A 140,879-nucleotide genomic window follows, 5' to 3' on the forward strand; every position below is an offset into this window, starting at 1 on the left:
TACTGGGGTCTTTTCGGGGCCATATACATTATAATAATCTTTAATTCTTTTTCCTATCCCCTGCCAGGCTTTTTGGAATTCCTCCTCTATAGACCTTGGGCATGCCTCCTCGAGAAACTGTAGGAAGCTCTGAAGTGCCCCTTTTTCCACCCACATTCCGTGGGCTTCAAGTAGGCCTGTTAAGATCGGTAAATATGACATATAGCTATTAACTTGACCCATAATTTTTTCTCCTGACTATACACTCTCCTAATAGTCCTACGACGTGTTACTCACCACAGGGGGGGTCCTTCACCTTGTCCCAGATTTTCAGGTCCCTGTTCGGGCGCCAGTTGCCGGGGTCAGCCGGCAGCAAACCAGGGTTCGCGGATTGGGATTCCTGAAATAGGGGCAAGGACTAGGAAAAAATAGAAGAGAGACAAACAGATGGAGTTCGGGAGGACTACAGCCCAAGTCAGCAGTCCAAGAAGACTGTGAGCTCCAGACTGCTGCCTAAGACTGTGTCGTTTATTTTAAGTTCCGACCTTAAATACTCTTCTTAAAACTAGGGAACTGCCAGAGGCTACATTCATACAAAATAGTAAACAAATCACATATAGGATAATTGAGAAAGGATTAACATTGCTTAAAGTCATCATGATAAGAACTGATTGACATAGCTTAAAGTCATCATGATAAGAACTGATTGACATTGCTTAAAGTCATCATGATAAGAACTGATTGACATTGCTTAAAGTCATCATGATAAGAGTTACTTCCTTGTGTATACAGTTGTGTAGGTCCAAGGTCAGGTCCAAGGTCATTGATCCCACAGTCGGTCCCCAACAGGGAGACGGGCTAAGCACACATCATAGTACCTTGCAACAAATCGTCACATACTGCGGGAAGTTCATAAAACAACTCTATAGTATGATTGGCATGCTACCAAGCGGGAAAGGATCAGAAACAACTTATTGGTGAGGTTCGAGGGTTGACGTACTTTGAACTGGTTGGGTGACACCACTAGAGTGACTCAAGGGGAGCGGGCTAAACTTCAGGGTTTCTGGTCTAGTGATGACCAGACTCCAGGAAGGGCTGTTCTGTATTATAGATATTGACATCTTAGTCGCCATCTGTGGTTCCTGGGGTTGCTTCGCACTAGGTATTTCCTGGCATTAGGGCAGAAAGTGGGTGAAGGGCCACAGCACAACATAGGGCCTCAGCAATAAGGCAGTGAAGCGGGTTACAGAAGCAGAATTAGCAGTTAGTGACTACAAAATGGTGCTTACAATTTTTAGCCTCTCACCATGTCCGCAGCAATGGGAGCCTGAGTTTGACCATCTGACCTAGTAGACTTTGAAGGCTCTGTGCACTCAGGTGCACAGTTTTTAAATTGGATATTTAAAATTTTTCTGTACATTTACATAGAGTAAATGAGAGTGTAGAGGATGTGTTTTTTCTTTCTTCTTCCTCTTTTCTTTCCTCCCTTCCTTCTTTCTTTTCTTCCTTTCATTCTTTCTCCCTCTTTCCCTTTCTTTCTCCTTCCTTTCTTCCTTCCTTCCTTCCTTCCTTCCTTCCTTCCTTCCTTCCTTCCTCTCTCTCTCTTTTTCTTTCTTTCTTTCTCTTCATCTTTCCCTCCCTTTCTTTCCCTCCCTCTCTTACTTTCTCTCCCTTCCTCTCTCCTTCCTTCCTTCCTTCCTTCCTTCCTTCCTTCCTTCCTTCCTCTCTCTCTCTTTCTTTCTCTCTTTCTCTTTCTTTCTTTCTTTCTTTCTTTCTTTCTTTCTTTCGTTCGTTTCTTTTGTTTCTTTCGTTTCGTTCTCTATTTCTTTTATTCTGGTCCTGGGGCATAAACTCAGAGCCTGAACCCTGTCCCTGAGCTTTTTTTGCTCAAGGCTAGTACTCTACCACTTGAGACACAGCACCACTTCTGCCCTTTTGGTGGTTGATTGGAGATAAGAGTCTCATGGACTTTCCTAACCTAGCTGTCTTTGAAGCTCAATCCTAAAATCTGAGTCTCCTGAGTAGCTAGGATTATAAGCATGAGCCACTGTTGCCCAGCAAAGGATGTGATTTCTTGTATAATAGCAATACTGAATTGCGATGTTAACACATAAAAGTTTCATCATTCTTTAAGAATAGCCAATAGCCATCAATTAAGATTTTCCTTTTTCAGATTTTTTCTTTTGCAGCGCTATAGATCACTCTCCCACCACACTCCCCACATCTGTTTTTAGATAGGACTTGCGATGTAGCTCAGTCAACCTTTGGATTTACTATATGGTCTTGGCTGGCCTTGAATTTGGATTCTCCTGCCTCAGCCTCTCTAGTGCTGGGATTCAGGCATGTACTACATTGCCTGATCACTACCTCAAACACCATTTCTTTATGTTGGAGCCATCGAAAATCTTTTCAACCTGCTATTTTGAATATACAATAAATGGTGTCAATTGCAGTTTTCCTACTGTTTCCGTGTCCATCAGAAGTTATGAAATGAAAGTTTCATGAAAAGAAAGGTCTTAAATTTGTGAGGTGTGTGAGTGTGGTACCAGAGATTGAATTCAGGGCCTTGTGCATGATAGGCAAGTACTCTATTACTTGAGACATAGCTCCAGGACTTTTATTTTATTTTATTTTTTTGAGATAGGCTTTCACTAACTTTACCTGCATTGACCTTGAACTACTTCTGCCCCTACCCACTAAGGATCTAGAATTACGAGTGTTCTCTATCATGCCTAGCTGTGTACTTTTAAACAGTGTAAGTACAATATACATTAAATGGGCAATTATTGAGCACAAAAGTGCTTACTCTGCTGTTGGACGTAATTTTTACTTTCAAATATAATTTTATGTTCTTATCAAAGTGTTGTACAAAGAAATGACCATTTCGTAAGTCAGATGTTTTACGTAGGGGATACCATTTCATGAGTACGACTCTTTTTGGACAATGTCACCACTTCCTTTGCTCTCTCTCTGTTTCTGTCTCCTGTCTCTGGCCACAAGTTACCTAGTTCCTTGAGTATTTCTTTTAATGAAATAGTTTTCACAATTAGATTGTGTCTACATGATTATTACTATCTAATTTACAAGAGAGACAGTTTCAACACAAATTCTGCTCCAGATTTATATATATATATATATATATATATGTATACACCTGATTCTTAAAAACCTGCTCACAAATATAAGTGGTGGGTATGGATGGCATCTGTTATGGCACTTTCAGTAAATGCTTTGAATGCTTTCTATTAAATTTATTTTAATAATTGCTAGAAAATTGTAACGGTCTTTCTTCAAAATATTGAAATAGAAGAACAAAAACATCCTAAATTGTAAAAATAAAAAGGAAGATCTATTGTTACTTAGTCAATAGATTCATTCATTTTTTTTTCTGTTACTGGGAAATGTACCAAAAAAGTTTTTATCACGATTTAGAAATCACTATTAATAACATCTATTCTTTTTTTACTTAAAGAAACTGTATAACTTTGTGATTCAGGAAAGTTTGGTAGAATTTTAAATACTTCAAATTTTAATACATTTTTTGCCAGCACTTTTATGATGGTAAAGTTATTCAATTTAATTTATATAATATTTTATCTAATTCTAAAGCTTCATATTAAGTTTTTTCAGTTTATGGAAACTTGTCATATATTCAAATTGACAAAGCTAGTGTTCATGGTCCAGTTAGTGACCCATTTAACTTTCTATTAGGACTCCGATCTTGTTTTCCTTTTCCAATTCAGAAAAGCATGTTATTATACATTTGTATGACAGCCTTTTAACTTCTGAATTTGGATAAGAGGAATGGCTGGATGCTGGTTGCTCATATTCATTATCTTAGCTACTGTGGAGGCTGAGATCTCAGGATATGGTTTGAAGCCAGCCTGGGCATAAATGTTTGTGGCACTTTATCTCCAAAATAAGCAGCAAAAAGCAAGACCAGCAGTACAGTTCAAGTGGTAGAGCACCAGTTGTGATGTGAACAAGCAATCTGAGGGTGCAAGAGTCCAAACCCTAATACCACCCACACCACTGCAACAGCAAAAATATAAAAGGAAAAATAGCATCAAGCATAAATCCTTACTAGAAGCTTGTTGCTTTGTGATATAGTGAGCTTCTGCCTGTGTCAGCTCAAACTTGTGAGATTTGTGCTTAGTTTTACTGTCAATTTCCATAAGGACTGTACATCCTTTAACAGAGCCAGGGATTACAAGTGGTGAGGTCCATAGCCATAATACATTAAGATGCCTCAACAGAAACCACCTGTTCTAATGCTAGGGACATTTTTTTAATAGATGTATGTGTGAAATAGGAAATTTCAGTTGAGACACCTGCATTGAAGAATCTTCCTAGCATGAGTACTTGGAATCATGATTTTACTTGATGTCCTGGAAATTTCTAGATTGACCTAGAGGTCAATGTGCACCACAACTGGATGAGATATTATGATTTTCATTGCAAAAGTAATTAACAGTTAATTTTAAATGAGAAGGTGGGAATGGAAAAGCAGAATGACATCCCAGCTCCAGGTTGACCTATTTTATGAGTACATATAATACCAAGAAGTGAAGCCCGATGTGGTGGCTCACACCTGTAATCCTAGCTACTCAGGAGGCTGAGATCTGAGGGTCACTGTTCAAAGCCAGCCTGGGCACTTAAGTCCGTGAGACTCTTATCTCCAATTAACCACAAGAAAACCAGAAGTGGCACTATGGCTCAAGTGGTAAAGTACTAGCCTTGAGCTGAAGTGCTCAGGGACAGCACCCAGGCCCAGAGTTCAAACCCCATGACTGACAAACACAAACACAAAAACAAAAAACCCTGAGAAGAGAGCAATTGAATCTCTTAAAGCATATCTCCTGCTTAAAATATCTGACAAATATTGTATTCAAGGATACTGGAAACGCTTGTTTTTAGTACAGTAATAATTAAGGATAAACACTCATAGCTGGCCAAATCAAAGTGGTAGATATACACACCCAGGGTTTTTTAATTACTGAGGCAGAGGGGTTCTCTTGTCTGCAAGTAGAATCCAGACAGTGAGGGAGTTTTTGGAACTTTATCAGTCTTATTATAGGTGGCTCTGGGACATTAAATTCAGAGGACATAATAAGGGGTCTAGACCTGAGCAAGAGAAAGGAGACTATTGATGGTTTTCTCAGATCATCTCACCTGGACATTTGCACAGTAGCAGTTCCTTTGTCTCCTTCTCAGTCATGATGAGAAGGTTAATGGTCTTATGAACATCTGACTGCTGTTACTAGACTAATCTAATATTTTGTTTTATCCAAACCTCATTGCACACCTTCCCCCCCCCCCCCGGAAAGAAAGGAGAAATGGTGCTGAAAAGGGCACACAAATAATGCTTGTCAACTGCTAAAGATATCGCTACAAATGTTTGGCTTTTGCTCATGAGGGTGGGTTATGGTCGCAGGATGTGGCAAGGTGACCCAAGAGGGTCCTTATCACCACACACCCCAATGCCTTAGCTTCCTATGGGGAAGGAGAGTGGGGAGAAAACTGGTCTCTCTTTGTAAAGGGGTAACTGTCCCCTTGTTGGTAAGGCTTGTAAGTCTGACTGTAAGTCTATATGGAAACCAGGATTGCTTGTTTTAACTATTTCTATGCTATCAATATAGAAGCTGGATGGAACTATTGCTTTGTAAGAGTGACAGATGGGAGTGCGGCTCCCTTCAAGTCAATAAAAACTTATTAAAAAAAAGGAAATCTGAAGGCTGTTTAGGTACTAATTGTGCTTGGATTATTTTAAATGAATCATTTTGATCCATCTTATATTTTCCCATCTGCTGATAGCTCCACACGATTAAAATGAATAACAGTTCATCTTGCCAGGCCACACTATTAGCCATCTAGCACTGAATGGGTTTTAATCCAGCACAAGAAATTAATTGTCACAGGCTAGTAATTACCAAACAGGATGGGATTTCACAAAAATTAGTTTGGATGGAATCATGACTCTATCCAATTTAAAAATTCTTTTTGGCCTTTGCCTCTGATTTACGAGCCAACTGTAAATGGCTGTGCCAGCCCCTGTCCAACTATAATCTCACCCTCCATTTAGTAATTAATAGAGGCCACTACAATTCAGGTCTGGGGAGATTTCTTTGTCATTAATTGCTTCCAGAGATTGAAAGCGAGATTCTTGTTTGGGAGCCTTAAAGCCCATCTAGCAGACTTAAATGTCTGATTACTGTTTGAGAAACCTGAGTTCCTTTGAGCCTGACAAATACAATGCATATATCAAGAGTGACAAGGATGCTGTGACCAGCAAGATGGCCAAATGGGCAAGAGATCCCAAAGGCTAGATTTGTGCATGTAGTTATATGCATTTTATTGTTTCCTTCCCTTTCAGATGAGGCAAACTCCAATAGTGGGGTTAATTATTATTAGTTATTATTATTTTATTAAAAGTGTTTTTTTAAACTTCTCTACTCAGGAGGCCGAGACTAGAAGGATAGCAGTTTGAGGCTAGCTTGGGCAAAAGTTTGTGAGACTCATCTCAATCAATGAGCTCCACGTGCTGGTTCATGTCTGTAATCTCAGTCACATAGCAAGCATAAACAGGTGGATAATGGTCCTAGTCTGGCCTTTGGCAAAAACATGAGATCTTATAAAGAAAATAACTATCACAAAAAGAAGTCTGAAGATGTGGCTCAGATAGTTGAGCACCTGATGTATTTTTCAAGAATATATCTTACTATATATATGTTTTATGTGGTGGGATCTAGAATCTGAATTTTCTTTTCTTCTTCTTCTTCTTCTTCTTCTTCTTCTTCTTCTTCTTCTTCTTCTTCTTCTTCTTCTTCTTCTGTTGCTGCTGCTGCTTCTTCTTCCTCTTTTTTTTTTTTTAATCAGTTCTGGGGCTTGAACTCAGGGCCTAAGCACTGTCCTTTGCTTTTCTCAAGGATAGAGCTCTACCACCTGAGCCACAGCACCACTTCTGGCTTTTTCTAGGTATGTGGTATCAAGGAATCAAACCCGGGTCCTCATGTGTGTCGGGGTTTTTAGCACTCTTTGCCTCCTGACCAGCAGGAAGGGCAAAGAGAACACGCCCCGACTAAGACGAGACCGAGAAAGGTTAGGGCCGGCTGGCCGCCTTCACCCAGCCCTCCCTTCTCCAGAGGGAAGACACAGACGCGCCAGGGAGAATGTCACAGCAGACTCGTTTAATGGGAAGATACCAGGGGCTAAAATAAGAAGCAGGAATCTATTAACATAAAAGTAGGTAGGACAGGGGGAGGTAGGTGCGGTCAGAGAGGGCAGTGGGGCCAATTCATGGGTTCCAGGTAGCCTTATTTTACATCACAAACCATAGCCAAACCTCCCAACCAGGAGACAGGCAGGCTGGGAAAGCATTCTACCAGTAGACGAACTCCCGGCCCTAGCATCTGAATTTTCAGCTCGTCACTGGGTGATTCTAATTGGGTCATCATAGGGCCACACATTGGAGAGTGTCCTAGACATTGATAGCTTCATTGATGACCCTCTGTGTCTGTGAAGAGGCAGGTAGTGATTGTCTCTGCTGCCCCTCCCATATAGACCACAGGAAGTCTCACATGCATGAGATGAGACTCATAATTCATCATCCTGTTACAGTTTAGACTCTACCAGAGGGAACCCAAGTGCCATTCACTGGTGCCATAAAAAGTGTTGAGGGTCTGGGGATTTAGCCTAGTAGAGTGTTTGCCTAGCATGCACAAAGACTCGCGTTCGATTCCTCGGGACCACATACATAGAAAAAAGCCAGAAATGGTGCTATGGCTCAAGTGGTAGAGCTCTAGCCTCGAGAAAGCCCAAGGACAGTGCCAAGGCCCTGAGTTCAAGGTCCAGGATTGGCAAAAAAAAAAAAAAGTATCGAGGATGAGTTAGTACATAGACAGTGGTTGGTTCATTGGAAAGAGTAATAGAACTAATAAGTCATTAGCAAGAAAAAAGTTGGTGCAGCTAAGCACCAATGGCTCATGCCTGTAATCCAAGCTACTCAGGTGGCTGAGATCTGAGGATTATAGTTTTAAGTCAGCCCAGGCGGGAAAGTCTGTGAGCTCTTATCTCCAACTAACCACCAAAAAGCTAGAAGTGGAGCTGTAGTTCAAGTGGTAGAGTACTGGCCTTGTGCAGAAAAGCTCAGGGATAGCACTCAGGCCTTGAGTTCAAGCCCCAGGACCAGCTTATGTCTATATAGGATATTAAAAAAAAAAAGGCTGGGACTGTGGCCTAGTGGTAGAGCCCTCTCCTAGCATGCACTAAGCCCTAGGTTCAATTCCTCTGTACCACATACTCAGAAAAAGCCAGAAGTGACTCTGTGGCTCAAGTGGCAGAGCACTAGTTTTGAGCAAAAGTGGCCAAGGACAGTACCCAGGCCCTGAGTTCAAGGTCCAGGACTTGCAAAATAAAACAAAACAAGACAATAATAAAGGTTAGCAAAAATGTGGGAAAGCTGTAGCCCTCCCATACCACTATGTGAATGGGAAATGGTACAGCAACTTTGAAAGAGTTTAAAAGTCCCTCAGAGTGCTCAATGTAAATGTTACACATAGAATCACCAACAGAAACAACGCACATGCACAGTAAGTCCTGGATGGGTTAAAAAAAAAAACAAAAAACAAAAAAACAAGGTAAGCTAGGTGCCGTAGCTTATACCTGTACTACTCAGGAGGCTGAGATCTGAGGATCACGGTTCAAAGCCCGCCTGAGCATTAAAGTCCAAGAGACTTTTATCTCCAATTAAAACCAGAAGTGGCACTATGGTTCCAGGGGTAGGGCAGTAACCTTGGACTGAAGAGCTCAGGGACAGCTCCCAGGCCCAGAGTTCAAGCCCCACAACTAACAAAATAAGAAACAAAACAACAAAAAACCAAGGTATATTCATAGATTAAAACATGACAATAAAAAGAAGAAATGAGGCTTGGAGTGTGGCCTAGAGGTGGAATGCTTGCCTTGTATGCACAAAGCCCTCAGAGATGATGCCTCAGTACTTCATACACAGAAAAAGCCCGAAGTGGCACTGTGGCTGAAGTGGTAGAGCACTAGCCTTGAGCTGAAGAGCTCAGGGACAGCACCCAGGTTCAGAGTTCAAGCCCCATGACTGACAAAATAAGTAAGTAAATAAATAAAATAAAATGGGAAAGAAGAAATGAAGTACTGATCTATACAACACTGGAAGCATTGTATGGGAAGGAAGCCTAACACAAAAGACCATCACAAAAGACACCAACGGGTCATTATCACGGGAAAGAATCCATTCGAAGTCCCCAGTGAGATGCCTGGCACTGGGCAGCTGTGAATGGAGACAGTGATCATGTTATGTCTTCCTCTCACACAACACTAGATATGGCAGATGCCTAGAAAAGACATCTTGACAGCTTGATTTTCAGCTCCAAGGAGTTCCACGCTTGGCTACAATTCTGGGACACATTGGAACCAAAACTGTGAGCTTAGCCACCGTTAGTGGGGGCAGAGCTACCCTTCACACTTCCTGAGCCAAGCCCCCTGCTTTAGCTCTGAGCCAATGCTCTACATCTTTCTCCCCCACGGAGAAAGCTGGCTATGGCCAAACCGAGTTACAGAAACACTCTGAGCAGTGAAATCTGGTCTTTGGGAAAATTTGCTTTTGAGATTATGTCTCCACCCTGGCATTTCATTGTATGGAGCCTTTCTTACCCTCTTTCACCCACAGTTAAATAGGACAATTTTATGGAGTAATTAGCCTGTGGAAGACCTCATGAGAGCACTGCTTGCTGTGGTAACTTAATCTCTGAAAGACAATAGCTTTTGTTTCGATTTTCTCAGGGTCTGATTGGAGGAGAAACTTTAACAGGCTTTCTGTGTTAGCATGTAAACAAGAACATGGCACTCAGGGACAGGGTGTAGGCATTGATAAAGTTAGGCTATTCAATCAACAAAGAGGCAGGTTACTTAAGCATGCGTATTAGTCAATTGGAAGGAGGAAAATGGTTGAAAAGTTTCATGAAAGAAAATCATCCTCTTTCCTAAAGCGAAGCTGAAATATGCTAAGGAGAATGAGGTTGTTGGAAAAGAGCCAGGGCCCTGGGTTTGAGAATGCTGCCTTACTGAGCAGTCTTGACTGGGTATCTTCATGCTTGCTCTTTAATCCTTATTAAGAATTTCACCTTTGTGAATGCCCAGCTTTTATATTTTATTTCTAATTTTCATGTTTTTCAACAATGACTCAGAAACTTGTAATAACAACTACTTAGAAGATCATAGTTGTGAAAGCGTGTCTACATTCTGTTTGTGTGTGCGCGTGCACGTGCACTAGTACTTGGGGTTTGAACTTAGAGTCTTATGCTCTTTTGTGTTTTTTTTGTTGTTGTTGTTTTGTTTTGTTTTTGGTCATGGGGCTTGAACTCTGGGCCTGGGCACTGTCCCTGAATTCTTCAGCTCAAGGCTACCACCCTCTGCCTCCCTACCTCTGGGTCTGGGTGTTGTCCTTGAGCTCTTCAATTCAAGGCTACTGCCCTACCCCTGGAGCCTCAGCACCATGTTCAGTTTTTTAGTGGTTAATTGGAGATAAGTCTCTAACAGACTTCAGTGCCCAGGCTGGCTTTGAACCATGATCCTCAGATCTCAGCCTCCTAAGTAGCTAAGATTACAGGCGTGAGCCACGGCACCTGGCAGGGCCTTAAGCCCTTACATGGCTTTATCACTCTCACAACTTGGAGCTCTACTACTCGAACCATGCCTCCAGTTCTGGCTTTTTGATGGTTAATTGTCAACAAGAGTTCCTCCGATTCTCAGATTTCAGCTTCCTGAGTAGCTAGAATTAGAGGCACCGCTGGTGTCTAGCTAGACATTCATCTGCTTTATCTCATTTACTGCTCAACATGTATGATGTCATCAGGCCTTGGATATTTTATTACAACAAGAAGGAATTTGTCCAGTCACAGCCAGAACATGGAAGAACAACACCCAGATACCCAGTTAGTCCAGGTAGAAATTTCTAGCCAGGCACCAGTGGCTCATGCGAAGCTACTCAGGAGGCCGAGATATGAGGATCGAGGTTTGAAACCAGCTCTGGCAGGAAAGTCCAGGAGTCTCCAGGAGGAGTCTCTTAACTCTAACTAACCACCAAAAAACCAGAAGTAGTGCTGTGGCTCAAAGTGGTAGAGAGCTAGCCTTGAGCAAAAAAGCCCAGGGACAGCGCCCAAACCTTGAAGTCAAGCCCTATGACTAACCAAACAAAAAAAGGAAAAGAAAAACAATTGCAGTTGAGATCCTTGATGTTTGCTTCTTCCTGTTGAACTTAAATATATAGATAGCTATAGATATAGATACATATTAATTATACAAATTAACAGCTTTACTAAGACATGCTTGATCATGTCTGCCCTCCCTTCTACTCTTCTACCCTTTCGTTCCTTCCTATTTCTCTATATTCCCCTCACTGCCCTTATTTTCTCTATAGCCGCCTTCCACTTGCAGGTCATCTTTTTCAGTCTGCACATATGAGAAAACCAAGTGGTACTTGTCCTTCTGTGTCTGACTTACGTTGTTCCCCATCGACGCCCTCTAGTTGTGTACAGTATTCTCCATTTTTTGATTGTTAAGTAGTACTGTACTGTACATACATACTATGTTTCTTTTTTCTTTTTTCTTTTTTTTTTGTCAGTTGTGGGGTTTCAATTCAGGGCCTGCACATTGTCTCTGAGCCTTTTCTTTCGAAGCTGACTCTCATCACTTTGAGCCACAGAGCCATTTCCAATTTTCTGGTGGTTAACTGACAGTAAGAGTCCCATGGACTTTCCTGCTTGGGTTGGTTACAAACTGCAATCCTCAGATCTCAGCTTCCTGAGTAGCTATGAATACAGGTAAAGATCCAGTGGCATCCAGCACATACTACATTTTCTGTATCCATTCATCTATGACAGGCACCCAGGCTGATTCTGTAATTTGGCTATTGTAAATATTGCTGCTACTAACTCTACCATTTGAGCCTCAGCACCATTTCCGGCTTTTGTCTATGTATGTGGTACCAAGGAATCGAACCCGGGTCTTCGTGCATGCTAGGCAAGCACTTTAACCACTAGGCCAAACTCCCGGCCCCTTTATTACTATTTTTGTGCTAGTCCTGGGGCTTGAACTCAGGGCCTGAAGTTGTCCTTGAACATCTTTGTGCCCAAGGCTAGCACTCTATCACTTGAGCCACAGTGCCACTTTTGGTATATGAGTGTTTAATTGGAGATAAAAGTCTCATGAGGACTTTTCTGCCCAGGTTGGCTACAAAAAAATGATCCTCAGATCTTAACCTCCTGAGTACAATTGGTAATCGGATACTTTTGCTCATTGACTGACCCTCTACCACCTTAGCCATACCTCCAACCCTTAAAATGTTACTCTCTTGAATTCTTCATCCAGCCTTTCATCTACATTGATATTTGGGATCTGTTACTAGAGTGTTAGCAACTTTTGGAGATGTCTTAATGCCTTGTGTTTTCATAGTTTCCGTGTTTCCATGTTGAGGTTTGTACATCTGTTGGGATTGTTTTCTTAGTTTTAATTTTTTTCCAGATAGTTCATGATTGCTATGTGTTAACACCACTGGTGTGTGTTGATTTTGTATCCTGCCACTTTACTGAAATTTGCAACCATTAGCATTTACTACATGTATGATTATGTTCATTTGTCAGCAGAGATTACTCTTCTCTTCTGATTTAAATATCTCTTATTTCTCTTTCAAAACTAGCTCTGACTAGGACTTCCAGTACTATCTCAAATGAAAGCAGTTCGTGAGTGAACATCTTTGCCTTTTCCTGAGCTTAGAGGAAAAGCCTTGAAGCTTTTTACTTTTGAGTGTGATTTCAGTTGTGGATTTGTCATGAATGGTTTTTATTAAAGGTTGTGCTATGTTCTTTCTATATCCAATTGCTGAACATTTTTATCATGAAAGTCAACTGAATTTTTACCGAATTGTTTTATATCTATTGAGATGATTATGTGATTTTCATCTTCCTTTCTGTTAAGGTAGTACATCATACTTTTTGTCCTCTACCCCTTTAGTCACAGTGCCACTTCCAGTTTTCTGGTAGTTAATTGGAGATGAGAGTCTCATGGACTTCCATTCCTGGGATGGCTTTAAACCATGATCCTCAGATCTCAGTCTCCTGAGTTAAGTTAGGATTACAGGCCTGAGCCACCAGCACCCGGCCATTATATTTATTATTGGCATATATTGGAGTATCCTTGCAGCTCAAGGATAAATCCCATTCAGTCATTATTTATGTGCTATTTGTTTCTGTTTATTTATTAATCTATTTATTGTATTTTAGCATTTTTAGTCACTAGGGATATTGACCTGCAGCTTTATTTTCTTGTTGTATTTTTGTCTCACTTTGTTGTCAAAATGAATTCTAGTCTAATAAAATCAGTTTTCATATGTTCTTTCCTGATCTTCAATATTTTCAGTTTGGAAGAGGTTAACATTAATTCTGTAAATATTTAGTAGAATTTGCTAATAAGATGATGGATTCTTAGGTCTTTCTCTTTGGGAAGGAATTTCAGTTTCTGACTCAATGTCTCTTACTCATAATCTGTTTAGATTTTTTTTTAAAAGTTGTGGTAGGTTTCAGTTGTGGTAGGTCATATGTTTTAGGAATTTCCTTGCTTCTTTTATTTTATCCTATTTGTTGGCATGTGATTTTTCTTAGTGGCATCATGATATTTTATAATTCTATGATATCAGCTATCAAAAATCTGTTTTCATTTCTGATTTTTATTTGTCTTTTTTCCTTGACTTATCTTGCTGAAAGCATGTCAATTCTTTGTTTACTTTCCAAAATTTCTCATTTTTGTTTCATTGGTCTTTTTTTTAAATGTAAACTTTTTAAATATTATCTTCAAGTAGTTGTACGAAAGGAGTTTCAATGCCATATATTAGTTTACGAATATAGTGAGTCTTTGACTTGAGTGATCTTTCCTGATGTTGTTCTACTGTATATAATTTTGCTTTTGGTAATTATTCAGCAGGATTTTCTAAAAGAGGATTAAGTGGTCTATGAATGAAGGTCATTTTGTTTCTTTCTTTCTTTCCCATATGCATCTTGTTTATTTCTTCTTGCCTAGACCAATCTGCCAGAGGTGCTCATTAGAAGGGTGACACGGGGCATTGTTTTGCTCCTGCTCTTCATTTGTGACATCACTCCTTTGCTCCTGGGACTCTTCTGTCCTAGGATCTCCAGTTTTTCCACATTGAGAATAGCTGCTTCTTCTCAAATGAAGCTTTTGTAGCCATGTGACTTTCCACACTGAACCTTAAATTAAGAAATCCTTTAACTTTTTGAAAACCATTATTTTCTTCTTCTTTCCCTCCTTCTCCTGTTCCTCCCCTCCTTCTCTGTTTCTTCTCCTTCTTCTGGTATATGGTCACGCTCTACAGCCCAGGATGGAATCAAACTCATTATCCTCCTACCTGAGCTGACAGGGTTCATTCACTTTAGTCCTTTCAGCAATTTTCATGTTGCAAACATGGATCTGAGCATTCTATAGAAAGTGGCTAAGTTCCTAGGACTGAGGGAACTGAAGCTGGACCACAGGCCTTGGCTGGTCCTGGATACTTCCTCACATGGTTACCAGACAACCCTGGAGCAGCTCTCATTTCCTTATTTTTTCTCTCCCCACTTTTCAGGATAGTCTTTGAGTTACCTGCCACTTACAGACAGATTAAGTCTTAACTGACACTAATATTCTCTGGTTTTGTGGGTCCGGCTTCAAGTGACATAAAGCTCTACCCACCACAACTACCACCAAAGCTGGATGAACCCTGAGAAAAAGTGAGTAGGCCCTCTTACTTGGCAGTGCAGACTTGCTCCCCCTAGGGGGCACTGTTGGCCCCACTTGTGGAATCTTAAGTGGCACCAAGTCCTTATGCAATCTTGCAGATGTTCTAGTGCCAAGGGCAGACTTGAGTGCCAACATACAGCCATTCTGGAGTCACCCAGGCTTGTGTTTTCTACATCATATTGGCATTCCTTCCTTAAATAAAATAAAGTAAAAGAAAAATGAGTGCTATTCTAAAACACAAACCACACAAGAAATGTCAAAACCGGAGGATTATTGCTTCGTTGCTCTTCCCAAACTATTGCATCCAATCCCCTAGAATGAGATGAGAATTTATTGCTATCACTCCAAGAAAGTCAAGAATGTTTGCACATGTTGGGCTTGCAAGTCCTCAGAGACTCTGCCTTAATAGGGTCCTGAATGAGGCCCTAGCAGTGCTTTGCCTTTCTGGTTAGTGGGGTGCTCTTCAGTTTGTTCCCCATTTGTAAAGCAGACATGACAGGACTCTTACTCTGAAGGATGGCTTTTAGGATTGTGTACCACCCTCCCCCCATGTTTGGCACAAAGGAACCTTCAGTGTTGGGAGTGGATCTAGGAATGCAAAGATGGTTCTGAGCCTCATTGAATACAATGGCAACCCCACGATTCTCAAAATAAAAAAGAAGTCTCCATTAGAGGCCTTCCTAGACATCCTAAGATCCTACACACCTCTGAGTTGTGCAGGGGTCAAGGACATTGATAAACCTCATTGTGCAGACAAAGAGCTCCTTCCATCTGCACCTGTAGTTGCTATCCTCTCACCTTTCCTGCCTGGGTTTCTGTTTCGAGAGAATTAGAATCCAATTATAATCTAATTTTAACCTTTAGCTTGTTTCCTCTTCAGCTCAGAAGCACACCACTAACTCTAAAATCTTATGATCCTTGATGTCAAGAAGGCTGAGGTTTAGAGGAGAAGCTCCCCCATGGTGGGGGTAACATTCTTCCTTTTCTAGTATTCACTATCTCTGCCTTGGTCTGAGCTCCAAATCCCTCATCTGAAGCTTCAAGACTGCATGGAAATAAAAATTTCCTATTCGCTTGGACAGTAAATAATACACTCTAATGAAGTTAGCAGTAATGGTCACCAGCAAAACCGATCAATATTTTCATGTTATATGTTAGCAATAGAATGCTTATATTCATCGTGTCTTCAAAATTATAGGCATTAGCCGGGTGCTTGTGGCTCATGCCTGCACTCTTAGCTACTCAGGAGACTGAGATCTGAAGATGGTGGTTCAAAGCCAACTGGGGCGGGAAAGTCCATGAGACTCTGTACAACCAATAAACTACCAAAAAAGCCAGAAGTGGAGCTGTAGCTCAGGTGATAGAGTACTAGCTTGGAGCAAAAGAACTTCACATATAGTACCCACCAAGCTCCTGAATTCAAGCCCCAGGACACACACACACACACACACACACACACACACACACACACACACACACACACACACACCCTCCCTTATGGTTATTATTAGACCCATAGCCAGGTCCTGAATTTAATACATAGATGCTCAGAACATGGCCCATAAACTATCTTTGTGGTCTATGGTGCCTATCTTTAAATTAATATAGACTCATGGATAGGTAAGTACAGGTATTGAGAGTATTCAGAAACTTTTTTTTCATGTATTTTTATTGTAATTAATAGAAGGGTTACATTATATTTGCCAGATAGAAGGTGCATTAATTCACATACATTGATACCCTTTCTCATGTCTTGGTCCCCATTTCCCTCCCCCCCCACCATCCCTCATCTTGTTTCTCCCCCTTCCCTATCCAGTTTCAAATAACCAAATACAAATATATCCAATGTATCAGATAACAAAGTGAGATACTGTAACAATATGAGATAACCAAGGGACAGCAAAGGAGATGAGCGATCATAGAACAATGGTAACAGGTTTTAAATCAAATCATAAATGAGATCTATGATCCATATTATTTTTTTACTTCATGTAAAAACTGTCAATCAAAGAGGTGTCAAAAAAGTAAATTGGACGTTCTCACTTGAAAATCATTTATTTAATATGGTTAGGGAAAAGCAAACATTAAAAAATTGATAACTGCATCTTGACATAATTGATTTCCTTTGTATTCCTGTAAGTTTTTTTTTTTTGTTTTTTTTTTTTGGCCCCTTTCTCTTTCTGGCCCCGCTCGCTCCGGCCCTGCTCGCTCCGGCCCGGCTAGGCCCCCTTTCTAGCTCAGGCCCTGCTCGCTCCGGCCCCGCTCGCTCCGGCCCTGCTCGCTCCGGCCCTGCTCCTATAAGTTTTTTATGTAAGCATGAATCAGAAACAGAGTTAGCCTTACTAGGTTGTCAAAGGAATCCATGCCAGCCGGGAGTTTGGCTTAATGGTAGAGGGCTTACCTAGCATACACGAAGACCCAAGTTCGATTCCTTGGTACCACATACATAGAAAAAAGCTGGAAATGGCATTATGTCTCAAGTGGTAGAGCTCTAGCCTTGAGAAAGCCCAAGGACAGGGCTCAGGCCCTGAGTTCAAGCCCCAGGACTGGCAAAAACATTTAAAAAAAAAGGAATCCATGCATGCAAAAGGTTGACATTAATGCTAGCAGTTTCTCTCTTACCTCATATTGGAATCACCTGCTTGATTCCAGGATCCCATTCCCAGAGACACTGCTTTAGTACTTGTAGGAGTCAAGAGTTTTTTCCTTTTCCTTTTTAACTCCCCTCCAAAAAAGCATTGTTTTGTATAATTTTCTATGGGTCTTCATTAATGCATCCAACCATGTTTTCACCTCTAGAGTTGTGATGCAGAATGATTTCATAACCCATAACACTTCCTCCTATTGGCCATTTTTTTTTTTTTTTGCTCAAACGTCCTCAACATCGTTGAAAACAACTGACTTTTCTTTTCTAGTGTTTCATCCAGGGTAATTTCTGTTAACCTTTATCTTCAAGTGACAGATCCTTCCCTTATTTCTGTCTAGTCTAACTGATGAGCCAGCGAATAGATTTCTTCTCTTCCCCTTGGTTACTAAGAGTCTTGTAACTCGTTTTCCCATTTTGTTTTATTTCTAGACTTTCCATCTCTGTGGAAAGTTCATATCTGATCTTGCATGTTATCCAACTTTTCCATTAGAGGCTTTAATGTATTACACATTATTATTGCAGATTCTCTCTCTGATAGTTTTGATATTTGTTGTCCTGCCTAACAGTGGTTATGTTGATTGTTTTTTTTTCTTGGCAGTGTGTTTCTTCTTCTTGCCTTCTGTGTACATCATAACTTTTGTGGTTATTGTTAAAAAAAAACACCACAATTTTCAAGGCAATATTGCCTGAAGCAAAAAATTCTACACCTGAATAAAGCAAAATTAAGAAAGGTTGATTGTCTAGGAAGGGGATGTGGGATGCCAAATAGATTTCGTCCTCCATCTCCCAGCTCATCACAGCGTGGGGACATGACGAGGCAGCCTTCTCTCTGGTCTCTAGGTTAGGCCAAGGTGCCAGTTTGTCTAGGGCCTTGCTGTCATCTGCCTTGATGCCTTAGATTTGGAGTTTAGTTATGATTTCTTTCCTAAATCTTTGTCAAGGGTCCTTTATCTCCTTGAACTTGTTGCCACAATGTCCTTTCTTATCATTTCTGACATTCAGAATATCCTTCTCTAGACTCTTATCTGAATCCTGGTCATCTTCCAAGATTCATCGTTCTTTGTCATCATTGTTATACTATTCATTACCATTAGTCTCACTAACATTTGTTACTTTTTACTAAGTGTCATGTAGTGAGACAGCTTGATGGCTATGAGTTCAAGGCTCTGCCATCAAAGGACTTGGATCACCTAGCTACTCAGGAGGCTGAGATCTGAGGATTACAGTTTAAGGCATTCTGAAGAGGAAAGGCTGTGAGACTCTTAGCTCAACCATCCATCAAAAGACTGAAAGTGGAGCTGTGACTCAGGTTGTAGGGCACTTGAACACAAAAGCTCAGGGACAGCACCCAGGCCTGAGTTCAAGGCCCCCCCCTCCCCCCAAAAAAGGGCTTGGATCAAGTCTGGATCCAGTATTTATGAAAGCAGCTATTTAAACTAATTTTCTATCTGTAAAGATGATATATTTACAATAAAAAAGTGATACTCTATCAATATCCATAAACTGAGCACCAAATGTTAGCATTGTTTAAGAGTAAGTCTTTTTGTTTTGTCTTGAAATGTTGATGATTGATAATAAGGAAACTAATTAGAAGAGGAAAATAAAGTCAATAAAGAATTTTATAGTCTCTGGACATGGGTAGATATCATTAAACATTTTCATTTTCTTGAATCCTAGCCCAAGCATTACTCATCCTGACCTTGGGTAAGGTTGTTATAGGCTTGCATTTAAACTACAAGGAGTGGAAAAGAAAGTAAGAGAGGACAAAGGAAGAAAGAGAAGGAAAGAGACACCAAAGGAGGAAGAGGGCATGTTTAAAGATGGATATACTAGTTAGAAATGTATTGTTTGATATAAAATTTACTGAGCACAAGTGGGAAACAAGCGATAAACATGGACAATTTAGAAGTGAATATCTGCTGGCATTCTTGTGCCAGCTGCCTTCTTAACTATTGTTTGGAGCTGCAGGGCTAGGGGTAAGAAAAGAGGATAGACTTATAGGAGGCTTCTAAGAGTGGTCAGACTCAACTGAGAGGCCATAAAGAAAAGTTACATTTGTATGATTCAGTCATTGGAGATTCACATATTTCTAACCCAGGGAGGAGTGCCTACATTGGCATTATCCATATGGAATATTTTTGGTATACTATTTCATTCTGTTATCATTCCCAGAGTTGAGAGATTGTCAGAAAATGAGATTTTAGGGTCTGAGTTACATTTTCTTCCTCTGGGCCAATGTGTGCCCCCCCCCTCTCTCTCTCCCTCTGTCTCTCTCCACATACATACACACATATGTATACATATATACATATACTTGTATATGTATAAATACATATACAGGTTTTATAAATCAGTCTCTTGGTCCACACCGAACTCCATCTCTAATTAAGTTATGAGTCCTCACAAATTAAGAAAATCTGATTAAACACATGCTATCTGTCTACTGCCGTGGTAAGAAAGATGAGTTGTGAATGGAGCTATTTCTCTTAGCTAGACATTAGCAATTCAATAGAAATAGTTACCAGATGAGTCACCTTTGACTCATCTTCCATGAATGGAAAATTCAGCTGTGCAATGAAGTTCCTAGCCTTTGTTCCCAAGTCTGGAACATGTCTCAAATGATTATTACCTAGGAAATAGAGCTCATAATAGTTGGGTTCTTGAATAATAGAAGTACTTTGAAAGATGAGATGGTACTCATAACTGTGTGTCTTCATTATCAGGAACAAAGTTAGTTAGTTGCTTGAGAAACTCAACAATTATTTGTTGAGAGAAGTAATTTATGAATGAATAGGCTGGTGAGAAGGAGAGAAACATTAAGGATCACTCTGAATTTTGGGGAGTAAGGGATGGGTTTGTGGCAGTATTAACTAAGAGCTGGTTTTGAAGACTGGTACAGGTTTGTAGATACAGTCATCTTGGTTTTAGTAGTTCAAGTATGAAATTGAGGGTATGTGGGACATCTTTGCACTTCTGGACCTGTGCTGTGGAGGACATATTGTGAAAAATGAGAAGATCAGGCTCATGCAAAAGGAGCCTTGCCAGGATTAATTTTCCTCCTGCCCTTTTACTCATTTAATCTTTTTCTTTTTTTCTTTTTTTGCCAGTCCTGAGGCTTGAACTCAGAGCCTGGGCACAGCCCTTGGACTCTCTCAAGGCTAGCACTCTACCACTTGAGCCACCGTACCACTTCCGGCCTTTTCTGTGTATGTGGTACTGAGGAGTTGAACCCAGAGCTTCATGCATGCCAGGCAAGCACTCTACCACTAGGCCCGAATCGTCTCTCTTTCTAATGGTTCTACTTTTCCTTGCATGCACATTTCAGTGTGGTCTGTCATTTGTAGAGCTTTGTAAGAGGCACTGAATATACATATCAGAGATTAGTCCCAATTCAATCACTTAACAAAGCTTTACTGAGCTCCTATTTTAGTTCAGGCATGGACCCACAAACCATGTACTAGACAAAATCCTTTCTCAGAAAGCTTTTACATTTATAAGACAAACTCATAAAACAAAGACCAAAGATCATTCTTTGCCCCAGTATAGGGCATTTCAAAAATCGATTATGTGATTTATTAAAACTGAATCAAAGATTTCCTCTTCATCAGGATCCTTTGAGTCAGTCAGTTCCAGTTCTTCTTGTGATATTTGAAAGCACTCATCTTAGAAGACCACATGGATACAACTGCATACAGCACAGGGGAGCTGACAAGGCCACCTCCCTCTCAGGAGAGGGAGAAAGGTCTCCTGTCCTTGTTCAGGTGAGTCTTCATACAGTCAGGGATGAGAGGTGGGAGGGACTCTGCATGTGCACCTGGTCGCTGAAGTAGCAAGTAGGCAGGGTTGAGTTTAGGTCTGAGGAAAGGGACTAATCCCGGAGAAACTGGTGGGAACCCTGGAGAGAGTTCTCTTTTCTTGGTGAAGGTCAGGGTGGAGGGCATTCCACTGATGCAGCCACACTGTGGGGGAGGGACCTAGAGATATCCAGGCAAAGCCTAGGGTGGAGACTGTCAAGCCCCAGGTGAAAGAGGACATACTAATAATATTGAACCTTTTAAGAACATATACACACATATATATAATATCATACTATATATATATATGTACTATTTTACATAGTGTAGAATGTGTACTAAACCCCATGAGATTTCCACAGATCTAAATACTAAGAGGAGACTGAGGTCTTGAAAGGGTCTCCTCATAATGCTAATGCTATATGCTAATGCTAATGGTGACTGAAGTCCATTACTTTAATTGCCATGTTTTTGCAAAGCTGAGTAATGGATGAGCTTATTCAATGCACCAAGCACTGCTTTACAAATCCAAGACGATACAAACATTTTAAAACAACAAAATCAATTCAGTTGTTCCATTCTCAATAAAATTCTGAATGCCATAATTTAGCATGCATTCAAAAAACTTTAAAAGGAAATACAAATTAAAATGTAGAACACGCATGCAACAGAATATAGATGAACTAAATGGAGAAGTCTGACAATATCAAAGGTTGGCAAAGAAGTAGGTTAGTTGGAATTGTTGTGTGTTTCCATGGAGAATAAAAAGTGGCGCAATGTACTTCAAAATTGGCCAGGAGTTTGGCCTAGTGGTAAACTGCTCGCCTAGCATGCATAAAGCCCTAGGTTTGATTCCTTCATATCACATACACAGAAAAAGCAAAAAGTGGTGCTGTGGCTCAAGTAGTAGAGCACTAGCCTTGAGAAAGCCCAATAACAGTGCCCAGCCCCTGAATTCAAGCCCCAGGACTGTTATTGAGCGGTCTCAAAATTTTTCAAAATTTGTAATATAGTATGTCATAAGATAAGTATAATTACCTTATGATTCCTAGCTATATGATCCACACATGAATGCCTGTTTTCACCAAAATGTCTCTCATAGCATTGGATATAGTATCTCAAACTGGAAACAACTGAAGCATTGATCAATAATAAAAAAAACAAAACAGGATTTATTCATGTTACTACACATTACTTGGGAATAAAAATAACATTAGTGCTCTGTGTAATATGAATGAACAAATGCCTAGCAAAAGAATGCATGCACACACATGCACACACACACGCACACACACCACACATACACACTCACATCCAGACATGTGAGGATGTCCCACATACAAATATGTACTTTGTGGGGTGGAGGTGTAGCTCAGTGATAAGAGTACTTGCTGAGCACATGCAAAGTCCTGAGAGGCCAATATCCCCAGAGCCATTAAAAAAATTCTTGTTTAGAATATACACTCATATTTCCATGTATGAAGTTCAAATCCAGGTAAACTGATGATGTTAGAAGTTAGAATAGTGGTTTTCTTTGCAGGATATTGGCTGGAAGTATTTGGGGCGCTACAAATGTTCTGCAAATTCATTGAGTTGTCCATTTATAGTTTGGGGTTTTTACAATATGTAAATGATTCATTGTTTAATTTTTAATAAGTGAAGTGGTGTAGCCTAAAGAGTCCTCCACTGAACATAGGTATAGGAGATGGTCGACGGGGATCCATCAGAGGGAGGCCCTGCCACAACGCTGAGCACTCATCCATCAGTGCACCAAGAGCTAGCGAACACTTCCATTGGTTGGTCAGAAGTTACAATGGGCACTGCATAGCTACACCCTTCTCCTATTCTCTCTTTACTGTTTGAATCAAATGCAGATTAGCACCACAAATCTCACATCACACGGACTACACTGCCTAAAATTATGGGCTGCCAATGTCACATGTTAGTCAGAAGGTCCAACAATGAGAATTCATTATTGGTGAGAATGTTAGGTGCCACAGACACTTGGGTTCAACATACAGCCGGGTGCCAGTGGCTCATGCCACTGTGACTCACGGGGCTGAGATCTGAGAATCTGGTTCACTTTCATTCCAGCCTGGGCCCAAAATTGGGGATTCTTATCCCCAATTAACCACCAGAAAACTGGAAGTGGTGCTGTGACTCAAGTGGTAGAGTGTTAGTTGGCCTTGAGCTGAAGAGCTCAGGGACAGCACCCAGATCCAGGGTTCAAGCCCCACAACTGAAAAAAAAAATGTTCACTATATGTTTAAGATTCAGCAATTCAACTGAAGGATATATTTTTTTCTAAGAGAAACAAAGGCAGATGCCTACAAAAATACTTGCACACAATATTTATAGACCTACATTAAAAACATCTTAGGCTGCCTGTGGCTCATGTCTGTAATTCTAGCTACTCAAGAGACTGAGATCTGAGGATTTATCTTTTAAAGCTAGCTGAGGCAGAAGTCTGCAAGACTCTTATCTCCTATTAAGCACTAAAAAAAGCCAGAAATGGAGTTGTGGCTCAAGCTTAGAGACAATGCCTAGGCCCTGAGTTCAATCCCCCAAACTACCACACACACACACACACACACACACACACACACACACACACACACATACACACACACACACACACACACACACATACACACACACACAGAATGTTCATCACAAAGTAGAGTATAGCAATAAAAAAATCAACCTTTGATGCTACATGTGTGCTTATCAGCACAGAATGATGAGAGAAAGAAGATGATGAGATTATGTATTCTTAGAGTACATACATTGTTGTCTCACATGAAATTCAAGAACACATTTTTATTTTTTCTTTTTTAAAAAATTTTATTGTCTGGGAAATGTATAGAAGGGTTATGGTTATATTCACTAGGTAGTAGGTTCATTACTTCTCACACATTAATACCCCCTTTCATATTTTTATAGCTTTTTTTTCCAGGGCTGAGGACAGAACTCAGGGCCTTGCACTTGCCAGGCAAGGGATCTTCCATTAAGCTAAATCCCCAACACCCCCTTTTCATATTTTTGTCCTCATTTCCCTTCCCCTACCTCTACCAATCATCTTGTTTTCCCTCTTCCCTTCCAAACAAATTTTTGGTATTTAAAACTAGAGTAGAGCTGGTCGCTAAGTGGGTTGGGTTGGTTTAGATCAGTACAGAAAGAACTTTCAGGGTAGTGGAACTGTTTAAAATACTTATTACATAAGTATATTCACTGTCATAACTCTTCCAACTTAAGATTTAAAATTCTGTACATTTAAAATATACAACTCATATGCTTTTAATTTTCAAAGTTGCAGTTTTATGTTGTAGACTCAAAGGACATTTTAAAGATTTAAAAAGTATAGAAAATATGAAACCAGGTAGGGTTGCATGTAGCTGTAATCCAGCACTCAAAAGGTAGAGGCAGGAGGATCTGAATCTGAGCTTTGCCTAAGTACATAGTTCTAGGACTTGTCTGTGTAGTCAGACCCTCCCTAAAAAAAAGAAGTATAAAATATGGGAGTATTATAGTCATTATAAAGAGCAAAAGAAAATCCTTCTATGACAACTACTATTAACCATGTTGATTTATGTGCTTCTGGTATTTTTTGGCATGTAGATTCTTTTCTTTGATAAATCAAACTTTTGAAGACAATGCTTTAGTTACAGAGAAAGAGAACAAAACCCAAATGGAAAAGAAAAATCAAGGTAAACCTTACACAAGCCAGGTGGGACTCCAGCCCAGTGGTATATCTACTTTATGGTACACAAAGAGTATATCCATTTCATGATAAGTTATAATATTGGTAAGTCTTCATTAGTATGCAATGAAATATCTACCTGGTGTCAGGCACAGATCTCTAAAGACTCGTGTGTTTTAGGGAGGTACCTAAATCCTATGAGGATGGGGGCTGTTCACCAAACCCGATGTGTCCCTAGAGGGCTGGAGTTTGTCTAGAGACTTCTCAGGGAGGAGAAGATGAGAGAGCAGCCAATCATTTATGTATTTTGTCCTCTGAATGAAACCTCGGTACAAAACTCTAGGCACTGAGATTGAGTGGAGCTGCTCCCTCACTGTTGCTGAACAGACTGGATGCAGGGAGAGTGATGTACCCCAACTCCAGAGAAAAAGCATGTGGAAGCTCTCAGCCCATGGCCCTTGCAACTCTTGCCTATGTACCTGCTTCAAAATAAAAGTGCTATCAGGAGAACAGCACATTCCATGAGTTCTGCAGGTCCTTCCAGTCAACTATGAAACCTGACAGGGACATGGGAGTTCCCCAGCTGATTGACATTGGTTCACAAGCAACTGGGGACTGGGAGCAGCAGCTGGCATCTCCTGTGGGCTCTGTGCCGACTCCAGATACTTACTAGCTGGATTGATAACCAGTTGGTACCGAAGTGGCAGTTGGGGTGGAACCAGAACAAATCCGTTTCCTTTTCCGTTTCTGGATAACCAGGTGACTTCTGCCCCCTCCTTCCATTCAAAGCTACCTTTCCTCTTTTGCTTCCCATGAGACTTCAGCCCTTGGTTCTCACTGTTAATATCCACAACCAGCAGTATTAATCAAGGCAACCACTCTTCCAATAGGCCTGGATCTCTCTCTCTCTTTCTCCTACTCCTTCCCTTCCTCCCTCCCTCCCTCCTCACTTCCTTCTCTCTCACTCCTCTCTCCTTCTCTCCATCTCTCTCCTTTTCTCCCTTTGTCTCTCTCTCTCCCCCTCCCTCCTTCTCCCTCCTCCCTCCCCTCCCCCCCTCCCCCCTCTCTGTCTCTCTCTCTCTGTCTCTCTCTCTGTCTCTCTCTCTCTCTGTCTCTCTCTCTGTCTCTCTCTCTGTCTCTCTCTGTCTCTCTCTCTGTCTCTGTCTCTGTCTCTCTGTCTCTCTGTCTCTGTCTCTGTCTCTCTCTCTCTCTCTGTCTCTCTCTCTGTCTCTGTCTCTCTCTCTCTGTCTCTCTCTCTCTGTCTCTCTCTCTGTCTCTCTCTGTCTCTCTCTCTCTCTCTGTCTCTCTCTGTCTCTCTCTCTCTCTCTCTCTCTCTCTCTCTCTCTCTCTCTCTCTCTCTCTCTCTCTCTCTCTCTCTCTCTCTCTCAGTAGAAGCCAAGACAACATCCCTGCTGCGCAGTCCAGGATGCTGTGGCAGGAGCAGGAAAAGCCTTAATAGGATCACAGCCTTAGCAAGTAACAAGTCCTGAGGTTCCACCCCTCTGTCCTTTCCCTGCACATACCCTCCCCTCCCAAGCCGGGGCTCAAATCCTCTCCCTCTTCTTGTCATCCCCATAAATGAATGTGATGCAGAATGTAGCCTGTTCCTCAGCACCACAAAGGAAACAAGCACATCTTGCCACACCCCACCACCATTTCAATATTTATAACTTTTTGTTTGATTACACGTGAATGTATCCAAGAACTAGATTCCCCAAGGAGCAGAAGCAGAGCAGAGACCAATAAGAGACAAGCGTTGCTTTTCTGGTTGGATCCTGCAGCATTTGTTGTTTTTTTCCTCTTGAACATGTAAGCTAAGGCCAAGTCTTGAAAGCTAGTGAAAATTTCACGCTTGCCTCTGAGGGCCAAGGAGATGACCTCAGGCAGCTGAGGTCGCAGTCCTAATTCCAAGAGAGGAAAAACATTTCCTCCTTGCTGATTGCTAGGGGTTTGCTCTCAACAATTGTTATTTCAATCCATTTCCTTGTGGTCACAATTCAAGATAGCAGCCTTGTAACCATAGGGGGGAAATTAAACATATAAATCATTTAATCATCCTCTCCTCTACCCCTTCAAAACACACATGGCACTCTGGAGAATTGCATCCATAATTAGTGTGAGAAAGAGCTGTTTCTGCTTCCATCTGATTGATTTAAGGAAACTTTCTACAACTTCCCTCAAATTTCCTACTTCAATGATCAGTTTCTCAGAGCGCATGACTAAGCTCAGTAGCGTTCCTATTAAAAAGATTTAAATAGCACACTCTTCAATGGACTTAATTACATTATCCCCTCTTCGAACACCAGTCTCTGTCATTTAAAAAAAAAGTCTATAGCAAAAAGTAGACAGCTAAACATTGGAGATTATGCCTTGCATCAGAGTCGAGGAAAAAGATTCTTGTATTTAGAGATATTCTTACTTTAAAACTCTCACTCATCTCTCTTAACTCCAGAAGAGCCTATGCGGTTCTTTGTGAAGGCAAGTTTAGGATATACGAAATTATCTCCCTTAAAGTCCAATTGTAGATCCAAACTTTATTTGGAAAATTTTATTTCCAAAAATTTCCATCCACTCAGCAGTAACTCTATACCCACCGAGCAATTCTGCTCTAAATACTTACTCATTTTAAATGTGTGTGTGTGTGTGTGTGTGTGTGTGTGTGTGTTTCTGCTTGTTTTAGACATCTCACATAAATAGGAACACACAGTATTTCCTCTGGCACCAGGCTTTATTTCCTTGAGTACATTTTCAAAGGTCCTTGGTTAAATAATATCAGAATATCATTTATTTTTATGACTAATCTTATTATTTCTTTTGTTCATTCATTGAAATCATAATTATTAGCATTTCCTAGCATTTAGGTAAGGATTTCCACAGAATTTCACAGAATTTCCATTTCCACTATGGACTACAGTATCATGTAACTTCATGGGTTAGGGGTACCATTCACCTTTAGTTACATAAGAATTTCCCCTTCTGAGGCTGGACTAACTGATAACTCTGGCCCATGGATTTTCTGCAAATAATGGATAATAAGCAGGTAAGCAAGCCAAGAGTTTGGCTTATTAGTAGAGTGCTTGTCTAGCATGTACAAAGTCCTGGGTTCGATTTCCTCAGTACCACGTACATAGAAAAAGCTGGAAGTGGTTTTGTGGCTCAAGTGATAGAGCTCTAGCCTTGAGAAAGCTCAAGGACAGTGCTCAGGCTTTGAGTTCAAGCCCCAGGACTGGAAAAAACAAACATACAAACAAACAAAAAAAAACCCAAACCCAAAAAAAACCCAAAACAGATAAGCAAGTACGTGCACATCTGGTGCTCTCCTAGTGTCCTGACAATAAAATAAGACCTGGTAAGGGGCTGTAGATCATGATACTTCTTATATATTGAACATATGAAATCCAGTAAAGAGTGAACATGTAAAGAAGTACTGAGAGTTGGGAATGGTGACATCTCCTGAGCATGTCTTACTTACATCGTCTGCTAGATATGGACCTCTCTATGATCCTCTGGGCATTGGCTGTTAGCCAGAGAAGGGATTCTTAAACTTGACCACAACTAACATCACTGGGGGAATTTGAAAAATGAGAATCTCTAGGGGTTCTTATGGGCTCAATCTGCAGTACCACCCAAAGACAAGGAGGTTTTGAACCATCCCTCTCTCATCTTCTGCATGCTCTTGGGATTTGGGGGGAGAAGCTGGATTCAAGCTCCTCTTGGATGTGGGAGAATTCTCTTGGGTTCCCTTTGTTTGCATCTCTACAACAGCATAATCACTGCACAGTTTGTGGACAGGTTCCTATGGTGTACCCAACACCTGCTTTTGTGGTGACCAACGGTTCTAGATCACTAATCACTTGACAAGTGCTGGATTAAAGCAGAACTTTCCAGAAGCTCCGTTTGTAGGGGACAGTTCACTACCTTGTGCCCCCACCATCTGCATCTATGTAAGATTGATATGTTTGTTTTTGGGGTTTTGTCTTTTACTTCTCTGTATTGAGACCATGGTTTTTTTTGTTTTTTGTTTTTGTTTTTGTTTTTTCAAATCAGAGAAGTATTAGAATCTGTCTTGGTGACATCACTTTGTGATCACATCATAGCTCGGCTACTAATTAGATGGAGAGTCTTGAGAAGTTCATTGAGCCTCTCTGTGTCTTACTCTGTTATCCAAGAATGAGAATGCTAATGTCTACCTGGAATCCTATTTGCTGGAAGGGATGAGCAAAGGATTAAAAGTAAAGCAAGGCCAAGAGTTTGGACTAGTGGTAAGAGTGCTTGCCTAGCATGCACAACGACCCAGGTTTGATTACTCGGTGTCACATACATAGAAAAAGCCAGAAGTGGTACTTTGGCTCAAGTGGTAGAGCTCTAGCCTTGAGAAAGCCCAAGGACAGTGCTCAGACTCTGAGTTCAAGCCCCATGACTGGCAAAAAAAAAAAAAAGTAAAGCAAGCAGTATCTCAGTCTTCACAGGTAGGTAGCAATCTCCCGTCTTCACACTAAAGCCTTAAGTAATTATTGAGAACGGTTCCTAGAGGTCTCCAGAAATCCCCAGTGAGCAAGGCCTGTGATTTGCTATTGCTCCTGGATGTCTAGCAGAACCACATCCAAAGGTCCTCAGTCCATAACCAGGACTTTATCTGTCTCCAGGTTTACCCAAGTGTAGCTTGATCCAGTTACCTAAGATTCATAGGGTTCCAGAGTGGGAATATGGCAGTTTCCATAGCAAACAGAAAGGAGGGGTTGGGTGTTTTTTTAGTACCTGTAACAGGAATGAAAAGATTGACTATAATTAATTTATTCATCCAATGATGTTTTTAACCCGTTGTTCTCAGAGGAAACATAATGCCTTCTTTCATCAGATGGCTCATGTTGGTATTCATGGCTATTTCAGATAATATTTTTCCCCAATGTCCATCACTGTATAACTTATCTTACCTGTTCGTATCGTGTGACATTAATGGTCCTTTCATTGTGCGGTGATGCCTACCTCCTCCCTTTGAGCCTGAGTGACTTTTGTGACTGCCCACCAAGACAGTACAGCAGAAGCAAAGCCCCGTGACTCCTAAGGGTAAATCAGAAAAATCCTATATATTCTGACTTGTTCTCTTTGAAAACTCACACTTGAAATCCAGTTACAAAGCTGTGAGGAAGACCAAGAAGTTCATGGAGAGGCACCTGTACATGTTATGATGGACGGGTGAGGTCCCAGCCAATAGCCACTGTCAGCTGTCAGACATGTGAACCACAGAAGTATCTTCAGATGGTTGTAGTCCTCTGTTGTAGGTCACCTCAGTCCATAAGATACCTTCTAGGGCAGAGAAAAGCTATCCGCCAGAGTCCTGTGCAAATACAGAATTATATTGTCATCTCTTTTTGAGCTGGGAGTAGGCTCAAGGGCAGGTTTGTCGTCCTGACATGTGGTCATCTTATAACCAAGCCACACTGTGGGTGGTTGAACAAAGCTCTGTTCAAAAGCAGAGGCCTCTTCAGATACATGCTGACACATAACTGAAGTTCTTTTTATAAGAAAAGCCAGTACACAAACCGAGAATGGGCTCTTTCAGTTTCTGAGTTCTGACTCAAAAAGTCACTCATTTTTTCCCTTGCATTTTAAGAAACTCAGGAGTCACTTGTAGTTCAGTTATAATGCAGAGTATTCAGAGTGATAAAATTCCAATTGGAATCAAAGGAGGTAAATGAATAAAAGAATAACTCAGTTTTTCCTAGCAAAATAAACAAAAAAGGAGAGACCTCATTTCATGAGTGCAATTGTGTCTCAGGAAAAAGATGGAAACTTGAAGTCGGGACATTAGGAGGGAATGTCAACCAAGTAATTATTTATTTCTCCAATGTGAAAAGAAGGTAGCCCTGGCCAGGGCCAACTGAGTGTGGGTCAGTGAGACACGGGATTGAAGGGGCACTATAGTCAGCTGTAGGCAGAAGAGCGCCTTTCCATTTGTCCTCTGGAGTCCTGGCCTTTCACCCCGAGAACATGGCTCAGTAGTTGCTGTTCTCTCTGTCTCCATCCCAGAATGGAGACACTTCAGAGACTTTGATCACCCATGAAGCCTGCAACTAGCTAGGCCTAATCAAGTTTAGGCAACCCACATTCAAACTACAGCCGACTCTCCTCACACGTATGGTGCTTTGTTTTTTCCTTTTCTTTCTTTCCTTTCTTTTCTTTTTCTTTTTTTTTGTCTTGTGTTGTTTGTGCAGTAGTGGATAGGAATGCAGGAGGTGACAAGAGTGGATCTACCTCAAAGAGCGTGTCATGAGTAGGAGCTCATGTCTAAGAACTCAAATGAATAACAGTCTTAGGCCTGCTGTGAGGCTTTGAGAAATTGACTTAACATCTCTGATTCAATGTTTTCTTCTTAGAAGAGAACAGAGAGCTACCAGAGAGCTAACCATAAGATGTGAGGATTGAAAATTGTGTCTCTAAGTTCCCGGACACAGGAGGCAAGAAGAAAATATAGGCTCCTCTCTCTCTCTCTCTCTCTCTCTCTCTCTCTCTCTCTCTCTCTCTCTCTCTCTCTCTCTCTCTCTCTCTCTCTCTCTCTCATTGGGAATTTGACAAATTTAAGCTATTTATTTATTTATTTATTTTGTGGTGGTGGTAGTGGGGTTTAAACTCAGGACCAAATCATCACTAGATAGGCAATTTACCACTTGAGCTATACTTTTAGTCTTGAAAATCTGGCATGTTTAAAGCCTAAGGCAGAGAGATTTCTAGGGAAGAACTTCAACTGCAACATCTACCAAATATATGCGGAATTCAAGCATTTCCCATTAGATTGGCTCTAGTGGAATCCCAGCTGTCTTGTTTTGATCTGTGAGCATTTTCTTTCTTTCCCTTAGGGTTTAGCTCTTTTTTTAATTTTTCTTTCATGTTTCCGGTTATCTGAGCCTTGTTGAAAGGAAGGGGAGATTCCCAAGTGGGCCAGGGTGTGAGAGAGGAGTATCCTGGTCCTGGGGCTGTGGAGTGATAGCAAAGAACCTCGAAGAGGAAACGGAAATTCAGTTTTCCCATCAGAAATTTTCCTCACATGGTATATCATACTCTCTCTCTCTCTCTCCCTCTCCCTCTCCCTCTCCCTCTCCCTCTCCCTCTCTCTCTCTCTCTCTCTCTCTCTTACTCACACACACATTATGTGACTATGTATATCAGTCAAAACTTGACTAGGAAAGCAGAACCTCAGTGAACATTTCAAAAGAACCGATTTCTATTGAAATTAAACATATGCAAATATGAAAGAGTCTTGGGAAGCAGAGGGCCAGCCAGGGAGCTGGAATATCAGAAGAAATCTTTCACCAGACTTGGAAACACTGGCCTAGGAGGACAAGTTGGAGCCTGCCCATGGTTAGGGGACTGCCTGGGATGTCAGCTATCAGAATAAGGCTGCAGGCGGAGGGGAAGTCAGTGGAAGGTGTGTTTTCTCAATGCCGTCATTTCTGTAAGGCTGCAGCTCAGCAGGAGAAGAAGGCAAGGCCAGCATTGAGAGGAGCACCTGGAGGTAGAGTAGTAGAAAATCAAGACAGTAGAACTTGCCATCACCTGTTCGTCTTTGTCATTGTACCTGACCATGCCATCTTTGTCACAGTCATACAATATCAGCTGACCTGGAGGCTGAAATCAACGACCTGGATCATACATCCATCAAGCAATGAATCAGCACTGTGTAATGGAGTCCCATTGCAAAAGGAAAACCCCTGAACTCAAGGCTCAGGTAAACGTCCCTGGCTGACCACACCATATGACAGTTGTCAAACACAGATGCTGAGAAGCCAAGCACCCCGTCTCCACAGGGAGAGGACAAGGGAGGCGCCATGTGTGCTACTTAGCCCAGTCCACCCAGTAAGCTTCTTCTCTTGGCTGATTTTTCACTCGTTTTCTTTTGTCATAAACCAGAGCATGCATTTAAAAGCTTTCAGTGCATTCTATAAGACCTTCCAGTGTATTATGGAAATTGACAGTCATTTTAGAATCACTCAAACTTAATGGTTTCTGTCAGAAGCGGGAATAGCATGGAGAGAATGTTTCCCTAGCAGTGCAGTTGGCTGAGCTCTGGCACTGAGAGAAGGTAGGAATCCAACAAATTTTCTCTTTCCCCAAGTGGAAAATCAATGTTGTCAACTCCCCACTGACTTGGAAGGAAAACTTAATCATATACTGAAATCAGGGAGTTTAGAAATAAAATAACTGGTTTGTTGAAATAAGAGACAAAACTGATTAAGGAAGTTTGTGACTGGGTTGAGCCTGACAGGATGTAGCTTTGGATACTACTTGGGGCCATGTTGAAATGAGTAGGTTTTTTGTTTTTTTTTTGAATAAATAAAAATCCAAAAGGATCTTTCCTCACCTGTGTCTTCCTCATTTTTCCCAACTGCTACCAAGGCTCTGTCTTGCTTTTGGACACCAGTGTCACCCAAACACATTCTCCAACAGAAGCACTTATCTGAGAGTTCTTGTTTTCTGCCATGAGTCAACTTTATTCCCCTAAGACCCTATTCCATAGGTCCCCTCTCATTGACTACTAATAATAAGAACAATCTCCCGTCTAACAGGGTCTTCACATGAAGGGTCCTGGCTCTAGTAGATACAGAAATATGGGAACCCTAGAATTTGCCTCAGGCTGTGGCTGAGTTTTTCCCACAATTCCGCTGTTTTGTTTTGATACTTAATCAAATGCACGTTATGCATATTTGCACAAGAATCATCTTGAATCGAGAGGTGGGGGTCACTTCTCCAGAGTAGAAAGTCATGGGAGAGAACAGCTTTCCTGACCCATCCTGTTGGGGTTCTGGGAGGCCTTTCCTAATTTCTCTAATTGTGACTTGCTCATCATTTCTCTCTTTCCTCTCTGCAGGCAGTGAGGATAATACATTCTGAACGTATCCTTCCTCTTTTCTCGGAAAGCCTGCTTCTCTTATCCCCCCCCCCAACCCCGGCCATAAAGGACACATTCCAATGAAGGTAAACTCTTAAAAACATCTAGAAATCTCTCTTTAGCTTCTCTTTTCTCTCTTGCACCAGGGATCCAACTACCTTGACCTTCTTGTGTACACATACAACGGCCCCAATTTTCCCATGCTAAGGTTTGTCCTCTCAGGCTGGCTGCCTCCAAAGTGACAAGTATTCCGTCAACTCCACATTCCTGAGTCTCTGCCATTGAGGATGGAACATGGCCAAACACTCAAAGCAGCTTAAGTTAATGTAAAAAAACACTGGTGACTCCAACAGAACAGAAATCCAAAGAGGAAGCCCAACTCTACATCCTCCTGGTCCAACAGAATAGTCACGAGCTATATTAGCTAGTCAAGTCTACATTCATTGAAACCATCCCAAAGTTAACCATTTGTGGGTTTGGTTCCACCAGCTACTGTCAAGTATTCAATAGCCAGGGGTTAGCAAGGGGCTACCATATTGGTCAATTCAGGTATCAATTGGTCCGTTCAGGTATTTCTATCATGCAGGAAGTTCATGGGCAGGCATTCTCTATAATATGCCCTTGTTGGTTTGCCTGGACCCCTAGATTCTAGTTCTAAATATTCTTGGGGGAACTCTGGCTCCCTTTAGTGACTAACACTGTCCCTATGGAGTTGTCCCTTTTTGTTTTATGGCAATGAGTCTTGTTTGAACCTATATATCTGAAATCATATGTCTCAATAGAGAATTTTATTTTAACCCGATGCAATGAAAATGCGCACTATTTTTTTTTGCAAGCACAGCAAATGAAGTCAATTTAAATGAAAATAATATGTAGGAATGTCAGTCTCATTCAAGGAGCAGGTTTATTTTCCGACTTAATAAATTACCACGTGAGTAGAGGGAAGAGGCTTAGAAAAATCCATGTTGTAGTGCCAAATCAGTTTATTAGGGAGGACCCTGTATATGTACTTATGCCACAAAGCGGTCCTGGGAACCACTGTGGATGTTAACCACCGGCTGTCATGATTGCGAGCCTTCCCCAGTGATCCCTCAAGTCAGGCTCTCTCATCTCCATTTCCGCAGCTTGATCTTCTTTATAGGCCATCCATACAATGTGGTGACATTTTTATTCTGCTGCCCAATGCTTCCCAGATTGTCTCATTCTTGGGTTTCCTCCCCTGGGGGCGTGTGTGGTGATGTTTCATAGCTTCTGCAGCTGGAGCAGAAAGTCTGATGGCACTCCCCTGCGTCCTTTATTACCAGCGATGGTCGCATTATTGCTTTGCATTTCCTTTCTGGCTTCTGCCTTTGCAGTATTGCTAGCATCTCTTGGAAATGCATCAAAATAGTCATAAAAATGTCCCAGCAGCCTGGCAAAAGGAACAAAAAGTAGAAATAAAATAGCTGGGTCCTGAAGGCAAGCAAGGTCTTCCACTATCCCTTCATTCACTCCCAATACTGTCAGCCACGACAATGCCAGCTGTGGCCTTGCCCTATGAGAAGCTGTTGTCCTAACTGGCAGAGAAAAAGAAGCCCTTACTTCCTAGAAATGATTGGCTGGATTCGCAGATGGTCCATGCTGCCCTTGGAGCAGCAAAGAATGCCACAGTCCAGGAAATGCTTCAAACCAGAGACAGCTGGAAGGACACAGGGGGCCAAGGGCCCAGAGCCAGAGAGTAGCCCTACCTGGACACTGCCTTTCTATAGTATATAACCCAGGAGATGAATCATCTTTGCACAGCCTTGGTGGGGGGGGAATGGAGGTCCCACTCAGAACTCGATCTGAGTTCTGAGATCAGAATCAATCTGGTGGAATTGTGTCAATGAGATATTGCACACAGCAATTGCATTTTCCAGACTTCCGTCGGTTTTTATTGAGCATTTGCTAGAGAAACATCCTTCCCTCTTTGGTTCTTGGAAGGATCAGAACCCCAGAAACTCCCACAGATGGCAAAATGTGTCTCCTACATTTACTCACTGTGGTTAAATACAGCTTTGCCTTCTTAATGGCCATATAGGAAGGCTTACTCAAGATGGAATGCATTGACCTTACCTCTAGTTGTGGAATGACAGCTCATAAAGGTGTATCTGTTGTGGAGTGAGAGGGAGCACTCTAAATTAGCGCGGTGTTATTCTTGTGATAATAAGATTCCTTGATTATCCCAATTCTTCATCTCCCTCTAGCTGCACCTACTGACACTAACGTTTCGGTTTCTCTCATTGAATAAGCAGAATTTGGATCTGGGCTCAACCATGTGATCAGCTTAGGCCACAGGAATGTTACAGCAATGACGCTGTGACAGTTCCAAGCCTCGATCGCAAGAAACCCTGCACAGAGCTGAGATCATGCCCAAAATGGTCCCAGCCAAGACCAGCATTTACCAGCTGACAGCTGCTCCGGCTCACAAGCGAGCCCTGCCAAGATCAGCAGAGCTGCCCGGCTGATCCTAGCTGACCCCAGAAGCATGAGCAATAGAGCTTAGCGTGGAATGCCAAGGATGTTTTGGGGTTTTTTTGGCTATTTGTTATGTAGAATTAATATGTCAATAGGTGTGTGACATCCCCTCGTGCAATGAAGGATAATCTCGTAGGATGGCAAATAAACTGAGATGATGTCTCTCAGACAGGAAGGAAGAATTTGGTAGCTTTTCTACAAAAAGGTGTGGACTTTACAGTCTGGACTTCTGCAAGATTTTTTGTTTTCCATTTCTTGGAATTTATTTTAATAAACATTATTTTACATGACCAGATGCACATAGGCATTGTGCCTTTGTATTTCTCTTCCTTTAATCTCACTGTGTGTGAATGCCTAGAGACCTGTATAACTTATCATAGCCCAGTATGTTTTAGATCTAGCTTCCACACATAGGAAAAAAACATGTGCAGTTTGTCTCTGCGCTTGGCTTACCTCACTTACCAAAATTTGTTCCAGTCTATCCATTTCCTTGCAAATGACATAATATTCTTTCTAATGGCTGTGTATGGTACCCATTGTGTATGGGTACCACATTTTTTCAAATCCACTCATCTGATGTAGGGCATCTGGACTGTTTCCATAACTGGACTATTATGAATGGTGCAATGAACATGGATGTGCATGTGTCTTTATGGTAACTTGGCTTGTGATGTTCTGGGTTATGAATACAAGCTTTAAATGTTCATAGATGAGATCAGTGATATCATATTAGGCCTAAGCTTGCCTCAACTCCAGAGTCTAACTAGCTCCTTTTCCCAGCAGGACCATATATCAGCAGCAGCTCTCTGATTCAGCGGGTCAGTGTTAAGGCTCCTTCAGCCTACAGTCTGTCACTGATCTCATTCCCCTCCTGCTCTGTATCTGAACCCTGCTTTGATTTCAGGTTCAGACAGCTGTTGGTTGCTGGAAACTTTAGGCAAAACTCTGGTTTCTGACGTGGCAAACATTACTTACCATCCATCACCAAAGCTGCACATTTGGCGTGTCAGAAGGAAGAGCAAAAATCAAACTGAAAAACAAACAAAAGCAATCAAATGGATTTACTGGTCATGGTATCAGTGTTACTGTGCCCATTTGGCTCGTTGCTCAGTGTGCCAGTTAATGAGATGACAAGTTTTTTCAGAAGAGAGGATTCATTCACAAGATGCCAAGCCCATGGAGATGGAAGAGCATGTCTCAAATCTGCTTCCCAGAAGACAAGATTGGGGAATCTTCATGGGAGAAGGAAGCGGGGTGATGCATGGCATGAAAGAGGCACTGGTTAGTGAGATCATCAGTGGTCTGTGTACAAATAATCAATCCTCACCCTCCTCACAGTGGCACCTGCTCAGAAAGTGAAGGCTCCGGCGTGGGTGGGAGGGTGGGGTGTAGAGGACCTTGAGGTTAAGCAGCCACCCTCAGACACTTACACGGGCCAAATGTGGTGAGTTCAATGAGAGCAGCCTTCAAGCTCCTGAAAAGCAACCTAGGCAATGGCAATCAATCATCATGGCATACATGTCAAAGGTGTTACCTATAGCAGCGCCTGTGGGAACTGATAATATATTGCCTAGCTATGTGACAAATAATATATTGCTCAGCCACTTTTAGAATTCAGTGACTTCTAAGATTAGTTGTTTTAAAAGTCAACTAAACCAGGGCAGGGAGTGTGGCCCAGTGGTAGAGTGCTTGCCTAGCATGCAGGAAGACCCAGGTTCGATTCTTCAGTACTACATCTGTAGAAAAAAAGCAGAAGTGGTGCTGTGGCTCAAGAGGCAGGGCTCTAGCCTTGAGAAAACCCCAAAACAGTGCTCAGGCCCTGAGCTCAAGTCCCAGAACTGGCAGAAAAAAATAAAATCAACTAAACCAGACACTGGTGGCTCATGCCTTTAATCCTAGCTACTCAGGAAGTTGGGATCTGAGGATCATGGTTTGAAACTAGCCCAAGCAGAAAAGTCCATGAGACTCTTATCTCCAATAAATTACTCAGAAAAATCCAGAAGTGGTTTAAGTGATAGAGTGCTAGCCTTAAGTTTAATCCCTAGTACCGGTACACACAAAAGAAAGGAAAGAAAGCAAGAAGAAAGAGATGGGAGGGAGGGAAGAAGGGAGGAAAGAAAGAAAGGAGGGAGGAAAGGTGGGAGAGAGGGAGGGAAGGAGGGAAGGAGGGAGGGAGAGAGGGAGGGAAGTCTAGATGGAGCATGTACATTTAGGCTCCTTGTTTCCTTCTTGCAACTTCAATTACATTACCTGCCAAGGACAATGTGGTACAGAACCTTTGGTCAACATTTTCAGATTTTCAAAGTATGAAGAATTAGTACCTTTCTTTGCTTTGAGTCTTTGGATTTAGGAAATGGTTGTAGCTTCCAAACAAATAGGTAATAAGTGAGCATAAATTCACTACATAGGGGTAACGAATATCTGTATGTACTTGTATATTTGAGACTCCAAATAATTTCTTCTTGTTATTTGTGCCAGTCCTGGAGCTTAAACTCAAGGCCTGGGCACTGTCTCTGAGCTTCTTTTGCTCAAAGCTCGAGCTCTACCACTTGAGGCCTCAGCTCTACTTCTGGCTTTTTTGGGGGATAGTTTATTGGAGATAAGAGTCTTACAGATTTCCCTCACCTGGGCTGGCTTTGAATTTCAATCCTTAGATTTCATTATTCTTTTTTTTTTTTTTTTTTTTTTTGCCAGTCCTGGGCTTGAGCTCAGGGCCTGAGCACTGTCCTTGGACTTGGACTTTCTCAAGGCTAGAGCTCTACCACTTCAGCCTCAGCACCACTTCTGGCTTTTTCTATATATGTGGTATCAAGGAATCGAAGCCGGGTCTTCGTGAATGCTAGGCAAACACTTTAACCACTAGGCCAAACTCCAGGCCCTAGATTTCATTATTCTATTGACCTATTATTTATTTATTTTTTTTTGCCAGTCTTGGGCCTGGGCTCAGGGCCTGAGCACTGTTCTTGGGTTTTCTCAGGGCTAGAGCTCTACCACTTGAGCCACAGCACCACTTCTGGCTTTTTTTCTATGTATGTGGTACTGAAGAATTGAACCCAGATCTTCATGCATGGTAGGCCAAACCACTAAGCCAAACTCCCAGCCCTCTATTGACTTATTTTAAAATTAAAAAACAAGCATTTCTACTTTAAAGGCATTCACATTGCAATGAAATTATGTTGTTTACTGGAAACTGGATGGAACTGGAATGCATCATGTTAAGTGAAATAAGCCAGTTTCACAAAGATAAGTACGGCATGTTTCCCCTTGTTTGTAGAAGTGAGGGCGGGGGGCAGCATGGCAAGAAAAATAAGAAAACTACTAGAGAAGTGGAGGGGAAGCATAAGGGAGAGGGGTATAACACTGAAGTACAGCCTCGTGCTGATGGCTGTAACCCTAACTGCTCAGGAGGCTGAGATCTGAGGATTATGGTTAGAAGTCAAACCAGACAGACAAATTAGCCTCTTACCTCTAAATAACCAGATTAAAAATAAAAAACCCAAACTGGAGTATCTTGTTGAGGCTCAATTGGCAGAACACCCACCTGGAGCAAAAAAGCACAGCTAGAGCAAGGAGCCCCTGAATTGAAGCCCCAGTTCTAGCACCCTCCAACACACACAGGGAGAATATGATCAAAGGACATTCTATGTAAATGTCATAATGAAACACTTGGCTTTGTAAAATCACCAGAAATGCTGGGTCAAACGGTGAACAAACGAAGCAGTGGTACTCACTAGGTTCTACCTTAAAAATGAACTCTACAATTTGTGGGTGGGCATGGGAGGGAAAAACTAGGAGAGTGGGGGAAGGGATGACCTTGTCCCCAAAGAAATGCATTCTTTATCTGACTTATGTAACTACAATCCCTCTTTCCATCACCTTTAGAATAATAATAAAAACACTCAAAAATAAATCCCCAAACTACCCAACATCAAAATAAGGACAACAGAAGCATTTAATTAACCCATAACTGTCCATAGTTGTTATGTGTACAATGTGATATTTCAATACAGTATATGTAATCTGTTCTGAGCAAGTCAGAGCAGTCAATGTTCCTGTCTCCTTATCGTCACTTCACATTTGCTTCCTAGCGCATGCTTTCTGGTTACAGAACATACTGTAGGTTATTATGAACTCTAGTTATCCCATGTTCTGGGGAATACCTAAATAAAGGTCTATATAACTGTGTTTTCTATTTTCTTGTTTAGTTAACTTTTGTTGTTGCTTTGTTCTGTTTAGTTGAGACTATGTAGCCCAGGCTAGCCTGGTACTCTGACTTCCAGAATCTAAGCCTCTGGAGTGTTGGGATTATAGGTGTGTACCACCATGCTAGCTTAACTGTTTTCTTCTACACTTTCTACCTCCTAATCTCTGAAATCCTCTATAGACAATGCTCTCTCAACTGCCTTTCTCTATCTGGGTAGATCATTACCACTGCCAATTCTAGGTACCTTACTGATGTGGGGAACTCCAACCTCGTTCAGTGACCAGTGTTTTCTCTTAAGACTAGCTTGTACTGTGGGAAAGCCTTACAAAGTGACATAGCCTTCATTATTGTGGGAGGATAGTATTCTCAGTTATACAGGGGAGAAGCCTTCACCTCTTGATAGAGGATCAGGGCTGGGAGAATGCAGCTGCTCTTGCTAACGTAAGCCTACTTTGGACCATAAGACAGGAGTGAGGACTATTCAATAACAGGCACAGGCTTTTCACAGCAGGTAGATTGCAGATTCCCTACAAGTGATTCTTGGATGTGGCTCTAGAGTTCCCCAAGGAGCATGGGCAGGCAATGAAAGATCCAGACTGATCATCCAATCATCTTTCACCACCCAGCCAGAGCTGAGTGGGATGGAAGAGACTGGGTACACAAGGTACATTATGCCCAGCATCAGCTGTTACATCTTCCTCCGAGCCTGCCAGATGATAGCAAGTAACAATTCCATAATTCTGAACCAATTACAAAGAGGGACAGCTTGTGAAAACTTGGCTGGAATGTGGGGCTCTTGGAACCTATATTGTTCTCAGTTATAAACTGCTCTCTTAAATTAATGCCCGAGGAGCTGGTGCCAAGTCAAGGTCTTGCCAAATGTACTTGAATGAATGAGAAATAATCATTTGTGATGGCAATTCATGGTTGTATTCAGTTAGGTCCTGAGTGATTTATAGAGAGATTTCTTTGTAATGTTATTTTTTCTGATTATTAAAAATCATAGAAAAATATTAAGAAATAATAACTAACCACAATTTTATCTCACAGAATTAGCTACTATTTAATATTATAGCATAATACAGATTTCAAAATCTTGTTCTTTTCACTTAAACATGGATCTTTATCATGGCATTCTGTGCTGATTCTTTTTAATAGATGCATATTATTTTATGATGTGAGTTTCCCATCATTTGTTTATGGTATCCCTTACCACGGGACTTCAATGTTTTCATTTCTTAAATTTTTTATTGTCGAGGTATAGAGGGGTTACAGTAACATTCACCAGGTAGTAAATGCATTACTTCTCACATATTGATACCCCTTCTCATGTTTTTGTCCCCATTTCCTCCCTCCACCCCCTCCCAATCATCGTGTTTTCCCCCCTTCCCTTTCCTATTTTCAATGTTTTCATTTTTGATATACTAAATAATACTATTATAAACATCCTTCCAGATAAACTTTTCTGTATGTTCTGAAGGCTTTCATGTCATATATTCCATGTCAAAGGACTATTGGGGAAACATAGATATGGATGTAGACATTTCTAGGACATTTCCATTACAGAGATTTCAGTCAATTTACTCCCTTCACTGTGTGACAGAGGCCTTGCTCCCTCCTCTCTCCATCACTGCAAGTTCTAAGTTCTCACAGTACTAATGGAATAAAATGGCACTGTTTCACTGTAATTGTAGGATAGAGACAATGACATATTTAGTCTTTATCCTGGTTCCTGGCTCGAGAGCTTCATAAAACTAAAGAAATTCCCGAGTAGGGTATCATTGTTACACTGATGGTGTGACAGTGTGGCATCTGATGAGTCAGGAGTAGTATTATCAAAAGAAAGTAAGAAGGGAAAAGGAGAGAAAGAGGGACAGAAGGGGAGAGGGAGAGGCTGAGATACAGAGATTGAGAGAGAAAAGAGAAAAAGGAGAAAGGAAAAGAGAAGAGAAAAAAGGAGAAAAATGAGGAAGAGGAAGAGAAGAAACTCTGGGCCATCCGGACTTCTGGAAAGGGGAAGGAGGTAGAAGTTGAATTCAATGATATAGCTAATTACTAAGTCAGTCATGCCTACATAATTAAACCCTCGTTAAAAAAAACAACAACAACTCTGGACATTGAAGCTGAGTGCAGCTTTCCAGTTGCCCAAACACACCTATGTACCAGGACAATGACAGAGCACAAGAGGGGAAACTCTGCATTCCTTCTTAACTTTGCTGTGTGTCTTCTCATTTGCCTATTCTTGAAAGTTATCTTTTATAATAAAAGTAAAGCCATGGTGATTTCCTACTTCTATGAGTTATTCTAGTGAAATGATTGATCCTGAAGGGATTGCAGAATCTCCTAAATGTATCATCAATCTGAAGTACAACCTGGGAGCCTCTGAAGTATAACTGGCAACCAAATAAGGGAACTTTGGGGGAGTACTAAGCCTTTAACTTGTGTTGTGTTGTTGGCATCAATTCCAAATTTTACCATTAGAATTTCCAAGACACTCTATTGCAGCTGAAATAGAATAATGGTTTTGACCTGCTTTTTCCCACTCGCCACACAATATCTTGATGGTAATCCTTGAAATCACACTAGGCCATGTAGATGTAGCAGGAAAAGTAGACATTGGGAGGTTAGGTAGACCCGTGACCATTCTAGCAGAGCCCAGAAATCGACAGTTGGGAATGATAAGATGTTAGTCATCGGCTCTCCTTAGTTTTGCATTTTGTCTAATATTAAAATAACAGTATGCATTTAGCACTGGCTAAGTACAGAATCGCAAGCAAATAAATAGGCCATCAGAGAGCAATGGTTCCTATCTTAATCTACCACATGCATTCACACGAGCCACAGTAGTGAGACCCAGTGCTCGCGACAGGTGCTCTGATCTCACCTGAATCTTCCTTGGAAATCCAAAACCTACTAAGCCAGAAACTGCTCTTTTACCCAGTCCTCAGATGATTCTTGGGCACATCAAGCTTTAAAAAGTGCTGAACCAGAAAACACAACCCAGACAGAATGTGAAGCATCCAAAGATCTTGCTAGCTATACTCAGGGAAAAAAGGCAATAAAAGAGTGTGCATGTGTTAGCCAGGCACGGGTGCTCACACCTGTAATCCTAGCTACTCAGAAGACTGAGATCTGAGGATCACAGTTAAAAGCTAGCCCAGGCAGGAAAGTCTGTGAAACTCTCATCTCTAATTAATCACAGAAAAAGCCAGAAATGGTGCTGTAGCTTCAGTAGTGGAGTACTAGCCTTGAGCAAAAGGAGCTTAGGGGACAGTGCCCAGGCCCAAGACTGAACAAAAAAAAGTGTGTGTGTGTGTGTGTGCGTGTGTGTGTGTGTGTGTGTGTGTGTGTGTGTGTGTGTTTACTTAGAACCTTAGCTCAGCAAGATCATTTCCCCCCTTGGGATAATTATATGTAGAATCTCTTCATTTTAAATAAAATGGAAAAGACCAGAGACCTTTAAGAGCCATTATCATTCTAGTAGGTAAACTGGAAGTCTTCCCATTTACAGGCTCAATGGCTCCAGGATGGCTCATTTTCTTTGCTATATCTCAAGGCCAAGGAGATGTGTGTTGTTAAAAATGACACAATGACATACATGAACATGGAGCTAGAATATTGGAAATCAAATAAATGGTGGGGAGGGAATGGGAAAAATGATGGGAGGGATGATGCCGATCAAGATGTATTGTACACAATAAATACAATGAAGCCTCTTCATACAACAAATTGAAGATAATAAAATAATGGACAAATAGTTAAAAAATGGCACAATGCCTATGGTAGTGAGAGGCTGTAGAGATGGGGCAGAACAAGAGACAGAGCACCTTACTAGGCCAGAGAAATGGAGGGAAAATCCTGCAACAGGAAGCACTTGGTAGATGACTATAATGATAACTCTGGAGACTTCTGTTGCCACTCTGCCTAGTTATATTTAAATTTTGAGTATTCATAAACATACCTCTTAGAGGCAGGGACAAAAAGCACAATTTTGTTGGTCAAGGAGTTGTCATTTGCTGGGTACCAGTGGCTCACACCTGTAATCCTAGCTATCAGGTGGCTGAGATCTGAGGATCATGGTTCAAAGCCAGCCTGGGCACAAAAGTCCGTGAGACTCTCAACTCCAATTTACCACCAAAAAACTGGACGTGATGCTGTGGCTCAAATGGTAGAGCGATAGCCTTGAGCTGAAGAGCTCAGGGACAATGCCCAGGCCCAGAGTTCAAGCCACATGAAATTGTCATTTATTTTTTCAAAATAGAAATAGCTTTACTGGTTTTCTTCTGATTATGGAAATAACACTGCAAAAAATTGAGAGGAAAAAGCAAAATAGAAAATGCAAAAAATCACGTTAAATCTTTTACATACTGTGGCTACAAACATAGCATGAGTGTCCCCACACACATCCAGCACAGATACACCCTCAGGTATACGGCTTTTACAGAACTGCAACACATGAAATGATTCATATAATGTCATGGTTTATGCTCTAAAACTCGAGAGAAGTTGAGAATCAAACAATATTATTTTTAAAAAATATTTAAAACATTTTTCATAAAAGCCTCGATACTGGAACATCAATTTTATTTCCATAAAATGCACCTGAAGTATGGTAAAGCTATACAGCTATATATTTTTTTAAAGCCTTGCAAGTAAATTTTGTCTCAATTAGAATTTAAAAGCATCTTTTTTTTCCCTTTCCCACTTTACTGAAACATAATTAACAGCAACAAAAAGAGTGTATTTCCCACATACTATATGGTGTTTTGATATGTGCATACACTGTGAGATTACCACAGACAAGCTAATTAACCTATCCATCACTTCATAATTATCTCTGTGTGTATACGAGTGTATGTGTGTGTGAGTGTGCGGTGGGAATATTTAAGGTACATTCTCTTAACAAATTTCAAGTGTGCAATAAGATATTGCTTAACTATTCACCACACTGTACAGCAGATCTCCAGAATATATTTACCTTATATGGAAAATCTTTGTCCATTTCGCCTTCCACCAGCACCCAGCTATCAGCACTCAGCCCTGCTCTCTGCTTCTATGACTAATTTAGATTCTGTATGGGAGATTCTACATTTGTGTCTTTTTTGGTGTAGCTTAAATTTAGTAAGCAAATGGCCCTCAAGGTTGTTGAAAATTGTAGAATTTTCTTCTTGTCTTATTGATGAATAATATTTCTGTGAGTATATAATGAATGTTAATAAGTATATGGCTCATTGCTTTATCCAAAAATCCATCCATGAAAACTTGGATTGCTTTGATGACTCAGCTATCTATGAATATGGGAAGACACTATCCCAAGATCCCAGCTTCCATTCCTTTTGTATTTGTATCCAGAAATTGGATGGGTAGAACACATAGGAGCTGCTTTTTTAAATTTTTGGAGCAATTGTCTTCTTGTTTTCCATTATGACTAAGAATTTACATTTCCACCAACAGTGTGCAAGCATTCTCTTTCTTCACATCCTAGTCATTCTCACAGGAGTGAGGCTTTATTTTGCATTTCCTTGATGATTTATACTACTGAACAGGATTATGTATATCTGTTGCTATCTATATGTCTTTTTCTTTCATTTTTTTCTTGAGGGATGTCTATGCAAGTCCTTTGCCCATTTATTTCGCCAATCCTGGAGCTTGAACTCAGGGCCTGAGCACTGTCCTTGGGCTTTCTCAAGGCTAGAGCTCTACCACTTGAGCCACAGCACCATTTCCAGCTTTTTTCTATGTATGTGGTACAGAGGAATTGAACCCAGGCCTTTGTGCATGCTAGGCAAGCACTCTACCACTAGGCCAAACTCCTGGCCCCCCATACACACTCAGAGATGCATGTTGGTATTAAGTTGAATGAGTTTTTGGTATTTTTTGGCTGTTAACTCCTATTGGATATCTAGTTCACAAATAGTTTCTCCCATTCCATGGGCCCCCTTTCATTTTACTTATTGTTAACTTAGGAATACAGAGCTTTTGTTGTCTGTCCTAAGATCATATCCAAAAATGTTACTAAGAATGCCTGTTTTGTTGTAAGAGTTTTATGTAAGCCTTACATTTGTCTTTAATCCACTTCAAGTTAACTTTTGTGTTGGGGATCTGATTTTATTTTATTTACACCTAGATACATAGTTATCCCAACAAAATTTATTAAACGAACAGTGCTTCAAATTACTGGGTAGTTCAATATGGGCTTAATGTCTCAATGCTATCTCATTGCTCTGGGGTTTTTTGTTTGTTTGTTTGTTTTTGTTGCTTTTTTAATGCCAGTGCCAAGCTGTCTTGTCTAGCATAGTTTTATACAAGAATTAAAAATCAGTAAATGTGATTCCTTTTGCTCTAATTTTCTTTCTCAAAATTGGCTTGGCTATTTGACATTTTCTATGGATATTTTCCCCTATTTTGGTGAAAAATGAAGTAGAGATGAGGAGAAGCATGTGGAAAGCTTCAGTTACATGCCACTGGGCTGAATGTACACTCCAGAATGACAAATAAATCCCCCTCAGGGGACCGCTGGCACTTCCTCAGTGTCACAGTCTCAGTGCAACCTCTGGGCACAAGTGATGCCTTGCCCCACAGTTTGAAAAGTGGTCACTAACAGAAGCTGAACTTGAATAAACACTGGCTTCAGGTCTCCATGGCTTTGTTTCTGACCCTACCCCACTGTGGGCTTTGCCTCCATTCTGTTCTCTTGGCATGATATTTGGTGTTGGTGCCCCAGCCCTGGCTCTCATGATCAGGTGTTATTAGGCTTGGCGAACTTTCAGATAGAACATTCCAACGGCCTTTCATCGCTCTGCAGCCCAGCATTTCAGGCTGCGTGTCTCTTAGTCAAGGCTATGGAATATCCAACCCCTTCCTTTCCCTTCCTTCCTTAGTTCCTTCCTTCCTTCTTTCTTTCCTTCATTTTTGTTTTCTTTCTTTCCTTCCTTCTTTTCTTCCTTCCCTTCCATCCTATTTCCTCCTTTCCTTTCTTTTCTTTTCCCCAAAACCACACATCTGCACTGTCTCAAAGAAGGTGGCAATTTGAGAGCCAGAGTGGAAAGCTAAGGCTATTGTCACTACACCCAGAGAAACAGAAAAGAACAAGGCAAAAGTCCCACATGAGAATGCCATAAACAGGAAAAGGGACAAGAAGGTGGCCCTTGTGTACTTTGGAGAAGAAAATCCAGGGTAAGGGGCTGAGATCAAATGTTACCTTTAGATTCATTTCCCTGTGCTGCAAGAACAAAGTTTTGAGTACCTTTTAGGAAAAAAGTAACTTTGCTAGAGTTCTTGGTTGCCCAAAGGCAACATTCCACCTCCCTCCCTCTCCTTCTCCCTCTCTCCTTTGCACACTCTCCCTCTCCCTCTATCCCTCTTTTCCCTTCACTTTGAGCAGATTCTAACACAGACACAGTGATTGCCCCCTTCCTCAGGGCCAGACTGAGAACTTGGCTCCCACCTGCCTTTTCTGAGGCAAAGGATGAGCAACCTGAACATCAGAGCTGAAGTATTGGGAAGAAGTGGTCATTTCACAGTTCTCATTGATACGGAGAAAACCTTGAGCACCAAGCAGGGAAAAGACAATAACTGAGCTCTGGGTAGTAGATAGAAATGTATAGGTATCATGAGTTGGACTGATAAGGACTCCACACAAGCAGTGCATTTGGTTGAAAGCTGTCCCAAGAAACCCTCAGTGCAAGTGAATGTGTACATTGCCTCAACGGGACCATCTAGTGGCATCTACAGATAGTAAATAAGCAAAAATATACACTTAAATAAAAAGAAGATCCAGAGCAGGTGTTCAGAGCTCTTTCCTATCATCCTAGCTATCCGGGAAGCTAAAATCTGAGGATTATGGTTTGGAGCTAGCCTGGACTAGAAAGTCTGTGAGACTGTTATCTCCAATTAACTAACAAAAATCCAGAATGGAAACTAGGATAAGAGGTTTGTGTTTATCCTAAGCAAGAAAAAAATGTGAGGAAATGTGAAAGGTATAAAAGAAGGGAGTGGTAGAGTGGAAAAGACAAGGTAGGGGAAGTGAAAATGAGAAAATGTGTGGTGAGAGGAAGGCAATAGGAAAGAAAAGGCTTTGGGAACCATAATGTGTTTGAAACCTCCCTGGGCCTGTATGGCATGAAAGAAGCCTGGGTGGGGGGTTTGGGTTGAGACATTTGCTTTCTGATAGGACAACCTGGGAGGGATAATCATGCCTCTGGGAGGGGCTTGAGGCTGGGATTCTGGTTGGGGAGCACTAAAGGAGCCTTGGTTGTCTTTGGGCTAGAAATCAGGGTATTTCTCCCAGGTTCTAATACGGGTTCTACTCCAGGCAGTTCAAGGCTAAGAAGATGAGAGAAGCCCTTGGCTCTGCCCAAGTGGGAACACATAACTCTGTCCCCAGTGGGGAAGAAAGCAAATGCATACAGTATGCACAATTCTCAGCAAGTCTAGTCCCTACAGAACCTGGTTTGGCAGGCTCAACAAAAGCCTACTGTTTTCAAGTCCATGCTTTGAGACTAGTGTATTGTCATTGGCATAATATGTATCATCACTAAATATTTCATCTTCTAAGAATTATGGCAACAGAAACTCCATTAAGAGCTGTAAGGAGCAGGGCACCAGTGGTTCATGACTGTAATCTTAGCTACTTGGGAGGCTGTGATTAGAAGATTTCAGTTTGAGGCCAGCCAAGACAGAACAATTTGTAAAACTCTTTCTTAACCCATAACTGGGCACGATGATACACGTCTGTCATCCCAAAGAATATGGTAAGGCTGATAGTGGAAAGATCATGGTTCAAGGACAGCTGAAGCAGAAATATCTGTGCAATTCCATCTTCCCTTAATGGTAGGAAGCTGGTCATTGTGGCACACATCTGTCACCCTCGCAATGACAGTAACCCTAAAATGGATTGCAGCTCAGCCATGCATCTGGCATATATAAGTAGGAGGTGAGACCATATTTTAAAAATAATCAGCAAAAGCCAGAGTTGGAGGCTTAGATCAAGTGATAGGACTGCAAGCACAAGGTTCTGTGTTCAAACTTCAGTGCTAAAACAACAACAACAACAACAACAACAAAACCCAAACCAGCAAGCTCTTAAGAAAAGTTATCTAAAACGTGAAAATAAGGCGAAAAAGAATGTTATGATAGAGCAGAACCTCTCGGGCTCTCTCAAGAATTATTCAGGGAAATATACCTTTACCTGACTTATTACTTAAGATAGAATATGGCCCAGTCTTAGGGAAGGACACACACAGCCTCTACCTAAATATGCCTTATAGCAAGCCACATGCCTGTCTCTTACACTCGCTCCTCCACTGAAACACTTCACTACCACTTAGCAACATTAGTCCAGTGAATTTGATCTTCCTCCTCCCCGCCCCCTTTTTAACAGACCCTCATTCTAAACAAGGGAATCTTGTCAGCTTCAATTATTGTTTGGACAAGTTTCTCAGCTAAAATAATTTGTTCATTGTCCAGAGGTAATTGCGAGAATAAAATCAGCCCCCTAAAAAGACATACTTATTTGTGTCTTTCATAAGGCTGCCCCAGGGATACCTTTAGGTTCCTCTCCTAAGTGTATTCTCCTTTTATCTGTTTGTATGCAAATGCATGGACCCCTGTATAAATTATTATGTTCAATTGTGTTTCAGAACTAGCTTCTGCATATTAGAGAAAACAGGTGCCATTTGTTGTTCTGAGCTTGGCTTATCTCACTTAACATGATTGGTTCTAGGTTGTCTGTTTCCCTGCAAATGGCATAATGTTCTTTCTAATAGATGACTAAAATCCCATTGTGTATATAGAGCACATTTTTTGATTCATTCATCTTTTGTAGGGCATCTAGGCTATTTCCATAACTTGGCTATTGTGAATAGTGCAGTGTCTTTACTGTATCCTGACTTGTGATGTTCTGGGTAGATGCCCAAGAACGGTATGTCTGAGTTATAGGGAAGTCCAGTTTCTTGAAGAATTTATAAACCACCAATGGAGTTTGTGCTAGTTTACATTTACAAGTATAATAGGGGTCCTTTCTTCCCACATCCTCACCAGCATTTATTATTGTTTGAATTCTCGATATTGACTGATCTAACTGGGATGAAATGTTTTGATTTGCATTTTCTTTATGGCCAAGGATGTTGAACATTTCCTCATGTGTTTACTTGCCATTCTTACTTCTTCTGAGAAGTCTTTCTTAGCTCATTTGCCCATTTATTGATTAGTTCATTCTTTGTTTTGGTGCAGTTAATTTCTCAAGCTCCTGTGTATTTTGGATATTAGGCCTTTGTTGGATGTCTATCTGGCAAATGTCTTCTCCCAGTCTATTGGTTTTCTAGCTTAGTAACTATGTTCTTTGCTTTGAAGAAGCTTTTTAAGTGTGATGTTGTTCCATTTGTCTAGTCTTCCTCTTTTCTGCTAGGGCCCTTGGATTCTTCAAAAAGTTCCTGCCTATGTCTGTAAGTTCTAATGTTTCTCATACTCTATCTTGAAGTAGTTTCAAAGGTTCAGGTCTAATGTTGATCCATTTTGAGTTGATATTGGTCCAAGATGATGAACAGGGATCCAGTTTTAGTTTTCTACATATGGATGTCCCATTTTCCCAGTTATTGAAGAGGTTATCTTTTTTCTAACATGCGGCTCCCTTGTCAATTATCAGTATATGGCTTTATTTGTGGGTCCTTTGGTCTGTTCTATTGATCTCCAAGCCCGTTTTTGTGTGAATACCAAGCTCTTTTTGTTATTGTAGCTCTGTAGTGGAATTTGAGGTCTGGGATTGTAAAACTACCAGTAATGTTTTTTCTTTTTTTTGTCTAAAATTGCTTTGACTATTCGAAGTCTTTTGTTGTTGGTTATGAATTTTTGGCTTGTTTTCTCTATCTTGGTAAAGAACATCTTTGGGATTTTGATGAGGATTGCATTGAATTTGTAGATCGCTTTTGGCAATATGTCCATTTTCACATTTCTACCTATCTGTGCATGGGTGGTCTTGCCATTTCCTTCCATTTCTTTCTTCGTATTTTTTTTTACAGATTTTATTATAGAGGTCTCTTGCTTCTTTGGTTATGTTTATTCCTAAATATTTTTGAGGCTATTGCAAATTGAATTGTTTTCTTGATTTCCCGCCTCTGTCCATTGTTGGTACTCATTTTTGTGAGTTGCATGAGAAGGTAGGGCATTCATTTGGTCTAGTTCTGGAGCCAGCTGGGAGCATGCTCAAAAATGTGCAGCCTTCTAGGCTATGAATCTTCTAGCCTCCAAACACCTTTGTCCTTTTCACAAGTGACTCGTCTAAACGAGTCTTACCTTGCTGTTGGCCAAATTATGGGACAACTTAGTAGTTTCCTTTGTTAAAATCATGTCACATTCATGGATACCTCAGAAGTCCTGCTGCAGAAATGCCAGAAAGACTAAGAGGGATAGATGCTACACTTTGGGAGCATGAAGCCTAGTTCAGGATTCCTACATCAGCATCCCACATCTGGACTTTCAGGTGCAGAATTTCATAGAGTTGTGTGCATACTCCCCTTCCTCCAGAATGAGGCTTCTCAGGCTTCTGCTAGATTTTCAAAGATGCCCATGATGCTAGATGATAAGATACAGTGGATGGAGACAGAAGGTGGACATAAACAAGTCAGACTTTGATGGTTCACTGTTCGTTCCCACTTAAAAACAGACCTTTCTGCTGCTTCTACCCTATACCCTCTGAAGGAAACCAGCTCTTATTCTCCAAGTAGCTGCCCGTTTCTCTTTACTTTTTCTCCAGTCTCACCAGTTTGGTGAACTATTTACAAAGAGCCCAGACTAACCATTTCCACTTCTTTAGCTAAACCCCATCTTTGCATCACTCGCAGCATTTACTCTGTCAATAATATCTTGACCTTTTTTGTGTTATCCTGGAACTCAGTAGAAACCAAGCGTGGCTCATTTCTCCACACCTGGCAAAGCTATCTCAGTCACATTTTCATAAATGTCAACCTTGCCATTACCATTAGTAACCAACGTTAGTATTTCATAGCTATAACAGTTTGGCTGTTAAAAGTGCTGCTTTGTTTCTATGAATTTCCAAGCATGTTGGGAATCTCAGCCTTGCCAAACTGCTAGTGGCAGGCAGGAGAGGTACACTCCCCTAATACATCACAGAATGGAGCCTGAAGAGTTAAGTGACTGGCATGCAGTCCTGAGTAGGAAAGAGGCATGGCCAAGAATAGAACAGAGGTCTAAATTTCCCTTCCTGCTTCTTGCTATACTATACCTGTGTGTACATTTTTTGACAAGCAGTCAGATTGTATTTTAAGGTACTCTAAGGGCCTTCACTGGCATCTTGTTTTAATTATAGCACTTATGAACTGAAAGTATTATGGTTGCCACAAGGATATTTGATCACTTAAGTTGCTCTGGAAGAAAGCTCTGGAATTGGGCAGTTAATAAGATTAGTTAAAGATAAATCAGGCTTAACCACATGTGACTTTTAAAGTAATTCTGTTTTATTAGGCAGATAGAGCTAGTTTTCTTTCTTTTTTTTTGAGCACTGTAATTTATTCTCAATGTTCTGTTCCATTTTTCCTCTTCCCTCCCTTCTTTTCATTTTCCTTTCCTTTCCTTTTCTTTATTTTTCCCTCTGTATCTCTGACTAGAAATACACTTGTAATTACAACATATTTTTGTGCCATAGCTAGATGCCCACGTAGTCAATCGTAGAAAGCCTACCTCTCAACCAGGCCACCCAGAAAGAGAATCTCCAAATTACATCTGCAAGAGGAGTTGTAGTTTAATATCATGTGTGACAATTAATGACTGGTCGATTGCTCAGTGGTCTCAGTACAGCCAGCTGACTACAGAACCAGGCTTTCTGAACTGAACAATATCCCCTCCAGGCTCCACGGATTTGCATCAACACATTTGTTTGGCCTGATTAAGCAGAATGTGAGAAACAACTTGTGGGATGTTGTCACACACCATGGAACTGGCCAGGCACAATGTCTTCACTTTCCTTCACTTTGCAAAGTTTGGTGGAGCTAAACAAATCATAAGAAGTTATTATTATTTGAGCTAGATGTTACTCAGGACGCTAAGATCTGAGGATTGTGATTCGAAGCTAGCCCAGGCAGTAAAGTCCATGAGACTCTTATCTCTAATAAACTATTCCCCCATCACACACACACACACACACACACACACACACACACACACACAAAGATGAAAATGGAGCTGTGTCTCAACTGATAAACTAGCCTTGAGCAAAAAGAGCTCAAGGACATGCTCAGGCCCTGAGTTCAAGACCTCGCACTGGCGCGCGTGCAGGCGCGCGCACACGCACACACACACACACACACGCAGGCACACATGCACACACATACACACAATGTCTTTTGTTTGATCTAGGCACCTGCAGCAACTATTTGAAAACATATTTATATATACTGAAAATCTAAAATAATAGGTGTATTTCTAGATACATATGACCTATTAAAATTGAATGAAGAGGATATAAACCATTTAAGCAATACTATAATAGCATTGAGATTAAAGCACTAATGAAGAGTTTTCCCTGAAAAAATGTGGGACTGGATGGACTCACTGTTGAATTTTTCCATATCTTTAAAAGAGAACTAATGATAATGTTTTTCACGTGGTTCCACAAAATAAGAAAGGGAAGAATATTGTCAAAATTATCTCATGAGGCTAGTATTACCCTGGTACTAAAACTAGATAAGAATATAACAAAAAAGAAAACGTAGAGGCAAATTTCATTGATAAACATAGATGCAAAAAACTTTAATAATAAAATATTTGCTGACAGAATTTAACAACACATAAAAAAGGATGGTAAACCATGAACAAGATGGTTTCATGCCAGAGATATAAAAATAGTTCAAGTCAAAAATAGGAAGTTAATAAATGCAATAAACTCATAAATAGAATTAAGGATAAAAATTACATGATCAAGAGATACAAGAAAAGTCCTTGACAAATCCTATATCGCTTCATGATAAAAGTCCTGAAGAAACTAGAAATGAGAGGATCATACCTCAACACAAAAAGGCTATAAACAACAAACTTATTACCAGTATTACACTAAATAGGGGAAGCATTGAAAGGTTTTTCCTATAATCAAGAGCAAAATAGGGTGTTCACTTTCTCTATGCTTATCAATGTTTGAATTCTTAGCCTGAGGAATAAGACATGAAAAGACATAAAAGGGACACAAATAGGAAAAGAAGAACTCAAACTACCCCATTTGCAGATAATATGATCCTACATTTAAAAGATCCTGAAGACTCCAACAGTAAACTCTTAGATCTGATAAATATTTCCAGAAAAGTAGCAGAATACAAAACTAATATACAAAAAGCTTTTCTATATACTAATAATGAATATGCTGAAAATGAATTTTTAAAAATCCCATTTGTACTAACCTAAAGAACTCCAACCCTAGGAATAAACCTAATCAGACAATGAAAATCTTCTACATTGAAAAATATAAAAGACTAAAGAAAAATGGGCCAAAGACTTAAAGAGAGTCTTCTCTGAAGAAGAAACAAAAATGGCCTATAGACACATGAAGAAATGCTCAACATCTCTGGTCATAAAAGAAATGCAAATCAAAACAACTCTAAGATTCCACCTCACTCCAGTTAGAATGGCCAGGATCAGGAAAACGAATGACAACAGATGCTGGAGGGGATGTGGCCATGAGGGATCACTACTACACTGTTGGTGGGAGTGCAAACTCATGCAACCACTATGGAAAGCAGTGTGGCAGTGCCTCAAAAGGCTAAACATAGAGCTCCCCTATGACCCAGCAATTGTACTACTTGGCATTTACCCAACCATCCAGAAACAAGGACATACTAAATCCACTAGCACAACAATGTTCATTGCAGCACTATTTACCAAAGCAAAGATATGGAACCAACCTAGATGTCCCTCAGTTAATGAGTGGATCAACAAGTTGTGGTATTTGTACACAATGGAATTCTATGCTGCTGTCAGAAAGAATGACATCGCCCCATTTGTTAGGAAATGGAAAGACTTAGAAAAAATCATATTAAGTGAAGTAAGCCAGACTCAAAGGAACTTAGGCTCAATGGTTTCCCTCATTTGTCATAATCAGTAGAAACCTTGGGCTCTACTAGCAGAGATCTGCAATAGAGCAAAATCTTGATACATAAGGCCATATAATGTGAAGCTAACTGAAAGGACCTCCAGGATATTGAAACAAAAGCCATATAATGAATGATTGTTGTCCTTAATGTACTATGTTGTCTCTCATCTCCTTTGCTGTCCCTTGGTTATCTCATATTGGTATAGTATCTCACTTTGTTATCTGATATATTGAATTTATTTGTATTTGGATATTTGAAATTTGATAGGGAAGGGGGGAAAACCAAAACGGGTGTGGGGTGTGTGTGGGGGGGGAGGGTAATGGGTACCAAGACATGTGAAAGGGTATCAATGTATGTGAATTAATGCACCTTCTATCTGGCAAATATCATGTAACCCTTTTACTAATTACAATAAAAAAATATGGGAAAAAAGACCTACAAAAAAAAAGACTAAATAATGTAATTGAAAAAGACATTACAAGAGGGAAATACCTTTCACGTTCTTGTTAAAAAATAAAATTGTGAAAATGGCCATACTACCAAAGTATCTATGCATTCAATGCAATTTCCACAAAAATTTCAGTGACATTCTCATTAAAAACAGAAGTAAGATTCAGATGGAAGCATGAAAGACCCCCAAATAACTAAAGCAATCCTGAGCAAAACAAGAGCAATTCTGGTGATGTACTTGACTTCCAATTACACTAAGAATAGCAGCAAAAACTAACACAGAAAAAAAAGTCAGCCAGGTGCTGGTGGCTCACACCTGTAATTCTAGTTACTCAGGAGGCTGAGATATAAGGATTTCATTTTGAAACCAGCCCAGGGAGGAAAGTCCATGAGACTTTTATCTCCAATTAACCATCAAGACAACTGGAAGTGGGACTGTGGTTAAAATGGCACACTGCTAGCCTTGAGAAAAAAAGAGCTCAGGGACAGCACCCAGGACCTGGGTTCAAGCTCCATGTCTTCCAAAAATATAGCACAGAATTGGTACAAAGTCAGGCATGTAGACCAATGGAATAGAACAAAAGACTTAGAAATAAACTTATATAGCTACAACCATTTGATTTCAACAAATGGTGATGGAAAAAAACTGAATGTCCACATGTAGAAGACTGAAACTAGATCCCTGTACAAAATTCAATTGAAACTGGATCAAAGGCATTAACACAAGACTGTAAAGTTCAGAATCACATGTGGAAGATTTAGAGAAACACATCAAAACACAAGCATAGACAAAGAGTTGGGGCTCCATAACTCCAGAAATAAGAGCTAGAATTAACAAATAGGTTTGCACAAAATTAGAGTTTTTGCACAGCAAAGGATAGAGTTATCTGAGATAGCCCCTAGAATGGGAAAATCATGTAAGTCAATACACACATAGAAAGGGGCTTGAACTTGGGTTCTGGACTTTGTCCCTGAGCCTCTCTGTGCTCAAGGCTAGTGCTCTGTCACTTGAGCCACAGCATCACTTTCAACTTTTTGTGCTTATATGGAACTAAGACATTGAACCCAGGGCTTCATGAATGCTTGGCAAGCAAGCACTCTACCATGAAGCCACATTCCCAGCCCTCAATTTTACTTGTCACATTAAACTACATGGCAGTAATTTTGATGCTGTCCTCTCTGCCTCTGCTTCCCACCCTTCATTCTTTTTTTTTAAATTTAACTTATTTTTAAAATTTTATTTTATTTTGGGGGTGATGTACAGAGGGGTTACAGTTACATTCATCAGGTAGTGGGTACATTACTTCTTAAACATTGTTACCCCTTCCCATGTTTTTCTTCCCACTTTCCCATCCTTCATTCTTCATATGTTATTATTTTCATATCAAATGTGATTTTGTCTTCATGTCATTATTCTTTGACAAATATTATTCACAGCTTAGAGTACTTAAGCAATTCAAACATACTACAATGATGTTTCTCTTCTTACTTTCTGGTTTTCCAAAAGTTAATAGTTGCCTTGCTTTTGATTTGCTTAGACTTCTTTTTGTTGTAGCTAACTCGCCTCATAGCTTCCAACAGCTTCTCAGCATGCTTTTCCACAAAGTCAGTAACACCAAGTAAATCAATAGTTTCTACCTTTTTCTTAGAGACATGTCTGCTGGAACACCTCCTCCCTGCCCCATGCCTCCACCCCTTCCACCATTCTCCTTTTCTCTGAATTGCTGGCACACAAGGTCAATTTCTCCTGGCCTTTTACCTGAGGTAGATTGTGTGGTACTGGAATCTCACTACTTCATCTCTCTTGGTTTGTACTTTTGGTCTTGTGGTGTCAAGGGGAGCAGGGACTGGCACCATCCAGAATGCCTACGAGTTCCCTGCCCCATTGTGGAAGGTCAACAATGGTAAAGCAGCCCAGCCACCTTTGCCCTTCTAGGGAGGGGCAACCTTATCCCCACCCCCCACAAGGAGGGATATCCTCTTGGGTGGAGAGGGGCTGCTTTGTGTGGAGACCTGCCCAATTTGTGTGCCAACTCCAAGTAAGGTGATAGGTAAATTCAAACACTAGGCTGTAGCCCTATTGGCTACCTGCGTGTGGCTGGAGCTGGCAATGGTCCCTCTGTGTATGTAACTATCCCATTGGCCACCTGTGCGGCCAGGTTCCACCGCATGGGTTTTGCCCTTAAAAACCCAGCATGAGAGCTGCTCAGGGTCACAGTGACAGCTCCCGAGTCTGCACTGTGTCCCTGGCCGGTCAGGTCACCATCTACTTCCCAATAAATTCACCTTTTTATATGAGACTGTCTCTGTGTGGTGGACTTTGGTGGGACATGGAATCCCCACCTGGAGGGGTGTGGATCCCCTCCTCCTGACCCCATAACAGTGGAACAAAGAGAAGCAGCTTGAGGAGAGAATGAACATGGAATCTGGCTTCTAGTACTTATGAACTTGGCCTGAGGATTCTGAACAAATAAAGCAACATCATAACTAAGAAAATGGAGGAGAAAGGAAAGGAAACAGGCTGGACTTGATCTTCCACAGGCTAGAATTGTTCACTGAACAACAACTAGGGGCCCAGCCTTCCTGCAGGCTGGAGGCTGTGATGGGGGAGATGGGGGATGGGAGTCAAAGCTTTATAGAGTCTGAATAAGGAGACAGAGGTTACTTAAGTTTAGTATGGGAAAGGGGCTAATTGTAGATACTGGCAGAAAATAGGGTACATATAATGATAATTGACTCCCTTGTCCCAAAACTCAAGCTTTTTAATGTTCAAACAGTTCTACATCTGTCTTGCCTAAATGGTTTGAACTTCACAGGGTCCAGTTCTCAGTCTTCCAACCTCTTAACACTTTCCTGGCCTCACAGCTCAGCCTCAGAGCCTTACAGGCTAGGCCCACAATGGAATGTTGAAAACCAGGTCAGATTGTCCAGCCTGTGTCAGGCAGTCTACACACATCTTTGGTGGCTTGCCTGATGTCTGTATACACCTGGGATAATAGGGTGGGGGTCAATCCTTCAATCACTATGCCACAACATCAAATATGGTACCCATAAGAGGAATGAAGAAAAGGTATTATGAGTACAATATTTGGAATAGGTTATACAGAAAAGCAAAAACAATTGGGACAATGTGTTGTCCTCATAGATTGCTGTCACCCAGGACTTTGTCACCTCTACCTGTCACCTTCTGGTGTATACAATCCAGACTTGAGACATCTGTCCATCACAGCGGGACTGCTGAGCTGTGTGCTGGCCTGTCAGAGCCATAGGCTGCAGAAGCTCTTGCAGGAAGCTGTGGCTGTATAAGTAGGGTGATTCCTGAACAGGTACAGCCTCATTCTGGTGTTAAATTCCCTGATTGTCTTTGGCGTGCACCTACCAGCAAGTACATAGGCTTGTTGTCTTTAATAACCACCAGAAGGCAAACAGGTTTTCCTCCACCACCGACACTGAAATTCCATACTCCTTTGCAAGCAAATGTTGCTGGGCAATGGCTTAAACATTGAGTTTGAGCTTCCAATACCATCCCCAGATCTAAAGAAGGTGAATCATCATTCTGAGAAAGTTGATTCAATCTTTGAATCCATTTTGAAAACAAAACCATCGAGAGCCCAGGGAGGAAGTGTCAATGTGGATGAACTAAGTAAATGTCAGGACAAGTACTCCACCGTGAGAACTGAAGACGCAAGATAGACAGTGAGGGCAGAAATTCCATAAAGTCTCGTGGACTTGCTCCCTAGGCCACGGTTGAAATGAGGTGTGAGCCGGGTCTACACTCTGAAGTGGAACGTGGGTGGGCTGATCCTCCAACAAGCAATGTTTCTTTTTTTATCGGTCTTGGGGCTTGACTCTGAGCCTGGGCACTGTCCCTGAGCAATTCAGCTCAAGGCTAGCACTCTACCACTTGAGGCACAGGGCCACTTCCAGTTTCTGTTGGTTGGTTGAAGGTAAGCGTTTCATGGGACTTTAGTGCCTGGACTGGCTTTGAAACGCGATCCTCAGATCTTGGCCTCCTGAGTAGCTAGGATTACAGGCATGAACCACCAGCACCCAGCATAACAGCATTTTTTTCATATATTTTTATTGTAATTAATAGAAGGGTTACATTATATTCGCCAGGTAGAAGGTGCATTACTTCACATACATTGATACCCTTTCACATGTCTTGGTCCCCATTTCCCTCCCCCCCCACCCCTCATCTTGTTTTCCCCCCTTCCCTATCCAATTTCAAATAACCACATACACATATATCCAATATATCAGATAACAAAGTGAAATACTGTAACAATATGAGATAATCAAGGGATAGCAAAAGAGATGAGAGATAATATAGTACATGAAGGACAACAGTCACTCATCATATGGCTTTGGCATAACAGCATTTTGAATGTAAACCATGGCATTTGTTCACCATAGTCTCACGGATAGACAAGAGGACTAAAAGGCATAGCTTCTTCTTTCAAAGAGCCTACAGTTTTGGAAATAAAAAATAGGCAATAACATGAATGAAATCAAGGCTACGGGAGAAGGAGGAGGAAGTCCTTTCGTGGGGAGAGTGTGAGGGCTTCCCTGCAGAGGTGGTATTAGCGATTATATGTATTTTAAATGTCCTACCATGACCTACCAAAAAAAAATCAGAAGTGGAGCTGTGGCTCAAATGGTAGAATGCTAGCCTCCAGAGAAAAAGAAAAAACAGAGCAAAACAAAACACAGGAACAGTACCCAAGCCCTGATTTTAAGCCCCAAGACTAACACACACACACACACACACACACACACACACACACACACTCCCTAAGATACCCAATCATTAAATGTCTGCACTTTCTGCTTTCTAACAGAACTGGTTGGAGTTGGTCTCCACTTTCTGACGCATCTAATCCAAATCCAACTCAAAAATTTCCTTCGATCATTTCCCAAATCACTCAGCACCAGCCTCAAATTTATAAAAAGTCTCAATGGCCTTTTGTGTATGCGCCCCTTGTCCTTATTTAGCAATAAGCCAAATAACCACAACTGTACCCTGGAGATCTTGTCTGCAGAACTCCAGTAATAATGGAAGACAGGTGGCTTCCTCAGTTAGGACAAGCAACTCTTAAAACTTTCCCAAACCTCTTGATGTATAAAAGTTAGCTACTGCCCAGTACTGGTGGCTCAAGCCTACGAACCTAGCCACTTAGGAGTCTGAGATCTGAAGAGCTCAAGTCAAAGCCAGCCTGGTCAGGAAAGTCCATGACATGCTATCTCCAATTAACTGTCAAAATAAAAAGATGTAGCTTATGTGGTGGAGTACCAGCCTGAGCAATACGAAGCTCAAGGACAGCTTGAGTTCAAGCCCCAGGATGCACACACACACAAAGTTGAATACTATTAGCTGACTTAGTATGTCTTCGTGTCTCAAGGATTTGAACGTGGTGCTACTCGAAATAATGCCTGAATATTGCTAATGGCAACAAGAAAGAATGGGGATCTCTTCCCCCTCTCATACTCCACGTGCCTCACAGGCATTCTTTGCCTACTGCATATCAACAGCATTGGGAATAACGGAGAAAAAGATGTCCTTGCTTCAGAGCTGGCCTAACTGTCTGTAGGCTGGGCACCTTAGCTTTCCTCCTCCTCTGTCTTCCATCAGGCTAGCTCTGGGTAATTACTACTTCCTTTACTGTGTTCTACTGGTCAGCATGGAGAGAACTTGTGTTGTCATTTCAAGTCAATGCATTTCTTGCATAGCTTTGTGCAAATTACATCTCTTGTGTTTCCCCTCCCTTTCTGAATTTATTGCTCAGCTTCCTTTTAGTAGTTGTGTTTTCCCAGAACTTACATTTTATTTTGTAATAATGTGCAGCAAAAATCTCATGGCATACTGTTAAAAAAAATTCTGGGTGAAGTTTTAAGTGCCTAAAGCATTGTTTATGATGTAAATTCTTGAATAAGTTCCAATTACAACTTCATTTTCTTTCCTTTCAGATTCTGTTTGTTCTTTTTTCCCAGTAAATGGGACCAGGAAGAGAAGATTAGCCAAAGGGCCCAAGAAAAGTACCTCCTCGGAATCACACAGTGCATATAAGATTACTGTATGTCTACATACAGCAGCTCTGGGACCAACATCAATCAGAGTGAACTTTGGTGAATCACTGATCATTTAGTATAAAACAGTGCAGGATTTTGTATGCTTGCATGTACTTAATTATTAAAAATCAAGAGTGAAGTCATTCTCTACTTACTGTTTATAACCACCTTGTTTCATAATATGGGTTTTTTTGTATGTATGTGTGCCATTAAATAATTGCCCCTATTTGGAAAAAGAGCACCTTCTAATGTGCTATATTCCCGAGTTGTTCCTCTTATTGCTTTGTCTTTGTTGTTTTTCATAGTACAGGGCAATTACTGCCTGCATGCGTAGGTTTCTCAGGGCATGCCACCTTTCATGCTGATGCTGGCAAACCTGTCAGGTGGTTTGCTTCACAGAGCTGAGCCACCCCCAGGGAGTTCTCTTCCACTCAGCTCCCAGATGCTGCTCCAGCTGGTAGGGTTAGAGCCATTCTCCCACAGCCCCAGCCTTTGAGTTGATTGTACAGGTCAGACATTGAGTCCACCAACACTCTAGCTCAGACCCAGCGTCTAGTACTGCCCATACTTCACACTCTTATTCTCTAAAACCTGCAAAAAGCCACAAGATCAAGTTTGTTTTTTTGTTTTTTTGTTTTTTTTCAGTGGAGCACTGAGATCAACAACAGGCAATTTCTCCAGATAAAAATGCTGTTTAGAGCACTGGTTGCATGTAGCTATTCAGTCTCTCCAACCAAGCCACTTAGAGGTACTGTTTGATAAGAAGAAAAGCAATTGAAATTGGTTTTTGTTTTTCTTTATCCTTAATAATGGCAAAAATGACTGAACACTTTGGGCAATACATTTCCCCCCTCTTTCCCAAATGAAATCACCTTTGGTAAAGAACCAAATATGGAAAATTTTAGCCCAAAAGAATGACTCTGTAAAACCTTGAAGCAGTACTGCTGGTTGGTTTGACATTGCTGGGAAATAAATCAAACTTTTGGATACCCAAAACATAATACATCATTGTTCTGCAGGAAAATCATTGACATTTTTCTTCATAATTGTTCATAATAATACAATGCAAGTATTTTTAAATATAATTTTATTATTATTATTAAGGTGTTGTACAGAGGAGTTACCATTTCATGATTCAGGTAATGCATTTATTTCAATATGGACAACGTCAACCCTTCCTTCACTTTTCTCCAGTTTCCCCCTCCCATCCTTGGCCACATGTTGCATAGTTCATTTTTCACACAGTATATACTAAATGCTATGATTATATTTGTTCACCTTTCTTCCATCCCCTTCTATATCCTCCTTCCTCCCCCCAAGAAACAAAAAAAGAAATACACACACAGCAACAACATAAATAAATAAATAACGTATGTTTCTGTTCCCCGATAAATATTATTTTACATGTTCAAGGAATGCAAATATTTTGGGAAAAATATTTTGGGAAAAAGTACATTTTAATAAAAGGTTAACAGCTATGCTCTATGTCTTTTACAAATAGAAAAGAAATGCAGGCAGTAAAATTCCAGAAATTTGGAATGCTTTTTTTTAAATCAAATCTATCAATAAATATGATAGAAATGCTTAAGTCTGTTTCCTGAAATAACCAATATTTCAAAAATCAATTTTCTTCTCAAAAAAAACAGAAAGGAAAAAGTAGAAATAAAATTATCTTTTGCTAGTAGCTGTTTTCTTAGAGTTGTTGCATGTGTATAAAATTAACTTTAGTTGTCTTTGTGTGTGAATAATTTGCTATAGTTATTTTTATAAAAATTATATGCTGTGCTCTCCAAATTATTTACTTTATTTTTGCTTAACAATATATTGCATTAGGTTAAACTTTATTTAACATTGTTTTCAAATAAACCTAGGTCCTTAGATGATATACTTTCCCATATAACTGTAGTTACTTGAGCGATGCTTCCAGCCCTTACTTCCAATTTTTTTAGGTAAATTTTCAGATGGAATCTCTTGTTTTTGCCTAGGGCCAACCTTGGCCCACAATCTTCCTACTGAGATCCTCTTACCTATGCTCCCTTATAGCTGGGGTTACAGGCATGTACTATCATGCCCTTGCTTGCTGGCATGTAAGGTTTTACTCTGTGTAGAATTGATCTTGTGTATTATGTGGAGGGAGAAATTCTATTACACATTTTTTTATGTGAAAAAACAATGGAGTTATCAGTGGATCAGACCCTCCCTCCATTTTGTTGTGATCACATTCATTTTTTTTGTTAAGTTACTTCATTGGCTAAGACCTTGAGAGCAATAATGAATAAAAAGCTAAAAATATGATGTTCTTATTTTTCCATTTTATAGAATTTTAAAATCAAGTTGAGCCAGGCGTCTGCGGCTCATGCCTGTAATCCTAGCTACTCAGGAGGCTGAGATCTGAGGATCACAGACCAAGCCAGCCCAGGCATGAAAGTCCATGAGACTCTTATCTCCAATTAACTACTAGAAAAACCAGAGGTGGTGCTGTGGTTCATGTGGTAGAGTGCTAGCCTTGAGCTGAAGAGTTCAGGGACAGCACCCAGGCCCAGAGTTCAAGCCCTGTGACTGACAAAAAAAAAAAAAATCAGTTTGAAGGAGTTCTTTACATCCCCAGTTTGCTGAAAAGCTCTTAATCATGAGTAAACCTAAAATTTTACCAAAGGCCTTTCCTGCATTACTGAGATGATCATGGAGTCTTAATATGCTTTAATCTACAATCTATTGATCTTTTTAATATGAAGCCTTGCATTCCTGAGACAAAAGCAACTTCATTTATATCAAAATTGTGCTTGTTTAAGATTTTACAAATAAATGTATGGATGAGATTTGCCTTTCTTTCAGTTTGAAAGTATATTCCACTTGCTAGATAAACCCTATAGCACTTGAGTCACAACTGGAGAATCCTTCTTAGCCTTTGTGTGTGTGTGTGTGTGTGTGTGTGTGTGTGTGTGTGTGTGTGTGTGTGTGTGTGTGTATCTTGGAGCTTGAACTCAGCCTGGGTACTGTCCCTGAGCGCTTCAACTCAAGGCTATTGCCCTACCCTTGAGCCAAGCACCATTTCCCACTTCCCATTTTCTAGAGGTTAACTGGAGATAAGAGTCTCAGGTCCTTTTGTTCCCTGGGCTGGCTTTGAACCTTGATCCTCACTTATTAGCCTTTTTTTTTTTTTTTTTTTTTTTTTTTGCCAGTCCTGGGCTTGAGCTCAGGGCCTGAGCACTGTCCTTGGACTTTCTCAAGGCTAGAACTCTACCACTTGAGCCTCAGCACCACTTCTGGCTTTTTTCTATGTATGTGGTACCGAGGAATCGAACCTGGGTCTTCATGCATGCTAGGCAAGCACTTTAACCACTAGGCCAAACTCCCGGCCCTAGCCTTTTTTGTTGTTATTTTATTTTCAGATAGCGTCTCATTTTCCCTTGGGTCCACCTTGAACTTCAGTCTTCCTAACTCCACCGCTTCTCTAGCTAGGATTACAGTTGTAGATCATTATATCTGACTTGCTTTTTGAGGTCAAGTCATGCTAACTTTTTTGCCCACACTAGCTTGGAACCACTACCAACTCATCTCTGTCTCTTGCAAAGTTGGAGCATAAACCACTATACTAGCTCAGTATTTTTTTTAACCGTCATTGTCTGGTTTGTTTTGAAATTATACGAACACCATAAAATTGTCTAGAAAGTGTTTTTTATTTCTCTACTGTCTGAAAGATTTTGCATGTAATTGAAATGATCTGTAACCTGAATGCTTGGTAGAGTTGGAACATTAAAATCACTGGAGTCTATAATCTTCTTAAAAGCAATTTTCGAACTTCTTCGATTTCTTCAAGGGATAGTGACAGAGTTCTTATGCTATTTGTTACCTCTCAAGTTCATTTTACTAAGTGGTGTTTAAAAAATTATTTTATGTCTGCTTTCTAGTTTGTTTTTAAAAGTAATTCCTAATTATTACATCTTCTTTTTAATATATTCTATGTCTGTAGTTTTTCCCATGTTTCTTTCTAATATTATTTACTTTTGTTTTTGTTTTTTTTTGTTATTGTTGTTTTGGGCTTATATTTCCAGAGATTTGATGGTTGGTAACCTTTTTAAGGAACCACATTCTAATTTTGTTTGTTCTTACTTTTATCCCATTTTATTTCTTCTAGTCTTTTGTATTTCTTTTTATGGTTTCTTATACTGCATGTTTCTTAAGTTCTAGCCCTTCATCTTTTCTAACATAAGCATTTGAACTGTTAACTTTGTGCTTAGCGTACTTCTTTAGCTGCATGCCAAATCCTTTCAAAGGCATCCTTCAGGTACCTTGATGTCCTGAACAATAATCATTTCTAGTTTCTTTCTGCAGGTGAGGGCAATTTAAGGCTTTCAGACATTATGTGAGTTATTACTGAGTAATAAAATTTTAAGGTGGCCCAAACAGCAGTCTAGGCTGAGATCTCACCTAAAATGAATAATACAAGCATCAGATGAAGATGACTGGCCCAAGGCTGGAACTAATGGGCCACCTGACAAATGTCCATTTTCTAATCCCTTAGGAATTTCCACGGGGAGGGCAGTACCATCCTTTCATGACTTCATCCTTCCCACACACACACTTCACTATTTGGGATTTAAAATATGTCTACTGTTTTCTTGCCTTGGATTCCTTGATACGCTATGCACATTGATGGAATTGAACACAATAAAATCCCCTTGTACTATGACAAATGGATTCGAATAGAAAAAAATAATTGATTGCTGGTGCTTGGGGCTTATATCTATAAACCTAGTTACTCAGGAGGCTGAGATCTGAGGATCATCCTTTACAGACAAAAGAGAAAGGGAGGATCCTGAGTAGCAAGAAACACAGGTGTAAGCCAGCAGTGCCCAGCAAAGAGTTCACTTTTAAACCTTGGCAAAAGACCTCTGGCTGGCTCTTTCCAAATAATAGCACCGAATTTCATTCTATCTTCACTTTGATGTCCTAAAAATCTTTCAAGAAAACACCTCCCATACCATGATCATCTACTGGGAACAAAGGCTCCTAAGGAACATTATTGGAGTCACTTACTCCTTTGTAAATGAGCTTTGGGAACCACTCCTGAGTGGAGGAAGAAGGATGGAATGGGAAGCAGGAAGCTGTAGACTCTTCTCACTAGACATGTAACCAAGGATAGTCAGGTCTCAGCTCACCACTGACCTCAGCTCGGGAAGCACCCTTCTGGATCTCAAATTTACATGTTCCACGGAAATACTTTATTCTTACAGGGAAATTGAAAGTAGCATGGAAGACAGAGCAGGGCTAAAATGGGGGAGTGCACCACCTTTTTAAAATTTAAAGCCATACCCCTATAGGCTGCTTACTTAGCTACTACATATAGCTCTTCCCAAACCAGAGCCCTAACCACCCATGGGGGACTGTGGTTTCCATTGACAATGAGAGAGAGATAGCAAAGCTGGCAAGAGAGGCCAGCGCTGGGGAGCGGGGACAAAACAACAACTTAAGAATGGGGATGGGTCTTTCCTCCTGTAATTACCATAGAGGGGAAAAAACATAACAGCTAAATGTAGAACCTGAGGGGCCATTTCACCTGCACTGTAGTGAGACCTTTGGCCTCCCTTACCCTTTATTACCCTTGTAGACTTGTTTGTTCTGGATTAGAACCTTAGTCCCATTTTGCCAGCTGTCCCTTGAGGAATCCAAGATGCAGGTACGGGTATCTAGGTGACCAGGGCTTTCTTGTTATACATAGCAGACCAAAGAACAAAGAGACAAAACAGGGACTAATCTTGACCTTTCATAATTGCATTAATTATACTCCCCAAAGTGGAGCCTCCTGGCTTAATTACGTCTCAAAGTTTCCAACTTTTAATACTGTTACCAAAGAAATTAAATGGTATTGTGTCTTTTGGGGGGAATCAACATTTGAATGGTCAAATATGGGGATTTAAAGGAAAACACCTGTTTGTTGCCATCTGGAATTAGGGGTTCATAAATATGAGTGGCTAGGCAGAAGATACAAAAGTGGGACATCTCGAGACAGTTCTTTCCCTAGAAACAAAGGCCTTCATGGGATGGGAACGAAGCAGAACAATCCACTGTGACTTTGAACTCTGCTCGTGAGTGGTGGTTTTTACCGGTAGTCAACCTCCCCAAGCAAGAACTCCTTGAGTGAGTGTAACTTCATTTGTACACAGTTGTTCTAACCTGAGCTTTTAATTTTAGACCAAAGATCAAAACTAAATATTCCATATGAATAGACTATGAATGGAAAGCAAGAGAAAAATAGAAAACCTTTCATTACACAAAGTGCAATGGATATTCGATGAACACAGGAAGCAACAGTAATAGATCAGGCAATGTGCATCTGGTATTTCTGCATCCATGAACAGGCTCTCATCCTACAACAATGTTCAAACCCCAGTCTTCACTTTCCCCACAAGGAGACTACTAGTGGATTTATGCTTACAAAGTTGTCATGGGTGGTTTTACCATTCCTAAAAGGCTTTGGGGCACTTCTGTGTCTGAGTCCACAGCAACGAACTTCCCAAAAGTGCTGGTTCTTCATACACTGGCCAGGAAAGACATCTTGGGTATTGATTTGTAAGTGACTATCTGTGAATCCTGCCCATTAATAGCAGAGTGGCCTTATTCCTGTCCATTCCTTATCATATTTGACTAAGAGCCTATATTCTGTACTCTTTGGTCTCACTTGCTATGGATAAAGTAATGGCTGAGTTCTTGGGGGACCCCAAACCATCATTTCTCCTCCCAGTCTTAGCTCTAAATACAATGTCAAGCATGATTTCAGTGGCTATGGACACTTCATAAAGCAATGATTGCAATATATACTTGCTCTAAATTTTCTCTATTGAAACTTATCACCAAAGTGACGTTGGAAGGCAGAGCCAATGGGAAGGAAGCATTTAGGTCAGGAGGGCCCCACCCATGAATGGAGTTATTGCCCTTATAAAAGACATCCAGAGAACTTGCTCCAACTGCTGTCCTCTGCCACGTGAGAATATACATAGCATTTGTCCCTTCAGCTTCCAAGACCAGGATAAATCAATCTCTATTCCTTGTAAATGATCTAGTTTAAAGTATTTTGCTCTAGCAGCATGAATGAACAAAGACAACTTCTACCTCCATGTTGGTCTGGGATCTTGCTAGCAAGATGACAGTGTGCCACAGTCTTCCCATACTGAGGACAGAATGAGACTTGGAATGCAGGAAATTGATTCTACTTCCAGGCCTTCATACATGAGCTTTATTTTTTTCTCTTAAAACTTAAAAAAATATTAGACATTGACCTATCTCCATCCATGTTTGGTCTTGGTGAGCTTTTCATTTGGAGGTTATATTGGGCCCATGGACTGTATGGGAGGAAAATCTCTTCTTTGCCTGCCAAAGATGGGGAAGGTTCTTGTTGGGAAATGCCAGCAATTCTCAGCCACAAAGGCTTCACTCAGAGCCTTCCGATCCTGCCTAGCCCCTAGGGCAATGCTGGAAGTAGCTCCAGCGCACTGATTAATGCTTCCTGGACCAGACAGGTTCCTTGGTGACTATTTTTATCTACCCATTCACTTGGGGTTTTAGACAAATTCTGTGGTCAGGCCAATCCTATCACCCACGGTTTACAAGTTCCACCACTGAAACGTGGGTCCTATTTATAGTAGTAGAAGCTCAATCCTGTGAAGCGCAATTGTTCATTAAACCCCAGGCGTCTTCCCATGCCTTGAGTGAAGCCAATGACCAGAAAACACTAAGTGCAAAAATAGTTTGATTAGAAGGCATCAACTGCAGAGACTTCTTCCCACGCCACCTTATAGGTGGTCAGAAGTATGAACCGAAGAGAACAATTCAGGGTAAAATTCAGATAGTTGCTCAAGACTTCTTAGATAAGTCATATCTGGATAGCAAAGGAAGGTCATGAGGAAAGAGAATTCTTTCTTCAGTGTTCTTGTTCTACACATTATAAACACATTATTGTATTCCTTGAAATTGGATCATTGTACACACACACACACACACACACACACACACACACACACACACAACGCAATGACCCTCAGTGTCTATTGTCAAATATTTACTCATAGTAACTGCTGGACCCAAGTTCTTTGGGTTGTTGTTAGCTTATATTAATTACACAGAGGAGGATGTCATTATATTTCTACACATGTTTACAGTATATCCCAATCAATCTCACCTCCACTACCACTGTCCTTTTCTGCTTGGACCCATATTTTAAAGACAAGACAACCCTAATCCCTGTACTTACCCTGTTTGTCACGAAGAAATGTCTATAATGAACAAGACTGGGATGGAGTTGCTACAAAATCATGGTTGTTCTAGCTCCCTCTTCCAGGCACTAAACCTCCCTTTTCCTCACCCCACACCTGATGGCCATTATCCCTGAATAACTTAAGCCACAAGGCTGTTGTAATTGTGTCTGAGATGGTATGTGTGGGAGAGTATGCATGAGAAGAATGAGTAGCTTTGCATATCTCTACAGTCTGATGATTCTCATTCTCATCACTGTTTGGACCACCTGGGAAGACCCTTGCTCCATTTGAAGATGAATAACTTACTCCTAAGGACCGTTAGTGACATCCAGAACTAAACAGACGTGTGCTAGAGTACAAGATTTGTTTTATTACAGAATTTATTAACATTGACTTTTACATCATATTTCAAATAATGTATTTAACAAACAAGTATTCAAGAAGGGAATCTCTATATACAACCACTGGCACTTAGATTTTAGAACATAATTAAAATTAGGCTGAGGGTTTGTATGTCATGGATACATATTAATCTATGTAATAAAACATTATGTCTGTAGAGTCATAGATTTTTATGTCTATGTAGTTGTGTTTATATTTCCAATACCATGTCCATAGCATTGGGTATGCAGTTATTGAGTCCTCGCTCTTATACTCTTTGGATCTAATAGCCACATATTAAGGATACCATGCACCTTTTGTTCCTTTGATCTTGACTTGTCTCACTCAACATGATTCGCTCTGGATTCACCCACTTCCTTGCAAATGCCATTATTTTATCATATATATATATATATATATATATACACACCACATTTTCTGTATCTATTCATCTGCAGTAGGGCATCTGGATTGTTTCTATCACCTGGCTATTGTGAATAGTGCAGAGACGAACATAGCTAAGCAGGTGTCCTTATTATATGTTGGGTTATGATGTTCAGGATAGATGCTCAGGAGTGGTAAATCTTTTTTTTTTCCAGTCCTGGGCTTGAGCTCAGGGCCTGAGCACTGTCCTTGGACTTTCTCAAAGCTAGAGAGAACTCTACTGCTTGAGCCTTAGCACCACTTTTGGCTTTTTTCTATGTATGTGGTACCGAGGAATCGAACCCGGGTCTTAGTGCATGCTAGGCAAGCACTCTACCACTAGGCTAAACTCCCAGTCTGAGTACAGGATTTTTGAGTATCCTTTTGAGTCTCCTGTCCCTGTAAAATTGGAATGTAGCTGCCCTACTACATCCACCCTATTTCTGTTACATCGCTGAAAACTTCCTTCTAAGTAAACTCCCTTGTGTCCTAATTGTCCCCAATGTTTCTTCTTGAGTACCCTGATTTTTCTCCGTCCCTCTACTCTATGGGCTGCTCTTTCTCATATACCTATACTCCACTAGGTCATTCTCCTATCCCTTTACTTCTGTGCCACTAGGTAAAGGCTCCTCCTTTGGCATCTCTCCATCATCTACTTGAGCACTCTCTATTGCTCATTGGGTTCAGTTAAGTTGCCTACTTTCAACCCCTAACCATTCAAGTTCCTCCCAGTAGCTCTTCCGCTTTCTAACGCTGTGTCCACAGTGGATGGGCACTCCCACACTCGCTGACCTCTTCCCATCCACTCCATCACACTCTGTCTCTCTCTTTCACTTCCATTACCAAGTTCTGAATGTTTGTTTCACTCCAATTTAAACTTTAAAACTCATTAATCTATGCAGGTGGACTGTTCTCCACAAATCCACTTCCTTTTCCTACCTTCCTCCCTCCAGGGACTACCATCTCTATGTACCTATCTTATCAGTTACATCCTGGTCTGCTTTCTGTGAGGAGAGTGCTTTGTAAACTGGGTAGGGGAATCTTTAGAGCCAGTGACCTGAAGGACCAAGGAACCCTGAATGCTGTTCTCAGTGTTTTCAGACCCTGTTCTGTAATTCATATGCCTATGAGAGTAGATGGAGTAAACTATGGAAATCATGTGACCTGAGCTTGGGGATTTCAGTACCATCTGGCAACAAACTCATACCAGGATACAGTTTCCAGAAGTGGGTCATGAGTCTTAGTGTTCTCAGACCGCCCCCCCCCCCAGCAACATCTTACCTCCTTGTGGTGCAGGGATGAGGAGGCAGGCTGTGGAAATCACACAATTCAGGTATCCCAGGCTCAGGATTCTCAGATCTACCTTGCAGTCAGCTTGGATAACCAGAAGACAGGTCTTGGAGACCAAGGGCTACATCAGCCATGGGCTCAGTGCTCTGTTTCTGCCATAGCTCTTAGCTGATAGCACTCATTCTCATCAAGGAGGGTTGGCCTTCAAACCATCCTGTCCTTAACTGTCTGAGCTCCCAGCTGCTTAAACTTCCCAGTAGGACCGGATCAGGCCCAGTCCCTCTCCCTGGCCTCATTTTGTAGGCATCTTCTACCCAGGCACTGAGGTAGCATCCCAAGACAATCTGAGTATTCATCAGTCCTTCTTTTTCAATTCTACAAAGTACTCAAGAGCTATAGCTATGAGCATCAAGATTTGAAACCAGCGGAGGCAGAAAAGTCAATGACTTCTGACCTCCATTAACCACAAAACAATCAAAATTAAGTTAGAAGTGGAGATATGTTTCAAGTGGTAGGATGCTACTCTTGAGCAAGAAAAGCCAAGGGTGGGCATGAAGCCCTGAGTTTGCGGCTCTGACTTCAAGCCCCAGTACTAGCATACACACACACACACACACACACACACACACACACACACACACACACACACACACGCGTACATCTCAAAGAGGTTGTTCTCAGTAGGCTTCTTCTCAAGTTGTTACAAGTTATGTTGGGGGCCACAGTGGCTCCAAGAATCCCAACTTCCAGCTCCATTTACTGGGTTCCACTTAGCACTTTGTCCAAGAAACACTCAACACCTCCTTGCACGTGGACCCACACTCACCAGAACAAAAGACCCTAGCTGACAAATGTCTCAGCCAGAGATGCCCTTTCTCTACTCACTGAATGGTTTCCTTATAGGACAGAATGCTATTAGTTTTCAAAATGACAAAGCCTTATCTTGTCGCCATGGTAACACATCTTTCAGGCATCCTGACTAGTGCCTTTCTGGAAATAGATTTTTGTTTCATATTTCCCTGGCTGTAAAAGCAAGGCCCAACTGCTCATTCTGTAGTCCACTTGAGGAGGCCAGCACAGGATAGACTAAAGAACAAAATAGTCATAGCATGCAGAATTTCTAAACATATTTGGCCATTGAGCTGATTTAACAAATTACCTGTGTCCTTCACTTTTAAGAGCCTCGATATCTCTGAGTGATAAGTTCTACAATCTGAATACTTGTTCAGATTCATGAAACATTCTTTATTAATACTTCCCACAAGTATGACTCTCAAAATTATCTGGTGCTACCACAAAGGGCCTGTAAGGACCTTAACTCAAATGGTATGAATTTGCATATGATCCTACTAGCCCATGTCATTTAATGTTGAACACTTATATAAAGATAAACAATAATGACATGTAAAGATGTCCTGAATATTGAAACAAATGTCTCCATGCTAGCTAGTACTGAGTTGAACAAATGGAAGTAGGCCTAAGTTCTCCAAGAGATAGTGTTGGAGGGTTGATGGGGTTTCTGTGGAGGGAGATTTAGGCGGGATAGACTTCAAATCTACGTCTAAGAGGATAATTCCTTTATCATATGGTTTAAAGGCTGGGAAAGTAGCTCTTTCTCAGTTTTGTTCTGGGGCCTTGAATGTTTGTATCATTGTATTTTTAAGAGAAGGGGAGTTGGGACCCCAGTCAGTTAAGAGGTAGAAGCCATCTACCTAGCAAGAGTAACTGATCTACTCAGGATGCTTAATGGGGACATAAAAGAAATGAAAAGCAAATGCATTTAGTTAGAAACACTACAGGAAATGGCTCTGCCTGGGGCACCTCCTCCCATGTATTCATCCAGAAGCCCATTACTCTTCTCTTCTGTCCCTGCCTGCCCCTTGGCATTCCCTCTGGTACTATAACATTCTCTGTAAGTGGTCGTTGTAGAGAGGAACAAGCTGAACTCAAAGTCACTAATTCCATTTGACAACCAGTCAGGATATACAGATCTTTATTTGGAAACCATCCCTGGTCCAAAAATGTGCCAAGATCTATTAACTCTCCCAAAAGCCATGATAACCAATCTGGGACTCTCTATCCTGGGAAATTCAAGCAATAGAAAAAAAGCTTGGGCAATATTATACACTGACCACTTTGTGTGGGTACCACACATGCTAAGATTCCTTCACGGACATGATTTCCATCAGAGGAGAGTCAGTTTTATGCCTGAGTGGCTAGCCCAGAGACTGAAAATTCCTTCTACTCTTTTTTGAAAGCAACCCCTCCAGAAATCACCTGACTGCCTCAGAGCTGTATAATATAGCCTCCAAATCCTGGAATTGATTCGACTAAGCTGTATCTTAAGCCTTGAACTTAAGATGTGAAGCTCTGTCTTTAGCATGGATAGAACATGGAAGACTCAATTCATTCTAGATTAGGAGATATACATACATACATACATATATACATACATACATACATACATACATACATACATACATACATACATAGTATACTTCTGTAATGTCCATTCCTCATCATCTCCTCATTCTCTCCTTTCTCATTCACTGGTTATTTCCCCAAGTATTAGTCCATCCATCTTTTTGCTGGCACCAGATATGGCTTCAGAATCCTTCCCCAGAGTAATTAATTAGAGCTGGAATTTAAGACAAAGTTCATTTTCCATGTGTGTTCTAGAAATTCAAATGTGCTAACAAGAATGAACCATGGAAGAGATGCAGGTTGCAGCAGTTCTGATGAAAGAGAAAAGGCTTCATTCACTCAATTTAATGTCTGTTGAGCACTTGCTGGTTGTCACAATGTTCTCGACCCTGGAAGAGACAAAGTCTACAATGTGGGTGGAAGAAAAAGACACAGGGAAAGTGTGCTGAGTGCATGGCAGAGGTAAGTGGAAGTGTCATTGGGCCACTAAATAAGACTTTAATGTCAGAAAAAGCCTCCTAGGAAAGGTAACACTTAGAGAAGAAAAAAGAGAAAGACATTTGCTAAATTTGGAAGCATGGTAGGGAGGGCCTAGTAGACTGCAGGGAAGATTTATGAAAAGACACAGATGTACAACGGCTACCCAGGAGATTTGATGACTAAAGCAGAGCGTTATCAGATGGAAACCAGAGGAAATGAGTTTTCAGTACATTTCTCAGAACACTAATGTACAAAACTATAATAGGGAGGAGTGTTTAAGAATTCATAACGCTATATTTGTGAATTGTGCGAGCCAGGGTTCTTGCTACTGTAGGTCATGGACTGTACAACAGCAGTACCCCATCAGCATCGCCTGGAACTTTAAGTGAAATGGCATGGAGGCAGATGCTCTGGGGAGGAAGCCTGGGGATCTCTGGGTTTGCATGCTCTCTGGATGAAGTGGAATCTGCCAGCATCCAAATGCATAGCTCCAATGTTATTATGCCATTGTATGCTCCTTGGGTTCCTTCAGTATCCCAGTCTTCTTGGCCTGGGTGCTGTCCCTTAGCTCTTCAGCTCAAAGCTACCGCTCTATCCCTGGGCCCTGGGTGCTGTCCCTGAGCTCTTCAGCTCAAGACTACTGCCCTAATCTTGAACCAAGTTCCACTTCCCGTTTTCTAGAGGTTAATTGGAAATAAAAGACTCAAGTCCTTTTGTGCCTGGGCTGACTTTGAACCTTGATCCTCAGATCTCAGCCTCCTGAGTAGCTTGGATTACAGGCATGAGCCACTGCATGACTTTTGATTCCCCCTTACCCATCCGTCTGTCCTAAAGCCCTCATAGCCTAATAGTCTGACTAATAATTTGAATCTACTAGACCTGGAATAAAAGGTGTGTGTGTGTGTGTGTGTGTGTGTGTGTGTGTGTGTGTGTGTGTGTGTGAACACTGAACAATATTCAGAAGAAGGTCCTTCTTGTGGGAAAGGACGTAAAGTCTGGTTTCCAAAGCTAGCTTCATTGGGCTCTTCCTTCTCTTTGGCTTTGCGATTTCTCATGAGTGAGTTGCAATCTCTGTCCCTCAGTTCCCTCCACTATAAAATAAAGATAATAATAAGACTTGTCACATAGGATTTGTAGTGGGGATGAACAAATCCAAACAAGTAAAGTACATGGACCAGTGCCCAGCTGGCTAATTACCATGATGACATTGTTTACCAAGTGCATCCCCCGCCTCCCAGTATCTCTCTGGGAGAGACCTGGTAACCTGGCCCATTGGGTATTAAGACCATGCTGATTTATGACAATGTGTCTTTGTTTCTAGTGGGTTCTTACAGACAATGAAGGACCTGCCCAAGTCCTTTGAGCTTCTTCCTTGCCTTTCCTTATTCCTTTAGAAACATCCCTGGGAACCTTTGAGATCCAGAGTCCAGTGTGAAACCTCTGACCCGTGAAGTCCGAACAGCCTCTCAAGGGCTCATTTGCTTCAAGGTCATGATATCTGTGGAGGCAGATTGCCTCTACTGCTAGAGATGCTAACATAGTTCCTCCTTACAATGGTCTTGGCCTGAACTTCCTACCTAACCATAATGCAGCACGTTCTCCCAGTCAGCCCAGCCCCAGGGACAGCTCTTTCCTCTCAACCCTGATGCTCCTTGGATTTATCAGATATCTTCCCGCAGGCAAGGAACAGACTCTAGGGAACCCTGAGAACAGAGAAGCCCAGGACAGTTATTTCCAGCTCAGAATGTTCTGGCCCACTGCCCAGGCTTTGTTCTGATTTTTGATATTCTTTAGAATCTTCTGAATATATTGCTAAGTATGATGTTTTAATAACTTCTGTTTTTTCTGGTTATAAAACAATATGTTGAGAGATATATGTTAAATATAGAAAAATATAAAAATTAAAATAAGCCATACTGTCTCTGCACAGAGATAGGCACAGAAAATGCATTGATATATTTCTTTTAAGTATTTTTGTATGAATACAGTCACAACCATTCTCTGGGATGATATAGTTATCATTAGGATGATAATAGTATAATATTGGAAATGTTAGTAGCTGAATAGTATTTCTTCTATTTCAGGTACTTCTGTTCAATAAACAAAAACTAACATTTATTGAGCATTTATTATGTGCAGGCCTTGTATTTGATATACACAATAATGAATAGATAGTTGGCCCACTTTCAGTCGATAGTAAGAGATATATTTTTAATAAATGAACTTGAAAATGAAATTACCGATGACACTGGGTATCACAAAGAAAAGGAAAAGCATGTTGGGTGTTAGGGCTCAAGCATGAAATCTCTTCCACTGGCTCTTGGGATATAGGCTTTATGTACAGCTGCTGGCACTATTTTGGGAAGTGGGAGAAGCTTTTGGAGATGGAGCGTAGCTGGAGAGTTGGTCACTTGGATCTCTTTTTCTCTCTGCTTCCTGTCTGCCATCAAATAAATGGCTTTGCTCCATAACATTCTCCCCCCATCACTCTGTTCAGCCTCACAGCAGAAGAGCCAGCTGATGATCAACTGAAATCGCTGAAACTGTGAGCCAAAATTTCAAGCATTTCTTTCTTAAACTGATTAAGCCAGATATTTATCACCATGACAAAAAGTTAGACTAACAGTGATGAAGCTTAGTCCAGGCAGAAAGCATAAGTAAGGTTGACATATAAGAAAAGGCTCTGCTGAGAACCATAGGATTATTTTTATAAAACAAATAAGACTGGGACTTTGGCCTAATGGTAGAGTGCTTGCCTAGCACACACGAAGCCCTGGGTCTGACTCCTCGGTACCACATACACAGAAAAAAGCCTGAAGTGGTGCTGAAACTCAAGTGGTAGAGTGCTAGCCTTGAGCACAGAGAGGTTTAGGGACAGTGTCCAGGTAAAATAAATAAATAAATAACAGACAGACAGAACTGGGAATGTAGTCCAGTGGTTGAGCATTTAAATAAAATGTACAAGGCCTTGAATCTGGTCCCCAGTACTTCAGAAAAAATGAAAAATTTAAAGTAATAAGACAAATAATAGATGGGGGAGCATCATTCAAGTGTGTTAGATTTTGCTACATTAATGCTACATAACAACCATAGACAAAATCTTGCTGGCTTACCTGAATTCTGAGTGCTATTAGTTGATTACAGGCCACAGGCTGGTTTGCGGGGAGGGGGGTGGTCTAAATAGTCTCATTCAGGGAACTTGATCTCTCATGGTGAGGTTAGAAGTGGGAAAGGCCAAGATGACTTTCCCGTGCATATACCAAGCCCCTGATGGAACCAAGTCTGTTGACATTTGTCGGCCAAATCTCAAGGTCCCAGAGCCAGAAAACATGTCTGTTCTTCTGCAAAAGGTGTTTTAAAAGGTGAAGAATTGTATATAATAATTACTTCTACAACACAGTCAAATGAAAAAAAAGGCAAGCAAAGACCTCAAATCAAGAAAGAACTTGAAGGGGTGGGAGGAGAAAATCATGACAAGGGGTATCACTGCTCAAGTGATGTGCCCACAACCTGATGAATGTAACTGTAACCCCTTTATTTATCACCCCAACAATAAAATACAATAATAAAAAAGAAAGAAATTGAGCAAAAATGCCAATCTGATGATAGTGAAACAGATGACAATGATGATATTAGAGAAACAATGAGGAAATCTGAATTTTATGTTTACTGTGCTGAAAGGTCAAGCTAAGAAATCTTACATAAGAGACTAAGAAAGGGGGCCAGGAGTTTGGCCTAGTGGTAGAGTGCTTGCGTAGCAGGCACGAAGGCCCAGGTTTGATTCCTCAGTACCACATACATAGAAAAAAGCTGGAAGTGGTGCTGAGGCTCAAGTGGTAGAGCTCTAGCCTTGAGAAAGTCCAAGGACAGTGCTCAGGCCCTGAGCTCAAGCCCAGGACTGGCAAAAAAAAAAAAAGAGACTAAGAAAGGACATGGTATAGGAAGGTTCATGGAGTGACCAAAGCATTATTTTCCTGCGTTTTCTCTAGCGAAATATTCAATTTTCAAGGCTCCCTTGTGACTAAGATAGTCATGTGATATGGCTCTAGCCCATGAAATAAAAGCTTATATCCAATAAGAAGCGTTTCAAGAGATTCTTTTAGATTATCTAATAAAAAAGTTACTGTTTGTTTAGTTTGATTCTTTGTCTCTCCCAGACTTCCATCCTGGACACAAATGTGATCCTTGGAGGTTCTGCCACGTGTTGTCACCATGGTAATGAGAAGTAAATAGAAGAATGGCAAAGCAGAAATATAGAAGGTGGCTGAGTCCTTCATAATATTACCTTCTGCAGAGGAAGTCACTCCTGGCTGAGTTTATTTCTCATGATGCTGGACAGTTAGTAGAGACTGAGGTTGCCTTACAGAATGAGACAGAGCGAGTTATACTTTATTCCCTCTTCCACCCCACCTCTACCTCCTGCCCTGAGATAAGACAGCAGTGGTATAATGTGCATTTGGTTTAACTGAAAGAAGTTATTTTTGCTTAGGATCATTCTTTTTGTTGAATTTCTGAATGCCATGGATGTGCCTCAGTACTGAGCTAGCTAACTTCATTCCACTTCATTCCACGTGTGTGTAATCTCTCCCTGCAGCCCCAGCTTGTGTTTATGTTGTCCCTGGGTCTGTCCTTTGTGTGTGGTCCTGCCTGGCAGCCTTCTTGCATTCAGGGCTGTAAGTTACAGAAAGTTCTAGCCTTTCATCTATGTGAGTGTCACTGTGCTATATCCTGCCATCAAAGGAACCTTTAAATCTTGTAATACACAGGGTGGGCAAGTTCAGTCCTTAAAGACTCTGAAACACACCAACCCAGGACACTGACAGTACAACTAGAACACCCACATCCTATGTTGTTTTGTATTCCATCTCCGATAATGCCCGTTATACAAAATGATATGACTAAGGTCACATAATGAACCCAAATGACTTATTTTCATGACTCCTTTATCATAATGGTGGGTGATACAATAAAACTGGCGTAAATTCGGAACACATTTCTATTATCAAATACTCCACTGTCTGCTTGTAAATATAACCCAAGGCATGGAATATAAAAAATAGTTAAGAACATCACAAAAGTTGAAATAGTCCTCGAATCACCTTTGTCAAGGTGAACTCTGCCATCTTTATTTGAAGATGATAGTAATTACAAGTCTGATCAAATCTAAGTCCCTTCTGCAGCCACAGATTTGGAATAGTTACTCCAGGATGCCCAACTAGAATTTACCTGACATAAAGTCTCATGCTTTGTGTTTTAAAGAAAGAGACAACACACACAAAACCAACATCGCATTGATACACAGAGCCAGGCTCCAGACTAGAGACAGCCTGTATGCCCCAGAGCAGGCTCTCTGTGGTTGGTTAATCTGAACAATTTCATGGTCTATGGGGCACACAGGCTGTCTCTAGAGCCTGACTCAGACCGGGTCAAGATCGCTTTCTTTTTCTCTCTGTTTTTGGGGAGCAGTGCTGGGTATCCTAAACAGATATTTATGCTTAGTTAGATGAGCATTCTGCCACTGAGCTATAAGCCCAGCCCAAGGCACCATTTAAAGTATTTTGAAAACTCATATTGTATCTTGATCCCAGGACAATGAAAAAAAGAGCCATTGGTATTGGTGTGTGGTCACATGACTGCGTGAGAAAGTGCCCCATCATAAATTATAAATGAATACTTTTAAAGAAGCAATCACAGTTGGTCAACCTCGGGGTAGATCTGATGTGAAGTGAACAAAACCTGGGTATATTGGGAAGAACCATTCTTCCCTGCTTTCCGGCCTTCACACCAACCTGGGATCCTTGAGAACAGAAAAACCAGCACATTCTTGGGAAGGTGTCTTCGGCCACCCTCTCTACACTTACTCATTCCTTCCTACAGGAGGGAAACTTCGAAGGCTGAACGAAATGCAGGTGGCTCCTACCCTTCCTGTCTTCGTTTTCTTTCCACTTCCTTCCTCCTTCACTTGGTGAAAGATCCCAGGAAGCATTCTCTTTTAAGAAAAGAACTGTGCATGTAAACAAGAGGGTGATTCCGTCTACATCAGGGTAAACCAAGAGGAAGCCAATTGTTGCCTAAAACAGATTTGCATTTAGGCCAGTATAACCTAAGCCGATGTAGTGCTGCCTTCAATAAAACTTATTGTGTACTTTGAACTCTATTTTTTTTGAAATGTCTCTCCCTTGCTTAGAATTCTCACATTCAGGGTGAAAGTAAGACCCATGACTGTATGCATACATATGACCAGCAACCATTTTTCTCTGGCCATATGTGCTGTTCCTCTCATCAGGGAGCAGGAAGTAGCACCTGTGTACTTTGCGACTTACTCTGACCAGAAGTAACATTTGGCAGAAAAAAAAAATGTGTGAGTGGAGGTGAGTGAGGGAATGTAATTTCTAAGTCCAATGCCTTATAACTTGTGATCTTGTTCAGAGGGCAACTCTGTACATGCACAGTCCACATGACCCTGCTAGACAGAAAGGTCAAATAGAGAGATCTAGATGAATGAGACACCACCTGGAGAAATCCCCATGAGATACTAAGTCTCTATATGAATAAAGAATCCACAAGAAGAGAAAAATCTGATAGCCCCAGTCAAAATTCACCTGATCGATCCTTCCCAGCTGAAATGCTAGAGGAAGCTAGAATCTATGTTCAGCTCCACTTGAATCCTGTCAGATAATAGATAGCATGAGGAGGTAAGCCCTTTGCCTTGCAGTAAGACGATGGTCTGAGCTATTGGATTCGGAGGTGATATGCCTTATAGTAACCAGATATAGATATAAGTAGGACAGCTTTTGCTCCAACAGTAACCCAGGAGAATCGTTTGGGTGTTGTTGTGAATGTGAGCAATAGAAAGAATATAAAAGATACAGAGTAGAAAGAAACTGGTATCCCTAGTGGATGAAGGGAACAAGAATAGAGCAGAGCTGAGGGTGTCTGGCAGGGGTAGATTTAGTGTTGGGACAGTAGGAGGTTTCATTCCCAGGACACTGGTTTTTCTCAGCAACACCTGACACTATAAGCTTGAACGAAATTGGGAGATGACTTTGAAGACAAGGAAGAAGCTTTAAAAAGGTCATTTGGATAATAGGAGGTAGCTCTCCTGAGAAATGTGGCTTGATCCTTCAGCTGTGTTGAACACCCATTTGTGAAAGGTGCTCATGAAATTGGCAGGGATCTGTTCTGTGGAGCAGCGGCTGAAGTCAAGACTGTGATGGGAGAAAGGGGTCAGAAAATAGTGTTGTCCTCCAGAGTTTCCCTCATTTGTCATAATCAGTAGAAACCTTGGGCTCTCCTAGCAGAGATTTACAATAGAACAAAACCTAGACATAGAAGGCCATATAATATGATGCTAAATGAAAGGACCTCCAGGATATAGAAACAAAAGCCATATAACGAGCGATTGTTGTCCTTAATGTACTATGTTATCTTTCATCTCTTTTGCTGTCCCTTGGTTATCTCATAGTGTTACAGTGTTTCACCTTGTTATCTGACATATTATATATATGCTTCTTTGGTTATTTGAAATAGGATAGGGAAGGGGGAAAACAAGATGAGGGGTGGAGTGGGGGAGGGAAATGGGGACCAAGACATGAGAAAGGGTGTGAATGTTTGTGAAGTAATGCACCTTCCATCTGAATATAATGTAACCCTTCTATTAATTACAATTAAAAATATATGAAAAAAATAGTGTTGTCCAACCTGGCTGCACTCAGAATCACCCCCATAGCTCTTAAGTCTCTCCGGTGACTCATTTGAAATAAATCATGAACCAAACTAAAATCAATGTTTACATTTCACCTTTCCATTTCTGGAATTCCTGATGCCATTGGCCTAAGGTACATCCTGGCATCAAATCCAGTGGGGTCTTCAAACCAGCCTCATGGCCAGATGTGACCTACACAGCCCCATCGGACACACCCTGCAACATTCCTTAAGGCTACACTTCAAAGTCAATGTTGAAAAGTTTTCTCCAAATTTGTGCTGTACACAACTTTCAAAATCATACATAGTATGAGGCCTGGAGTTTGGCCTAGTGGTAGAGTGCTTGCCTAGTATGCACGAAGACCCAGGTTCGATTCCTTGGTACCCCACATACATAGCAAAAAGCCGGAAGTAGTGCTGAGGCTCAAGTGGTAGAGTGCTAGCCTTGAGAAAGTCCAAGGAGAGTGCTCAGGCCCTGAGCTCAAACCCAGGACTGGCAAAAAAAAATTATACATAGTGGACTGGTATATTCGGCCTTATTCTGTTTAAATAACTCTCTTTTGGTTTTCTCCATGACATTCCACATTCCCTTGTTACTACTTTGATTACTATTTCTTCTAGGAAACTAATGCCCAGTATCCAGCTGTCTCTTTTCTTGGACACAAGTCAGAGTTCCAAAGGTTTTTGTTTTTGTTTTTGTTTATCCCTGTCAGTGATAGGAATTGAACTCAGGGCCTGGGAACTGTCCCTGAGTCTTTCTGCTCAAGGTAAGCAAGCACTCTACCACTTTGAGTCACAGTACCACTCCCAGTTTTCTGGTGGCTAATTGGAGATAGGAGTCTCAGGGACAGGCTGGCTTTGAACCATGATCCTCAGATCTGAGCCTCCAGAGTAGCTAGGATTACAGGTATGAGTTAGTATTGCCCAGCGTTTTCTTTTTCTTCTCTTCTTATTTTTTTTTTTTTTTGCCAGTCCTGGGTTTGAGCTCAGGGCCTGAGCACTGTCCTTGGACTTTATCAAGGCTAGAGCTCTACCACTTGAGCCTCAGCACCACTTCCGGCTTTTTTCTATGTATGTGGTACCGAGGAATCGAACCTGGGTCTTCATGCATGCTAGGCAAGCACTTTAACCACTAGGCCAAACTCCCGGCCCTCTTCTCTTCTTATTTTTTGTCCTAAGTTTTAAATATCCAACTATCTCATTCTTCCCTGTTCTCCCCATACTCACCTTCCTGCATAATATCCCCGTTTCCCTTGTCAGTGCCTAGAATGGTGACCTGTCCTCTTTGACTATGTCCTCTTCCTTCCTCTTACTGCCTAACTCTCACAGTCTTCTTGTTTCTGTAGAAACACTCACGGCCATCCTCAGATAGATGTCTTTTCCTTCATATTATTCTTCAGCTGCCTTCAGAAACAAATATTGGATATTCTCATTCCTCCCGTTAAAATTCTTCAGTGGCAGCAAAGGTTCACTGGATAAAGTTCTAAGTCTTTACAGGGCACCAGATCCCAGCAAATTCCTCCTAAAGCCAGGCACTGCCCACTCACTGCTCCCCATGCACTTTCTGGCCAAGCATACCATTATATGACACTGCTTTACATCTTTTTCTAACTGCTATAGATTGAATGTTGGTATGCTCTTAAGTTCACCCCAGAAGGGGTAAGAGGAAGCTTCCCTTGCCACTAGAGAAACTGGGGGATCATTCTTTTTTGCCCCCGCCTCCTGACAATTAAATATAAATTTTTTACCTTAACATGACCAATCAGATATTTCCAGTCTACAATTCCAAATCTGAAAACAGTGTCACAAAGGACTAGGGTGTGCTGGGGTTTTACAGCATGACTAGCGTGAAATAGAGGGGTGAAATAGAGCTGGCTATTCTGGGGATGTCTTCTGTGGCAGGAATCTGTCTTCATCACTGGCCTTGTGGATAGATTGCTCCTGGGCAACTTTTTTCTTCGCTGTCTTGGATTTCCAGGTCTTCTGTGAACTGTCCCAAACCCTCGGAAAAAAATTCTTCCAAAGCTTAAGTTAAATAGAAGCAGCTTCTGTTGCTTCCAGCCAACATTTCTGACTCATGGACTGTCACAAACACTATAGTCTAAAGATGGAACAGGCATAATACTTAAAACATGAACATTTCTCAGCTGTAGCCCAAGCAGGAAATGGGTGCTTTGGCTTTTCACAGATTTCTGTCATGATTTCTAGGTTGGCTTTTCCAATGCTACCACTCAGGAAGTGAGTTATTCCTGACTCCTTGCTCGAAAGTGGACAGCATCCTTTCCTAACACATTAGTGGAGCTCCTCAGGTCAAGATAAGACATTAGTCCTGAAGATGAATCTGGAGAATTATCCTGATCCGACACTCTAATGTCTGCAAGGGATTCTGGATAAGACTCAACAGACACAGAGATGAAAGAAAGCGTTTTCCCCCAATAATAGGAGTCTTCTAGTTACCCTAAAATTCAGTTCCTAAAGGAAAGAGCAAAGTTGCTGATTCTTTCTCTTTTTCAAAAGTGCTGCCTCAAATGGTGATAATTAGAGCTTGCCCTCTCCCTCTCCTCCCTCTCTCCCCCTCTCTCTTCCCGCCTCAAGCTGTACATGACATTGTTACATCATTGGGGAAAGTTTTAATATGATCTGAAAATTGGGTAATACAACAATATACCATACCAGAATGATAAAAATTATGAACTAAAAAAAAGCATATTTCAAAATACCAAGGAAGGCCTTACTTGTTTCATATGAGCACAATAAGCACATTGGGGAAGGGACTAGAGAGATGTACCTGAGTGCTCCCCTGAGTGTAAATACGCCTTAGCTTCTAAATATGTTTGCTTATTCATACATTCCAATTCTTTGCAATTTTTGTGAACTGCTTTGGTACTCACAAAAGGCGATGTTTTTCTTAGAGAGGTGAAATAAACTATCTAATACAATATCTGGCATGGACAAGGCACTCCAGAAATAGAAGCTATTAAAAGAGGTCTCCTTACTAATATGACTGTGTATAAACATTTGGTAGTTACTCATTACTTAGTAAAAGATGATACACCATTTAGAGCAATTTTGGAGACAGTACATATGTGGATACGACCAGATATATTAACTGTTTCAGCCACTGCCTAGCCAAAGTTTGTTTTGGTACCTCTGACTTAAAAACAGCAACTTATCCTTCACTCTCTTTGGTAATTCTGTTTACTTTTCAATAAATGGAAATATATAATCTCATCTTTAATAGATAAATGCACCATCACTTATTTCAAGAGTTCACAATCATTGAACTGTGGATTGTAGAACAGATAAGTCCTTGTTGCAGTATTCAATTCTGTGCATTATATGCCTACCAGTATCCCTGACTCCACCCACAAAATGTTTATTGCAGTTCTTTCTTCCAAAAATGTCTCAGACATTACCCACCAGCTTGCTAAATGTCACCCATATACCTATGTTTGATCATCCCTGTTCCATTTCTTTATGGATGGACAAATATGTTGCTATTATAGTTATCTATCACAAACAATCATTATAAAATCAAGCCTACCTTGTGTTACGTATACATCATTGTCCATTTGTGTGATTATTGACTTAGAACACATTCCTAGAAATAGAACACCTGGATCAAATGTGCTGGACACATTTTACTATCTCTCTCACCTATAGGTACAAGTTCCACATCTGTATCACCTGTGGTTATTACAGTTCTAATACTGGCCAATCCAAATATTTGGAAATAGTAGATAAATAACATTTTTAAGATAGAGGATGGAATTTGGGGAGTGCTTATTAGCCATTTGGATTCCTATTTTAGAGTGATATTTATCCTGGGATTCTTTCTATTAGAGTGCTAATCCTGGGGCCAGGAGTTCAGCCTAGCATGCACGAAGACCCGGATTCAATTCCTTGGTACCACATACATAGAAAAAGCCTGGAAGTGGTGCTGAGGCTCAAGTGGTAGAGCTCTAGACTTGAGAAAGTCCAAGGACAGTGCTCAGGCCCTGAGTTCAAGCCCAGCACTGGCAAAAAAAAAAAGGAACTGCAGTGATAATCTTTTATTATATATATTGCAAGAACATTTCTGGTTGCTAATTATCCCTTAGTTTGTGGTTTCTGTGGCTTTGCTGAAAACGTGATGTTTCTTTTAGCTTATAAAACATCTGTTTTCCACTTCTGTTTTCTGGACTTGATGTCTGCTTATGAAAGTTCTTTTATAACCCAAGGTTATTAAATCATCAGCCACTTAAAACACGATACTTTTATTATATAATGCATTCTATGTCTGGATTTGCTCATCTATTCCATCTGTCTCCGTTTTGTCCTATGCCAACATCACATTCTTATTATTTAACTTGGGTTTAAGATATTTTTAAATACCTAGCAGGGTAAAACTTTTTATCTTAATGCTCTTTTTGAGAATGGTCTTGGATAGTCTCATATAGTGATTATCATTGCATTCTTTTGGGATAATATTTCAGTAGTACGTTTCCCTTCACCTAAAGTCAGTAATGTTATGGACATGGTATTGGAGATATAAACATAACTACATAGACATAAAAATTTATGACTCTATAGACATAATGTTTTATTTTTTATTTTATATTTTTATTGTAATTAATAAAAGGGTTACATGATATTTGCCAGATAGAAGGTGCATTAAATCACATATATTGATACCCTTTCACATGTCTTGGTCCCCATTACCCTCCCCTCCACCCCCCACCCATCTTGGTTTTCCCCCCTTCCCTATCCAATTTCAAATAACCAAATACAAATAAATCCAATATATCAGATAACAAAGTGAGATACTGTAACAATATGAGATAACCAAGGGACAGCAAAAGAGATGAGAGATAACCTAGTACATTAAAGACAACAATCATTCATTATATGGCTTTTGTTTCAATATCCTGGAGGTCTTTTCAATTAGCTTCATACTATATGGCCTTATGTATCAAGGTTTTGCTCTATTGCAGATCTCTGCTAGTAGAGCCCAAGGTTTCTACTGATTATGACGAATGAGGGAAACCATTGAGCCTAAGTTCCTTTGAGTCTGGCTTACTTCACTTAATATGATTTTTTCTAAGACTTTCCATTTCCTAACAAATGAGGAGATGTCGTTTTTCTGACAGCAGCATAGAATTCCATTGTGTACAAATACCACAACTTGTTGATCCACTCATCAACTGAGGGACATCTAGGTTGGTTCCACATCTTTGCTATGGTGAATAATGCTGCAATGAACATTGTTGTGGTAGTGGATTTAGTATGCCCTTGTTTCTGGATGGTTGGGTAAATGCCAAGTAGTACAATTGCTGGGTCATAGGGGAGCTCTATGTTTAGCCTTTTGAGGCACTGCCATACTGCTTTCCATAGTGGTTGAACGAGTTTGCACTCCCACCAACAGTGTAGTAGTGATCCCTCCTGGCCACATCCCCTCCAGCATCTGTTATTATTCATTTTCCTGATCGTGGCCATTCTAACTGGAGTGAGGTGGAATCTTAGAGTTGTTTTGATTTGCATTTCTTTTATGACCAGAGATGTGGAGCATTTCTTCATGTGTCTATAGGCCATTTTTGTTTCTTCTTCAGAGAAGACTCTCTTTAAGTCTTTGGCTCATTTTTTAATGGGATGGTTGTTACTTTGGAGATTAGTTTTGGAGTGATTCAATTTTTGGAGCTGTTGATATATTTTAGATATGAGGCCTTTGTCCATTGTTTGGCTGGTGAAGATCTTCTCCCCTCTCTGTAGGCTTCCTAATTAATTTACTAGCTATGTCCTTTGCCATACAAAAGCTCTGCAGTTTAATGCAGTCCCACTTATCCAGCCTTTCTTTGATTTGCTGTGATTCTTGGTCCTTATTAAGAAAGTTTCGACCTGTGCCAAGGAGGCCTAGTGTATCTCCTATTCCTTCTTGTAAAGTTTTCAGTGTGTCAGCTTTTACCTCCAGATCTTTGATCCATTTGGAGTTAATTCTAGTGCAGGATGACAAAGAAGGATCCAATTTTAGTTTTCTGCAGATGCTTAACCAGTTCTGCCAGCACAACTTGTTGAAGAGGCTGTCTTTCTTCCATTCTATTTTTTTGGCTCCCTTGTCAAAGATTAGGTGGCTATAGGTCTGTGGTTTAATATCTGGGTCCTCAGTTCTATTCCATTGGTCTTCAGGCCTGTTCTTGTGCCAGTACCAAGCTGTTTTGATAATTATAGCTCTGTAATAGAGTCTAAAGTTTGGAATTGAAATTCCTCCGGCGCTGTTCTTTCTGCTAAGAAGTGTTTTTGCTATACGGGGTCTTTTATTATTCCATATGAAATTTTGGATTGCCTCTTCTATTTCTTTAAAGAATGCCATTGGGATATTGATGGGTATTGCATTGAATTTGTAGATAGCCCTTGGCAAGATTGTCATTTTCACAATGTTGATTCTTCCAGTCCAGGAGCATGGAGTGACTGGAAGCATATATGTCATGCCCTTAAGTCAAATAACTACCAACCAAGAATACTGTACCCAGCTAAGCTCTCATTCATAACTGAGGGAACAATAAAAACATTCCATTCCAGGGAAAAGCTGCAACAATATGTAGCAACAAAACCAACAGTACAGAAAATTCTCAAAGATGTTCTACACATAGAAAACCAAAATAAATGCAATATAGGGAAAGAAATGGCACCTAAACAGCGTACCATCTAAGGACCACAAGAACTGTCAAGACACAGGCCCTAATAAAAGCTTTTAAAAATGGTAGGAACTAATAAATATCTCTCAATCCTAACTCTCAATATCAATGGACTTAACTCTCCTATTAAATGGCATAGTCTGTCTAGTTGGATCAAAAAGCAAGATCCATCATTCTGCTGTCTTCAAGAGACACATCTTACCCCCCCAAAAATAAACATCTTTTGAAAGTGAGAGGCTGGAATAAACTCTATCAAGCTAACGGCCCCTATAAACAGGCTGGAGTTGCCATCCTCATATCAGATAAAATAGACTTCAAACTAAAATTAGTAAGAAAAGACAAAGAAGGTTACTACATACTACTAAAGGGATCTTTCCTCCAGGAAGACATAACAATCCTAAATATCTACACACCCAATCCCAGAGCTTCGAACTTCATCAAGCAAACTTTACTTTCACTGAAACCATACATAGATCGAAACACAGTGATTGTTGGTGACTTTAACACACCACTCTCACCTATGGACAGATCACCAAGGCAAAAACTCAACAGAGAAACCTTAGAACTGAACAACTATATAGACTAACTAGATCTAACAGACATCTGCAGAATATTCCACCCAGCAACAACACAATATACGTTTTTCTCAGCAGCACATGGAACACTTTCCAAAATAGACCACATTTTAGGCCATAAAACAAACTTGGACAGATTCAGAAACACTGAAATTATTCCTGCACACTCTCAGACCACAAAGGCATCAAATTGGAACTGAACACACATCTCCACCAAAGAAAACCCTGTAACTCATGGAGACTGAACAACACATTGTTGAATCACCAATGGGACATAATGTTTTATTACATAGATTAGTATGTATCTATGACATATAAACCATCAGCTTAATTTTAATTATGTTCTAAAATCTAAGTGCCAGTGATTGTATATAGAGATTCCCTTCTTGAATACTTGTTTGTTAAACATGTCATTTGAAATATGATGTAAAAATCAATGTTAATAAATTCTTTAATAAAAAATAACATAAAAACATTTTGCAAGTTTGAATAGTGGCAATAATACTTTTTAAAGTTAGATTGTTTAAATGTTTCTTCCCATTGAATTTTGAGAGCCTTCAATCTATGCCTTTACATTCTCTCAATAGAATCTTCTGCAGAATAAAATTTCTTAATTTTAATCTAATTTATAAATTGTTTTTCTTTTATGGATCATGCTTCTGTACAATGTCTAGGAGCTCTTTATTAAGTCCTCGATCCCAAAGACTAACCATCAGTGATTTTATAGATTGATATTTACACTTAAATCTACAATCCACTTGGACTCATTCTTATATAAGGTGTGAAATTTAGGTCAAGGTTTATTTTGAAACCTATGGATATAGAGTTACTCCAACATTATTTGCTGAAAAATTATCTTTTCTCCTTTGAATTGTTTTTGTGACTTTATTAGGTCTCAGTTGGTCACACATGTATGGTGTTAGTTCTGGGTTTTCTATGTTATTTTGTGGCTTTAGCTGTTGGTCTTGATTATTGTAACAAATCCTGAAGTAAAGCGATTTCTCCAAAATTGTTCTTTTCAGAGTTGTTCAGATATATCAGCTCCTTTGTATTACACAGAAATTTTTAAAATAATTTCATTTACAGCTATAAAAAGCTTTTGCTAAGATTTCAATAGAAACAGTTTTGAAGCTAGAACAGGGGTTATGTCTCAGTGGTTGAGCTTGTGGTTAGCATGCTCAGGCCCTGGCTTTGATCCCTTGCACAGATGAACAGAAGATAGGAGAGAGGAGCGGAAAGGGGAAAAGAAAAGGGAGGGGGGAAGGGCAGGGGAGTAGTGGGAAGGAGAGAGGAGGAGAGACTTATCTAATTGAAGTCATAGCACATTAATATAGACAGTTGTGTCTTGTTTTATTACATGAATATTCATCATCAAATTCCCAGATGTGGGAATTACTAGATTGTGTGAAAGCTTTGTTGCTATAACTAATGAGGTTTAGGATATTGTTATAAATACTTCCTCTAAATGGGAGAATATATATTTGTAGAGGCCTAGGAAAGGAATAGTTCATTCATAATACATAGGCATTTTTAGCACTGAAGGTAATGCTGAACTGCTTTCCGAAGGGGTTATATCAGTCTATAGCTGTGAAGCTATATCTCTGGCAGTACATTGGCAGGACACTGTATAATTGCCATTAATTCAGTGGTACATCATTTAGGCATTGGGGAACTTCCACAATCATCATCAATACTGGTATTGATTCTCATATGTTTATTGGTTCCAAGGGATTCCTGTCTGTGTTATGCTTATTCCTATCTTTTAAGTACTTTACTGTTGAGTAGTCTATAACCTTATTTATTTGCAGTGTTTGTTTCATGCTTTACTTTGCTTTTCATTTTTGTTTTAGACTAGGTCTTGCTAGTTTGAGCCTAGGCTGGCCTTCAACTCTCCATCCTTCTGCCTTCAACTATAACCCTGTTGTGATTACAGGTGTGCACCATAACACCGACTTCATATATTCGTTGTGCTCATCCTTTTCTGTGTTCATGCACTGCAAATATCTGCTCCCAGATTGTCTCTTAGCTTTCAATTTCTAGAACAGTTTAAAGTGAACAATCTCTCTGGTTTTAGTGTAATGAATCTATTCTTTTTTGTGTGCTTTATGCAAGAATCTTTCCTTATTAAAGATCTAAATTACATTTCTCTCCATTTTCCTTTAAGAACTTAAATATTTTGTTCTTGATATTGAAGCTCTTTATCTGGAATTATATGCTACATATAGACTGGTATGGAATTTATTTCCAAGTAGATAATACTTCCCTTCCCTATTTCACAATAAAGGATAATTTCCTGTAGACTTGACTAGCTTGGGACATTGGCTCCTTCCCCCAAACCAACTGTAGAATTGTTAAAGATGAGCAGAAGTTGGGAATAGCTGAGAAATTATTAGCTAGGAAGACAAAGGTACTAGAAGAAAGCCAAAGAGAGCAGGACATGATGGATGGGGAAAATGGAAAGAATGGGCATTTGCTTATTTTACTATGCTTTTGCCTATCCTTGTAGTATTGTAGAGGAACTATTATCTGTAAAGCAGAAAGTGTCACGACCAGGATGATGTAATCAGAGAAGCATGCAAACCTGACTACAGAACAAATTTTTAAAGAATATGACTGTATCACAGATGACTTTTGAAAGATTATTATATCTGAAATAGATATAAATCCGGCCATGAAAAAATAGAGAAAATCACATTTTGAGAGGAGTCTTCACTTGAGCATTAGTGGTCTGCAGGCAACCAATTGTTACAAAGACCTGAAACAGGAAACAGCTTGTACCAAGCTTTTAAAGTTAGGGATAGAGACCAAGCCTCAGCAAAGCATTACACATAAACAACACAATGTATCTACATATTCCCCAAGGCAGGGCCCTCCTCACTCTACACATTGAGCCGTATCTCTGCAATTTAAAGATGGCTCCTCTCATCTCTAGACCTAGGATCTGGGTGATCAGACCCCCTCCACCTTGCAAGGCGCCAGGATGGCTGTGACTCTGTTTCCTCACTTCATTCCCCACTGCTCTTATATACATGAAATGAAATGATTGATTTTTCTCACCACAAGGTAACCTTTATCAGGGACAGGAACATGGTCTAGTGGTAGAGTGCTTACCTAGCATGCATGAAGCCCTGGGTTGGATTCCTTAGTACCACATACACACACAAAAAAAGCCAGAAGTGATGCTGTGGCTCACGTGGTAGGGCGCTTGCCTTGAGAATGCTCAAGGACAGTGCTGAGGCCCTGAGTTCAAGCCCCAGGACTGGCATATAAAAGATAACTTTTATCATCCTTTTTCGGTTCTTTTCTTTTCCTAACCTCACTCTATCCCAAGGGTGAGATTATAACATGTACATGATGATTTAAGGAAAGAGTCTAGAATGAATGAAGTTGAGGGTGGTTTCCCAAGGGACAAAGACAACTACTGAGAGGACTGCATACAGAAAAATAAATCCCATTATCAGATTAGAGAGTAATTCCAATGGCCCTCTGATCTAAGGCAGGAGTCCAATCCCTATTCCCTCTCCTTTATCTCCTCAGACTTGAACTTCAACCCTTCTTCCCAAGATTTTGTAGTTGATACTGGAAGCTGAAGTGGTTTTTCTTGGTTACAGATGTGAATCATCAGGATTTTATAAAACTAGGTGTCCAGGCTATACCCAGAGCACTTAAATCCAATTTTGAGGTCTGGAAATCAGCATATTTTAAGACTCTCCAAGTAGTTCTGATGTACAGCCAAGGACAGGAACCACTGTATAAACACAAAGAAAAATACGGCTAAGGACTGCTACAGCTATAAGAGAAATGCAAATTAAACAACCCATAAAACACAAGGCAGGATTACTGCAGTTACAAATCTAAAAGAGGCATCAAGAAATACCAAGTATGAAAAAAATGTGATCATTGAAATAAAGAATAATGGGGTGAAGAGAGAAAAGAAAATTGCTGAGTAAATGATTAATGTGCTCCCAGTTAAGCTTGAGAACAACTCAAAGCATATGGGGTGGAGAGCAGTGTGAAAATGTACATAAAAGGAAATGCAACAAATGCAGAGGTAGAATGAATTCCAGAAAATCTTAGCTTCATCTTGCTGATAAAAGATAAGTTGGGTAAAGCCTCATCACAATTAGTGGAAAAAAATCTAGACTCATTTCCTCTTGAATCAAAAACACAACAAAGATGTCTACTGTTGTGTTCAATATGGTCCTGGAGGTACAACTCTACAATAAAAAGTTTCTAAAAAGGAAAAGGAATGTGAGATACAGGATTGGAAGATCCAAGGAAAAATTGTATTGTTTACAACTGATAGAGAAAATCCAAAAGACTCAAAAAACTAGAGTTCAGAAGAAAAAATTACTGGATGCAAGTCTCTGCCTACAAAGATAAGTGAATTCCTCTACCTCAGCTAAAGCCAAGTAGATTGCACAATGGTGTTCTGGCAACATAATTACCAGGCCTGATGTGATAGTACACACCTATAATCCCAGCTGCTCAGGAAACTGAGGCAGAAGGTTGCTTGAATCTAGGAGTTTATGACAAGTCTGAGTGACATAATGAGGCTATTTCCAAAAAAAAAAAAAAAAAACACCATTTAAAACAGTAAAAGAAATTGCACTACATTTATGATTCACCCTAATGAAACAGATGCAAGAGCTTTCTAAACAAATTATTTAACAATTAAAAACAAAAGCATACTTAATGCTAAAAAGATAATGTATATAGTTGATGCTTGATGTTTTTAAAATATCAACTAAACCATAAGTGTGATAATATTGTTTTAAGTCTTTCAGGGACTTTTTTGGGGGGTGGGGGAAACACTCCTGGGGTTTGAATTAATAAGAGAGAAGAGTCTTATAGACTTTTCTGCCCAGGTGGGCTTTAAATCATGTTCCTCAGATTTCAGCCTCCTGAGTAGAGAAGTTACAGGCATGAGCCCCCAATGTCTGGCTCCAGTGGGGATTTTTGAATAGCTTAATGAAATGACTCTTGAGTTTCTGAGAAAAAATGAAGCTTTACAATTTGAAAGAAGAAAAGTAAAGATGCTTACTCTGTCGATATTAAGACATACTAAAAACAAAACCTTCAATATTAATAACAATAATAACCGCAGAGTACTGGTGTAATGGCAGATAAAATAACCAACAATGGTTCAGAAAAAGAACTTTGAAAAATGAGCATGTTTGTGTATGAAAATAAACCAGTGTAAAGCACAGTGAAGGTAGCTTCACAAACAGTGGGCTAGATATTGTTATATGGGAATTGGATCCTGAGAAACAGAGGAACCATATCTTAAGAGGTTGAATTGAGAGTCTTTATTAGAAAGTTGGTAGCTTCAGGTGGACTCTTCTTTCTTTCTTTCTTTCTTTCTTTCTTTCTTTCTTTCTTTCTTTCTTTCTTTTTTTTTTTTGCCAGTCCTGGGTTTTGAACTCAGGGCCCGAACACTGTCCTTGGGCTTTTCCCTCAAGACTAGCGATCTGCCACTTGAGCCACAGCACCACTTCTGGCTTTTTTCTATGGATATGGTACTGAGAAATCAAACCCTAGTCTTCATGCATACTGGGCAAGCACCCTACCACTAGGCCAAACTCACAGCCCCTGCAGGTGACTCTTGCCTCAAAGACCTGCAGCCCAGAATGTTGCTTGCACAAAAGCTTTTAACAGCAAAAAAAACACATGCTTGGGGTGAGAAACAGTGAGGAGCATTCTCTGAAGCAAAACTTTCCTGGGGCTAAACAGCAAGGCATCTACATAGTCTCTGAAGCAGAGCTTTCCTAGTTCTCCTGGAGCTTAACAATGTGACTTTATCCATCTATCAAAAGAATGACTTATCTCGCCTCTAGGCTTTTGGAGCTGGATGAAAAGCCCTCCACCACCCAGCTAGGCTCTAGGATAGCTGTTTAGACCGAGTCTCTTATTTCAAAATGAGTTGCTTGCTGTAGTGATTCTCAAATTGTATTAAGCCAGAATCCCTTGCTGGGGGTGAGGGTGCTGCTTCTTAACTGAAGGTGACTAACCCATCTCTGTATTTCTGATTGGAGAGACCAGGTTGAATACCAGAATTTCTCAGTTGTCCAAGTGTCCGTGCTCATATTGTTAGTCTGGAATTGGAGCTGAAAAACGGATGGATCATGAAAATGAAAAGCTTTTATTTACATACACACACTCACAAAAGTCTAATGTAAGCAAAGTTAAATGGATGTGTGAAATCTAAACCTAGCTGAAGATGATTTCCTATAATGTACATGGACACTTGAAAAATGTCAGGAGGCTGGAAATAAAAGGAGCTGAAGTCATAAAAGGCATTAGAAACAGTGTACTTTCCCTTGAAGTTTTGAAAACAGTGAATGAACATATATATATATATATTCATGCTTGCTTTGTTTGTATAGAGATGTAAACATGAGGATTTCTTGAGTTTCAGAAATATTTCTTGAACACAGAGAAGTTCTCCCAATATGTGGTCCAATGGCACAGAAGTACCAGTACCACTGTGGATTCCTTAGAAAATCTCTTTTTGCCTGACACCAGTGGCTCCCACCTATAATCCTAGCTCCTCAGGAGGCTGGGATCTGAGGATCATGGTTCAAAGCCAGCCTGGACAGGAAAGTCTATGAGACTCTTTTATCTCCAATTAAGGGAAGCTGTGGCTCATGTGGTAGAGCACTAGCCTTAAGGGCAAAAACTCAAAGACAGTGTTCCTAGGCCCTGAGTTCAAGTCCCAGGACCAGCACACCAACAGACAGACAGACAGATAGACAGACAGACAAAAGAAAAAGAAAGAAAAGCTGTTTCTGAAGCCACTCTAAACTCAGCAGTAAAAAAAAAAGACAGATGGCATCTATATTCACATCTAAAATGGAAAATGTTTTAATTACCTGAAAGAATAACAAATTATACCACATTTTCCAGTCCTACATAGGTTATTACTGTTTCCTTAACATCTGTTGATTGTGATTGTGGCAATATTGAGCAGTGATTGCACAGCAATGACTGAATTTCTCATTTTTTTTTCAGGTTTTTGGCCTCTTGCTGTCAAAACTTGAGTCCAGATAAAAATGTGGGTCAAAAAGATGGAACCATCTGTTTTTGTTTGCTGTGGTTTCTTGTATAATGAAGTTAATTCAGTTAGGCCAAGGAAATAAAGTGTCTTAAAAAAAAAAAAAGAAAAGAAAAAGAAAAAAAGGTGGAACAAACACCAAGTGCTAGTGCCTTATAACTGTAAATCTGGTTCCTCAGGAAGCTGAGATTTGAGGACTGCAGTTCAAAGCTATTTTGGGCAAGAAAATCTACAAGACTCTTCCATTAACCACTAAAAAAAAGCCAGAAGTAGAGCTGTGTGTCTTAAGTGGCATAGTGCTCACCTTGAGCAAGAAAGCTCAGGAACAACAGTACACAGGACGCCCTAAATTTAAGCCCCAGTATTGGCACACACACACACACACACACACACACACACACACACACACACACACACTGTAAGTAATACCCTTAAAGTCATCTTGCACAATATGAAATCATCTCATTGTCACAGAACACTGGCCTCAATGGCCTGGTAGGCCTGCCTGTCCCTATCATGACAGAGTTAGGTGAGGAATGAAGGCTGACATTCCCGTTTGAGTGATTGCTGAGAGTTCATGGCTCTCCTACACCCCCACGACACCCTGTATGGCGTGGGGTCCTCTGGTCCAGACTACTCAGAAATACACCTGGATGAAGCTTCAGGTCTTCAACAAGGAAACCATTGGGGAATCATCACTGTATTAAAAGAAGACTGCATTTTCTAGCCAACTCCACATAATCAAGGATAAGAACATAAGCTTCCTTTCATTAAGAAAATGCAACCCACAGCTATAAGTAGAAATATACTTGTCTTTCTCTTCTTCCCACCAGCCTGTATCTGAGACAGCCTTGGGCGACACTCCAGCATGCCTGCCTTTCACTTCCTATGTTATATTTTCAGAAACTATCTTCTCAAAGAACCTGTATCCTCTTTTTTTTTCTTTTGCTTCACAACAATCTGAAGCGCCACTTAAACTAAGTTTCTGAACAGAGTTTTAAAGCAGTTTCATAGCGACATTACAGAATTATCTCCCAGAACGCCTGATAATTGTCATTTTGATTAAAGGGAAGACAGGGACATTATGGGGGGGGGGCAGAAGAGATGAGGTGGCAAGAAGGGACTCTCTAAAGCCTGACTCCTGATTCTCAGCTCTGAATCTGAACTACCTCACCTGGCTGCATTATTCCAAACAAGTTTAGTTTACACTTTTTTGATTGGTCTGAACATTTCTTGTTCTAATAAACATTAGTCCAAGGGAGTCCTGGAAACTCTCAATTCTCCCTCAGTGTGAGACAGTCACCTTCCATTCAAGTCTGTGCTTTGAAGGCGAGATGGTCACAACCATAGTTATTGTTGAAGACATGCTGCGTGTTGTTGCCTGAGACCTTCTGGACAATAGCCACATCTAGATGATGGTCAACCAGGCAAGGATGACTGCCCAGCCTGGCAGGGCTCACCGGTGCCACCCAGCAGGAAAGCCCAGCTCCAAGAAGCCTAGCATCAGGAGGCCAGGCTAGAACAAAGGCTCCACAATGGTTTTATTTTAAAATCATTAGGCATATAAGACTCCAGGAGATTTCTCAGCATGCTCTTAGCACACGGAGGAAAATCAAAGTATAAATTAATGGCTTTCTCTTTTCTTACAAAAAGATACAATGAACTTTTAAAAGACAGGTTTATTACTGCTATATGTTAGACTGCTTTAATATTGAGTCCAGGGTCACAGACTTCACAGCATCTTCAGGGTCTAGGCAGAGCCAGCTCTAGGACACTGGATCAACCCTAATATCCTTGGCTTGTCACCAACAAGCACACTTGTCACCTGGGACCAATATTTTAGGATCTGATCATCCTGACATCCTAAATAGGACGTGTGTGCACATGCATACATGTATGCATGTACACACACACACACACATACACACACACAAACACACACACAGAGGGCACCATGGTTACCACCCACCCTAGTTTCTAGAAACGCTGCTGTTCTTATTATATTATCCCTGAGCATTATCTTCAACATCTTTTCCTTAAGAAAGAAAAGATGAGGATAACAGTGCAGGGGAGGGAAAGGTTAGAGGGGTTGCATTTTAACAGAGGCAGAATGGCAGCTGATGTAATGAGGAGGTTTTTTTTTTAAGCAGTTAGCAGAGGTAAGAGGAGTGGATGACTTCTATTAGAAGAAAGTGTGTATTTACCTGTTCTCTTAAGTGCCCTGCATAAATCTTGAGTTGCCCACTCGGCTAAAACAAACAAATAAAAAAACTTCTAAAGTGAAGTTGGAAGGAAGTAGGTTTTACAAGTTTTCCCAAACTTAATCAGACACAGAAATGACCTGGAAGGCCTAGCATGGTAATACACAACTGGAATCCAAGCACCCAGAAGGCTGTGACAGGAGGGTCACTTGCTCCAAGGCAGCCAATGCTACAGAGTAAGACCTCATCTCAGAAAAAAATAAAAATAAAAATAAATCACATGCAGCTCTTTTGAAATGACATATTCCTGGCCTCTACCTGTAGAACTGTGATTTAACAGGACCGGAGGTAAGGAGCTACGGTTTGCATTTCTAACAGGCTTGCTAAGGATACTAACCCAGGGATGACATGACACTTTCAAGAGGGTGGGGGTGACTTAAGGATTGAGGAAATTAGCTTACAAAGAAATTACTTCCGGCCATCTATATAATGGACTGCTATAGATTGCATGTGTCGCCCCAAAGGCTTAATCCTCAGCTTGTGATACAATTGGAAGATGGTATAACCTGTGCCAGCTAGGGCCTAGTGGGAGGAAGTTAGGTCAGTGAGGGGCATGCCCTTGAAGGAGATATTGGGACTCCAGTCAATTCTTTTTCATTTCAGCTACCGTGGGGTGAGCAGAGTCTCCCATAATGCAATCCTATCATGGGTGCTACCTACTTACAAGCTTCAAAATTGTGGTAGCCAGCCAATCAAGAACTGAAACCTCCAAAACTGTGAGCCAAAAACAAACTTTTCCTCTTTTTAAGTTGACTTATCTCAGGCAATTTGTCAGAGTACTGGAAAACTGACTGACAGAATTCACCTTGCTCCTCTGTCTCTGTCTCTGTCTGTCTCTCTCCCTCTCCTCCCCGCTTCTCTTTCCTCCTTTTGCCCTCCTATTAGCTACCATCTTCCTGCTGGATTCTAGACAATTAGAGAATGGGGTGGGGAAGAATAAAGGAGGCCGCAGCATATTTCCTTCTGGAATGTTGCAGCTCATTAGCAGCTCTCACTGCAGGGAGAAAAGGGCCCAGCTGAGACCCATCAACCGAACAACTCAAGTCAGGGATCATTTCTTTATGGGATGCAAGATTAGGCTTTTCATATACCAAAAAAAAATGTTTTAAGTCTTTTCTTTTTCCCAAAAGGCTTAAAACTGTTGGCAGGCCAGAGTAAAGGCAGAATGTCTTCTTGTCTTTAAGAAGTCATCATTAAAGTTATGCACATGAAACTGAGTGAGAGACTACAGCGTTCCAGGTCTGAGCCACTGGAGGTACAGCTCTTGCATTAGTGAGTAGTTGCTAGTCAGGACAAAAAAACTTCTGTCCAAAAAAAAGAAGTCCTGGGCTAGGAATGTGGCTTAGTGGCTCTGCATGAGGCCTTGGATTCAATTCCTCAGTACCATATAAACAAAAGTAATAATAATAATAATAAACTTATAGTTAAAAAAAAGAAGTCCATGGCTGAAAAGTGGTGGGGACAAAGCACAAGTGAGGGCTAAGGGACATACAGCACATGATGGGGTTCAATGTCCAGTCAACCCAAGGCATGTACTCCCTAGCTGCCAGGACCCCTGACCAGTGAGATCACACAGACAGTCCCTTCCTCAGGATTGTGTTAAAGGAAGAAGGAGGAAAGTCCACCATAGCTAAAGTTACACTCCTCCTTGGAACAGCCAAAGCCAAGAGCTGAGCTTCTCAAAGGCTGGAGTTAATTTTGGTTGAGCCACTATGTCTAGCTATTCTTCCAAATGTACCTGCAAGGGTGTTGTGTGTATGTATGAGTGTGCATGTGTGTATGAAAGAGAGAGAGAGAGAGAGAGAGAGAGAGAGAGAGAGAGAGAGAGAGAGAGAGAGAGAGAGAGAGAGGAAATTGGCATTTAAATTATTGGTGGACGTTGAGTCGTAAATTTTCTTCCAAGATGTAGTTGGGCTGTTGTGCCCAGAATTGGGGGACCCCAAAGACCATCAAGGAGCTGAATCTGATGTAAGCACATGAGAGTCCTTTATTGCAAGCTCAAGCTTGGTCCTCTGTGCACTTGGTTGCCTGGTGATGATAAGAGGCCCTGAGCTCAGTTTTACAGTAGCTTTTATAATGCTAGGTAAACAAGTCTAAGGGAATTCAAGCTTAACATACACATACCTGATTGACATTTAGGTTTTGAACATAACAACATAGTTGGCGCATTCTGATTGGCTCAATTCAAGTTTCAAAATCAAACTGCATTTCAAAATCAAACCACAAAGCTTCCTTCCTGGTGGGTTAGTCAAGGGGTGGATGCCTTCTTGTGACTTTTCCAAGAAGGCGCGGGCCATCTGGAGGTTAAGATGGCCGCTTGGTTCTAAGATGGAGTCACTTTGGCTCTACAGGACCTCATGCAATCAGAGATCTCAACAAAATGAAGTTTGACTTCCCCTTGACAAGAAAGAATTCTGGAAGCTGAATCTGTGGACCTGAACTGAAATTCTTCCTTTGGTTTCTACGCTGTCAGCCTACTCTATCAAATTTAAACTTGCCAGTCTCCATAGTTGAGTGAGTCAATTCCTGAAAATAAACCAGTATCTCCCCCGCTCCCCATTCTTTACCCCACCCTTTCCTCCCATCTATGGAGCTGGCTAAGGCCTTTGTTGCCACTATGTCACAACTCAAATCCTCCTCATGCCTAACCCTGCCATATATAACTCTCTTTAGGTATGTTCAGTCCAAGAATAGTCTTGGATACATTTCTTGCACACAATTTGCATCTCAGTATTTATTTCCCCAGAGTCTATATGTGTATGAGTGTGTGTGTGTGTGTGTGTGTGTGTGTGTGTACATTTTCCCTTTCTTGACTTCCCAGACCACATTTTTGATACCTTTAAAATCCTTCAGCGCTATGTGAAGTCCAGCGCTCAACAGAACATAAATGTTGACTCATTTGATTTGCCTTGTTAACTGACATTTTCAGTATCAATTGCCTGCTAAAGCAATTTGTTCACCGGAGGAGGTCACCTGAGACTACTCCCTTTGTGTTGACCTTTCATCACTAGGAAGGAGTAAGGAAGAAATATTTATTTTGGCTCAGAATTTCTGAGGCTTCAATCCATCAAAGTAGGGAGAACAAAGGAGAGCAGACTGAAAAGACTAGAACAAGAAACTCCCTTCAAGAACATGCTTCAATGGCTTAATTCCTCCACTTTCCACAGTTCCACCACCTCCTAACAGTCAAGTTTTGATTCCATTAATAGATTAAATCATTCATTCCACCAGCGCCCTCATCATCTAATCATCTCTGGAAATGCCCTCCAGACACATTCAGAGGTGATGAGACATTTTCAGTCCAATGAAACTGACAATCAAGATCAGCCATCATACATGCCCTCATGAACATTCCTGAGAAGGGGTTACCAAGACTTTATTGCAATTACCCCCAGAGACAAAGATGAAAATGGGGACTTACAATGGAGTCTCTCTTCTTATCCTCCTTTAGGAGGACAAATGCTCAGAACATTCTCTGGTATGGTAAATTGAAAGCCCAAGTCTATCTGTGCAAGGCTAAATGTTCTCTGGCCCATAGGTGTTAATAGGTGTCTTAGTCCGTTTTCTGTTTCTATAACTAAATACCACACAGAAGTGTGGGACTTTTTTTCTTAGCAGCATGTAAAATATGTAAAACTGGCATGTGGGGTTCAGTAGTTTTTCTACATCCTGACAATGAACAGACTGAGAAAGAAATCAGGAAATCATTCTACTTGTACAGCCTGTCAAAGCCAGTTTAAATCTGAAATCTGTCATCCAATGGTACATGTTGGTTGCAGCTTTTAAAAAGGGAGAGAGAGACCCATGTGTCTCCATTGCAAGAGCTGAATTATTGAAAAACTGGAAATATTAATAGCCTCTCTTTGGGGCCCTAAGCTTATCTTCCTTGCCTCTTTATTCCAGGTAGTTCAGGTAAGCTGCAAATCACAGAACTGTACTCTGATTTTACAAGAAAGAGTTGACTTTGCTCAGGCAAGGTGGACTGAAGCCACTCTTCCAGAACCTGAGTGAAAATGGAGATGTTCCCAGCCAAAAGGAGCTGACTCATGTCTGGAGCTAAGCTGGATTATGACTGCTGGAACTCATCTGTCTTGGAAAGTGTTCTCTCCAGAGCTGGGTAATATGTTTTTCTTTCTCTAATTTGGCACTTCATGTGTAAATTCAGCTAAGCTGGAACTCTGTTTCACAGAATTTCCTTGCCTACGTGATTTTTAGGATAAATTGGCAAGAAGTGAAGTGTGCGGGATCCGAAAAGTGCAAACAAATGACTCAGCAGCCCTTCTTTTCTGCAGGTCATCGGGATTAAATGCTGCACACACACACACACACACACACACACACACACACACACACACACACACACACACACACACACACACGAAGGTTCCATGTGCTTTTCTGTCTGCCTGCTGGGCAATCAAGCGTCCCTAGCTGCCTGTTCCGGTGGCCAGCTGCAAGTATAGACCCACAAAGTGGCCTTCGCTCTCTGTAGACTACTCTTGTGGTTCCTCATCTGTATGATTTCTCCATAGCACTAGTGCCTGGCTCCCTGAGGCTCCTAGAATTTCCCACTTAACCACTCACACAGTGCTTCCAGAGGCCAACTTGATGACTTCTCAGATCTCTTATTCGGCTTATTGAACCTGACTTTGCTAGGTTCTCCTAGGAAATGTGTCCTAATTCCTACTATATCATCAACATTATTTCCTTTAAACACCTTACCATAAAGTTTAGGATGTTATTGAAAGCACAGTTGGCTAGGGGCACATCACTATAAGGAAAGGCTATCTTTCCTGCCGGCCTTTCCCAGTCTTTCTTCCTCTTTTTACTTTGCTAGTTAATTTTGTTTTGGTTTTGTTTTCTTACATTTTTCTTTTTCTTCATAGGTAGGTCTCAAAGTCTAAATTTGGAAAGAGAAAAAAACTCTTTTGGCTTCAACTCTCACCCAAAATGTGTGAACCAGAACTTCTTGCTCTTGCTTGGCTTTTTTTGCTCAAGGCTCGTGTTCTATTACTTGAGCCACAGCTTCACGCTTGGATTTTTTTTTTTTGCCAGTCATGGGGCTTTAACTAAGGGCCTGAACACTGTCCTTGGATTTTTTCTCAAGGCTAGAGCTCTCCCACCTGAGCCTCAGCACCACTTCTGGCTTTTTTCTATGCATGTGGTACCAAGGAATCGAACCCAGGTCTTCATGCATGCTAGGCAAGCGTTCTACCACTAGGCCAAACTCCTGGCCCCACGCTTGGATTTTTGCATAAATTGTAGATAAGAGTCTCATGCTTTTGTCTGCTTGGGCTGGCTTTGAACCATAATCCTCAGATCTCAGACCCCTGAGTAGCTAGGATTATAGGCGTGAGCTCCCAGCAACCAGTTCATCCAGCTTCTTTCATGTGTCTGATATAGAGTTCTGAATTTATTGAACTATTGGCTCTCTTAGTGGTAACACTAATACCCTTGATTTTCATGTGTTTCATGAGAAACAACCAAAGAGAAAGATTGGTTCTTGAGCCCTTACCTTCAAACATCAGTACAAGATTCTATCATTGGCTTTACCTCTCCCATAAGAACAGGAAACACAAGTGATTTAGATGTCACTATACCCCGGCACAGTAGGACTGCTCAATAAATATGTGTTAACTAATAAACACGTTTAGCCAGAAATGCACCCTCCAATTTTGTTTTCCTTCTTAATGATGACTCGTTGACAAACATTCAAGACAAAGTGTTCCTTTTAGCCCACTGGAAATAAAAGCCACACCTTGCTTCTGCCAAAATTCTTTTCTTCCTCCTCCCCCCCCCAAGCTTTTTCCTTTTCCAGAAAACCCTGTGTGGGAGTTTTCTCTCAAAGCAATAAATAACAATTTACACCCACCCTTCAGAGGCACATTGCATTTTATTGACTAAATATAAATAAGTAACCACAGCTTCTTCAAGGAGACCCAGGCAATGGCCCTCCATCTCCCTTGGAGGAAATTATGCCCCCCATCACAATCTTCCTGCCTCCCACTTACTCCAAAACAGCTCCCAGGGGACCAACAGCCCAGAGTCCTGGGGCCAAAGGACTGGTTCCTCTAACTACCAAATAGGCTGCTGTCACTTGATTAAATCCAGCAATAACACATTGTCTTAATGCAAAGAAGGGTTATGTCTCAGAGGATTCCTCAAGGATATCTCAAATTCCAATTCCCCAGAAATGCAACACAGCAGAAAATTAGTATTTCCCATGAGACAGACCAGTGATATAGTGATGGGAAAACTCCTGTGGTGTTGGTGGCTTTTGTGCTTTCCCTGTCCTGGAGTTTTCCTGAGTTCCAATGAGGGGATTTCTCTTTGAGTAGGCTTCCTATAATCCCCTCCCCACTTTCCCATATGGAGAAACATACTATTCTTTAGCCACAACATTGGCACATGACCCTTCAAATTGTTTCGGGGAGGGGAGGTGGTTGAATTACATATTCACCAGACTCAAAAAACACCGTGAGCAGAAGCCCTGTGCTATTTATCTTTGGATTGCCAAAGCCTAACAGAACAGACTCCACAAACATGTTCTGAATGAATCAATGAACGTGCACCCTGCCTCAGGTTCTTTATATCCATTGTATCAGTTTTCCAAAAAATCTACACCTAGGATTGGTTATCCCCATTACATAGAGGAAAATACTGAAATCAAAGATATTTAACTGGTGCAAGTTCAACCAGCAAGGAAACGGGACAGAGTCACAGTTTGAACATGAAGATTCTGACTTCCTGGCCCTCTCCCTCATTCGTTCCTCTAGAGAACTTCAAACCAATTAAAAATCTTGGAGCTCTGAGTCTCACTTAGTAGACAATGAGCTTCTAGGACACAGCAGTTACTCTGTCCTCTGAACATCTGTTGACACAACTTAATGACAAGAGAAGAGAAAAAGACAGGGAGATGAGATGGATGAGTAAGAAGCATTGGACTAACTTCTCTTCCTCTCAGGGTGTTTTAAGATGCAAATCTTGTGTGGAGCTAAAACGAAAGGTAATTCTTTTAGAGCCACTATGATTAAGTTTTACTCCCCAAGGACCGTACAGCAATGGAGTCTTGAGATCATGAGACAATTTCCAAGAACAAAACAGTACCTGGTCTCTGAGACTCGGTTGCTATCTTTCCCTCATCCATGACAGACATAACTAATGGATCCACAACACTGATCTAGGCTAGGGCCTCAAAAATGCTCTCAGTACAGTGGCTTAGTCTGCTAAAACACCACACTAGGCAAAATTCTTTCTATCCTAACAGTGAAATCCATCTTAGGAACCGGGGTTCCACTGTTCTAGCCTCAACTTCCTGTCTTATTGTTGTATGATTAGAAGTCTCTTGCCCTATTTGCCATCCCTTTTTGTTGTTTTGTTGTTGTTGTTATTTATTAGGATTTGATTTTTTTAGGGGGGGGGGACAGTTCATTGTGACATTTCCATACACGTATACAATATATCCCAGTCAACCTCATCCTCTGTATACTTTCTTTTATCCAGTCTCAATTCTTTAAACAATTTCAATAAATTTCATTATTCTATTTGCATACATGCAAGCAAACTACTTCATTATTCATTCTTATTCACTCTTTTGTTAACTCAACCTCCCAACAGAGCCTATTTTACTTTTGTATCATTTACTTTTTTTAATGTGCATTAATTGTTTTAGGGAATTTCACCATGGTATTTCATAGATGCAAATACATGCACATATTGTATTTTACTCATAATATTCCTCTGTTTCTCTCTTTCCTGCCCCCAATCCTCTATTGAGCAACAGTTTTCATTGAGATTCCTTCTTCATACATAGGTGTGCTGTATTTCAAAATTATTTGTCCTCAATCCTTTTCCCACTTCCCTGCCCTTCATTATCATCATTTATTAATACATAAAATGGAGTTCATAATATTTATATTCAAGGAAGTTCATGGTCCCAATTTTTTGGGGGGGTGGGTCACAGGGCTTGAACTCGGCCTGGGGTCTGTCCCTGAGCTCTTCAGCTCAAGGATACCACTCATCCTTGAGCCAAGCCCCACTTCTTATTTTTTAGAGGTTAATTGGAAATAAGAGTCTCAGGTCCTTTTGTGCCCGGACTGGCTTTGAACCTTGATTCTCATATCTCAGCATCCTGAGTAGCTAGGATTACAGGCATGAGCCTGTAATGAACCCAGCCATGGTTCCAAATTTTAAGAAATGGCTGATGATGTATAAAAAGTTGAATGATTCTACAGCATCTGGAAAGTTGGACTAGTTAGATTTGATTAAAATGTTGAGCCAGGCAACAGTGGCTTATGCCTATAATCCTAGCTACTCAGGAGGCTGAGATCTGAGGATCACAGTTTAAAGCCAACCTGGGTAAACAAGTCTGTGAGACTCTATAAACTACTCAGAAAAACCTGGAAGTTTGCACTGTGACTCAAGTGGTAGAGTGCTAGCCTTGAGCACAGAGAAGCTGAGGGACAATGCCCAGGCCCTGAGTTCTAGCCTCAGGATGGGAAAAAAAGGGGTTGAAATTCCACACCATGGCCAGGGAAGACACTAAGTCTCCAGAAGCTATTCATCCTAAGAGTACTGGGAAAGCCTCATTCTCCTACAATAAATTTTTGGTAGAACCTATCGAAAAGTGAATTTATTCCTACTTTATTCCCAGTTGCCTATCAGTCACAACCATCCATTTGATAGTAAAAGTAATAATAGGTTAAGACAAAAGTCTATAAATATCTCAATAAGTGCACGTGGTCAAGTGCATTCCTCTTTCTTCTAATTTTTTATTCTACCTGTAGCTAGTGACTATGAGGCTGAGTAATCTCCTCCATATTTCTTATTGTTAGACATGGCAGCTTGACTTGCTTTAGGCTATGGAAATCAAGTGGAAGTGCAAATGATCTCCATGGAAGTCTCATGGGGTGTCATTTGTCTCTACTCGTCCACTCTGTACTTCCCCCATCACTACTAGAACATACCTTGTCTCAATCACCGGTCCAAGGAGGATGAGAGACACGTAGAACAGTCCTGGATCTTACCTACACCTTATAGCCAAGTATTATTCAAGGTCACCTAGCCAAACCCCAGCTACCGCACAAATGTGTGAGTGAGAGAGCATGGTTTTTACACAGTATTACAGTGGAAATAGTTGACTGAAAAGTCACGTGGAAAAATTCAACACTCATCTGTGACTTAAAATACACCCATTCACACTGTCATACAACTTCCTGCAAACTGTGGAAGGCTATTAATAGAAAAATACTTTCTCAGTAATATTGTCATTAGTTTCTATAAGAAAATAAGGTTTATATTGAAAGGCAAAACATTAGAATTAGTCACATTAAATCTAGGAACAAAACCCAAATGCTAAGTTTAGAGGATATAATTTTCAATAATAGATTCTGGACAATAAATAAAACATGGGGGGAAAGGTATAAATTTAGAATAATAAAAACAAAAATTCCCTTACAATAATACATTTCTCTCTCTTAGAAACTAACTCAATGGGGGCTTGGAGTTTGGCCTAGTGGTAGAGTATTTGCCTAGCATGCACAAAGACCTGGGTTCAATTCCTTGGTACAACATACGTAGAAAAAAACTGGAAGTGGTGCTGAGGCTCAAGTGGTAGAGTTCTAGCCTTGAGAAAGTCCAAGGACAGTGCTCAGGCCCTGAGCTCAAAGCCTAGGCCTGGCAAAACAAGAAACTATCTGAACACAAAAGCCACATCAGGACAAGCATGAGTGCAAATGACATATTTGAAATTATTCCATGAAGCAGGAGGTAAGGAAGGTGTTAAAGAAGGAGAAAAAAGCAAATAAAACGTCATTAACTCAACATGACTGTGAATGCTTGTAAAGCACACTACTCAAGAGGTAGAGATAGGGTGACCACAGTACAAGGCTGCCTGAGCCAAAGCAAGAGACTCTATCTGAAAGAAAAAGCAAAAGGACTGGGAGTGAGACTGGCATGGTAAAGCAATTTGTGAGACCCTAAGTTTAATCCCCAGGACCACCAAAACATAAAATTGTGTCATCTGAATTTTAACTTGATCTTTTGGGTAACGAGACTCCATTCTAGAAGGAATGTGGATCCAGTCCACATGGAGAACTCTACCTCAAACTATCTGCCAAAAGGACAGGAGGTGGGAGCATTTCTCCCTCAGAGTCTGTCTGACCCAGCCGATGAGGGTTGCTCTGGGAAAGGCCATGACTCCTCCAAGCCTCTGAACTGAGCTAGCCTAAAGAGTTTTCAAAGCTGTGTTGAATGTGATGTGTTGAAGGGATGGATGAAATGTTCCTGAGAGGGCTGCACCACAGCCCAAAGAAGTAGTCATGTGGCCTGGGAACCAGGATCAAGAAAATCAGAGCATGCACAGGAATCCAGGCACAGGGAGACCCTGGGGAACAGGGCTCAGGCAGCTGGGGAAGCAGTGAGAATGTCTGAGAGGAAGGAGTGAGGGAAAAGAACAATCCCCCAGAAAAAGAAAACGTCCACAGGTCCTAACATCTTCTCTGCCATCTTGGTCCCCTGAGGCCCAGGCACTTGAGAGAAATTTCTGTTTCCTCTCCTTCTGGTTCCTAGACCACCTGGCCTTCCAGAGAGCATGACTGATACAGAAATGGGACTCCCTTACTAGTGGACACAGGTATCATAAAATCCGAAGCCTCCACTGAAGCCTCAAATAATGTTTCCATCTGTTGGCAAAGATAACCAGAGTCCCTTTAAAGCCAATATAAAAACTAACACCCAGTTCTCCTGAGTGGAAAACCTGCTCCCAGCCCCCTCTGTCAATCTCAGGTAGCCTCCCCTAGAGAAAGATTTAGGCAGAGAGTTCTAGGGACATCCTCTTGGTTTGATGACCTCTGTATTGTCGCCGACCTTCTCTTGACTACAACTTCTCAGCTATGTAGAGAGAAGGCTCTTCAGGCCCTTCTTTGTCCCACAAAGCCTGTGTGAAGGCACACCATGCTGGAGATTGCAAGCAAATTGCTTAGTAGGGAATTCTCATTCATGGACTGTGTGGGTAGCTTTGTCAATTAATAAAAATACCAATTGGTGCCCATACTAGGTTAGGTTATATGCTAGGCACTGTGGTAAATTCCCCAAACATCCAACCTCCATCTTCCATCCTTCCTCCTCTCTCACCTGCATCTTTGAGTCCTTCCTGTCTTGATTTCTTCCCATTCTTTCCTTCTGCACTGGCTCCTACCTTGAACACTCTCCTACTTTTTCCATTCTGGAGAAAAGGTCGTCATCACCTCTTCTTTCTTTTCATTTTTTCCCTATTTTTAGTCAGGAATCTCCCCAGTAGTCAACCAATCTATGCTTTCAGCTCTCCACATTCCATGCCAGGCGAGGCAAACTTCTGTAAAAAATCAAATAGTATTTTCAGCTTTGTGGACCAGATAATCTTTCACCATTACTCAGTCCAGTCAATGTATGCAAAGGCAGTCATTGGTAACAACGTCAATGTATGGTTGTGTGTCTATGTCTCAGTATTTACAAACTGACTGGCAGCAGATTGGAGACCTCTGGTCTAGGTACACAAATTAACCAAGCAAGCTTACTAAATGGAGCCCATTTAGTGGGAGTGTGCAAATCTAACAAGCTCTAGGTGATGCTGGTGCTGCTGGCCTCAGGAGAGAAGCTCTTGATGGCTTTTGTGATGGAAACAGCTGACTCAATCCACCTTCCTAAACCTCTTCTCCCTTGCTGCTTTCCAGTAGGGGCTGGAAAAGCCAGTAAAGTACTTTCTGGTCATCCGTTGTAGCCAGGTAACCATGTAAACCAGTTCTTGACAATACGCTAAAAGCAAAATACTGGGGTTCTCTCAACAGGTTCACCAGTTGTATCTGTCTCCTTCTCCTCCTTTTCTTCCTCCTCTCCCCCCGCTCCTGCTCCTCCTCCTAGATTCTCAGTAATTTAAGAATTAATACTATGTGCTTTTTTTAAAATAAAAGAATGGCATTTGAAGGCCTAAATTTTACTCTTAATATTGTTAATGCTATTGGAGAAAACAGTTGATTGTGAAGAGTCTCTTGGCTGGTCTCAGATCACAACCCTCTCCCAGGGTGATGGGCCTGGTCTCCTTCTAGTCTGCGGGTGGGGTGGATTGGAAGACTAATGGGCCAACAGGATGTACAATTTGTCCCTACAAGGAAGCTCTCTCCCTAGAGGGAAACAGCAGTTATTGAGCTGAGCAAGCTCCATTTATTCTTCCCAAATTTAGCGACCAGTTACATCATTCCACCACCCCTGGGGTAAAGTAAATAAAGAGACAGAGAAAAATTGGGAAGGTAACAGTATGAAGGAAGCCATCACAAATGAGACAGCTACATCACCTTTTCCCAGTGATCTCTAGCGTTTTATCCTGTTCACATAATGGACTTAGCATCAAACTTGTGGAAAAGAGGAGGTATGCAATCTGATAGAGATGTCCCCCACCCACCTTCACCCACAATCATCCAAGTGTTGTGGTGCATGCTTGTGAGCCAAGCTACTCTGGAGGCAGAGTTGGGAGGACCACATTTGCAAGGCCAGCCTAGGCAAAAATTAGTGAGACCCTATCTCACAAGTAAATATAAACAAAAGAGACAGAGGCACAGTACACATGGTAGATTACTAACCTAGAAGTTTCAAGGGCCTGAACTGAAGAAAGAAAGAAAGAAATCTCAGGTATACATCTGGAAGAATATAAATGAGAAAACCATAGAGATATCCTACACACCCATGTTTGTTCCAACACTATACACAATTGTCAAGGTATAGAATCTCCTAAGAGCCCATCAACAGATGAATGAATAATAAAAATATGGTAGATCTACACAGTAGAGAATTATTCAGTCATAAAGAATGACATTAGATAGCTAGCAGGAAAATGGATGGGACTTGAGACATGGTGTTAAGGGAAAGAACAAGCCAGGTTTAGACAAATGAGTTTATGTTTTCTATCATATGTGATAGAACATTGACATGAACATAAAAGGGAGATTAGCAGGAGGTGGAAAGTATAAGAAAGAATAAGGGAAGGTTAGGATGCAAGTATACCTAATGAAAAGGTCATGGTGAAAACCATTAAAAATTACACAAGAAAATTTCAAAAGATAAGGAGACAGAAAAGGAGAATAAGAAAGAATAATAAAAGGCATGAATATGAGCAAAGTATATTGTGTACATGTATGAAAAATCACAAAGAAATCCCTCACTTTGGATAATTAATATATGCTAATATTTTTTCAGAAAACAGCAAAATTACTTTTTAGTTTTGGTGTTTTCCTGTGGGCATCACTTTTTCCATTTTTCACCTGAAAGAATCTAAAGTATGTTGTTGATTAATCCTCAAAGTTATTCTGAAACCAAGACCAAAAATGTATACATACATGATTTATTTCTCCAACTATTTCAGTCATATTTCTACATTACCAGAGAACGAATGCTTCATTCATTCAACAAATGTTTCAGAGTCATTTTATTTTGTTTCAGGTTGTATTCTATATGCAGCAGCTGTGACAGTGAGCCAAGAAAAGACAAATATACCTGTTCTTATGCGACTCATATTCAGGAGAAAAGAGACAGCCAAAAAATAATCATCATAATAAACGTGATAAATGGCAGAGAAATGAAAAACAAAGTAAAGCAAAAGCAGTTGGGAACCCTGGGAGAAGTATGCATGTTGTGTTGTAAATGGAATGTCAGTGGAAGGCCATATAGAACCTTGAATTAGCGAGTTAACAATGTAGGTGATTGGAGGAATGGGTCCCCGGCAGAAGCTATAATCATTGCTCTGGGCTACAGGTGGGTTTGGACTAAGCAGCAGATTGGCTGCAATGGAATGAACAAAATATAAGGATATCAAGAGAGGTGGTTCAGGACCAGATCGAAATAGACCAAGTAATGCATTGGTCTTCTAGAGGAATGGCGTTGTCTGGTTTATACTTTTAAAGAATAATTATCCTTATGGAAAGAACCAAAAGATTAGAAACAGGACCCTAAAGGCTTTCAAGACCCTGAAAAGGAACCTAAACTTTCCTTCAAGAAAATCTTGTATGTCTCAATAAAGACAACAGGAGCAAGAGTCCAAGTCATTCAGCCAAGAGGATTAATGGGCTTCTTTCACCTGGCCTTGGGCTGTGGCTTTATTCGGAAAGAAGCAGGACCCAGTGTTCTCATATCCTTTCAGCCCCGGGCTGAAAAAAATACCCTGGATGGTCAAACAGTTAGGACTCACTTCCTCTATTCACTACCTGTTTCTGTGATAGAAGGGGGTTCTAGTATACTGGACCCCCAGCTGTCATTGATACCACCCATTCATCAAGTATACAGTCCATGCTTGTAGGGCAAAGCTGAGAATAGAGGCTACCACTTTTCTCAATACTTAACTACAGAGCAAGAAAGTCACTCTGAGAGAAAGGGCCCATTATTCCCACTCTAGGTCCTATGCAGTGGTACATAGAACAACTTCCCATCATAAGGAAGAAGAGCTCTGCAGTACTGCCTAACGGGCTGACTTTATTTGGAACAGGATATGGAAAATGTCATCCCTATAGTATAGTTAAAAACCAGATGACCTTGGTGAAAGACAATTGGGGGAGTGCTGGTAGCTCCAAGACGTTAGGGGCCACACAATCAGTGTAGAATAGCCAGAAATTTAACAGAAATGAATAGCATAAAAGACTGCCAAGAAGAATCCTCTTGGGATCACAGCTGGCCCTGAGAGTCAAAAAGACTGTGCACATGCTGTAGTCTGCACGCACTCAGGAGCAATGTTAACTGAACATAAGCCAGATGTGCAAGCAGTGCCCCAAGCTACTCACAGATTCATCTGCAAACAACTTAAGTCTCTTAGGCATAAGGAGTTGAAGTTCAACCCCCAATGAAACAGTAGCTAAATAATCAATTTGCCCAAGGGAATGTGGACGAAACCAAGCTTAAAAATAAAACCACACCCAAAGATTGTGCCCTTGTAGGAGCAATCAGAAAAGAAACTGCAATCTAATCTCTAGCTGAATGTGTAGTAAAACATAAACTCCCTGGACCAACAGTGCTTGCACCCAAGAGGTACTACTCCAATTTGTTGGGGCTTGGTCTCCATCTCTGAGGCCTGTTCATCATTCCGGCTCAGGGGCCATTAAAGGGCTTTGGCCAGGCATTCCTCGCATACCTCTCTTGAGGTTTTTCTGTGTATGTGACTCAACTGAACCCCCCCAGCCCCAGGCTTTCCAGGTAAAGTGGATTGTCATTATGGCCCCCATAAATGGATGAGCTCCTTTAATCAGCTGGAGTGGCGACCTCCAAAACTTTTTCTAAATGAAGCCGATCCCTCTTTCCCCACTGTATTCACAGATGGAGGCAAGAAGGGGGCTTCCATTATTTTCTTCCCAGCTAAAGGCAATTCTTCTCCTGCAGTGACCCTGTCTCATGAAATACAGGGCTCAGCCCAATTCAAGGAACTTTATGCTGTGGTCTTAGCGCTGTCTGAGGTTACTGGTCCTCTTAACCTATTCTCAGATAGCCTTTATGTGGTCCATTTGTTACCTAACCTCATAGAAGCTCATATTAAACTTGATGATTCAAGCTAGAAATTTGTTCAAACAAAGGATTGCTCCTATGTTTATTCAACATCTGAGGGGGCATCAAAGCCTTCCAAACATTTTGACCAAAGGCAATGCCCTCGCTGACCAGTTAGCCTCTGCCCCTGAATGTTATACTTTACAGGAAGCTATCTCTTTCCATCAGCTCACGCATGTCAATTGGAGAGGACCACACCACCAATTTCTCCAAGTTGCTATTTAAGATCTAAAAAAGATTTATTAGGACCTGTAAGTCATGCCACCCTTTTTTACAGGTTCCACTGCTCCAAACTGGTGGCATTAACTTTCAAGGTCTTAGGCCTAATAATCTGTGGCAAACGGATGTTACACATTTTTCCTTTTTTGGAAAACTTAAATACATTTTTTAACAATAGACACCTTTTCCCATGCCTGTTGGGCTACAGCCCATTTCTGGTGTCAGAAGTGGGAACCTCCTTACATTATTATAAAGCTTTATCTCAACAGATGATTAATGATTTACAAGCTGTTGTTAGTACTCTTTTAGATCTCCAGGAACGACTGAACCCCTGGCTGCAGTAGTTCTGCAAAATTGTGGAGGACTCAACCTCTTAACCGCTGAAAAGGGAGGGATATGTCTTTTCTTACAGGAGGAATGCTGTTTTTATGCCAATTGATCAGGAATAGTTCAAGACAAGGTTAAACAGCTCCAAGAAGATCTTGAAAGACACAGAAATGCTACAAGCCAACTTCCTCTGGACCGGACTACATGGATGGCTACCCTATGTCCTTCCTTTTCTTGGTCCTACACTCCTCTTGCTCTTACTTTTAACTTTTGGGCCCTGTGTTATCAATAAGGCCATACAATTCATTCAAAGCAGGATAGAATCCATTCAGTTGATGAACGTACAGGTGCATTATCAGAGGCTTGCTGCCAATGCCAATGACCCCTATGACCAACAAGAGCCCTATGTCGAGGTGGGATCCCTTGACTCCCCTTAAATGTCTCCCCGAGAGCCAATGACGGGTGAGATCTCTGGAGCGGGGACAACCTAAGACAGGGGCTTTGCGCGCTTGTCCTCCCTTTTTAACAAACAAAAAGGGGGAGTTGTTGGGGCCTGGTCTCCATCTCTGAGGCCTGTTCATCATTCTGGCTCAGTGGCCATTAAAGGGCTTTGGCCAGGCATTCCTTGTGTACCTCTCTTGAGGTATTTGCATTCCTTGCATACCTCTCTTGAGGTATTTCTGTGTACATGACTCAACTGAACCCCCCCAGTCCCTGTGCGTTTTCCTGCACCAGTCCCACCCAGTAACTGAAAGTTTGCCCTGACCCTTAGTGATAGCACCTTGGCCCTCTTCCTATTGGTCCTTTTTTGCTTCCTGATTCCCTCTTTCCCCATAGTATATAACTATGTGCCCCATGCAATAAACCTGAGATCTGCTGTGCTTTCATGGCTGACACAGCTCCTGGCTCACTGTTGTTTTCTCCACAGTAATTGGGGGAGGGCTGGGCTATGATACTTGTCATCTCACTCTGCTCCAGGGGACTTCAGGCTGACCCTGGGTGTCCCTCTCATACCCGTGTTGCTCGAGAGCAGCAACAGCAGTTCTGCTCCTAGAAATGAAGATTCTAGCAGGCTAAGGGAGAGTAAGCACAATGGATGACTGGTAAGTAGTTGTTGTAAATTTAAGGATTACCCCTAGGAGTAGCAAGCTAATACAATAAAAACAAGAAAAGCAAGCCTAAGCCTGATAACAAAGGCTGCTGAGTGCAAGGTAAACTTCCACAAAGCTTTACCAGTCAAGCCACTAAACAAAAAAGACAACACATCCAACATTAATCTACACCTCCAAGAAGCTCAATAAACTCCACAAGAGGTAAACAGAGAGATCCAAGTGCAAATCATAGTCAAGATGCTGGAAGCCAAATACAAAGAGAAAAATCTCAAAAGCAATTAAGAGGAATTGGCTTTTCACACATAAAAGGGATGTCAATACGATTAACAGCTGAGTTAGCAGAAACAATGGAAGCCAGAAAGCTGTGGAATGGCACTCAAAGTGTTGAAAGTAAAACACTGCCTACCAAGAATCTCATGTCCTGCCAAACTGTTTCCAAAATGAAGATTGTAAACCAGGCTCTGGTGACTCACATCTGTAATCCTAGCTATTCAGGAGGCTGAGATCTGAGGATCTCGGTTCAAAGCCAGCCCAGGCACAGAAGTCCGGAAGTCTGTAAGATTCTTATCTCCAATTAATCCACCAGAAAACTGGAAATGGTGCTGTGGTTCAAGTGGTAGAGCACTAGCCTTGAGCTGAGGAGCTCAAGACAGCATCCAGGCTCAGACTTCAAGTTCCATGACCATAAAATTAATGAATTCATTCATTCATTAAAGATTACAAGCTAGGTGCTGGTGGCTCATTTCTATAATCCTAGCTATTCAAGAGGCTGAGATCTGGAGGATCATAGTTCAAAGCCAGCTTAGACAGAAAAGTTAGCTAGACTCCAAAATAAGCAGCAAATCCAAGCCTAGAGGCAGTTAAGTGGTAGAGAGCCAGCCTAACAAGCACAAGGTCCTGAGTTCAATCTTCAGTAGAAGAAAGGAAAGAAGGATGGAGGGAGGGAGGGAGGGAGAGAGGGAGGGAAGGAAGGAAGGAAGGAAGGAAGGAAGGAAGGAAGGAAGGAAGGAAGGATAAAAGAAAAATGTTGGACAGTTAAGATGGCCACTGACTTGCCATCTTAGCTATGAAGGAAATGTAAATAGGAGGATAGAGGTCCAGAATGACTTCAGGATAAGCAGGAGATCCTACTGGATAAAATAACTAAAGCAAAAAGGCCTAGGTTCATGGTTTAAGTGGTAGAGCACCTGCCTAGCCAACACAGGCTCTGAGCTCCAGCTCCAATATCTCAAAGAGTTCATTTTGTTGCTGAGTCACCACCTTACACAGTTGTCCCTGACCACGCATAGCCAAGTATATGGTTATGTTCCTCTAGGAACTCTTTGCCGAGCCATTAGTGGTATGCTCAAACTCCTGTAATCACTTCATTCCATTTTCCCTCTTTCTTTCAATTTTGCATCCAATTTTTATTATGGGATTCTTGAAATCCTAGTCTGTGATTGGTTTGTAATTCTGAGTCTCTACACAATATCATGCATTGAATTAGGTGCTCAACAAATGTGTTTACAGAAATGAAATAGTTAAAAAAAAAAAAGAAGAAGAAGAAGATCTGTTGATTTGACTTTGGAAATCCAGATATTCAGTTCTGGGTACTTCAAAAAATGAGGGGTGCTGGTAATTAATTTTTTAAAGATATGTCAATGAGTTCAACCACTTTTTTAAAATCCTGAAATCTTTATTTTCTTAAAAATACATGTAAGGTAACAAGACTCCAGTGTGAGTTTCTGTTGGATAATGTTTTATTAGGTACTTTGGAGGCTCAATGGTTGTTTAGAAATTCAATTACAACTCGCCTTCAACAAAACCACCCCTGGGAATGGTGGGGTTTGAGCTGATCTCAATATATTAGCTTGACATTATGAGGCAGTCACGCTGCAGGTTCACAGGGCTGATTGAATCCTAAAGTGAGCAGGGAAAGGCCTTGAAAGCACTCATTTTGTTTAATTGGCTCCTTCAGTTAGAGGTGGAGGGAGAGAAACAGCAACATAAATGGGAACTATTTTCATTGTTATTTAAAGGGAGGCCTCTTTGGGGTCAAATGGAAAAATCTAACATCAACGTCCAGGGTATTGCTTCAAGACTGGATTCCCTGGGGGCTAGGGGGCGGGGGGGGGGGGGGGGGGAGGGGGGGAGGAGAGCACAAACCTACAGTCAGGACTAAAAGGAAACTGAGACTCCAAGTCATAAGTAATCTGGTGTGAGGGAAGAAGGTAATGTCAAATGCTGACAAAGTATTCCATCAAAACTTTAATTGGACCATGTTGGATGATGCTAAGCAAAATGAACTCCAGGATATGGAAACACACAAACAAACAAAAGACTTTAATTTGCCATGGTAATTAGTCATTGTGGTAGCCTACCCACAAAATTTTTTAAGGCTGAATTTAAATTTTAACCTATGTCATAAAAATATATGTCCTGCTTACTGCTTTCGCACACTTTCCAGTCTCCCTAGTAGTTAGGTGAGAGCCAGGTATCTAATCCTTTCCAGAATGATGTGTGGACATCATTGTGGACATGGACTCGTGATTTCAGAGCTGGTATTCCAGATCCATTCTTGTTCCTCCCCTGTGTCCCAGTTGTTCTTGGAGACCCCGTTGATAGTGAAGCACCTACCAGCTGCGATACCTTGTAAGTATGTTTAATTTGTGCCATTCCATAATCCTACTGATACCCACTTTAGTAAGACATTATTTTGGATCCCTTAATTTTTAGCTGGACATATGGCTACCCAGAATGAAGAATGTATTTCCCAACCTTTCTAGAGGCAGAGGGAAGCAATATGTTTGAAAGTTCACCAGTAGAAATATTGTCTCTTAAGCCAGGCACAGTGGCTCACACTTGTAATCAGCTACTCAGGAGGCTGAGATCTAAGGATCAAGGTTCAAAGCTGTCTGGGCACAGAAGGAACTGAGACTCTTATCTCCCATTAACCTCTAGAAAACAGGAAGTGGGGCTTGGCTCAAGGGTAGGGTGGTAGCCTTGAGCTGACGAGCTCAGGGACAACGCCCAGGCCAAGTTCAAGCCCCATGATCCACAAAAAAAAGAAATATTGTCTTTTCTTTAAGGAGCAGTAATGATATACTTTTGGTCATCTTTTTCTGTTTGTTTTTGTCAGTCATATGGCTTGAACTCAGGACCTAGGCACTGTCCCTGAGCATTTTTGGTCAACACTAGTGCTCTGTCACTTGAACCACAGGTGCTTTTCTGGTGCTTAATTGAAGATAAGAGTCTCATGGACTTTCCTGCCCAGGCTGTCTTTGAATCCTGATCCTCAGATCTCAGCCTCCAGAGTAGCTAGGATTACAGGCATGAGCCAGCAGCTCCTGGCTTGCTCCTCTTTTTTGCCTGTACCTGAAATGTAGGTGCCGTCTTCTTAGATAAGAGGCCAAAGCCACACATGGAAGAGCAACAGGATAGAAGATGCCAGAGCCATTGATGTTATATAATGCCATCCCAACTGGGGAAATCTAGCCTAACATTTAATGTGAACAAGAAATAGATTTCTTCCCTATATAACTAGTGTTACTTTCAGATTTTCTACCTATTCACAGGTTTGACCATGCCAATCAGATGAATATCTGGTCAGTTGCCTGTCTTTTTCACTTCGTCTGCAGACATCATGGGAGAAAAACCAAATAAGGACAGAAACAGCACCAGGATTGCCCAGGAGAGTTTAGACTGACCACTGAGTTTGCTTAGGAGAATGTAGCTAATCTTTAAACAAAAGAATTCTGGAAGAGGTAGAAGATATTTGAGGGTACGCTTATGGTTAGCTGAAGAAAAGAGTCTCTGATTTATTTAGGCAATCCAGCCTAAGAAAGAGAGGCTATCATTGTTCATAAAAATTTAAAGCATATACATGTGTCATAAATTGAAAATACTGTAAACTGAAAATATGTTTAATACAACTTCCCTACTGAACACCAGGCTTGGCACCAGTGCCCTGTAGAATACCAGTTATTTACCTTTGCAGTCATGTAGTTACTAGAAGCTAGGAACAATGTGGTGTCCCTTCTTGAGGGGAAGTAGCATGCTGTGCTTCACTAACCCATGAAAAGATTAAAATTTAAATGGAAACAGTAATTCTTGCCTGCAATCCCAGCTACTCAGAAGGCAGAAATTGGAAGGAGCACAGTCCTAGCCCAGGCAGAGCAAAAAGTTCCTGAGATACTACCTCAATTAATAAAAAGCTGCATGCTTATTATCCCAACTGTGTGGGAAATATAAATATTAGGATCCAGATTCAGGCTGGACTAGGGAGTAGGGAAACAAGACCATTGAAAATAAATAAAAGCAAAAAGGGCTGGGAGCATGACTCAATTGGTTAGGACACCTATGTAGCAAGGATGAATCCCTGAGTTCTAAAACCCCAATATCATTTTTAAAAATCCTCTAAATTCAAAGTATAGTTTCCACTGAGCCTCTCTGTGCTCAAGGCCAGAGATCTACCACTTGAGCCACAATGCTACTTCTACCTTTTTCTGTTTATATGGTAGTGAGGAAATGAACCCATGCTAGACAAGCACTCTCCCACTAAGTCACATTCCCAGCCCTTTTGAGTCCATTTTTAAATGAGCTACATACACACTTGAAGATGGAAATAGAAGCTGTTGACATTGCAGTCCTGCTTTTTGTAATGCCTGATTACTCCCTTCCCCTCCACAGAATTTGATCCCAAGATCTTCAGTGGGTCTGCATGATAAACCTCATCTCAGAATGTACTTCTGGGGGATCCCCAAACCACAACACTCTCTCACTTCATCCCAGCACCCTCAGACTACCAGACTTCAACATATCACACTGCTCCCTGGTTTGCTGTTTTGTTACCAGACATACTACAGGTCTGGCACAGAGAAGGAATTTAATCAGAGCTTAACACATTGAATTTTAATTTGCAAAATTGGCCAGCAGTATCCTCCTACAAGTTGCTAATAAGAATTTTGGCAATCTGTAGGCTGTTTGCCAGTAGGTTGAGCAAGAAAAAAGGAAAGAAACTTTCTGTCTGTCTGGGGTGAGGCTTGGGGAAAAGAATCTATCTAGAGATGTTGTCTAAGACAGTTAAGTGCCCTGGTAGGCATCTCCAGACATATCTAAAACCCGGACGGCTAGTGCCAAGTGTTGTCTGCCCTGGATCCTGTCACCCTGGAGTCTAAGACAGAGAGACTCAGCTGAGGATAACTGAGCAGGGCCCATTCCAGGGCCCTCTTCTTGTCTAACACAGAGGCCTGCTCCAGGAACTTCTTCCTGAGCCAACTGTTAACTTTTAATCTAATTTTGCCACATATACATACATACATACATACATACATACATACATACATACACACACATAATGCATACTCTAATTTGCTTTGCGATCAATTAAACCTTCTAGTTTTTTGTTGGATATGAAGACATGTACTGAGTGTTAGACTAGAACATGGCTCTCTCCTGCAGCTACACATTCAAATCCCTGGAAATGTTTAGAAATAACACTGAGCTAATTTTCAGTTTTCTGAGAATTTCCCTTAGTGTGGGATTGGGCATCAAGAATTCTTAATCTCTCCAAGCAATTCTAGCAGAGGAGTATGAAAACCATTGGTCTATAACGTTGCTATTTTAAAGGTGGTCTGTGAATTAGTTGCATTAGCAGCACTTGGTACTTATGAGAAATGTGAAAGAATCTTTGCCCCACACTATCCTGGCTGGAACCCACCTATATTTAAATAAGATTCCCTGGGAGATTAATGTGCACATTGAGGAAAATTTATTTAAAACTCACGTTGATGGGTTTTACATGTTAGCTATTCTTTTTCAAAAAAATAAAAGAATGAAAGAAGAGAAGGAGGGAGGGAGAGACACAGAGAGAAACAAAGAATTTTTGTCCTGATGATTTGAAAATACTAAGTATTCCCAAGATTTATCCTTTCTATTCTTTTATTGGTCCTCTATCAATAGGAAATGGCAATTTGGCTAATTCATGATACATAATGTTTCTCTTCTAGGTCAGCTAAATAATCTTCAATTAAGAAAATGGAGTGAGCTGAATTTCTCAGAAGTACTCTCCAGGACATCATTGTTGTTTGGAGAAGGCTGTTGGTATAAAAGCAAGTGCTATGTGCAAAACTTTCCACAGATTCCAAGACTTAGAGAAGAGGAAGTACCTTACTAAAACGAAGAAAGGACTTGTTGGCTCTTAAGAGAGAGAGGAAAGAGAAACAGGGGAAGAAGGAGAGCGTTCAAGATTAGTTGGAGATGGTACATAAACTCTCAAAAAAAAAACCTTTCTTAAGAGAATCAAGTCTGTGGGACACAGGATGTGATATGATTTGGGGGGAACAGTGAAATGATTGCCTCTGATAAGGTTTTGGGTTTTTCGTTTGTTTTCATCTATTTGCTTTTGTGACATTCTGAGGTTTGAACTCTGTGCCTATGCACTGTCTCTGTACTTCTTTCACTCAAGGCTAGCGCTCTACCACTTGAGCCACAATTCCACTTCCAGCTTTTTTGGAAATTAATGGTAGAGAACAGTTTTTCCCTAGGCTGACTTTGAACTCTGATCCTTAGATCTCAGCCTCTTGAGTAGCTAGGATTATAGGTGTGAATCACTGGCACCCAGCATGTGAGCCAGTTTTTAATATGAGGACAAAACAGACACGAGGAACCAGGTAAACAAAGTCAAGATCATGAATAAGGTAAACACCTTATTTGCTAGAGATGACATAGGTCCGTGTCACTGAAAAATGCTGCCTGAAACCAGCAGGCTTGACTTGGCAATTCCTGGCTTACCTCTTAAACACTTGTCCCCAAATAATATTCCCAATCACATTTCTAATTCTCCAGGGCCTCTAAGTAGGAGGTCAGCTCCACCAGACCTCCCGCTTTCTATAAGCAGGCACCATGTATGTTCCTAAAGCCTTGGCTAAAATGTCCCAAGCTTGCCTTGCCATCAATTTATTGCTGTGCCTGAAGAAGAGGGCATGTCTTCCTTCAAATGGGAAGATCCACGCTTGGCATTTGCTTTTCCTCACTGGGAGAAAGTTGGATCATCTCTCAACTTTTGGACTTCTTCCAAGCGTTCTCACTGAACCAAACAGATCATTCCTTCAGGAAGCAAGAAAGCTTTCTCCCTCCTCCCCTTCTCCAGACAAGCCTGACCTTCATACCCAGCATGCTTCTCTTTAGATGGCTCATGTCCTGGCCAAAACACGTCAGTGGCAAACACACCATTCTGGTGCCAGAGGGGGTGTTTATAAAAATTGTCCAGATGCTTAATTTCTCTCTCCCAGGAACTGCCTTCTGTCCAATCCAGGTTATGAATTTGTGCCAGGACCCTGGGTCCTCAAAAACTGTAAGGAATATTTATCAAAGTCACCCACCCTAAATTTCTGCCCTCAATCCCTATTCTATAAATTCCCAACAAATACACTATTCCGGGAGGGGTTATGGTGTTACTAGTTATTGTTTTTTGTTGTTGTTTGTTTGTTTTGTGGGTCATGGGGCTTGAACTCTGGGCCTGGATGTTGTCCCTGAGCTCTTCAGCCCAAGGCTACTGCCCTACCCCTTGTGCCACAGCCCCATTTCCTGTTTTCTAGTGATTAATTCAAGTTAAGAGTAGGATGTTGTTCAGTGCCTGGGCTGGCTTTCAACTCTGATCCTCAGATCTCAGCCTCCTAAGTAGCTAGAATTATAAGCATGAGCCACCATGCCTAGCCTGTTGTTGTTGTTTTTAATGATACATAAATATCTTATCTCTTAAAGTTTTTAACTGTGGAAAAATACACATCATACAAAATTTATCATTTTACATGTACAGTTCAGTAGCATTAACATACAGATCTTGACCTGGCTATTCCATGTCTAGCTTCCAACAACTGCCTTTGTTGTGTTTTTCTCACATCTGCTCTTATTTTTGCTTATTTGACAGTGACTAAAATGCTTCTTTCTAATGAAACATTTACTTTCTAATTTAGCATAGGCTCAGCTTCTCTACTTCACTGATATCTTGATATATCCAGCCAGGCAGAATTGACTGGGAGGGTCCTTGGAAAACTATGAAGTTTCTCTCCCTCTCAGAAGTCATCTTGGGCAGGGGAGAGCATGTACTAGAATTTGAGTTTGGGACTCCAGAGACTAGGAAAGAGAATGCAAGGAGTTATTGGATAAAAACTAGGGAAAGGTGGACCCAAAGGTGGTCAGAGGCTAGGTGTGGGGCAAGGAAAAGACTCTGAATGGATCGAAGTCCAAATTCAAAGAGACTGAGAGAATGGGAGAGGCAGTTGCCTAAAGGAACATCAGGCTGAAGAGCGAGTATGGGTGATAGAAATGAATGTTTATCCCATCCATCTTTCCTGCACACCGACCTCTCTGTGGTGAAGGCTGCCTCTTAAGGATGCCTGCAGTCAAGCTATATAATGAGTGAATGTTACTCTTAATGTACTATATTATTTCTCATCTCTTCTGTTGTCCTTTTGTTATTCTTATATTGTTACAGTATCTTACCTTTTAATCTGGTATATTGTTTATTTATTTGAAATAGGAAGGGGAAGGGGGGGAACAAGATGAGGGGAGGAGGTGGGGGAGGGAAACGGGGACAAGAACATGAGAAGGGATATCAAGGTGTGTGAAGTAATGCTCCTTCTATCTGGCGAATATAACAATAAAAACATTAAATAATAAAAAAAAGAATGCCTGCAGTCAGTGTCTGGGGGAGTTTTCTAGCTTAGTGTCTCCTTCACTCACATATAAGGCAAACAAAGAATACTGGAGAGTTAATGTCCCCAGCAGCAGCCCCCGTGGAACCAAAGTGGTAAATAAATACCTCTGCTCCCTCCCCGCTTAGGTGGGAAAACTCTGATGTGTATACTTTACCTTATCTTCCAGAGTTTTCCACCAGCACTGAGCCCTAGTTTCCCATATGAGAACTGACTGGTTAGCACATTCTTCGTTGGCTGTCTTCCTTTCCCCATCAACTGGAGTCTCTATCTCCTCACAATAAACTGTTGAAACTCCAGCCCTTGTCTCTGGCCTGTTTCCAGGGGAACCCATCTCACGGGAAGTCTTAACTGAGGATACAGTCTTCTATACCCAAACTCCAACAATTCTCCAATCCCTACAGCTTGTAACTGGAGCCACTTGATGTCCACTAGAGGCCAATTCCTTTAGTTTCCTTTTCCCTTACCCCTGAATCTTTTACCTAGATTCTTCCTTGTTGGGTTAATCTAGCCAGGGACAAGGGACTGGAAGAAGCAAGGTGCCCAAATGTGTGCCTTACCTCTGTGACCATGGAAAGACTAAGAGTTGGAAAAAGGCCCAGGAGACCTGAAGGCCCTTTCTACCCTGTTCCAGAGAAAATAATATTGAATTGGGTATTGAAGTTCTCTTGCTGTAAGAAATAGATGAGTTTCACTTATTAACATGTCATGACCCATGGCATCAGACTGGCACCTTTGAGGACTTTAGGGGAGGAAGGGATGGCACCCTCCTAGCAATGTTTCCTCCTTGACTCTATGTTAAGGAGAAAGGAGTATGTTGTTTTGACAGGGAGGACCATGAGTCTGACATGACTGTTCATGGCAGCACTGTGGCCTCCTACTCCCCAGCCAGCATCATGGAGATGGATAGCCAGCGTTTGTTCATTAGCTTAAGTTGTTCCCGAGGAAAATAACCCATGGGCTATTAACTCCTCTCTAAGTCAGCTGTCATGGAGAATTGGTGCTGGCTCCAGGGGTTTATGGGGAATTAGAAAAGAGTTAAGCTGGATACAAATAAGAAATGCAGCCCAGTGGGATACACTTGTTAAACCAGAGGACAGTCACTCTCAGGCTGAGCCAGGTCCTGCACTTGGGGCTGAGAAGCATGAAGCTGTTTTAAATGTTGTGGGGACTTCTGTGAGCCTCCATTCACTCAACCGGGCCCTTGTCATCGGGCCACCCATTCCTCAATCTTTGTAAGGGATGGGGCTGGGGAGTCTTCTTGCCTGGCACTATGGTGACTCCCTGGTTAGTATGTTGCTTTTCATTCCATTCCCCTCCCTTTAATGAACGACAGACTTGTTCCTAGAATTTCTCTCAGCCTAACAGAGGCCTTTGAAGGCCAGATAGTAGAGGGCATCGAGATCGCAGCCTTCATCAGGAAACTGGCCTCACCACTAATTCTTCTCCAACATGTCCTTCGCTGATTGTAGGGGCATTCTCCAAGGAGGGCTGTATCTTTTCTACTGGATGAGCAGCAGGGGCTCTCTCTGCACTAGGGCTTTCAAGCTTGTCTCCTTCTGCCACACACATTCCCTACTACCTGGATTTTAACCCAACAAAACCTGACTCAGCAAATTCAAATCCTTGCCTTCCACAACTACTACGTGACAAAAGGCTCCCTTGAGGGTTCATAGTAGATGTGAAATTAGGACTCCTTTACTCTCTCATGAGTTCCCCTTTCACCTGTGAACCATAATGAATCAAGGATCAGAGACAGGAAGAATGAGCATAACTGGAGCCAGGTGTTTGGCCTAGTGGTAGAGTGTTTGCCTAGTATGCATGGAGACCAGGTTTCCAGTCCTTAATACCACATACACAGAAAAAGCCAGAAGTGGTGGTGTGGCTCACGTGGTAGAGCTCTAGCCTTGAGAAAGCCCAAGGACAGTGCTCAGGCCCTGAGTTCAAGCCCCGGGACTGGCAAAAAAATAAAAGAATGAGTACAACCAAGGTTATGCTAATCTCAAATTTGGGCCTGAGATTGACCTTGATTTTGTTCTACTCACTCCCTTGTTTCTGTGGAGCTACAGAAATTAAAATGAAGTGCCACACTGTCATGTAGGCCTTGGGTCTACCTCACTCCAGCAAGATAGGAAGTAAATAGCATGCTTTTTCCATGTCAAGGTGCACCTTGGCTCTGTACAGCATAGGAACCGTGTGGTTGAGGAAGCCAACAAAATTGTGTTGTTGGAAAGCTCCCTGCTCTCCTAATGAGACGCTGGAATCCTGCATTTCTATGTGTATATCATTCGGTGAGCTAATGAACCATAGTTAACACTAACTGGTTGCATCTTGCAAATTTGATTGCTAATGCAAATCATAATCTAATCATAATCATAACCTACTATCTGGACTAAGCCATTGCTGGCTCTCTGTGTGCTCAAATATCACCATAAGGTATACTACTTCAGATGGCACAATAGTCCAAGGAGAAGTCATTTCTTTCCCATCTAACCACTCTTCCCTATTTGTGCTGGAATGAGTCACATGGCTCTAATGGGCTCCCAGCATCCTACTGACTGCTAAGAAATGTCCTCGGGTGACCTGGTCCTGAGAAGACACCTGTAAGAAGGTACAACTCACTGAGAACAAAGCAATCATCTGTTGTGGTTACACAAATGAGCATTTCCTCTTACATATGCTAAACACTTTACAGTGTACCCAGCACTTTTAATGTTTGTTATCAATTTAATCCATCTTAATGGAATAAAAAATAAAAAAAATATTTGTTAGTGTCTACAGTAGCCAAAGATGGACTTTTCCAGATCTTCTTTACTGTCTGAACAGGGGAATGTCTTGACTCACTGTAACTGCCCAAGCTGGCATGAAAGGTGTGTCGGGAGGGGAAGGAGTGGGAGCTGCAACCCTGTAAGCTCTCTACCTCTCTTGTCCCAATTTTCAATACACCCCACAATGCCTGCCCAGTTTTGAAGGTAGTGAAGCAAGCTTTGCTTTGTGACCACTTATCTGTCACTGTCTAAAATCAGGCAGATGACTGATGTGCTTTACAGCCTTGAGAATTAGTTCCTGTTGTGACCAAGAGCGATCACCCCAGACACTATAGCTGTTCATCTGGTGAGACAGTTTCTGGGGTTCTTGGCCACCATCTACTGAGCTCTTTCAGAGCCAAATGAATAATGGAAGTAACATAGACACCACTGTGGTTGTGCATACAAACTATGTGTGGAAAGATGTGTGTGTGTTTGTGAGTGAATTGTGTATATAAGCATGTGTGCTGCAAGTTTACAAGAGTAGATGTATAAGTTTATTGTAGTGTATGCATGTGTGCATGTACAAGTGCTCCATAAGCCTCAGTTCAAGTATACCTAAGACTTTACTTTCCCATTCAAATTTAAATTACTGATAAGTGGATGGTTGCCCCTGCAACCTCTAAAGCAGTTGGCTTTTACTCAGTACAAATTGCCTTAATTTCCTGGGAACAGAACCTGAAAGGGCAGAGTTCACTGGGTGGAGCAGATGGCTCTGAGGCGAAAGAGATTTAAGATTCCGAGCAGGCTAGGAGAAGGAGCTAAGCTAGAATGTGCTTTATTATCTTCATGAAGCTTTTTCACTACCCCTATTCTACTCAGCCTAAATTTCCCTGTAAGAGGAGCTATTGTTTTCTTAGTTTCCTTCCAAGTCTTATGCTCAGAATTTGAATTTCTATATACTTTCAAACTGAAAACACTGCCCTGTGACATCCTAATCTCCAGATTAAGTATATCAAGAAATGCAATGAATATCTCAGGATAATATAGTAGGCTTCACAGCTGCTACCCACACCATCCTACATTCTGGACACCCAAATTATATATGTCCTCCCACTTTCTCATCATCCAAAGAGTTCTGCTCTTTTTTTTTTTTCTTTTTTTATAGGCCTGATCCTTCTATATGTACTTACACTTCAGATGCCCTTGAAAGGGGTAGTATACTCAACATGTGGTAGAAAAAATAGGGATCAATAAGCTTCACGGTTAGAGGATCCTGGGAGCTCATTGAAGGAGAATCAAAGAAAACAGGAATACTGTTGACAGTAAAATTCAGGTTGACAGCCAAGACAAAGCTGAATATGAGTCATGGAAGACTTCAGTTTCGGTACCACCACTATCTAGGCCCTGGGCATCATTCTGCCCTCTGCTTTCTTTCCTCCTCACCCTTTCTCCTAACACTAAAACTTACCTGTCCAAAGTCCCCATCTCCTAACCACTCGTGGTTCTTTCGCTCTGTCAGGAACTGAAGCAGATGACTTAACCCAAGATAATGCATGACCAGCAGTAACAAAACAATGGGCCCTGTACTAAAGACCACACCATGGCTCTATTTCCGTCCAATAGCCTATGGGCCACTGCATGTCTGTAACTTCAGTAACTTGCATCAATGACCAAAAGTCTCTTCTCTTTGTAGCAACACCCTTGCAAAGTGATTTTGCTTCTTCTGTCAAATATGGAAGCCTTTTATCCTACCTTGTGGATGGATGTGTTACCCTTCTTTGACTACTAGAGTGGCAGTAAATGTGTTATTTTGCTCCCTTGCTGTTCTTGGGGAGTCCCTAAATGACTATCCTGTGAATAAACTGGAACTTACCCCCTTGGAGGTAAGAGATCATGTGGTTCATTTACCTTCAATCACACTGACCCCTAGCCACTGGCCAAACACACCAGCTCACTGAAGGATAGCTGCAAGAACCATTCATCTGAGCCTCATCAAAATCATCAACTCAAAGAAGTCATGAACTTAATAAATAGTTTTAATCCTCAAATGTGGCTTGAGATGTGGCAATAACAAGGATTCAGTAGCACACCAGCCCGGCCAGTTAGAAAAGCATGGGGACTGAACATGTAGGCTTGGACTTTCCATTTCTCTCCTAGACACAGGGTGGCTCCAGATGAGTCACACCCACTAAATGCATACTAAGCTTTAATTTCCTTGTCTTTAAAAACAGAAGCAGAGAGGGGCCGGAGTTTGGCCTAGTGGTAGAGTTTTTGCCTAGCGTGCATGAAGACCCGGGTTCAATTCCTTGGTACCACATACTTGGAAAAAACCAGAAGTGGTGCTGAGGCTCAAGTGGTAGAGTTCTAGCCTTGAGAAAAATCCAAGGACAGTGCTCAGGCCCTGAGCTTAAGCCCAGGACTGGCAAAACAAACAAACAAACAAACAAAAAAAAAACAGAAGCAGAGAGAGTAGCCCTCCTAGAATTGTGTGACCCCATTCTTATGTGGCCTCAAAACATGGACCATCTTCTGCCCTGCAGGATTCCTATCTTGCAGAATCCCATCCTCTCCCCCTTCTCCCTCCCCTCCCCCCCACACCCACTTAAATCCTATGGGACTCTAAAAGGATATGTGACCTCCATCACAGCAAGATATCCACCCCTCATGGCCTATGGAAGGAGGAGGGATCAAAGGAGCTTGGTATCTGGTGGGTATGAGTGTGGGAAGGTTTACATAAATTGATAAAAAAAGAAAACACACGCTGCTCCCCGGGGAAGAGCTTAGAGGGAAACACTCAACTAGAGTTGAAAGAAAAGTTTTTGAAGCAGGCAAGTTTATTTAGGAAATAAGCAGGCCTCTGTATCAACAAACTAAGGTCTTATCTTGGCATATGTGGGTCATTCTAAGTCTCCTTGGTCTGCTGGCCATTCTTGGCCAAGCTAGATCTCAGGGCAGAGCCCTCAGGCCAGAGGCAGCTGAGGAGTAAGTGGACAAGGCCCTGGGGACTGGGCCATGGGTTCTGCCGTGTGTGGAGAGCCAGGGGTGAGCAAGCTAAGTTGCCAAGGACTGAGATGCTGCAGACAGCCCCACAGGCTTTTATTTGTTAAACTCCTTATCATCTTTCTCAGGTTTATTTTCCAACAACAGCAACAAAATAGAAAGAGAGAGAGAGAGAGAATAAAATGCCTGTGTTTGAGTAGTGCAGGATGTCAGAGGTGTGGGCTTCTATCATCTTCTGTGTCACTCAAGGATCTCCAGCCTGTACTGTACTACTTTGAGGAAAGAAGGCACCATATTTCCTATGGTAGTTTTTAGGAGATGTTTTTTAAGCCTGGCCTAATACAGGCAGGATTCCTTGAAGCAAACCTAAATTTGATAAGTTGGATGGACTCAAATAGTAATTTGTGGGTAGTTATATCATATTCTGGAAGGTTTATTGCTTGACAAAGACTCAGATGATCATCCTCTATAGTGGATTGAATACAAGAGCACTGTATTTTGACACTGCAGACTTTCCCAGGAACAGTCAATGGTTTGGAGTCTATCTACCTATCCTAGTCTGGTTTTAGTTGCAATAACACAATAACTATGATTTGGTAATTTACGAAGAAACAAACATTGATTCTTCACAGCTGAGGCAAGGAAGTTCAAGATCAAGGCCCAAGAGACTTGGCTTGTCTATATCCTCTACAACAGAGGAAATAGGACCTCACATGATGGGAGGTGATGGGACAGAGACTGAACTGTGTGTAATCTCCTTTCACAAGGTCCTTCCTCCATTTATGATGGGGAAGCCCTTGTGACTCCATCACCTTTAAAGGGCCCCTCCTCTTCATTTTATCACATTGGACACACCTGGATTCTGGAGGGAACATATAGAGACCCAAAGCAATGTGATTGGTGTTCACGAGTTCAACCTGGACACCCAAAGAGATCCTGAGCCACAAGGAGCTTATAGCATAACTGTCTGGTCCAGAATTGAATTGAAACAGTTCAAGAGTGAAAAGTCAGTATTGGTAGCCAGTCACTGGTGGCTCATGTCTGTAATCCTAGTTACTCAGGAGGCTAAGAGCTGAGTATTGCAGTTTACTTCACCACTCAAAAACCGGAAGTGGCTCTGTGGCACAAGTGGTAGAGCACTGTAGCCTTGAGCAATAAAAGCTCAAGGAGAATGCCTAGACCCAGAGTTTAAGCCTATGACTAGCAGCAATAATGAAAAAAAAAGCTAGAACTGGTAAAATAAATGGAAGCTATGTCATAAGGGAGAGTAAACAGTTATCCCCAGGATGTAAGCAAAGAAGAAAGGGAAACTTGAAGTCATTCTGGAAAGGTCACTCAGGGAGAGAGGCAACCTAAGGGAAAGAACAGTAGGAACAAAGGCACAGATGGATGAGCAGTAATTTGAGAAACAGATATCCAGGGCCAAGGCAGAGACAAATCAGGAAGAGGGAGAAAGGAGAGGAAAAGGAGAAGAGAAGAAAGGCAAAAATGGACTGTTTCTTCCTGCTCAGGTACCAGCCTGTGACCCTTCTTTGAAAACTGACTGTGCCTATCACATTATAGGCATGAACCACTTTGCCTTGCAGGAACTCTCCTTGGTGACTTTTACATGCCAGTCATTGAAAAACTAGTTTCCACCCACAAAGCAAGGAAACCATGCCTCCCTCCTCCGCTTTCCCACTCCACTGCCAGAAGCCTTGTCCTCCTTTAGCAAAATACCTCCAGGAGGAAAGTGGGCAGCATGGAAGCAGAGTCTGAGATGGAAATTTGAGGACACAAAATGCATTGCACCCGATAAAGTGTGAAGAGAGGGCATGAAAGAAGGAAAACAGGACATGGCACAAAATAGAATTGCCCTACTCTGCCCCCTTGTGGTTGGGGCAGCATCATGTGTCCAGGTCTGACCAATGAGGCCTGACTTCAAATGGCATTAGACTGGCTTCACAATTTACATAGCCAAAGGCAAAATTTACAAACAGAGATGGCAACACCAGAGCCCAAACTCAAGCATAGAGCCTTTCTGAGAGAGGGACTCAGTGGGACTATACAAGTTGTATGCCCATAAAGCCGGTGTGGAATTCTGGCTTGATACATTTAATTTCCCATGTGATACATGTCAAAGATCTTCCATTCCCTCTGACAGGCAGACTAACAACAGCTGAGATAGTGACCAGTCTATCAATAAAGGCCTCTGAGAAACACAAGGAGGAGAATTCATCCCTACAACTGTTCATGCTGCCTGGCAGAGTGGCTCCCAGCAGCCACTGGGACAGGATGTTTCTTAGAACCAAGTGACCAGGTGTGACCTTCAAGGCAAAGTGGCTTGTGACCTACTTCCTGCAGCTAGGTTCCACCTCCTCAGGTTTCCCAAACCTCCACAAACAGAACCACCAGCTGGAGGCCAAGAAATTGATATTATGGGTGACATTTCCTATTCAAACAGCAACGGTGCATATATAATTGTATATCATGATTTTTACTCTTAATATAATATATAGTACATCACGTCCCTGGAATATTTCTAAATATTTTATAACTTGATGATAATGCAATCTGCAGTTGATTCAATCTTTCCCTCTCTTTGTTTGCTTATAGTTTGTTGCTATTATGACAATGATGACATTTTCATACAAGAGCTGTTTTCAATACCAAATTCCTTCCTTAAAATAGATTTCCAAATAGAGGACCAGTAAGTTACTAGATGTAAAATTTTTTATCATTTTGCTTGCATACTATGAAAATATTGCAAAAGCAGTTGTCCTATGGATATTCCCATTTGCAGCAAATGAGAAAGGTTATTTTTATTGTACGTGGTAGTTTCCTGATGTTATAACCATTTGCCACAAACTTGGGAGTCTTAAGACAGCATGAAGTTATTCACTCACGTTTTTATCAAATCCAAAATCAGTTTTACTGGGATAAAGCTAAGGAGTCAGCTGGGCTGGTTTATCTAGATACTGAAGACACCTTGGCTCATGACTCCTTTTCCCACTTGGCTCCAACAATTTGCTTATATCTTCAAGTGTCCTACTACTCTTCTAACGACAAATCTTTCTCTTCATCCTTCTGACAAGGACACTTGGAGTCACATTTAGGCCCGCTTATCTAATCCAGAAAATTCTCCATAGCCATATTTAATTACACTTACAACGTTGCTTTTGCCTTGTAAGATAACATTCATAACATCCAAGAATTAGAATAGGTTTTTAGACTATCATATCAATCATACTTGGCCTATCAAGTATGATTACTGTCATTGCTAATACTGTTCATTGCCATTTTTCCCTTTATTTGGTGCTAATTTGATACGTGAGTTGTAAAATAACAATGACAAGTGCGTTTACATTTTATTTCTTTAGCCATTAAAGTTTTCCCTTTTGTGACTTGTCTGTGGAGCCATATGTCTACTGGAGTATCAATATCCCACCGGCCAAATTCAGTGTGATTCTTTTTTTTTTTTTTTTTGCCAGTTCTGAGACTTTAACTCAGGGCCTGAGCACTATCCTTAGACTTTCTCAAAGCTAGAGTTCTATTACTTGAGCCTCACACCATTTCTGGTTTTTTCTATGTATGTGGTACTGAGGAATTGGACCCAGGTCTTCATACATGCTAGGCAAGCACTCTACCACTAGGCCAAACTCCCAGCCCCTTAGTATGCTTCTTATATACATGAAGAACATTAGCTTTTACTTTGCTGTTAATTCTGCATATATTTTTTTCCATTCATCAGTTGATGTTTTTCTGCTGTATCCTTTATTCAATTTATTTTTAGTTTATGTAAACAATTTTCTTTGGGGGGGACAATTCTGATTTTTTGATGCACGGGGTTTACAGAATTGTTCTACCTCTTGATTGAAGTAGTGTTTGCACTTTTCCGTAACTAGATTTTTCTGAATTATGGTGGGGGCCAAGGCAAGAGTACCAACAGAAAATTTTAATGCTATCTAATAAAATTTGTAACTTCTCTTATGGTTTCTTTTAACTTTTTTAACTTTATTAAGTATTCCCCATCTAGCAATTATTTGGTGTTTAACAAAAAATTTTAATGCTATGTAATAAAATTTGTAACTTCTTTTATGGTTTCTTTTAACTTTTTTAACCTTATTAAGTATTCCCCATCTAGCAATTATTTGGTACGTTTATGTCTTTTTTGTTATGTTTGGTTCTTTAATCCATTAAAATTTATTTCAGTGTACAGTAAGATGAGATTCTAAATTGATTTTTTAAATTGCTAAAGTATTGTCTTAATAGCATTTATTGAATAATCCATTTCTTTCCTACTGTTCTGCGGTTCTTCTCCAGGGAGATATTTAAAGGTATAATTTCAGAAGGCTAAATAAGCACTGTAGCTTTTTAAATACTAAACTTCCTTGTTCTAAATACAAAAAAAGTAAGCTAAAGAGTTCCTATTATTAATTTTTAACATAATCTGTCTTCCCATGCTAAAAATAAATTTAAAACATGCTTTTTTTAAGTCATCATCCTCCCCCTCTCCCCCAGTAAAGTTAAATAAAATGAAACAAATTCAACAAAACACCTGGGGATTCAGATTACTTCCTCTCCCGCTCTTTTTTTTTTTGACCCTACTGGAGTTTGAAATCAGGGCTTTACACTTGCCTAATAGGTGCTCTACCACTCGAGTCCACTTTTCTAAAAGAGTTTCAAAGATTATGCATAGGCAGGCCTCAACCACAGTTCTACTCACAGTTCCTGAGCAGCTAGGATAACAGGCATGAGCCACCATATGCCTTTCTCTTCTAGTGCTTTTATGGTTGATTGTGGGGAGGGGGTTAAAATTTTTTTGCAGAGTGTTATTGGTTTTGGTTGTTCTTGTTTTGGTTTTTTTTTTATTGTTGTTGTTTTGCTTTGTGGAGTCTGACCTAAAAATTTCACATTTGCCATCTAACTTTAAATCATACCTCCAACTTTTCTGGTAGCTTCTTGAGCCAACTGGCCAATCACTGGCCAGACTTATGGAGCCCTTCTCAACTCCTGTTTATTCCTTCAGGGGATGAAAGTGCTTCATAGTTACAATGAGCATGTGAGTGACTGTGAGAGGAAATTCATTGCTTTGGACCTCTGGGTTCAGATCAAGTAGAGAAAGGAAATTCCCCTGGTCCATATGGGCTCCTGATGCTCATTGAAAGGTCAGCTAGTGGAATCCCTTATGAGTTAAGCTACACTGAACCCTTCAAACCCACAGATTCAGGCTCCTATGACTTTGATGGCCTATACCTGGGGTCCTATCTTCTAGTCTCCCTGAGGTGATGGCCCCTGTAGTCTAGAACAGTATTTGAATTTGGAATTACAGTCCAGTTTAATAGCTAAAGTGGGGGAATGGGTCTATGTCCAGAACAAAGTCTGCTCTGAGGCCAGGCTGAGAATCAGGACAGAGGTCCACGGTTTAACACATGACCAGCAATCTAAGTTTCTCTCACAGGGAAGAAGATCGAGTCCTGTGTCCTGACAAAGGAATGCAGATATACTGGCAAATAGACCCAAACAGCCACTCCTACCACCACCATCCACCTCAAAATTTACACAACAGTCTCAGGACAGAGGACCTGGAAGCCAGACATCAAAACAGGCACTTACATTCCTGGCCACTGCAATAGCCATATCCAGCTACCAGTGGTCCCCTCACTGAACATCTGACTCTCTTTTGCTTCTGTCATCACAGGCAGGAAGTGCTGACTATTCCTCAATGGAATGTTGAGAGCTAGTGGATAAATGCACAGCTCCTCTGGTGGTGCTTTCCTAGAATCACACCACTCAGGTGAGGCAGGAGGATTATGGGTTCAAGACCAACCTGAGCTGCCAATCGTCATTCTGTCTCAAAAATAAAATGAAACAAAATAAAACAAAGCAGCTCTCTGGACCCTCAAGCAGCACAAGATCTATGCTGTCCCCAGCACCGCCCTGTTGGATTGAGCTTCAGTTACTTCTGTGGAAACTGAATTGTTAACATACCCTACCCTGTATAGACTGATTTCCCTTCTCTGTCTCAATTCCTACTCTCCAAGCAGTGTGCCCCATGATCTCCTCCCAAGCAGTGCTGGCACTCACACTTTCACCTCGTATCTGCCTCTTACAGAAGACAGCCTCCCCTCTCAGAGCCTCTAGCCCAGGACATGATACAGCCTTATCGCAAATGAGATGCATGAGACAGAGTCAAGTACCTTAACCTGACAAGTCCAAGTAAATGGAGAGGGTGAAGGAGGGCAAATATGACCATAATACTTCATGTACACGTGTTTTAATGCAACAATCAAGCTTTGGGAAGAGAAAGGAGGGAGCGTGATGAAAAAGTGTGACTCCAATCAAGATCTATTGTCAGCAAAATGAGACACGTTAAAATGCAATACCCACACAACTAACAGACACTATTTTTTTAAGTTAAGGATGAGTCAGGAATTTGTTCACTTGACTCAATTTGTGTGAGCACCTAATAAGGCAGAATTTATCACAATTCTTAGATAGATTGATGCGTTTAAGATACTTGCTCAAGCTCACCAAGAAAATAATGGATCTCGAACTTCAGTCACTGTTGACGCAAACTGACCTGTGCTACATTGTCTTTGTAAACAAAAACTCTCATTTCCATATGAGCTGTTGATTATATTCTGAAAAAAAATGCCAAGAATTGCCCTTTTCCGTGTGTGTGTGTGTGTGTGTGTGTGTGTGTGTGTGTGTGTGTGTTTTACTGTAGTTTGAATTTTGAACTTAGGGCTTCGCTCTTACTACACAGATGCTCTCACTTGAGTCTTATCCTGCCAGTTTTGCTTTTGTTTGTTTTTCCATGTAGGAGCTTTTCTTTTGTCCAGGTCTAGTCTAGAGCCATGATCCTCTTACATCTACCTCCCAAGTAGTTGGAATTACAAGTGTGTGTCACCACACCTACACTTTTACTTTTCCTTCCTTAGGAGCTATTTTTATTCTTTTCCATTCATCTCCAGCTTGAATTCATCCTGCAAGCAGGTCCCTTCATCAACTGAAGATAGGGCTAAAATGTTCAGAGCCACCACTGGAAGCTACACATATGTCCTAAACCAAATCCTCCTGTTTCCTCAATTACTTATCTTTACACACAGCTCTTCAGGGGAGCCTGTCTATCTCATAAAACAGAGGATCTCACTTCCTGAAAGGCTTCTGGAAGGTTCTCAAACACAATGGGCCAATGACTGGAAAACCTCCCTACACCAATACTGAGTGACAATGTTGTTTCAATAAGCCAAGAACAATGCTTCCCTGCAGATATGAGTCAGGAGGGAAGGAGTGCCAACTGGCCCATGTGCCTCTTCAATGTTCTGGGCCTTTATTTCTTCATCAATGAGAGCATTGGGTTTGATGACTTCTACAACCTTCCATCTCTGGTGAGGAATGACAATAGATTTATCCCAATACCTATTGGGCATCTCAGGAAAAACAAAGAAATGTGGGGTGTCTTCCTTACTTTCTCTAGATTTACATTAATAGTGGAACACTCATGTTCAGAGACACAGCCCCAAAACACAGGGCTAAGTACCCAACTGAATGAGACTAGAGCAAGTTAGAAAAGTTAGGAATGCCCGATATGAGGATTCCTGTGAATGCAGGCAATATTCCCAAAGGGGATATTAACAACTCAAAGTTATAATAACAACTACCATGCCAGGGAGGATAAATGTGAACCCTTATTGAAGATATCCCAGAATCTTCCTGATCAGACACAGGGAAGCTAGTGTCTTCATAACTCACATTTGTCAATTACCAGTTAAGAGCTGCCTCCAGGGTATAAATTTCCCAAGTACTCCCTGTGCAAGAAGTGGGCTTGCCTGCAAGGGAGCCTGGGAAACGTAGTTCTCTACAATGAAGCAGCGCATGAAGCAAAGCATATGAAGGATTGGAAACAACCAATGGCAAATGTACCTGACAAGTTAGGAAACTTGGGATCTGGTTTCCAGTTTCTATCTAATGTCTACTTAAAAAACTAAAACATAAGACGCAGGTTCCTTAATAAGTTTCCACAGACTTCTGACTTTGAAACCTGTCTGCAAATGGTTAGGCAGTCACTGGATAGTTGACTGAGCCAGGCAGGAAGCACTCAGGAACTTCTTGCAGTTTCTGTTCTGTGAGGCCCTTTTGGTAACAGAAAAATGAGGCTTGTAAAAAGGTTTCTAAAAATTGTTAAAAGCAAGGAAATGTCTAGGTTTTCTCAAAGCCTTTTGGAACATCAGTCTCAGGGGATGCAAAGCAATATGATGCGATCATACTGACAGTGTTCTGGAAGAAGGAGGGCAGGGAGCTGGAAGAGTCTGGCTAAGCCTACTTGTTGGCCCAGCTGAAACAGGGATGAGATGCCTTGCCTACCTGCTGCTCCTGCCGATCATGTGTGCCATCTGCCATGTCATGGAATTAGATCTTACCTGCCAAAGAGCTAGTTTTAGAGGGTGATATTAGGTTACTCTAGGGCAGGGATTCCAAGATCCCCATTGGTGTCTCCAAATTGGGATTTCTTTTGTTCAGTTTTCAAAGCTACTCAATCCAAAGTTCTGGGCCTCAGTCACTCATGATGCTTCATGCCTAGAAGATTAACTGCTTCAGAAGCAAAGATCGGGAAAAAAAAAAAACATCTTCCAATGTCCTTCCAGACATAAAGTTCTTGAGCTCCTATCTCAACCAGCAATACTTAAGCATGGTGTCATGCACTTGACACCCCATCTAATGCAGGAAATGTTCATAGGAGGATCACAGTCCACTCCAGCCTGGACAAAAAGAGAGACCCTATTTCAAAATTAATGAACACCAAAAAGCCTAGGGGTAGTGCTCACGTGGTAGAGCACAAGGCTCTCAGTTCACCAAACTTACCATCAAAATTGAAACAGAAAATTCCAGGCCACCATTTTGGTATTTCTCTACCTTCTATCACCAGAAAACTCCATCTGTCAATTCTGTTATACACATCCTCACCCAATGCTATTCATTGAGAAGGGTCCCAAATGCTACATAATTTTTCTCTCCTCCCCATCACAGAGTGAGATACAGTAGCCCAAGAGATAGTAAGCTATAAATTCTTCTCTCTGGGCAGTTAGGGGATGGTTATATGTGATATGATTCTCCTCCAATCCCTTGCCAGGAATTGATGTGTTAGTGGCAAAACTCCAAGATGTGTTGAGCCAAAGGGAGAGATATTTTGGAGTGACGAGGTCCCTGTGGAGTTGGCAGTTAGCAGGACCAGTGGTTCTAGAACTGGGGGAGTGGCAAAAGTACAGCTTTGCACAAGTTCTCTTATCCTTGCACAAGTTCTCCAAATATGACATAGATATTCCTCTGGGACCCAGGCCCATCAAATGTTGGATGCTGAACCAGGGGACAGCACCAAGGGGAGAGGAAGGAATGGGGTCAGTTCTTAAGTGACTTTTTCTTCAGATTAAAATCAAGGCCACTGACAACAATATCCCTTTATAAAAACCCCAAAGCAAATCATGATGATGCCAATTAGGAAAAAATAAGATTGTCTTCCTGGCCAGGAGTTTGGCCTAGTGGTTAAAGTGCTTGCCTAGCATGCATGAAGACCTGGGTTCG

General features: G+C 41.1%; 1 long non-coding RNA gene across 1 annotated transcript; it reads right to left on the reverse strand.

Annotated features, from left to right (window-relative positions):
- Positions 1–35,131: 35,131 nt before the first annotated feature.
- On the reverse strand, positions 35,132–111,006 carry LOC150050241 (uncharacterized). The gene is made up of 3 exons (XR_016538718.1): positions 110,790–111,006; positions 37,296–37,350; positions 35,132–35,235 (listed from the first exon to the last, which is right to left on the reverse strand). It is a non-coding gene; the product is annotated as an uncharacterized LOC150050241 (long non-coding RNA).
- Positions 111,007–140,879: the final 29,873 nt, after the last annotated feature.

Source organism: Megascapheus bottae, chromosome 18 (genome assembly GCF_031878675.1).
Source record: "Megascapheus bottae isolate mThoBot1 chromosome 18, mThoBot2.hap1, whole genome shotgun sequence".
NCBI classification, from domain to species: Eukaryota; Metazoa; Chordata; class Mammalia; order Rodentia; family Geomyidae; genus Megascapheus; species Megascapheus bottae.